This window comes from Phaseolus vulgaris, chromosome 1 (assembly GCF_051622355.1).
Source record: "Phaseolus vulgaris cultivar YP4 chromosome 1, ASM5162235v1, whole genome shotgun sequence".
NCBI lineage: Eukaryota > Viridiplantae > Streptophyta > Magnoliopsida > Fabales > Fabaceae > Phaseolus > Phaseolus vulgaris.
This window is the reverse complement of record NC_143498.1, coordinates 53,965,128-54,087,023: the sequence shown is the minus strand read 5'-3', so window position 1 is coordinate 54,087,023 and position 121,896 is coordinate 53,965,128. Positions and strand designations below refer to the sequence as shown.

At 31.5% G+C, this 121,896-nt stretch overlaps 13 protein-coding genes, 1 long non-coding RNA gene, 2 other non-coding genes and 1 pseudogene across 19 annotated transcripts; 5 read left to right on the top strand and 12 right to left on the bottom strand.

Moving 5' to 3' along the window:
* Window positions 1–895: 895 nt before the first annotated feature.
* Window positions 896–2,346, bottom strand: LOC137815156 (zinc finger protein JACKDAW). The gene has a single exon (XM_068618220.2). The coding sequence runs from the start codon at window positions 2,097–2,099 to the stop codon at window positions 1,032–1,034; it is 1,068 nt and encodes a 355-aa protein (XP_068474321.1). The 5' UTR covers window positions 2,100–2,346; the 3' UTR covers window positions 896–1,031.
* Window positions 2,347–6,776: 4,430 nt separating this feature from the next.
* Window positions 6,777–11,169, top strand: LOC137815168 (ubiquitin carboxyl-terminal hydrolase 4). Of its 2 annotated transcripts, XM_068618231.2 has the most exons (7): window positions 6,777–6,849; window positions 7,025–7,274; window positions 8,040–8,156; window positions 8,349–8,447; window positions 9,211–9,393; window positions 9,833–10,014; window positions 10,447–11,169. In XM_068618231.2, the coding sequence occupies exons 2-7, from the start codon at window positions 7,158–7,160 to the stop codon at window positions 10,850–10,852; spliced, it is 1,104 nt and encodes a 367-aa protein (XP_068474332.1). In that variant the 5' UTR covers window positions 6,777–6,849; window positions 7,025–7,157; the 3' UTR covers window positions 10,853–11,169. The 2 variants fall into 2 exon arrangements, with proteins under 2 accessions (XP_068474332.1, XP_090150862.1); XM_090294736.1 differs by lacking the exon at window positions 6,777–6,849 and having other exon boundaries at window positions 6,884–7,274.
* Window positions 11,170–16,935: 5,766 nt separating this feature from the next.
* On the top strand, window positions 16,936–21,762 carry LOC137815165 (adenine deaminase). Its single transcript, XM_090294731.1, has 7 exons — window positions 16,936–17,209; window positions 17,753–17,861; window positions 17,962–18,020; window positions 18,712–18,996; window positions 19,137–19,212; window positions 19,907–20,015; window positions 21,207–21,762. Exons 1-7 carry the CDS (start codon window positions 17,186–17,188, stop codon window positions 21,283–21,285), a joined length of 741 nt encoding a protein of 246 aa, XP_090150857.1. The 5' UTR covers window positions 16,936–17,185; the 3' UTR covers window positions 21,286–21,762.
* A 7-nt stretch (window positions 21,763–21,769) lies between these two features.
* On the bottom strand, window positions 21,770–23,681 carry LOC137815167 (uncharacterized). Its single transcript, XR_011081716.2, has 2 exons — window positions 22,829–23,681; window positions 21,770–22,188 (listed from the first exon to the last, which is right to left on the bottom strand). It is a non-coding gene; the product is annotated as an uncharacterized LOC137815167 (long non-coding RNA).
* A 970-nt stretch (window positions 23,682–24,651) lies between these two features.
* On the top strand, window positions 24,652–29,618 carry ASN3 (asparagine synthetase 3). The gene is made up of 14 exons (XM_068618226.2): window positions 24,652–25,075; window positions 25,364–25,502; window positions 25,741–25,836; window positions 25,930–26,071; window positions 26,412–26,507; window positions 26,621–26,715; window positions 26,929–27,090; window positions 27,182–27,262; window positions 27,353–27,574; window positions 27,727–27,861; window positions 28,495–28,575; window positions 28,664–28,750; window positions 28,831–28,938; window positions 29,227–29,618. The coding sequence occupies exons 1-14, from the start codon at window positions 24,996–24,998 to the stop codon at window positions 29,413–29,415; spliced, it is 1,713 nt and encodes a 570-aa protein (XP_068474327.1). The 5' UTR covers window positions 24,652–24,995; the 3' UTR covers window positions 29,416–29,618.
* A 406-nt stretch (window positions 29,619–30,024) lies between these two features.
* LOC137815163 (TLD-domain containing nucleolar protein) lies at window positions 30,025–33,754 on the bottom strand. The gene is given in 9 exon segments (XM_068618227.2): window positions 30,025–30,309; window positions 30,928–31,012; window positions 31,125–31,190; window positions 31,192–31,210; window positions 31,868–31,931; window positions 32,030–32,110; window positions 32,481–32,553; window positions 32,708–33,228; window positions 33,412–33,754. Coding segments are annotated over 9 exon segments (1,125 nt in total). The 5' UTR covers window positions 33,544–33,754; the 3' UTR covers window positions 30,025–30,225.
* A 51-nt stretch (window positions 33,755–33,805) lies between these two features.
* On the top strand, window positions 33,806–33,878 carry TRNAR-ACG (transfer RNA arginine (anticodon ACG)). Its single transcript has one exon. It is a non-coding gene; the product is annotated as a tRNA-Arg (tRNA).
* An 842-nt stretch (window positions 33,879–34,720) lies between these two features.
* On the bottom strand, window positions 34,721–38,145 carry LOC137815164 (uncharacterized). Its single transcript, XM_068618228.1, has 5 exons — window positions 37,741–38,145; window positions 37,567–37,640; window positions 36,687–36,816; window positions 36,237–36,551; window positions 34,721–35,654 (listed from the first exon to the last, which is right to left on the bottom strand). Exons 1-5 carry the CDS (start codon window positions 37,858–37,860, stop codon window positions 35,382–35,384), a joined length of 912 nt encoding a protein of 303 aa, XP_068474329.1. The 5' UTR covers window positions 37,861–38,145; the 3' UTR covers window positions 34,721–35,381.
* Window positions 38,146–39,908: 1,763 nt separating this feature from the next.
* On the bottom strand, window positions 39,909–40,765 carry LOC137815160 (nitric oxide synthase-interacting protein). The gene has a single exon (XM_068618225.2). It carries the CDS (start codon window positions 40,645–40,647, stop codon window positions 40,096–40,098), a length of 552 nt encoding a protein of 183 aa, XP_068474326.1. The 5' UTR covers window positions 40,648–40,765; the 3' UTR covers window positions 39,909–40,095.
* Window positions 40,766–43,397: 2,632 nt separating this feature from the next.
* ABCD1 (peroxisomal ABC transporter 1) lies at window positions 43,398–59,226 on the bottom strand. 3 transcript variants are annotated; one of them, XM_068618223.2, is made up of 28 exons: window positions 59,061–59,226; window positions 58,762–58,893; window positions 57,443–57,581; window positions 55,571–55,838; window positions 54,235–54,459; window positions 53,392–53,589; window positions 52,788–53,242; window positions 52,520–52,658; window positions 52,355–52,433; window positions 51,650–51,888; window positions 51,235–51,539; window positions 51,050–51,155; window positions 50,801–50,959; window positions 47,741–47,840; window positions 47,557–47,665; window positions 47,177–47,267; window positions 46,987–47,111; window positions 46,716–46,865; window positions 46,544–46,616; window positions 45,935–46,115; window positions 45,696–45,854; window positions 45,415–45,573; window positions 45,089–45,325; window positions 44,552–44,712; window positions 44,340–44,392; window positions 44,183–44,261; window positions 43,859–43,955; window positions 43,398–43,776 (listed from the first exon to the last, which is right to left on the bottom strand). In XM_068618223.2, the coding sequence occupies exons 3-27, from the start codon at window positions 57,502–57,504 to the stop codon at window positions 43,869–43,871; spliced, it is 3,999 nt and encodes a 1,332-aa protein (XP_068474324.2). In that variant the 5' UTR covers window positions 57,505–57,581; window positions 58,762–58,893; window positions 59,061–59,226; the 3' UTR covers window positions 43,398–43,776; window positions 43,859–43,868. The 3 variants fall into 3 exon arrangements, with proteins under 3 accessions (XP_068474324.2, XP_068474325.2, XP_090150847.1); XM_068618224.2 differs by lacking the exon at window positions 58,762–58,893 and having other exon boundaries at window positions 59,061–59,181; XM_090294721.1 differs by lacking the exon at window positions 58,762–58,893 and having other exon boundaries at window positions 43,398–43,955; window positions 59,061–59,217.
* Window positions 59,227–61,574: 2,348 nt separating this feature from the next.
* Window positions 61,575–63,572, bottom strand: LOC137815155 (cell wall integrity/stress response component-like protein). The gene has a single exon (XM_068618219.2). The coding sequence runs from the start codon at window positions 63,079–63,081 to the stop codon at window positions 61,795–61,797; it is 1,287 nt and encodes a 428-aa protein (XP_068474320.1). The 5' UTR covers window positions 63,082–63,572; the 3' UTR covers window positions 61,575–61,794.
* A 4,882-nt stretch (window positions 63,573–68,454) lies between these two features.
* TRNAM-CAU (transfer RNA methionine (anticodon CAU)) lies at window positions 68,455–68,539 on the bottom strand. Its single transcript is given in 2 exon segments — window positions 68,455–68,490; window positions 68,502–68,539. It is a non-coding gene; the product is annotated as a tRNA-Met (tRNA).
* Window positions 68,540–74,942: 6,403 nt separating this feature from the next.
* Window positions 74,943–78,015, bottom strand: LOC137815154 (VQ motif-containing protein). The gene has a single exon (XM_068618218.2). The coding sequence runs from the start codon at window positions 76,961–76,963 to the stop codon at window positions 75,524–75,526; it is 1,440 nt and encodes a 479-aa protein (XP_068474319.1). The 5' UTR covers window positions 76,964–78,015; the 3' UTR covers window positions 74,943–75,523.
* A 6,540-nt stretch (window positions 78,016–84,555) lies between these two features.
* On the top strand, window positions 84,556–87,088 carry LOC137816120 (inactive TPR repeat-containing thioredoxin TTL3-like; annotated as a pseudogene).
* Window positions 87,089–87,845: 757 nt separating this feature from the next.
* Window positions 87,846–88,796, bottom strand: LOC137815158 (PLAT domain-containing protein 3). The gene is made up of 2 exons (XM_068618222.2): window positions 88,639–88,796; window positions 87,846–88,541 (listed from the first exon to the last, which is right to left on the bottom strand). Exons 1-2 carry the CDS (start codon window positions 88,711–88,713, stop codon window positions 88,023–88,025), a joined length of 594 nt encoding a protein of 197 aa, XP_068474323.1. The 5' UTR covers window positions 88,714–88,796; the 3' UTR covers window positions 87,846–88,022.
* An 11,505-nt stretch (window positions 88,797–100,301) lies between these two features.
* LOC137815153 (putative trehalose-phosphate phosphatase J) lies at window positions 100,302–103,135 on the bottom strand. The gene is made up of 11 exons (XM_068618217.2): window positions 102,651–103,135; window positions 102,416–102,556; window positions 102,245–102,316; window positions 102,034–102,126; window positions 101,855–101,917; window positions 101,671–101,772; window positions 101,450–101,527; window positions 101,282–101,351; window positions 100,914–100,984; window positions 100,736–100,828; window positions 100,302–100,646 (listed from the first exon to the last, which is right to left on the bottom strand). The coding sequence occupies exons 1-11, from the start codon at window positions 102,900–102,902 to the stop codon at window positions 100,578–100,580; spliced, it is 1,104 nt and encodes a 367-aa protein (XP_068474318.1). The 5' UTR covers window positions 102,903–103,135; the 3' UTR covers window positions 100,302–100,577.
* Window positions 103,136–115,650: 12,515 nt separating this feature from the next.
* Window positions 115,651–117,063, bottom strand: LOC137815157 (Integrase-type DNA-binding superfamily protein). The gene has a single exon (XM_068618221.1). It carries the CDS (start codon window positions 116,838–116,840, stop codon window positions 115,953–115,955), a length of 888 nt encoding a protein of 295 aa, XP_068474322.1. The 5' UTR covers window positions 116,841–117,063; the 3' UTR covers window positions 115,651–115,952.
* Between the last annotated feature and the right edge of the window lie 4,833 nt (window positions 117,064–121,896).

The window sequence follows — 121,896 nt, the reverse complement described above, 5'->3', positions numbered from 1 at the left end:
TATGAAATTACTTTTGTAAAAAAAATGTTATTTTTAATAGACTTAAATATAAACAAATTCTAATTACCTTTAATGTTTTTCAGTGTTTATATTTAAATTTACGTGTCATCTAATATGAAATAAAAATATTAAATAATAATTATTCGTAATCAGTGTAAAATTAGTTAATTTATAAGTTTAGAAGTAACGCATTAAGTTTCGCATCTTCGTGTCAGTCCCACACTCGATCTGTGCATACACTTCTTGTGTGTATTTCTAATCTCCATTGTCAAACTATAGTTTCATGTACATTCTTGATCATATCAATGTACAATGGCTACCTTATAAGTCATATTTGTTATGCTAAATTACTTTTGCCAAATGTTTAAATCAATGAGATACCAGTCTACGTTATGTCTTCATTGTATTAATTAGTAAATATGATTAAGTTATTTATTTATATTAACAACACTAATTTTGACTTTATTTTTTATTCATTTCCACTTTATTTCACCTCTAAGTTACTTATTTATATAATCTACGAGTTCTCTCAACCAAATGCACTCTTAACGAAGAATAAAAAAATGGTAATGTATTGGTCTCCTCTTAACCAAAGACACTCTCAAGGAAGAATAGAAAAAAAAAAAATGGTTATCATCAACCATGGTAGGTGAGGAGAGACCTGAAAAGACACACTCTATGTCATGGTGTTTCAAAAAAGAAGGTTGCAAAAAGGAACCCCCAAAAAGTGAAGATTGAAGGCCCGATTCCAATTTTATATATGTACTAAAAGTTCTCACATCCTTTACTTTTTCGACTCTTCCATTGTGACACTCTTCTGATGTGTTCTTTCAATGTTCTGTCTAGACGTAATGAATTGAGTTGTGTCGTCGATGTAGATTGATTCACCTCCGTATACAATGTGAATCAAATTTTATTCCGTTGTGAGTTTAATAAACACTATTTAATCCTTCAATAAAAGAAAGACATAAATACAAATATAGCAATAAAACATGAATATGAATGTCTCATAAATACATACAAATGCAATTTCAATTACTAGGAAACCCTAACACTTCCCTTAAACAGTAGTCATCAATGGACCCAAAATCATCAAAAAACCCTTCCGGCAACTCCTCATCCCCAAAACAATTAACCAATCCAAATCCACTCTCAGACGTCAACCTCGGATTTTCGTCATCACTCACCACTTGCTTCCCTTTATCCTCTTCGTCGCACGCGAGCGCAGGCGCGTGGCCCTCAAACAGCGCAATGTGGCCGAACAGCTTGTCCTTCCTCGAGAACGTGGTCCCGCACGTGCACTTCCACCTGCACTCTCCGCAGTGTTTGGCGTGGCTCTTCAAATCCGAGAGCACCGAAAAGTGCTTCCTGTGGCACCGCGTGCACGAGTACATCTTCGGACAGTGGCTCCGCTTGAAGTGGTTCTTCAAGCACACCACCGACTTCAGCGGCCGGAACCGCCGGTGGAGCTTGTTCCGGTTACAGCCTTCGAACGGACAAGAGAACCGCATCGCGCGCCGTGCCGCGCCGGTTTCCGACGGCTTCGCCAGTGCCTCCGGCGTCTTGAACTGGTCCCCGTGCGCGCGCATGTGCATGCGGAGATTCGCGTCGCGCCGGAAGCCTTTCCCGCAGATCTCGCAGAAGTGGATGTGCTCCTCGAGGATTTCCACGGCGTCGAGCTCCACGATTTCGCAATCCACGACGTCGTCTTCCGCACCATCGTCGTCCTCGGGAGGTTCGAGTTTGGAATCGAGTAGTTGCTTATGTTTATAGGCGGCGGAGGGTTCCGGCTTCGGATACGGCGAGGCATCTGGTGTGACGGCGGCGTAGGAATGTTGGGAGTAAGTTACGAGGGCGGCGCCGTTGACGATGATTTGGTGGATGGAGGAGATGATGTGGGTGGAGACCATGTTGATTTGATCGGTGGTGAGGGGAGTGTTGGTGTTGATGGATTGAGATAGGAAGTGCTGTAGAGAATCAATTCTGGTCCGAACCTGGGAGAGGTTCTGAAGCGGAAGCTGAGGGTTTGCAGTTGTATTCGGATCCTGGGACTTAAATTTTAGGGTCGGATCTGCGTTTGGGTGGTTGGAGTTGGACATGATTTTGGTAAGGAAGTTCAAAGGCAGAGGGAGAGAGGGGAGAAGAAGGGTGCGGTGTTTGGGGTGTTGCTGTGAACTCACATGGACTCAAATTAAACCAACTGTATGCGTTGACCCTTTAAAATTTAAGAAATTGATGCACACAGGGACTGCACTGCTGCTGCTAGACAATTATAGAGAAAAGGAGAGTCTACTGTATGCTTGTTACATTAACTCTTAATATTAAGGTGGTTTTAATTATGCAAAAAAAAAATATATATATATATATATATATTTAGGGTTGGAATCAAAGATTGATTATATTCTCTCTCGGTTGTTCTATTCTTCTCTCATTCATCTTGAATGAACTCCTTCCGCTCCTCGCACTTATCTCCGACGTTCAAGTAAGATTTGGTGTTCGGCATTCAATATTTTTAGTATTGAATGATTACGTACCTGATTCTTGAAATTTGTGTCTATTTATACCATTATCATAAATATTAGACCAAATTAAGGATATGTATCGTAATTAATAATGTATTACCTAGTGTTTGATCGTTTATTACTTTTCTTAATATTCCTTGAGTGTGATGGTTTTCAGCCACCGAATATTGAACCTCTACCAATCGGATCGGACTGATACAATAAATATATATATATATATATATATATATAATTTATTTCACACGAAATTAACTACTTTTATAGACATAATAGGAAAGGTGTTTTAGAATGGTTAAAAAAATAATTATTTAAATAGTTATCAATATATGTGTAATAAGATATGATTAAAATTAATTGCTATTTTATAAATTTATTGAAAGTATATATTTTTTTGACTAGTTTTTTGTTTAAATGTAAAAAAATAATTTCCTTCATAAAATAAGTACAAATTTTAAAAGAAAAAAATATGTTATAAAGTAATATAAGTTGCAAGCTTTATTATTCATAAAAACTATATTTACGTTTACTCTATTCACAGGATTCAAAATTGATATATTTTTTAAATAATCCGAGACTAATTATTTAGATCACCGGGAAAATTTATATACTTAAATAAACTTAATAAAAATTCCAATGTTTTTTGTAGATTCAAAAACTAATGAGACACTATTTATAGGATTAAAATAGTAGTTTACTTTATCTATAGTATAGAATTGATAACAAAAAATATAATGTAATAAAAAAGTTATACATAAATGATAAGTATAAAATTTTAAAAAGTTTAATGTAATGAAGACCATTTGATTTGTGGCCCTTGACTTTGACCATTTACAAATAATGGATGTCCATTACCTCAGCTTCGTTCTATACTGCAAGTCGCTTTCTTGACTTCAAGTTGTTAAAAATATGAAACTTTTTTTTTTTGTTCATTGAATATTCTCACGGGTGTAAGTGTAAGTCAAGAAAAATGTATTAATTTATTATTATACTCTTCGTCTTGTTGTGTAGATTTATTATTCAACTAAATCCATAATTTTGTATGTGTTTATATTGTTGTTATGTGGAACATGACTCTATTATTCTAACATCCTTTTTCTTTTATTTATTTTTTTACTTTGTAAAATAAGATATATTCGCTGAACGGAACTTTAACCATTTTCCAGACATATTCTTATTCATCTAAATATTAAAACATTAAATGTTTTATCTTCCCCACAATTTCTCATATTCTTTGGAATTTATATATATAAGCAAAAAATATTTGAAGTCCTCTCTTTTTTCCTTCAAATAATTTAAATATTTTTTTTATTATGATTCAATTAAAAATGGCTTAAAACTGAGCTACAGTAATAACTTCATAAACGATGAAATATAGTTGATGTGAGTTTTTTCGTATTCTTGTCAAATTCAATTAATATGTCGTAGAAAAGGTTTATTAATGATACAACCGCTGTTTTTTTTCAAGATAAGTATATTTTTTTCTACAAACTACTAAATTGATATATTTGATATTTTGCAAGTATATAGAAGGTAAAATTTTTGTTTACAATAACACGAATAAGTAAAAAATACATAATGAATATTAAAAATGATATTTGAGAGTTTAATCGAGTGAAAAAAAGTTAAAAATATAAATTTTAAATATTAATCTTCTATTATTTTTTTTCTAAAAAAATAGGCTTCCGACCAAATCGTGATTTTCACTTTTTTCTATTTAAATTGTATTACGATATTGTAACAATTAAATATTGTATTTGAGATAATTTTATGATGTTGTGATGATGTGATGAATGAATGAATATAAATTATCTTTGTGATCTACTTTTTAAATCACATATAACTTATTAAATTGATAATTGTAGAGTTATGGGGATATGAGGTATCTATAAAGTGAAGGTTCCCGATAGTTTTTAAATCTTATTGGCATTTGCTACATACTGAGAGACTGTAGGGTTATGAACCTATGAGGTATCTATAAAATGAAGGTTCTCTATAACTTTTTTAAGAAGTCTCATTGGCATTCGTCAGAGACTGAGAGACTATAGGGTTATGGATCGAACCCATTTGTACTTATGGCATATCATTTATGATCATGGTATTTATGGGAGACAAGAAAATCATGGTGATTGAAAGATATGCGAGATTAGAGTTATTACAACTTAATGTGATAAAGAAATGACAAGAAACTCCCTGCATAAAGAACCGTGGAGACCGATCACCAAGAGACAACACTCTAGGACTAAAAAACCCTATTTTTGACTTAAACTATATACTTCGGTAAGAAGACATTTATCTTGGTTAAAACAATAATCAATGAATATAAGAGAATTTTTTTTTTTAAACTTATTTTTACTTTCACAAAATGTTCAAACTCCAATTTCAATAAAATAACATTGTTATGATTAATTATTGTATTCAGAAATTTAAAACTTATGAATTTGACACAATTTTATTCTAAAAATATATCTCGAATGATTAAAAAATAAATATATAAATAAATTATTTATAGTTTCAACTAAACTAAAGTATGTGATGATATAGATCAATAAGAAATGAGAAAATTATAATTAAATAAATATAAAATAATATTGTAATTATAAATGATTATATGTTCTATTATTTTAATAAATACTATTGGTTTTCCATGGTTGAGGTAAGAAGTGGTCTTTTCTATTTATTTATTTACTTACTTCTTTTTAGGTAGATCCGGTGCAGGTTTCTCGTAAAGCTATATTTAATTTAATGTTAATCTCGTGGCTAAGCTCTCATGTTTGACTATTTAATTGGAAGCTTCGCCTGTTACATTGCCCAATTCATCACCTATTTTACTATATATGGCTGTGTTTGTTTCCAACTATATTACAAAATTAGTTTTGAAACAACGTTTTAAAGTATGGTTAACTTTTAAAAATATAAAAATGTGAGAAAAATAATTCTGCCCTATCAATTAGTCACAAAAAAAAATATATATGATGAGTAAAAATATAAGAAATTATTTTAGAAAATAGTATTGACATTCTAAACTTACAACTATATACCAAAGATATTCATCATATTTTCTTTTATTGAATTTTCATACTGACCTAATTCAATAATAAAAATTATTTATTTGAGATTCTTTTACTTCTACTGACACTATTGTCTTTGGTAGACAATATATTCATGCATGTTATCGGATTCGACTACGGAAATAATAAATATTTAGTAATAAAAAACTTTATCTCATAAAATTTGTTTCAAAAATTATTCATGTCACTACAATTATAAATTAATAAAGGTATATTTTTACTAATAAAAATCCCTATTCAATTATAAAAACATCCCATATAACCAACGATATTAAACACAATTGTTACAAACAAGAGTATCGACGATCTTTGACCTAAAACATTCCGTGTAACTAAAAATAAATGTACTCATATATAGTTTCCTTTGATTTATTTCTCTGTGTCTGACCTTATTATCGACATTATTTCTTAATGAATACTGTCATTTATTTATAGGTTGATTATCCGAGATTCTCACGATTTATGCTGATATAGAATCAAAATCTTAAAATAAGATTGACAGGTGACCCATTAACACACAATATCAGAAACATCAGATTCGATTCATAACAATACAATAATCAAATTAAAAATAAAATACAATTCATTAAAAAATTAATTCCTTAATTTCTATACTTAAAACTTATTTAAAATTTTAATATACATTATTCAAAATTCAACTCGCTAAAACTTGTAAGTATCACACTCTTTCATTTAGAAATCTTATATTTTACGTGGTTTACTTGATGTATAAGTCCAATACGTTTTAGTTTCTAAAAATTTAAATAAATTTATTCAATTATCCAAATTTAAAATTAATACTTGAAGTTATTGTAATTTAAAATACGTTTGTTCTATCTTTCATTTTAGAGTATTCCTAAAAGATTTGCTCATATAAAATTAGCAATTGAAAGCTGTTTATACGATAATTTGTTTGAATTTTATACTTTTATTACTACGTATTCCTTTTTTTTTTTAATTTTAAAACTATTAAATATAAGAATAAGAATATTGATTAAAATGATCAACTCGAATAAAAATTATAGTTTAAGAACTGTTAAAATTATATATAATTTTTTGTATGATAAATTTAAATATAAATATATATAATAAAAAGTAAATTTACAATTAAAGTTGTTAATGTATTATTAGAAAAAACTATTTAATTTTTTTTTTTATAAAAGCACGCTTGAATTTGAAAGTTGATGCTTGGAACCGTTTTTACACAATCTGTCACGTCACGGATTTTGTGGAGGGCAATAGTGGCGCGTCCTAAAACTGTAATCACTTTTTCCCTTCTCCTCTTTATTTTCGCAAGATTTTTCTCAAACGCCGTTCTTATTTGCATTTCTCCATTTCTTCTCATTCTCCATTCGCTCTTCCTTCCACCAAACCCTCCTTCTTTCTTTCCATCGCCACTTCCATTGATAACAGAAAACAAACTTCTCTGCGCAGAAAACCCTAGCGATTCGAAGCGACGCGCAAAGACAGGAACAACCATTGAATCATCCACGATGGCGGTGTGCGACGCGACTCACTGAGTTGAACGCATAAAGATCTGAATCGCGGTGATCGGTTCGACGCGCTCATGGGTGCTTCGGGCTCCAAACTCGAGAAAGCTCTCGGCGACCAATTCCCCGAAGGAGAACGTTACTTCGGCCTTGAGAATTTCGGCAATACTTGTTACTGCAACAGCGTTTTGCAGGTCTTTGCCGATTCTCTCGCTTATTAATCCGATTTCGAATTCGATTCTGTTGTTTGGAAATCGCCGATTGATTAATTAATTATTATATGGCTGATTTGGTTTTTATGGTTCTCGCTGGGAATTTTATTGCTGTCTTCCCTGGGTTTTGAACTTGTAAGGAAAAAGATGTCGTCGTGAAAGAAGGTCAATGTGTTTAACTTTCAATGTCTTGGATCATGAATGAATATATGAATAGACGTTAGTGTTGGAGGTTTTTCTTGTTTGCCACGGGATTTTTTATTGTAATTGAGAAAATACGGAGAATGGAATTGAAAGACGTAGAGAAACGTTTGGGAATTGTGGTTCATACACGGCTATAAAACCCCGTTCCTCGAATTTTATTTTCGTTTGAGTAAGCAAATTGTTTTCATTGACCAAAAAAGCGGCTTGTCATTTTCTTTTGAGTATTGCATTAATGTATGTGCTTTCTTTTTCTTGTCTTTAACTTGAATTTGGTTTACTCAATAAATAGCAGAACTAATTGTCATTTCTGATAATTGGAAAGAATAGCGAAATATTGAAGACGGCTTACCAGCCGTTCAAATAGATAGATGGATGTTATGGAATTTGTCTTACCCTTCCAGCACTGTAAAGAGCCTTCCAATTCTGATGAATTATGTTTCGATATCAGTATTTTATCACGTTTACCAAGTTGGAATTTGATTGCATTGAAACCATTTTAACAGTTTTACACTAAAGAATTACTCTTTTTTCTCTGTCTTGCAGGCACTATACTTCTGTGTTCCTTTTCGAGAACAATTGCTAGAGTTTTATGCAAATAACAAGAACTTGGCAGATGGTGAGGAAAATCTTTTGTCTTGCTTAGCTGACTTATTTTCACAGGTAAAAATTGGTTTTTCTTTCATGAGACCTCTTCACAGTTCTTTCTTGATTGAGTGCATGATTTGCTATTCGTTTGTGTTATCTTCACCTGAAAACAGGCGTTCTTTCTTTCTTTCTCCAGCTAGTGCACATACCTGCTTATTTCTTACTTTCATGCTATTAGGTTAACCTATATTGCTTCGTTTGGTATAGATAAGTTCTCAGAAGAAGAAAACTGGTGTTATTGCTCCCAAACGATTTGTTCAGAGGTTGAAAAAACAGAATGAGCTCTTCCGTAGCTATATGCACCAGGTATGTGCTTAAAATTTAAACTGTCAAGAATGAGCACTCAAGTTAGATGGAGATTATTCTAGAATTTGTAACAGTTTTCTTTTACGGTAATAACACAGAATATCAGTGTAGGTGTACAGTATTTGGCTATGTTTATGTGTTTCTGCATGTTTTGATCCTATGTGTGCAGATGTCTTTTGTGCATGTCCCTACTTAGCTGCTCGTGAGTTGCATCCGATCTAAATATTAATCTTAGCATTCTATTGCCACTGGTATTATTGATAGCAAAATGGTTTAGATTTTAGATCTTGTAGCGAAACTTGAAGTTAAAGGCATGGTTAATGATCGGAACTGAGAGCTATGGGCTGTGATACTGTAAATTGGACTCTTGTATTAACCTTGGGCAGAATGGTATAATGTAACAATTGTAACTGCGGTCTTCTAATTAACCTTGACTGTTTAATTGTGTTTTGAACTTGTTAAAGTGTTAGACACATGTACTAGTCTTTTGAAACATGGAGCATTGTACCTTGATTTTGTTGATGTTCCAGTTTTGTTCATTGGGTTAAATAATGATAATTTGTTTTGTTCAAAATAAAGGGTTTATACATCTCGATTTGTTTAAGTTTTATTTATAAATGTATTGTTAATTCTGTTTGCTGGGTCAGTGTACTGTTTATTGATTGATGTCTCTTATTCATCTATTTTTTGTTTTTGAACACACGCACACACCATTTAATATTAGAAAACAATAGTCATTGTGAATCTGCTCTTTTTTTGGTAGGATGCTCACGAATTCTTGAACTTTTTGCTAAATGAACTTGTTGACATTCTGGAGAAAGAGGCCAAAAGAAAGGAAGAAGAAACATCACCACCATCTGAAAAGGCTGCAAATGGACCTAATAATGGTCTACCTAATGGTGCTGAAAAAAAGCCTTTAAAAACTTGGGTGCACAAAAATTTTCAGGTGACTTGATGTCTTTATTTTAGTAAGTATGTTGTGTTAAAAGTAAGGGTTTGGACACAAACTGTAAGGTTTTATAGATAGAATTCTGGAATTAAACCATAATATATGATACAGAACACTAACACAGGCCTTTACCCTACCAAGGAGTCACCTCCATCAAACCATCTCTAGCAATTTAACACGCACACTCCTAAAAACCTGTCAGACATCCTGTTTATGAAATTCGTGTATAACTGTCATACAAGATAGTAAATAACTGTTTTACAGTTACTTAATTTACAATAACTTCCAAACAACACTTGATAACTGTTCTACTGTGTTGTTTTCGGCAAAGCTTGGAATATCTATAAACTGTGAACTTTTTATTGCATTAAATCTATTGCACTCCCTCCCTCTCGTGCCCCTTTATGAATCTCATTTTTGTAAATTGATCTGGCAGGGAATACTCACCAACGAAACTAGGTGCCTGCGTTGTGAAACTGTGACAGCCAGGGATGAAACATTTTTTGACTTGAGCCTTGATATTGAACAAAATAGTTCAATTACAAGTTGTTTGAAAAACTTCAGTTCAATGGAGACATTGAATGCTGAAGACAAATTTTGTTGTGACAAGTGCTGCAGGTATAGAGTTGACTTCTAACTTTGATTTTATAATTATCTGAAATACTCGTGTGGCGTCAGCTGTTACATGGCTTCATAAGATTGATTGTGAAAGTAAAGGGTCAGCTCAACAATTTTGAATTATGTGCATAGCTGAACCTTTCTATTCTTTCTTTAAGTGGTGGATTTTTTTTTTGGGTTATGAAGCAGATATTTCAAATGGCTTATAAGTTATGTATTATTTGTTGGCAAATTGTTCCTTTTTAGTTAAAAATAGACTGCTGTAAATGACTTTTTTGTACTAATACTATGATGTCCTGTTTCTGGGTAGTGGGCAAAATATAGATCAGTTTTGATGGTTGTAAAAAGAGCAATATAGTCTCGTCTTTTATTTTCTGTCTGTTTACTGGTCTGATAACCAAGGTGTGAACTTTCTATTGTTATTATTATTAGTTTGCAGGAAGCTCAGAAGAGAATGAAGATAAAGAAACCACCACACATCTTGGTCATACACCTTAAGCGGTTTAAATACATTGAACAGCTGGGACGCTACAAGAAGCTGTCTTACCGGGTTGTCTTCCCTCTTGAGCTGAAATTAAGCGATACTGTTGAAGATTCAGATATTGAGTATTCTCTATTTGCAGTAGTTGTTCATGTTGGGAGTGGGCCCAACCATGGGCATTATGTAAGCCTTGTGAAAAGCCACAACCATTGGTTATTTTTTGATGACGAAAATGTTGAGATGATTGATGAGTCTGCTGTTCAGACATTTTTTGGGTCATCGCAAGAGTATTCCAGCAATACAGACCATGGTTACATTTTGTTCTATGAGAGCATTGGCTCTGGTAACAAGAACTAGGTGGAGGAGCCTAACGAGTTTTAGGTACTTGAATCATTTGAACTTTTGTGTTTTTCATCTCTTTATTGTTAATTATTTTCTTTTTTTGTTCAACCTGCTTGAGTAGTTGTTATACACACGATTCAACGAGAGGATACGGGTTGTGAAAATGTATACTTAGCGGTCGACATGTACAGTGGATAGTGCAAGCGCTGTCCTTTTTCCCCTTTCTTTTTTTAGCAATAAGAGCAGTGTATATGAATTTCGCCGACAGTGTAATCACGATTTTAATTGTTAAATCATTAGAAACACAATGAAATGGCAATTCACTCATAAAATCTGCTGTTTTCATTCACTTTCTGACCTGTATTTTAATTTTACTGGGATGGAGCTGCCTTAGTTTGTTGAGGGTTATTATAAAGAGTAAATAACTTAATCGATATGTTTGTTTCAAACTTTTTTCTATTATTTTTTTATCCGTGAGTGCGTAAATAAAATTTGACCTTTTTTATTCGTTTATTTTAACAACTTAATAATAGGAAGTGCAAAATAAGAACGTGTAATAACTACTTTTTTTCTAGCCATGCCTACTGCATTCAGACTAGATGAACCATCCTTGTTTACAAGTTAGATTATGGCTAGTCCACCATAGTCAATTTCGCCCAATTTTAAAGATTTATGGTAAAAATGTAAGTTTGCATGGAATAAGTATAACGGATTTAAAATTAATTGTCCTATAATAATCAATCCAAAACCGAAAATCCAACGGTAAACAATTTATTTGTTAAATGAAAAAAAATGTCCTTCCTCCAAACTCTTTATAATATTTAGAATTTCAAAGAGTTTTAGTAAGGGTCTTGTTATATATCGATAATTACTATGTTAAAAACCATGGTGTTAGTGTATTGATAATATTAAATATATAAAAAAAATCCAGTTTTGATGATTTCTTTCTAAATAAAATATTAAGGAAATGAAATTTTTCCTTTTGTGACTGGCAAACATAGAATCCTAATGGAATAAGGTTTCCAGTGACAGCTTCCGCACAGTGATAATTGTTGGAAGGTGGATCCAAGAGTTGTCTGAACTGAGCCTATGGTGGCGTGGTATTGTCATATTTGTGTTGTGTTAGATTTTTATTTTGAGTTTTCAAGTTAAAAATAAGTCCCAAGTACGAAATTGGGAACACCAACTGTTTCATTACTGGGTGGGGTGCCTTCCACAACTGCTTTCATAATTACATTAAAGCATTCTGCTTTGTAAATACATACACTTATCTCCACTCCATGTTTTAATGTCTCTCAACTTTCTCTCTTTATTTTTCATTGTAAGAATGCAAGAACTGCCATTCTATAAACACTTCACCAAACTACTCATCTTTTATTCCAGAATTTATTATACTTTTATTACACTCTCTATAGAATATGTCATTTTAATCTTATGCAAGTTTCTATAAATTTTTTTGTCGGTAGTTAAAGCAAATTATAACATTCCTAACAATATAAAAAGTAATGATCTATAACAAGAATGATTTTTATTGGAAATGAACTTGGGTAGTACAATTCGAAAAAAAATAAAATGTTATTCAGTAGGGAGTGAACTTTTAGTTGATTTTCGATCAGAAGAGAATGTTAACCCTAAACTTTTGTCCACGACAAAATTACATTGCTCCTCTCTCAAATTTCAAACGTAGGATCTCTAGGCTCATACATATTAATACTCAAACTTCAATTTGTTCTTTAACAAAATAATTCTTCAATTTGTTCTTTAACAAAATAATTCTTCTCATATCGTAGTTTATGAAATGTTTATTTTTGTTCATTCAAATGAGGAGTAACAAAATCAACTCCAAAAGTTTTCACCTGATATAAATAATAAACACTAGATAGATTTATACAAGAATCTATGATGTTTTCTCTCGGCACTTGAAGAATCCATAAAAAAAGAAAGAAAAAAAAAAGAATATGAACAATAAACATAGATATCAAAAGCACAGGAGGTTCAACCCCCTGACCTCCTGTGATACTATATAACAAATCACATACTTGGCTTTACAAATATCTAAAAAAGGCAACGACTACAACAAGACTTGCCTTTACTTCCATTGTTAACAAAAAAAAAAGGTTACTGTTAAAATTTCTAACATCTCGAAAAATTATTTTATGATTAGACATCTGAAGTTGATTACATATGGTTTTATTCTAACAGTAAACAATGTAAGACGTGCTCTAAAAAATTGCTGTTTAGCGTAATTTAACCCCAAAAAAACAGATTGATGGAGAGAAAAAATTCCCTCACTTGCATACTTAACCATATCACTACTCAACACCTAACTTCCAACATACTTTGTAGCTTTTGATTATCATTTTTCACTGTAGGTTAAGGGACTGGTTGTTCACGTGGCAATAGGAAATAGCTAAAGACAGAAAGAGACGTCAAAGTTTTTTATCTAAAAGTTAAAAATTATATTCATTTATATATTATAAAATGTAATAATTTCTAATAAATTCTAATAAATTCTAATACACAATATCAATTGCGTTAAACTATATTTAATGAGTGATTCACGATAAAATAAATTAAACAAATAATATTAAAATAAATTCAAAAATAAATTTAATATTATATTAAAAAATAAACTTTTTAAGTTTAACTTAATTTGTAAGAGCATAACTATCTTCTGATATACTATACTGTTTAAAAGAACAAGAGTTTCTTGGGATCTGAGTCACAACAGTAAACAACCTACTGATTTGTTATTGTCTCTGTAGACTAGACCTTGGCTAAAGGGCTAAAGCTTTCTGCAACCTTTCACATGTTTGATTCATGCCCTCTTTTGGAATCATACTCATACTCATAAATTTGTTTTATTTCCACCCAGAACATTTCCCCTTTCATAGCAGAATTGGATAAATTAGCAGAGAGGCAAAGTAGAAGAGGAAACAAACATAAAAAAGCAAAAGATAACAAAAATTTGGACCACCAGGTGTTAAGGGTACCATCCTATTCTGGACCAATTCATCCTATGCCACTAGAACAACATATTTATGTACTTTGGTTGAGTGAGCTACATCACAAAAACTCTTTTCTTCTCACCTTCAAAGCTTCAACACACCATAAAGAATCACACAAATTACAAACAATAATTCTATTCATATTCCAATATTTCTTAAGCTTTGTTAGGTACCCCAGTAGAAATATATGAAAAGTGTATCAGAAATATTTTGCAGAAGAGAAATAATAAAAATAGAGAGAGGAACACAAATAATATTTTAGGTCAATCAAATCTTAAATTATTTCTTAATATTTATGTTCTCAATAACCACTATTATTTTTTCATCTTCCTTATTTCCCTCCACCAAACAACACCTTGAGCCTCTGCTGCCGTTTTGATAAGTATGGTTCAGAAAGGTTTGTGCATTCCAATGAATTATTTATTCCAGTTTAATTACTGAACTCTATCGTCAGGTGCAACAAAAGTCCAAACTCAGCAGAAGAGCATAAAAAAATGTGCATTAATGAAACCATATCAAGCAAACCAACATGTTTATATTTCCTAATATCGTGTTGATTTTGTTTTTGGGTAACAGACATTCATTAGTAAAATGTGAAATGACAATTAGATGCGAGTGTAGAAACAACACTGACATTATAAATAAATTAAATTCTTAAAATAAGGAAGACAATGAAACATGACAGGGCTGCCCGTTATAATTATCGTGGATCACTGCGAATCTGCATAGCGCGTAACGCCTTAGCCAACCGACACATGATTCCAGTTTAAGTTTAGAACTTGAATAGTGAAATAATGGTTTTTTAAAGTTTAATTAAATTTAAATATTTAGATATTTTTATTTAAAATATAAAATATTCTTATTTTTTATGTAGTTTATTATTTAGATGTAACACGGACACTGACACAGACACTGATACAATACATAATACAATACAAACATAGATACAGAGATATACATATAATTTTTAAAACATTAGATATTGAGACACAAATCTATATATTATTATATAATTATGAATTATATAAATTGACCATAAATGCTTTTATGTGCACACAAACATGTTTTTTTTTTTAGTATAAAGATGTTTCTCATAACTGGTTCAAAAGGATCTGTTCATTATTTTTGTAATCATAATAAAAAATTATACAATGAGTTTGAGTTTAAAAAAAATTAATGTATTTTTTTAAAAAAAAATTATATTAGAATTGTCTTATAATTGTCAAAAATTTAACAAATATTTTTTGAATTAAACACTTTACTGATATGTGTCTTACGAGTGTCAGATACATCATTTAAGAGACGTGAGTCTTATAGGATAAAGTTAGAGATGAAAAAGGTAAAAAAATCAACTATATTATCTATTGAAAAAAAATATAAATAATAAAGTATTTAAAAAATCAAAAAATATTCTAAACATTAATAAATATTTTTTAATCAAAATACACAAATTTGTAAGATAAATAATGCTTGATTAGAACTTTATTAACATTAAAATAACAACACTTTGAATAGTGTTTCATTCTCAACAACTTTTGTTAGCATTTTTAATCTTTCAATAACAAATTTCTATTAATTTTTTATTTATTAAATGTAAAAAAACGTTGACTTTTTCTTTTTTTATGGTATTCAATACTTCTAATAAAATAGTAATAAGATTTGTGAGAAAAATGATTAATACATATGACATTACTCTTTTCATGTGGAATGGGCCAAGATTTGAATATTGATAATGTATTTATGGAATGGGCCTAAATGTCTGAACGGTGGTGGATCTGCGAGACTGTAGTATTGGGAGTGGGCCCACACCGCCACGTCATCGACCGTCACATATTAAACGCCGTCTCATGTGGCTGTTGTCTACCTTTCTAACAAACAACATCCAATAATTCAACACACGCACGCATAACAAAATCTCATGTCACTCCTCTTAAATTAATTCAGGTGAGACTAAAGTAATTAGGCACTGATGATTGAGAATTTAAAAAAAAATTGTTTTATTCTAATTTTTAATGTATGTATAGTGTAAATAAATTTAATAAAAATTATTATTAATTTATTTATTCAAAATGAACTAATAAAATAGGTTTCTATTTTTTTTAATGAATAAAATTTAATATCTAATACTAATTGTACAATTATTGATATGTCAGTAATTTTCTTGCTCATTCTTTTAAATCTCATCATTTTGTTATCGAGCTACTCGATTCAGATGGAATTAGAAAAAGTATTCCGAAACTGAAATAAATACTTTTTATAACTGTTATGATAAATTCAATCAATTATTGCTAATTAATATATTAATTCACCTAAATTTAATAAAACATAATCATAGTTGATACAAAACTTTCATAATTGTCATACAAATAACTTTCTCAATTAAGTTAGATAGTTCTAGAGATATATAATAATGAATGAATCAAAATTGGTGCTAGTGGTGTGGAGTGTCATTTTCTTTATATGTGTATAAATGAGAATAGAAATAATAAAAATGAAGCAGAAGATGAATCCAGCACGGGTTGAGATGGAACAGTAAGTAAACCCGTGACTCTGTTTGTCTGGTTGTCCAATGAACCTTTTCTCTTCACAACTTCACTCTCATCACATGCATTCCCAACAACACATACTTCCAATTTTGCCCCTTTATTTTTATTAGCATATACAAAAATCAACACTTTAAAAAAATCATTCCAATAACCAAAATATTTACTATTGTTTTTTATACGTATAAAAATATCTCAAACAATAGTTAGTTATAGATGAACAAAATATCAGTAAAAAGAGGCGAAAGAAAATATAATAGACTGAATTAAATTTTATCTTTTTAATATATTTTGGATAAAGTCTTTATTTTCATTATGTTTTCTTTTCAGTTGATTTTTATATTTTCTGTGATTGTCGAAATTTCTGTAACAGATTCGTATTGATCTATAGGTTTTGGCACCAACAGTGGTCCTCTACATTCAACAGTAGTATTCCAAAAATGGTAATTTTAAAACATGAAAAGGGCCGAAAATGAAGGGGCAATATGGTCAGAAAAAGAAATGAAGGTGTTTGTCGTGATGGTCGACGTCGTTTTCAGAAGTCTTTATGGCAAATCGCGCACACTGTAGGGTACTATGATATGTATGGTATGGTATGTATGTATGTATGTGTTTTGATGTGCAGCGTAGTTTCCTACAAATTCAGACCTTCTTCTTCTGTTTTCAGTTCCTCCGTTAATAATATAACCATGTAACGTTCAAATTCGACGCCAATCTCAATCTCAATCGCATTCTCTTTCCTCTCATTTTCCCTTTTCTCTTCCTCTCAACAACCCAACACACTTTCCACGCCATCAATGGCTGTCGATTCCTCCGCTCAGGTAACATTCTCAATCTTCTTCTTCTAAACATTAATCATCTCTCTAATTGATTGCTAATTCTAAGCTGCATTTCGATTTGGACTTCACCTGCTACTTTTCCGACTTTTCGTTTATCGGAATCGGAATCGGAATCTCAATTCGTGTTGTTTTTTTTTTCAACTTGTTTTGGTTGTTACTACCTGAATGCTTATTGATTGAAGAAATAAACGTTTGTGTGAAATGTGGAACTACGCACTTTCCAGCTTTGATGGGAAAAAGAAAGGTTGAATGAAAAGTGTGGGCGAGAGTCACGTGAGAAAGTGAAACCACACGATTTTCGTTCTAGCTTGCATTCATTACTTTACAGTTTAGAATTCAAGTTGATTTGTTGAGAGTCTCAGTTAAGATGCATGGATTGAGCTGTTTTCTTCAGATCGCGTTAGGTTGAAAGTTCTCTCTATATAAGCTATCACTCGCTATTGATTCACGAGTCACATTGTTTCGTGCGTTGTTAATTGAGATTGGTCGTTTTGTTTTTCATCTTTGCTCGTGGCTTGGTTGCAGAGGGAACATCAAATTCGGGAGTTTGTGGACGGGAATGGAAATGCCGCTGTTGGTTTGAAGTTACATAATAAACCGAGTAGTGGCGATCTTAACCGACAGTTTCCTATAGGTAATTGTACTGAATTAGATCACTTTGTAATGTTGTGTTTTGTAGAAATGTCTTTGGTTTTTATGGCTCTTTACACTGGTTTTTTTTTTCTCCACTTCAGAGATTCCGCCGATACTGTTTCAAGATTCTTCACTTCCCGCTGGATTGCACAGTTCACATGTTGGTTTTGCTTTCTCATGCAGTGATCTACTGTTTGTTTTTACCGAATTTTCAATTAATTTTCTAGTTTAGGGAATCTCTTCTGGCTTAATGGTTGTAATGAGTTTGTAATCGGGTTTATCTTCTATAAGTATGTGTTTGGTTAGAGTGGGAATGGGGAAAAACAGTGCATTAAAGTCAGGTTAATGCGTGTTTGGATACATGTCCAACATGCTTGTATAACCAAACAATCCCGTTAATTTGCATCATATACAGAACACACTATTAGTTTCTTGTCATGGCCTTGCTTAAAAACCAAATCAATTTGTGCCCATTGGCATTTAAGTTTGGACAGGTCCAGGGTGTCAGGAGATACATGTTACCCTACGTTTTTAGTAACGGTTTGTGTTACTGAGAACCATAATATTGATTATTTTGGTATACTTATGTATCCTGATTACAAAAAAAAAAAAACGTTTGGAAGTTTTGAGTTTTGAGTTACCTTGAAATGTTAGCCACTGAAGCCCTTTTTTCTATGACTGTCATAAAGGACGAAAGGGTAAATATAACACAAATCAAATGTTTTTTCAATGTATTAATTTCCTTTCTTATTTGAGTTTTGATCACTTGACCACTTTTATGACATAAATGGTTTTCTGGAAGTAGCTAAAAAATGATATTTTAGAAACTCATGCCCTTCCATTTCTTGCAGGCTCGAGATGTTTATAGTATTTCTGTGTTGCCTGAGGAAGGTGAAAACGAAAAGTGTGCTTCACCACGAGCTTTCTTAGGCATCTTAGAAGTTCCTAATCAAGTTAAAAATCTAATGTGCTTAGATTCTCCCATAAATTGCCAAAACTGCATCGATTTTCAAATGAAGAATGATGATGTGTATCCCCAGTGCTCGATTGATATTCCTTGTGTGAATGGAAATTCAGTTTCACCTGAATCCTATGAAGAGACGATCGAATGTTTTAAAACTGGGAACTCACCGACTGTAAGTCTCATAAACTCATCTTCTTGACAGTTGTTTTTTAAGATATCACATAATAGACATCAGGTACCCTCATAAACCCACGTACACACATGTCACCGTGTGTATTCTGATAAGAGGATTGATATTTTACAATATTGCAGAGTGTATTGTGGAGAGAATCAAGTTTCAAAGGAGGAAAACTTATGCATAATCTGGTGAATGTCAGCAATCCAAGAGGTATTTTGGGTACCGTACCTTAATAATTTTCAATACAGATAAGCTCATATTTTTCTTTTACTGGTAGTATGATTAGATGGAAGGGAGATTAATGATTTTCTGAGAGCAATCAGAATAGTTTAGAGCTGAAGGAAGTATTGTCCATGCAATACAGATGGGTTGCTTGACAAGAGAAATATATGCATAACAAGGAATAGATAACTTTCTACTCACTTTCATTCAAAAGTGTAAACACAATTGAAACATATTTTTAGCCAATTTTATAATTTTGACTGGTCCTGTAAAGCAACTACACGATTTCAGGTTTGCTTGTCATTTTAAAAGCAAAGCAGTAAAATATAACTGGTTTTTGTTCTGACATTACCTTAACAAACATATGAAATACAATAATTAAGAATATATGTTTAACTTGAACTAGAAGACAAGGGTATCTTTCAAAATTTAAATTGTCCCGCATAGTTCTTTTGCTTTTCATGGTTAGTTACTTCGAGAAGCCTTCACACTCTGCTGTACTATATAATTTGAAATTTCCTTATCTTTTTTTTTATCTTGACCCATTTTGCCATGTTCAAACAAGCAATTACTCCCTTTTGTACCTGAACACACACTTTTACATTTTTGTGTTCTTGAATGTCTAGCTTTCTTGTAAGTGATCTAGACGCATGTCTAACTTTCATATTTTTTAACTTAACAGATAAACCAATCTCTGAGAAGCTACATGATTTACCTAGTAACAGATGGAGAAAATATAAGCGTGCTGCCTCATTTGATTCCAGAAAAGTTGCTCTTCTGTTTTCAATATTGTAAGTTCTAGTATATTGAACAATTAAGCTTGACATTTAGAATCACAGCTACCCATATGACCATATGAATTTATTAATATTTAATTTACAGATTGCATTAACTGGACATGTGAGTTTAGTGCTAACTAAAAGTTTTACATTTGTTAGAAAATAATAATGCTTCCTGTTACTCACTTCAGTAAATAAAACAGAACTATGCTAAGATAGATTAGTTCAATGATAATTTTAATATATGATGACCATATTAAGTTCATGTACTAGTTCTTCAATACTAAAATTTTAGTTGTTTTTTCATGTGAATATTCTATTTTTTCCTGGTAAAGTATTTTATATAAAAATTCTATTATAATGGGTAATATTTTTCATGATTATAACAAAACAGTATATCAATTATTACTTGAATCTGCATAATATATTATGTCTGTGGTGCTTCTTGATGAAAGTACAAAAGTATATAAACTTCTTTTTGTATGTTTACATAAATTTCATGTTGACCATAGAAAGATTGATATTAACTTAGCAAAACTATACCTACTCTTTAAAACCTAATGAATGATAACAAGAAAATTGCTGCTCTGCGTTGCATATCTCGTGATTTCCGGAGTTTACTAGAGATGCTACTTGTGGAATACATACTTGCATTTGTGGAATGCGTAATAATTGCATTCATGATGAGAGATGCCATGACACTTCTAGAATCTAAATATGTGTATATGTGTATCGTTTAAGGTAAAAATATCCCTATTAATTGTTTCTCAAATATATATTAAATTATGGAAAGCTCAATCAATGGAAAGAGCATTTAACTAGTGGAATACACTGAGTCACATGTCAAGTTTTAGGTTTATGTCTTCGGAGCAACTGATCTATTCAGCTGAGTGTCTGTTTTTCCATCCTTTCTAGGCTTTGATTTGCCATATAAAGGTGCTATTATTATGGAAAGTAATGCTCTTACACATATATCTAAGTGCAGGGTGCATCTAAGACAACTATAGACGGTGTATAACTGGTTTCCCTGTCTATACAGAAATTTGATCTGTATTCAACTTTTGTTATACATATACCTTATCTGAAATAATTACCAACTGATACTGAGTTTTTCTATTTTCTATCTTTGACTATTTCTTTTCAATTGGGCTTTTCTTATTCGTTCTATATTTAACCATACGTGAAATTGATCAATTCCTGCAGGTCAAGTTTCGGAACATTGGTGTTGATATATCTGACATTGAGAGTTAGGCAGAGGGCTGATGGCTTTGCTCTTATTTGAAGTTCCAATATTTGACACCTCCTGTTTTTAGATTTCCAAGCTTCTATGATTGTTTAGTTTAAACTTGCACCTTGAATTGTAATAGTGCTGCTTGTTATGTTGAAGTTTAGAATCTAGGAAATTTTATTTGGCACAAAATATAGTTCCGCCTGTCTTAAACTCTATTTTATTTATTGACTTATCTGCCAAATCATCAGTAGAATCTAAAGATTAAGCCAAGTGAGCCCAAACAAAGACCATTAATTGGAAAGGTACCAAAAGTGTTCGTGTAAATGGTGTGAAGATGCAGGGAATGAACATTGTGGAGTGTCTGTGACTTGTGATCATATTTTCGTCATTCTTCGGAGTCAACCATGGAAGCTGGAAAGACAGAATATTGGATCTATTGTATGTATGTTTATAGTTCCAAAAGACTATTGAACTTTGTCTGAATTGAACAGATCTACACTGTTATATAAGCAATTTTGACAGGTCCAATTTCTGCAATCAAGCATGATATCAATGTCTGAAAATGTTTCCATTCCAACAAAGCTCTGGAGTGATTTAAAGATCGGTGATGTCTCCCTCACGTCATCCATTATGCAACTTTTAAACTGCATTCTTACATAAAAGGGTCTAACTGTATAATAAATGAAATGAAATTAAATGGCTATCTACTTCTTTACCTTACATAAAATATTACTGCAAACCCCTCTCCCCCAAATAAATCCTGATGAATATTGGTATGAAAGCATGTCTGCCTCATCTGCATCTTTACATTTTAGTAGTCAATTCCATGATTGTGCCTAGTGAACATACTTAAATGGCTCTTTATGAATATCCTTTCATTAGCAAGGGCAACCTCCTCCTTGCTGCTCCGTCTGGAATGAATTAACTTTGGCTATAAACAATACACCGTCTATTCTGAAACACAGAGTAAACGGCTATGAATAATTTATAATGGACAGTTTACCCAGACTAGACAGTCTATCATGTACATCCTTCTATAGAGACTCCTCTATCCAACATTAGACACTAGGGCCCTACCAGAATTTTGTAAAGATTCACAGTCTTCGTTAAAACGAAGAAACTATAGCATGGCTGCTTCTTCCTGCACCTCCATACCTTCTTGTGCCACCCCCATAAATTTTTCTTATTCCAAAAATACCCTTTTCAATATTCCGGATTATATAATCCGGAAGTCATTTTTTAGATTCAAAATTAGCTTCCGGATTATGTAATCCGGAAGTCTTTTGTGATTAGCTTCCGGATTACATAATCCGGAAGTCTTTTCTATACATAAGATTAGCTTCCGGATTATGTAATCCGGAAGTCTTTTTTTCCGATGTGTTATTAGCTTTCGGATTACATAATCCGGAAGTCTTTTCTAAATATGAAATTGACTTTCGAATTATGTAATCCGGAATTTATCCGGATTACATAATCCATAGGCTTATTATTTCAAATCCAAGGGGGTGAAAAAAAAAGGATAAAATGGTATTTTCATATTTAGTATGGGGTGGCACAAGAAGGTATGGAGGTGTAGGAAAAAAGAGTCCTATACCATTCTGTCAACTCAATTAAACATCAAAGTTCACTCTCGGGCCTGCCCAAACGTTCATGCTGTTGGACCTTGAAGGACTGTGGGGCCTTGAAGGGCTGTGGGGCCTCCTTCCTGTCATCAAGCCTGTGACTCCTGGTGTGGGCGACGGCGCTACTTGTTGACCCTCTTGTTAAGGTATTTCTTCCTGCACCTCTACCTTCTTTGAAATACTAGAATTATTCTTGATAATTTTTGATGATTTTGGAATAGAAATTCTGGAAGTAAAAGGTGTTTTTGAAATAGGAATTTTGTAAGCAAAGTATGTTTTCGGAATAGAAAATCTAAAAGTCAAAAAATCATTCTAAAATATTTTTTTTATAACACATTCTTTTAATTTTTAGAATGATAAACTCGAAATTCATAAAATTTGTTTCAAAAGTATGTTTCAGAACTTTTTTGAAAAGATAATTTAAAAATCATTTTTATAAAGGATAAAATATTCTTAAAATGATGGTATGCATAAAGCCATTTGGTGGGGTCTTCTCAATGATTCGGATCGGATAGAGATCTGGGGAAATTGGGAGCGGGTTCTTGAGAGTGAGCTAGGCCTTTTTGTAATGAACAACCCACCCCGTTTCTTCTTCTTGCCCTCCATCTTCACCGTCTGAACCTTCTCGACCTGATCTTGGTGAAGGTGTTGGGCATCAAAAGCTTTATGACTGCGCCACTCTTCTTCCCATTTTGCTTCCCATGCTCACTCTCAACTTCTCACAACACAAGCTTCTTAAAACTGACATCTAAATATGATATATTTTTATTTCTTGTTTCCTTTTTTTACCTTCATATGACATAATAAATGGGAAACACACGATCTGACGAAGATTTGAGTGTTTGGGCACATTTAAGATGCATAAAAATGAGTTCAATTTGGACATGTCCAATGTATTAGGTCATGACATGGGTTTTGTTGGATGGTATGTAGGTCTTTTCAGAAACTATTGGTTATAATTTATACACTTTTTTTTTTTTTTATAAATTGAACTTTATATTGTACATTTAAATGTGTTTTTAAACATAAGCAAAAACTATAACTACTAGCTGGTTATTTTGATAATCAATTGTCATAATCAACTATTTTAAATGTATTTCTACTTTGGAATATTCAAATTAAAAAAAGAGACATGATTAAGGGTGTTTTTTTTAATCTTTGACTTCAGTTCGATTAATCTTTCATCAAAAAGTTAATAAAATTTGATTAATGGTTACTCTTACTAAATATCAAATTCACTCATAAAGGAATAAAAAAAAGAAAAAGAATAAAAAATAGATTGTTTAGATTATGGAAAAAAAACCATGTAATGAAATTAATAAAAAGTTTCTAAAAAAATAAGTTGATTGATAAGATAAAACAAATTTTCAATTAATATATTTAAAATTTGACTAAAATAACTTTATGTTAAAAACTAGACGCAATTAAATATAAGTAAATGTTTCAATTCCTATCACTCGTTTTAGATTAAACAGTTTATCTTATTTCGAGTCTTCGGAACTTACTTATAAAAGAATAGTTGATTAGTTCATACCTATAATTTTATAAAATAATTTTTGTAAAATAGAATATTTTTTATAATTATAAATTAAGGTTGAAATAAACTTAAAATTAAAATGGATTATTAAACATTGGTAAAAGAAAAAGTATATTACAGACCTAAAAATTAAAATAAATTGTTTCATAAAGTAATAAAATATAAATTATTTTATTTTATTATAATAAGAAAAGTAAATAGAGGAACAACCACTCCCTTCATACATCAATAAGAATGGCAGAAAGTGATAAGTACACCAATACAACAATAATAAAAAAGTCGGCACTATGGCACGAGGATTGAGTCTAAAAGAAATCCGAAGTGGAATCTGGTGCGAACAAGAACACTTATAGAACAAGATTCCTTCTAAAAGGAATCTTTCACATTTAAATAAAAATAAAAATGAATACTTAAATAAAAATGAAAAAAAGAAAACAGAAATAGGAGAGATTCTTCGAAGTTCTGACAACCTGGGAGAAAAAACAATATTAGAAAAAGGAACAAAAAAGGAGCATTAACAGTAAATAAAATAAATACTGAAACCTATCTCACTTTAGCCTGTGTGTGTCTTCGCTGTGTTTCAGATTCTACTCGCAGCCGCCATGTGCGGAATCCTCGCAGTGTTCGGTTGCGTCGACCACTCTCAGGCCAAACGTGCTCGCATCATCGAATTGTCTCGCAGGTCGCGCGCATTTCTTTATATTTCTTTTCTTCCATTCGTTTCTCGTAACACGAGTTTTCGTTTTTATATTTATGCCACTAATCGTTTTTGCTATCACTTTATGTAGCAAAACAAAAAGAGAAACCTTTTTTTGTCACCTTGTTCCTGCATCAGTAAACTATATGTTACTGCTTCAGAAGGATTTCTTAATGCTAGGCTATGTTTGTTTTGTTAATTAAAGGAGTTTTTTAGGCGACAGATAATCTCTTTCTGATTTGTGCGTGGTTGTGATGAATTTGAAAAATGTAGGTTGCGGCATAGAGGTCCTGATTGGAGTGGCCTACATTGCCATGATGATTGTTTCCTTGCTCATCAAAGGCTTGCCATTGTTGACCCTACTTCAGGGGATCAACCTTTGTACAACGAAGACAAGACTGTTATTGTCACCGTATGTGTCTTTTGCGGCCATTATAAAATATATCTGCATATTTTGGGAATATTCGTTTCATTAGAAAATGTATTGTTTTTGTTTTCTGGATAGGGTTATAGGGGGTGCACTTATATGATTTCTATGCAATGCTTTTAATTTTTAGATATCTCTCGTTGTTTTTTCACTTTGATTTTGTATACTGAACAAGATATTTGCTTATCCTCGTATCACATATTGATGAAACTACGCCATTTAGGTAAATGGGGAGATATACAACCACAAGCAATTGAGACAGAAACTGAGTTCTCATAAATTTCGAACTGGTAGTGATTGTGAAGTGATTGCCCATCTTGTAAGTGTTTGAGAATCAGCTACATTTGGTAATCAATCTACCATTAGCCCATAGATTATGAATTTTTGTTTTTGTTTGTAATTATCGTGCCAGTATGAAGAATATGGCGAGGAATTTGTTAACATGCTGGATGGGATGTTCGCCTTTGTTCTTCTTGATACTCGTGATAAAAGTTTTATTGCTGCTCGTGATGCTATTGGCATTACCCCTCTTTATTTGGGCTGGGGTCATGATGGTATGTGGCCTTACCTTCTGCTTGTTATCACATTTTTACATTTTCTGATTTTTTCACTCACGTAGTACTAAAAATTGATCCCACTGTGGTAATTTCAATAAATTACAGCTAAATTCTTTGAACATATTCTAGTTTTTCCAAGGGGAGTAAAAGAAGCGTCTTTTTTTCTCCTTCACATACTCATTTTTTATTCTGATCTTGAATAGTTTTTGGATAGAAAATTTATGTTGTCTTATTTACTCATGTCTTATGCTGTAACTTGGCATGGTTCTTCTTTTCTTTTTTTAATCACATGAACGGATCAGATGTTTTATCTGTGGAAGGACTGGTTTATTTGCAGGATCAACATGGTTTGCATCTGAAATGAAAGCTCTGAGTGATGATTGTGAGAGATTCATGTCATTTCCTCCAGGGCATATATATTCCAGCAAACAGGGTATCAATAATGTCTTTATTCTCCCCACTGTTTATGACTCTTGTAATTCCCATATTTTTACATTTAGATATTGTACCACTGGTAAATACTGTTAAAATTTGTTATATTTGCAGGAGGATTAAGAAGGTGGTACAATCCACACTGGTTTTCAGAGGATATTCCATCAACTCCCTATGATCCAATACTTTTGCGTGAGACCTTCGAGAGGGTAAGCTATTATTGGAATCGTGGTATTTGTCTTCCCATTTCTGAAAACTCTGCATTTGCTTGAAAAAATGATGCAACTTTAGGTGATCCAATTCATCCTTTCTCAGTGGAACTTCCTTTGGTGTGACGGAGTCACATGCTAACTAATGACATGGTTGATTATCATAACATCTTTTTTAACGCTTTGCTTGGTTTCACTGTATATATCATGCAGGCTGTGGTTAAGAGAATGATGACTGATGTACCCTTTGGAGTTCTTTTGTCTGGAGGATTGGACTCATCACTTGTTGCTTCTGTGGTCAATCGTTATTTGAAAGAATCTGAGGCGGCTCGTCAATGGGGATCACAGTTGCATACTTTCTGCATTGGTTTAAAGGTCAGAATGAGTTGTGTTATCCTTCTTCAACACAAGGAAGCTAGTGTATTCGCATTTATTTTCTTCATGATCTGACTTTTCCATCATGCAGGGCTCTCCGGACTTGAAAGCTGCGAAAGAGGTAGCAGATTATCTTGGTACTCGTCACCACGAACTTTATTTCACGGTTCAGGTGAGATCCCTCACAATCTCTTCATTTTGATTTTTTTCTAATGAGTTTTCTATTGCCACTCAGAAGCAATCTTTTATATTGCTGTATCAGGAAGGTATAGATGCACTTGAAGAAGTCATTTACCATATTGAAACATATGATGTAACGACTATCAGAGCAAGTACTCCAATGTTTCTGATGTCCAGGAAAATTAAAGCCTTGGGAGTGAAAATGGTTCTTTCTGGAGAAGGCTCAGATGAAATATTCGGAGGTTACCTGTATTTTCATAAGGCACCCAACAAGAAAGAGTTTCACGAAGAAACATGTCGAAAAGTAATTTATAATAATTGTTATGTAATTCTGTTTGATTTAATTTATTCTGCGAAGTTTTGTGTGTTTAAGTATGTATGTTCTCCCTTTATCTCTTTATTCCTTTTGTGCATTACTTGTTTATTCAATTTTGTGTGGGTTTGATGATTTGATAGATTAAAGCTCTTCATCTTTATGACTGCCTGAGAGCCAATAAGTCAACTGCAGCATGGGGGGTAGAAGCCCGTGTACCATTCTTGGATAAAGAATTTATCGACGTAGCAATGAGTATAGATCCGGAGTGGAAAATGGTATTTTACCTTTACTTTTTTCTGTTTTCATCTTCTTATGCTGCATAATTGTTCTAGCTTGCACCTGCATTTAGTGGTGGATCTTCAGAACTTGGTTACTTGACTCCGCCAAACATTTTTTCATTTTGATACAATTTTTTAATTATAAACAATATTTTTCAGGTGGTGTTTAATACATGAAATTTTCCATTCCTAACTTGTCTATTTTCTTGTGAATTCCCAGGAATATAATTCCTTGTAAAATACTTAGAAATAATATATTTACAGTTAATCATTATGAGAAAGTTTGTTTTCACCTATGAAGGTAAGAGTTTTACTTCCACTTATCCACAAATAATTCTAGAGATTTTGTTTATACCACTCTTCTATCAGATATGGAAATTTGCATTCTTATGATTTTGTTTATACCACTCTTCTATCAGTTAGTTTTTTCAAGTTCTGCAACTGTCTGCATTGTAGATTGTGTACCTTACGGCTAAACAAATTCAAAGGCCATTTCAACTTCTTCCCTTTAGTTTAATTGTTCAAGTTTGTTTAAGAAGTTATTCTGGTTTATTTTGCAAGCTTTTAATAAGTTAATCTTGTTGATTTAGATTTTCAATCACTTTACGAAACTTATGACAAATTCCGCAGATAAGGCGTGATCTTGGAAGGATAGAGAAGTGGGTATTACGCAATGCATTTGATGATGAAAAGAATCCATATTTACCAAAGGTTTGTATCAACTACTGCATCGTGCTTATTCTCGTGTCTTGAAGGGTTTCAGTAGTAATTCGGTTTTGCTTTGTCTTTGTTCTTTCAGCACATATTGTACAGGCAAAAGGAACAGTTCAGTGACGGGGTTGGCTACAGCTGGATTGATGCCTTGAAGGATCATGCTGATAAACAAGTAGGTTTTAACTTGTGATGTTGAAATTTTTTTATGTAATGCCAAAAGTTATAATAAACTGTCTCTTGATAAATGGTCAGGTCCCAGATGCAACGATGCTTGCTGCCAATTTTATTTACCCTGAAAACACTCCTACTACTAAAGAAGGATACCTCTACAGGACAATTTTTGAGAAGTTCTTTCCTAAGGTGAATTCTATAGTTCTGTTATGAACAACTATAATTTGAGCTTAATTTTTGCCATGAGAAATATGACTTTTAAATTAACTGCTGTAGAAGTCAATAAACTTATTATACACTCCAGTTTTTAATTAAATGATAGTAGAAAAAATAAATCTTTACACTGTTGTATCATCAGAACCTTGACCATGATGCAAGTAAAGAACCTTGTCTTCTAATATGCACGCTCTGATTTACTCGTTTACAAATTCAAATATTTATAAACCTGCTTCTGATAATGGTTAACCATTTTGACAGAATGCAGCAAGGGCAACAGTTCCAGGGGGTCCTAGTGTGGCATGCAGTACTGCAAAAGCTGTGGAATGGGATGCATCATGGTCCAAAAATCTTGACCCTTCTGGTCGTGCTGCGCTTGGTGTCCATGAAGCTTCATATGAAGATGTAGTGGATACCAAAATTGACCAACCCAAAAATGGATCACTTTAGAAGCTCCAATGGATTGTCAACAAAAAAAGTGTACGCAATAACTGTTAAGTCTAGTGGGAATTTAAATTCTAAGTAAAAGAAACTAGTGAGAAGTGGGGTTGTTTTTATTTGTAGGTTAAGTTAATATCTAGGTCTTAAACTATTTGTTTTTTTTTCCTTAAATAAGTATTTATGTTTAAAAGTTCATAATTAAGTTCTTTAAATTTTTTAATCAGTAATTGGACCTTTTCATTACATTTAGATTAGTTTTTTGTTGTACACCCAATTGATTTTTTTTAACTAGCTCAGACATTAATATTTTTAAGAAAAAACAATTAACCCATTCCTTGTGGTAGGCCTGTTGAAAATTGTTAAATAATAAGGATCATACAAATTAATTCAGCCTTTATTTTTTACTGTATTTCCACAATAAAGTTTTAGAACTCTGAAGCAGAGTAAAATTATATTCATGCCGGTGTACCTGTAAAATACCATCTTTTCTTCGGTATTACCCTTTTTCTGGGGACACAAGGTCCACATCAGAGTTCTTTCTCGCTTTTTTGTCATCTGCTTAAGACAAAAATATGTAAAAAATTACTCAACCTTATATTCTGAACAAAACTGGCAAACTTTTGTTTAAGAGTAGGAACTCCATATATACAGGCTTGGTAATATTTACATACAGGTTAGTGCTTAGTCAGAACATGTTTTGATACATAAAATGTCTCCATTATATCGTAATATGAACTTCGAATTGCTCAGAGGGAAAATGACCATTCAATGAAATGCCAAGTGCCAACCATTTGATTCGATCAGATCCGAGGTAAATATTTACCATTGGCAGATCCCAGGTGCTTCTGTTCTGCTCATTGCAAGCACTTCCTCATACTTTGAAGCATATACAAAGCCCCATAACTGCATGAATGTCAGATCAATTAACTTTCTCATTTACAAATGAAAGTAAACTTTGATAAAAGTACAGTCTTTGCAGTTAAATCAATTATAATTTAACTTTTACCTTGATAAACTGCAAAGTCTTTTAATACAGACTTCCATTAACAGATTACAAAAATAAAATTTCAATCCTGACGAGAACAATACAACTATATCTAAATTTTGTTCGTATAAGGTTATCTTCATTTCAGAAGTCATTTCACCATGTTTTAATTTACTTCTTATGGGTCTCACTTTATCATATCATTATTGAAACCTTCTTATAACTTTTACTTCAATATAAAGGTCTTGTAAGAGTTCCACTTTAATTAAATTTTTATTTAGCCCTGGAAAAAATTAAATGTTCTTTAGACAATAATGCTTTTTTTTTATTCTTATGATCTAGGATCTTAAAGTTTATGTCATGTCAGCATAATCCAATGGAGAGATATTATAAGATTCAAGTATTGAACTTATGACCTTGGGTATGACTTCTGCAATGGAAATGCCTTAAATGTTTCACAAGTAGCTAACATAAAACAAAGGTTGTAGGGGTGGGGTGTGTGCAATGAGAGGCAGAAGGAGAAACTTTGTATGCACCTCTACTTCCTTCACTTCAAAGTCTTGAGAATTTGCGAGGCAAGGATTCCCATAAGTTTCTGAGACTGAACTTGAACCATTCAATCTTCAAGTAGGAAGGGATATAAAAACAAAACTCAGGCTCATGATATTTGACTGAAAACAGGCTGGCACACAGATTCGAAAAAGATTGTACAATGAAAGTACAGAGTTCTTACAGATCACCATCCAAATAAAGTGCAAAATGACCTCCTCCGCCAATTGCTAAATAGTCAGAGTTGCAATGTGAAATAGCGATTCAATCCTGCAAATATTGTGGTCAATTCAGTAAAGCATGTGAAGAGAATTTCACAGAAAGCCAAATGTCATATGTTGTGCAACTTTAGCAGTATAGCCTCACTTTTCTTTTGCATTGCAAAACTTAAATAAAGCCTCTAGCTGCTGCTAAATCTTACAAACAAAATTACACCGTTGTAACGTTTTCTTCATTGAATTTTCCAATATTCTACTAGGGCAACTATTAAAACCACCAGAAAATTCATCATTTTTAATGATTCATATAGATATCAGATGAATAGGAAAGTATTATTTAATTAAAATAAAATCTCATTGCCAAGTTAAGCAGTTAATGTAGCAGACAAAATTATGGCATATCTAAATGAAAAACAAAATCAGGCATCCCTCAAAGGGAATTGACTCTGGTAAATAACCAGATTGTGCCACAAAAGTAATATGATAAGTTAGTTTTAAAATAAAATGTATTTCATTTGATATTTCTACTAAAATATTAACCACATACCAACTTCATATCATTTATCTCCTCATTCACTACAGCTAGAAAAGCAATGAAGATCAAATAATCTCTGTTTTTGATAGCTACCTAAATTCTGTATGATTATTATTACAGCAAAAGAAACATGCAGAGTAACATGTTCAAAATCTAATAATGGATAGAATATACCTGTTGGACGATATATAACAGGATGACCAGAGATATTTGTGAAAACAAATGTGTTGTTCGTTCCCTGTACAAAATCTATTGTCAAAGCAATAAAGCAACAAGTAGCACAATTGCTGCCAATCTATCAGATAACCAATAGGATAAAATGACTTTTGGTATGACCTGGTATTTTTTCTTGCTAGATGATCTGAGAGGTGCTTCAACAATGCTGCCAAAAACTGCTCCTCTTTTATCTCCAACAATCTAGAGTGGAATTTATGATGATGAGAACTAATCCTTGCTAGGAAAAAAGTAGTTCTCCTAAAATATTAAAGAACAGAATAATACATATAACAATTTCAACTCGAAAAACACCAGAAGAAGGCCACATCCACCATATAGCATGGGAATTACCAGGTTGAGGCTGTACAATTTGCCAGCATAAACTTGTTTAACTATTAATCTTGTAAATCTGGGACAACATTTGGACACCTTAAGCTACTGCATGCTATTGTTAACTACAGCATGAAAACTATTTACATAATATTCAAGCACCATTTAGCATTTGACCTTTTCTAGAGACAAATAAATGCATGATTAAAACTAACACAAATGAAGGATAACTAAGCTGTACCAGCAAACTCAATCCAGGCCAAATCATGCTTCTCCGGTAAAGAGTGGAAAGTGATATACCATGCCTCCAAGTGCTGCAAACAATGTATAGAGGTTACAAAAATGATAAAACTCCTAATAATAATAATAACAGTGATGAAGTTATTCATAGCAAGATTAAAAACTTCAGAACAGAATACACGAAATCTTGTGGCTGCCAATGAACCTTGATGCACGGGTATTAGATACCTGTATAACAACAACCATTTCCTTCCGTGAATAAGCGGTGGAAGAGAAACATATAGAACATTCCTCATACTATCTGAAAGAAGAACCGAAGGCTCAGAAATTTCTGGAAGATCAACCAAAGGTACAACAGTCACAGACTCTTGCACAGGTTCAATACGCCTCATCTCAACAACACCAGAAGTCTTAGAACCACTCCCGTCGTCCAATTTCATTTCAAGGTTATCTCTGCGATCATGATAGCGAAAACCACCAATTTTGCGAATGGCTCTGCCAAGTGATTGCTTGCTTTTGGAAAACAAACTTTTCCTCCCACCATTTTCCTTCAGCAACGAGTCTGGTAGAGGGTTGTGATCAGGTGCAGCACCTCTGTTATCATCACTCTGCGCGTGCGAGCTTGCATTATCTCCAGTGTCAGAGGAAGACAAGAAGGAATAGAGAAACGCAGTGAAGGATGAAGTATCTGGCCCATCACCTAAACCACGGTTAACCTCTTCATCATTCTCTGACCCACCTACTTCTTCCTGAGACGAAACAAAATGCACACCAAACTTTACTTTGAAGCAAAAATGGAGAAGCTTACTTTAAAACAGGAATGAGAAAAAAATAAATCAAACATAAGTGGACATCCCAAGGATAAGATTAAAACTTAATAAGGTAAATAAAAAAATATTGGTGAGAGACAAGACATGAAAGACAAAACTTACGGAAGGAGGTGTTGGTGTTGGAGTGGGTGGAGGGTGTTTGGAGGGTCTGGGAGTGTCGGAGTCCGAGATGGGGTTAAGAAGGACAGAAACAAAGTGGGTTGCTTTGTTGCGTAGAGATTGCCTCTTTCCCATTTTTACTTACGGAACTCAAAACCTGGTATCTTCAGAAACATGGGATTTTGTGCTTGTTTCTACGGCACATTTGAGAACAAGATAACTAGGTGGTGAATTTGTTGGTGCGCCACAGCTTTCATATTCTCGTGTCACCGAACTATGCAGATGCTGACCCCAAAAGCCATACAGCTTAACTTGGTGATCAAGCCGCCATGACTAAGTCTAATTCGGTACTCTAACTTATTGGATTTATTTTATTTTGTAGAATCCTTAACATCAGGACTCCATGGCCCAATGGATAAGGCGCTGGTCTACGGAACCAGAGATTCTGGGTTCGATCCCCAGTGGAGTCGTTTATTTTTGAAGAACAGTCCCTTTTTTCAAATTTTTACTTGTTTGTTTTTACCAACAAAATATATTTTTATAATTTATTGTAATTTTTCGTATTTTCACTTGTTTTTACTGATATTTTTTTTTGTATTTTATTCTTTTCTTTTTAGTATTTTTCACTTTTTACAGTTACCTTCCATTGATATTAAAATTAAGAGTTTAATATTTTGGAACCTTAAGAGTTAAATTATATTTGTGTAATAAAAAAGACAGTTAATTAGTTTAAGCACCAAAGATTTTTTTTTGTAATTTTTTTAAACTAAATCTCTCATCATGATTTTTGTTAATATTTTTCCTAAAATTATCTTGATATGGGAAAATAAGATTCTTTAGAGTAAATACCTAATTTAATAAGTGAAATATTAAGAGATTAAATATTATATGGGGTGAAACCCATAAGTTTTATTACAATTTAATTAGTATTTTCTACGGAGTTGAATGTTATAAACCATTTTATGATCTATTGATTGTAAAAAACCTACCATAAATTTACTTTTATAAGAAAAAAGAAATTCATATACCATCAAATAATGATTATTAACTCACTGGATCACAAACATGAGAGTTATATGAATGAGTAAGACTATATATAACATTTAATGGTTAATGTAAAATTCTGATAAAAATTTCACTATATAAGACTATCTATTGTCCCTCTAATTTTCTCCAAAATTTTCTATTCCCTTTCTATCATACTTTTTAAATCATCCATATCAATAATCACATTATGCAAACCATCCATTTCCATTATTTAATTTTAAAAATACAGCTTGGAAGATTGTTCCGCTCACAAGTCTACGTTGGATAACAGCATGAAATATGGTGTTCCTTTCTTTAACAACTCAACAAATCATGACATAAGTTATGTTTTCCTAACAAGTTTAAGACAAATGAACACTAAAAACCTCGTCCAAGTGTGGCCGATTTCCTCTTTCAAATGTAAAGTAAGGTTGAAGAAACCTACAACACTGATAATCGAACACACTGACGCTTCTAGTAAAAAACATGCGAGTTCAGACATATTTTAAGAATGCCTACGTCAAAAGGGATAAGTTAAAGTAGACTGCTAACAACACACATTTAATACTTTTTATCTGCTTTCTTTTATTGGCAAAAAATCATGTGAGTCTTGCAAGTTTGTGGAAGAGATCCACATATCTAGTAAGACTCCCGTAACGAAAATGTTACTTCCAAGACCTAAAAGTTAAGTGTACCAGTTTACAACCCTGATGTTGCAGAAATTACTCACATGAGGAAGGATGTTTTTATCATTGCACGAACTGTGAGTTAAACTTTGAAATGACGAAAACAGCCTTCGTCACATCAGTAATTCCTTGTAAACTGATGCATTTATCTATTGGGTTGTTAATTAAAGTAACATTTTCGCTAAATATCAACCAATAGAAAGTGTCAGACAGAAAAGTATTAAGAGAATATATCGCAGTATTTTTGTAGGTTAAAATAACTTAAACCAAGCTTATGCTGCTCTCTCCACCAGGGGGTTTCCGAGCACCTCGCACAGTATCTTTGATTTCTGCCTTTCCATCTGCAAATATGTCACTGCCAGTCATTTCTCTGAGCTTAGCCCTACTTAGAGGCTTTTCTGCTGAGCCTGGAGGAACATCACCTTGGAAAATATTATTGCCTGTCAGCTCCGCAAACTTCTGGTTATGTATCTTCTTTGATGTCTTCTCAACAGGTGCCTCACCAAACAAGATATTACTTTGGCCACCTGCAGGCTAAAATTTTAGAAAAGCAAAGTTAAAATGAGAAGTTGAGCTAAATAAGCACATCCACTAAGATATTACATCTTATTTCAGGAATTTTATTTTATTTTTGCCATTATTGAATTCTAAAATGAATAATGCACTATCATGGAAACTTTAAAGACAATGAGACAAACTGTCAACCTTTTTCAATGATGCCAGTTTAACTTCAAATCAATTTTACAGGATCATATTTTAGGAAAAGAAAAAAAATTATAAAGATTTTTTTTAATAAATCCATCTAAGTAATTTGCGTTCCTCAAGAGCTGCGAGTGTATTATGGTTGTCTCGGGTACATTCTTGAGTAATATCTTAAATAAATTTCTTGCATTTTGAATTTTGCATTATAGGAAAGTAAGTTATACATTGGAGAGCTGTCGAAGGTAAAAATTCATCGCCACGAAGGGCACAGGCCCACAAATAAGACAGAAGCTTTAGTTCAATCCACGTTGATAACCAGCTTATAAGAAGGGATTATACAGTAACACAATTCATTAGCTGTCATCTAGTATATAACGATAGATAGAGATTATTTCTCGCCTAGAAGACACTTACATTGGAAACTTTTACTGATGTTCGAACATTTCTGGGAAGAGGCTCTCCGATGTCTTTGCTTTCCTTAGATTCCATAGTGCGTGCGGCCGCCACTGATCGTGGCACAGTTTCAGGAGGAGGGCCGAATATGTCATTTCCAGTGAGCTCCTTGGTCTTAGCATTTGATATTTGCTTCTTACTCTTCGAGTCCGAATCACTTTGCATTGTCCCACTCAGTTCACGCTGTTTTGCTACCTCAGGGATTGAGGTAGGCTTCTTAGGAGAAATGCTTTCTTCAGTGCTGAATGATATCTGACTAATTCCATTCATCGCTTGCTGAGATGCAATGCAATCACAGACAAAACAAATCAAAACAAGAACATGGTGGTACGAATGGAATTGGATGTCATGTTTTAGAATACTCATAGATCCGCATAGAACCCCAGACAAGTAAATTATCTGTAAGTATACCTGACATATGCGTATGCTTGTTCTGTTATTGGAATCTTCAGAATTGGCTTCTGATGCAGAACCTTTCCCATTGGCACCAAATATACCACTTCCAGTCATTTCTTTCATTTTATACCCTGAGCATGGTTTGCTGAGAGTGGCAAATGGAAGCACATGTTTAACAAAAAATTACTTTAAAAAAGTTAATTAGCACAAACGAAAAATCTCCTACTCTTGAATGGATTAAACATAAAATAAATAGTAGATCCTGAAGAAATAGATACTGCAGCACACATGTATATGAAAACCACTTTTTACTAAGATTCTGTTTGAATACTTTTTTTTTTCAGAAACACTTGAGAGGACAATAAAATAAAAAAAAGTTGTCGAGCTTCACATATAAGCTTAAATCAACTTATAAACTTAACTTTGCGTTGATTTTTGTTTACGAAGATAAGTATGATACATTTTACCATTGTTCCTCTTACACGTGTTTATAAAAAAACTTACCCAAACAAATCCAAATTAATTGCTAATTGACGCAACAAATCACGAATAACCATAGGCTAGCAACAAAAAGCGGAACCAATAATAGGATCAACACAGTTAACTAATCAGACTTACGACACAAAAGAAGCATTCCATTTCAAGCTGCAGCAGTGGTTAAAGCCAAAACTAAATAAGTCAATTAAAGCATGCAAGATACCGCACATCACATTGTTCTCAAGCAATAATATAACATATCAGAAGACGCAGCAGAAACTAACGAGTTTACCATAGTTACAAATTAACAAACAGATCGACGCAAACAAGTTTTAAAGCAGATCGAAGAAATGGAGAAAAGGAAAAAAAACACTAGCAGATCTGATCTGAGTAAGAAATGAACGTTGTCGTGTTGTACCTCTTGGCTAGCGTCTGAGCTTCTTCGTCGGTGAGCTGGCCGCCATGGAGAACCTTGCTGATTCTATCCGAAGGCTGCGATGTGAATGCAGTGAGAGAGAATGTCAGTGCGAGAGTGAGAGACAGAGAGAGAGAGAGAGAGGAAAGAGAAACGAGAGAGTGAATAGACAGTGACCTGGCCTGGGCGAGCGGCAGAGGAGGCGGTGACCGGAGATTCCGGCGGAGGAGTTTCGGACCAAGTGAGGAGATCAGAGGTGGAGGTGTGTGGGTTTCTCACCGGCGTGCCTCTCTGCATTCTTCCGTTTAGTTGTGAATCTGAGTGTGAAAGAGTGAGAGAGATACATACACTATCCTATATATTTGAATTCGAATTGAATTGAAATTGAAATTGAAATTGAAATGAATAGAAAATGTGTTTAAATTTAAACACAGAAAATAGGACTAATCTTAAGATTTGAGAAACTCGTTGGAGATTGGAACACTAGCGTGAAACTCGCTCCTTCTTCACATGCCTCAGCTTGACACGTGTCCTTTAATGGCCCATGCAAACTATTAGAACGTGATTTCTCTCTCTTCTTTTGCTAATCAAACAAAAGGAACTCGACAATATTATTAAAGATTAATAATAAAAAAATGTAGTAGTGTTTATAAATTTATACTATCTTCAGCTGAGATTTGTGATTTAAAGTTGTATAAAAAAAATATGAATATTACTTTTTTAAATTATAAAAATTTGATTTAACACAAAAGCTACTCATAGATATTTCAATTTAGAATTAATTTATAATAAGAAAGAAAAAATTAATGTGCTATCATATATACAACTACTATCTACATGTTTGGTAGCATTTAAATGTGAATTCATTTTTAAACATGAAATAGTGTTAGAAATGGGTCATACTATAAAATGTGTTTTTGTGGTAGAATATTCTGGCACATCAACAGTGTGACCATAAATATATTTTTTATTGTACAATATTCTAGTACGTAAATAGCATGCTCATAATTGATGAAAAGAAGGTGAGAGAAAAGAGAGACATATAAGTTATATTTTGTAAAATTAGTTGAAAAAGTAATTCATAGTTGTAAAACTAATTTAATGAAAAGTTAAACTAAGAATGTTTAGTGAAACTAGTTTAACTAGTTAAAAATTGAACGTTGATAAATAAATATATAATTAATTATTGAACTAAAATTTAATATTAAGTAATATTTGTGTAAAATCTTTTAAGTGTAATTTAAAATAGTTATTATTTATCAATAAAATAATAAATATTATGTTAAAAATGGAATAATTAAAATAATGATAAACAATATTTATTTTTACTATGTTTGTTTTCTTTGATTCTACTTTATATATATATATATAAGAAATAAGTGGTAGCATGTAACTATAGAGGAAGCAGCTTCGCTCTTTCCTTCTTATGATCTTATTAACACGTGTCACTTTATCTTTCCATGTTGCACAAAGTTGACCTACCAATTGTTTTATTTCCGTATTCTTAATTTTCTCTTCCTAACAATAAAACAATATAATTTTTTCTGTTCATTTTCATTTTCAACATCTTTTCTTTCATCTCACCTGAAAGTTATATAAATAATTTTACAAACATATACAAGTTGGCCTGTAATTTTCCATCAACTAATCAGGTGATTGTCTAAACTTTTATATCGTTGTAAACAAAAGTATTTATTTGTTTTTTTACTCTAAATTTATAAATTGTTTAGTTTCTTAATTTTTATGTCACTTTAACAAAATAATAACAGCAATATTAATTATTATTATTATCATCGATTTATATATTTGCATTCATTCTGTCTTTGATAGTTGTATTATATTAGTTGCATTTTCGTAACTAAATATTCAAAGAAAATTCCTTTATCTCATATTCTAACAAGCATTTCCTTGATGTATTCTCAATTTTTTCTAATAATAGTAAAAATAATTATATTTTTTCACTTCATTTATAATATATTTTACTTCAAACGAAAGTTATTTCAACGTGTTTATGTAATTTTTTTAGTTTATTATTTTCTTATTTTTATGTCGTTTTAAATGGAAAAAGAGTATTTATTTTTGTTTTGGTCATCTTTGATATATTTTGGAATAAATCTTTGGTGATAACATTAACACCAATTATTTATTTGAGTATTAATCATCACTTTATTAAGAAAAAATTAAAAATAATTATAATAATTATTAAAAATTAAAATTTAAGTTTAATTCAATCTAATAATCTAAAACTATATTCTTTCTTGTGAATTAGCAATAGTTTCCTTTATTTATTTTATATTTATAGTTGGCAATATATCATATGGGAAAATAGTCAGCATACACAGACATTAATTAAATTATGAAGTTCTTCGAATATTAAAAGAAATAATTGAGAGGAGATATATATATATATACAATTACAACATTAAGAACATCACATCAATATGATGAATGGAAAATGAAAAAGAGAAAAATCATGTTGCTCCATGAATTGCTTTCTCTGTGTGTTAATAAAAAAAGCCTCAGAAACTGGACCTAAAGCACGTATATAGCATAATCGTCAACACTGCAGCATGCATGTAGATCATGCCCTTCTTTGCATCCACACTCGTCCCATTTTTTGTTCATCCTCTTTCTCCTTTCACTCTCCTTCTCAACAACTATCTTAATCTCCACTTCCACTTGTGGTGCCTTCCAATCAGCATCATCACTTCCCCTCACCAAATCCATCTTCACCCATTCCTTCAACTCCATCTTTGGTGATTCAAGAATTGCCTTCCAAGGAATCTCACCCTTTGCCACCACCTGCGACCCCCACATCTTGCTTTGCCTCAGCTCCAACACAACCCTTTCCTTCCAAAGGCTTTCCAAGAATTCTCGGGGACATGAACAATCTAGGCTGAAGGACTCGTTCCAAAAGGGCTCATAGGAAACTTTTTTGGTGTTGAGTTGAATTCTTTTGTTGGTCCCTGCAGGGAGATATAACCTAGCAAATAGGTTTTTTGTGGACTGCATGGACTCAACGTTTTTTGCTTGTACTATTCTCAGTTCACAACTGAAGGAAGAAACTCTATGGGAATGATCCATGAAGATCAAATTCTCTAGCAGGGAATAAAAGATAAGAGTAGAAAATGCTTCTTTGAGTTGTTTTCAGTGTATATGGTTATGCATGTACACACACATATATATAGTGTAAGTATGTGTCTGCATTTTATATTGTGGAAAATCATGTTAGAAGTGCTTTCGAGGATCCTTCTCTTATCCTTAAATACTTTTAGATATAATATTATATGGTTTATAACTGGCCAATGTATGATTTAGGAGTATTATAAGGCCGACTAAGATCATAGACCATGCATTCAAGATTGTATGAAGATTTTGTTTTATTAAACAAAGACCCTTCAGAATCTCCAAAGGCTATATTTTCCATGAGTTGCTATGGTATTGGGTTACGATGCAAGAGTCAAGTTGCAGGTCTTTGGGAGGGATCCCAAAAGTGAAAAATTATAATAAAGGTTTTTTTTTGTTAGTGTTCTAAAGTGAGATTAAGCAAACATGGTTGCTGAGTTGCTGCCTTTAACAATTATTGTTAATGAACATGATCTTTATCCAACTGATTTGATGTAACAAGCTGAAATTGTAAAACAATTAAATTTCCCCCACTAGTTGAAAATTGTACGGAAGTATACTTTGTTTCTTATTATTTTATTACTATATATGTTGATTTGATTTTTCTTCCATTGTTAATTGTTAATTATTATTTTATTACCATGTTGATTTGATTTTCTTCCAATTTTTTCAAAGCTTAAATGTGGTTTTGATCTCAATAAAAATAACAAGTTTTAATTTTAACAGCTATAAAAAGTTTTTTTATATTTATTTTTTATAAAATTTGAAATCATTTTTCTTAATATTTATAAAATATGTGAATTTCTGTTTTAATCTTTGTAAAATACACATTTTCTATTTCCATTCCTCTAAAGTTTTCAATCATTATTCTTAATTTAGAGTATTAATTTCAAGATAAATAAATCATATTTATTTTACGAATCTTAATTTCTTTTAGATAACAGGTGTGAATATTATATTAGCAGCATGAATTTAAAATGACCATTTAACCTTTTTATTTAATATATAAATAGTTAATCAGTGTGATATTATATAGGGATTAAAGTTGTACTTTTCAATTTAAGAGTGACAAAAAAATAAAGAAATTTTCCTACAGATACCACAATTAAAAACACATTTAAGCATTTATTCAAATAGGAAAGATGTTTCTAGATTGATAAGATTTGGAAATAAGAAAACAAAATCAACAAAATCTGATTGATATCTTTGAAATTTATATTATAATTAGGTCACTATTTCAGATAATTGAAATTGCAATAGGGGTGAATTGTCTGAATCAATAATATGATTATCAAAATGCAATGGTTTTGGGTTACAATTCAATCAGTCAAAGTTGCAGTCTTCTGCTGGGGACTAAAAAAATGGAAGAAAAAAAAGTTAGAATAAAGGGAGGCTTAAAGAATGTTTGCTAAGTTGCTGGCAACCGTGGCCATAAAAGGAACAACGATATGCAAGATCTTTATCCAATGGATTAGAGATGTAAACAAAGCTGAAATTATACTGCACTATATCAAATCATTAATCTACTGATTTTAATAAACAACTCACGTTTAACTGTTAATTAAAAGAAATAAAAAATAAGGACAACCTATAATTATTTTTACAACAACTTCTTTCTTTTTAAGATTTCTTTTTAAGATAGAGTTTGACATTCACAGCCTCCACTAAATTACAATTAGAAAGAGGTATATTTTTTTTATTGAAATAAAACAATTTTAAAATTATATTAATCAAATCACACTTATAAACTAGTCCTAAGTAGAGCATATAGTTTATTAACTCAGAATGAATATGAATTGAAAATTAATCTCTTAATGTGAGATTATATAATTAATATGATACCTATGTCCATTTACCATGTCGAGACAAGTGACAACTGGGAAAACAATTTCTTTTTTCTATTTTTATAGAACAATTTGGGTCTATTGAATTAAAGGGGTTATAGATAAATGAGAAAGGAATGGGTAAGATTGTGTAAACTTATAGCAATGAAGTAGAATCTCCATTAGAGGGAATGAGTATGCAAGCACTATCTTTGCTTCACAATTGGTTTAGTTGTCCATTTATGTCAAATAGAAATAGAATGTATAGTTGGAAAACATGAACAGTTGCCAAAAATCAGTTAAATATTCCAAGTGCGCCATTGTTAATCTCAATCTTATGGTAGTTGACCTTGCAAATGGACTCATTTAATGCAAGCATATTTCTTTAACAATAAGCTTGTATTTTATTGAAATTGGATGAACTCAAACAGCTGAAGAGCACTGTGCCTGTGTTTGTATATATATAAATACACTATTTATGCTGATGCAAATAAATTAAAGTAAATTAATTTAATATTTTATTAGTATATATGCTTTTATATTATAATAAAATAAATAATAAATGAAATTGAATTTATTAATATAAATTTTATAAAGTAATTTATTTTAACATATTCTTTTGTATATACATTTTTTATTTTAGTTTAAAATTTATTTTTAATATATATATATATATATATATCAAAATTTTATTTTATTGCAATCTTTATTTATAATACAATAAGTTTACATAAATATAATTGATTACATTTGCAAATAATAAAACAAACTCATGCCTATACCATTTTAAAAAAAGGGAACTAAATTGTATTTTCCACTGAAAATAAAAAAATTGCCTCACAAAGAGGATGTTATAAATTCCATAAACATCCAAGAAAAAATAAGTGAAAAACATAATAGATTATATTGTTATATATAATCAATTGTTTTTTTGCGTTATAGAATTATTTTTTCAACTTGTTTTCGAATTTCTTCTCTTCCTTTGTTTCCGTAATTGGAAACAAACACACTCTAAGAACGGCTAGTGTTTGATGCCGATATATAGATAAAAGAATATTAATAATTACATTCGATGATTACAAAATATGAATAAGTATCCACTACCTAATAATAAAAAGGGGGAAAACACTGTACATGATTGATTATATACTGCAGAGATCAATAAAAGGTGGTGCGCTCTAACCTTGTCATCACCAACCATTCTGGCTATTTTTTCTGGTTTTGTTCGTTTGCCCCCACAAGTCTACGGAGCAAAAAATTGAAGCTGCAGCTTGCAATGAGTGTTTATATGTTTAAGAATGGGCAGCATCTAAAGTAGTAACGATGGGAGTCAGCAGTAACAGTACCTCGCGAGAATCATTGCTTTATCGAACGAAGTTCCCAGTTACCCTCACCATCAATCAGACGCAATTCCATGGAATGGTATGGTATTAAAGCAGGACGCTGAGAAGACAAGAGGAAAGGCAATTATTTTTTGATAGTGACGTGAATGGTCATCAAATTTTCAATTAGAAGTTAACCAGCTAAGTTAAAACTAAATATAAATCAAATAGATTTATGCTTGCCAAATCCCCCATTTTAGATAAAAAAAAAAAATAGTGATCTGCTCTTGTTTCTCTACATTTACTATGATAAAATTTTAATTTTTGCTGGTAATTATAGATTCTTACTTGTGAGGAAGTAACAACTGTGATCCCCATTTTGTTCGCTAGCCCATAGAGGTGTTCCTCGACATCAACGCTAGTTGCACTGCCATCAATATATTTTGAAGTCAGTATTAAAACAATTCCGCATGAGAGAGAGAAAGGCATAAGTAATCATACATACTTGGTACACTCGTCCAGGATACCAAATTTAGGCTTATGGAAGAACAACCGTGCCTTAAGAACACAAGATAAAAGTTACAATCCAAATAGAAAAAAAAATCATAAACAAATTATAATGTCTTCCTCAACTGAGGTTTAAGGCTATATTATATTAGTTTTTGTAAGAAATTTAACAAACTCATGGTAAAATAAATATAGGTTAGATTTACATACCATGCCTAACCTCTGCTGTTCTCCAAGAGAGAGAATGTCTTCCCAGTTTAGATTAGCATCCCAGCCTCTATTGTCTCTTTCTAGAAGATAATTCAACCGAACATTTTCTAGGATAACTTGCAAGTGTTTGTCCAACAATTTTCTAGAGTCATGGTTCTCACCTGAACAAGATTACAATGATCAGCACTACAATGAGGGTGGAGGAGGAATCCTTTAAATGATTAAAAAAGAAAATGTTATTGTTTCACAAGAGAACATGGAAAGAAATATTTTCCAAATTAAATTTAAAGAAAGAAGAAATCTTTAATGCTGTCAACATGACTAACATATAAATTATTTCATGAATTGTTACAACTATATCACACCTCGGAATGTTAGCTAGTAGAGACCAATCAAAAGCAAAGCAAGAAGCATAATTTTAAACATTAGTTTAGTAAAAATGAACGGCTGTGCTGTGCCTAATGCATAGTCATGTAACATCATTTTTTATCGACAAGGGTATTCTGGGTCCTGTGTTATTTTATGCATCCAATATACCTTTTCCGTACATCTTCAATGCTCTCAACTCTGCTTCCTCACGGGACAGTGGGTATATAATTTGATCCCGCAATGTTCCCAAGCAAGTGTAAGGACGCTGAGGAACATAAAAGATGCCACAACCTGATCCAGCCTCTAGATCCACATCGTCAGATGGTCTAGAGAGTCTTCCACTCGCAATTGGCCAAAGTCCTCTAAGAACTCTGAAAATGGAACTTTTCCCACTTCCATTTGGACCTTCGGAAATAAGACACACTGTTTAAATTCGAATCACGAGAAATTTCACTCTTCTAAAAAGGAAGGTACAATAAAATAACTATACGAACCAGTAACAAGCAGGCTTCTATCAAGCTCAATGTCCCATGTCAACTCTCTGGCCAACATCTTCTGGGAAGGGGTTACAATATCAACCTTAGAAAAGGAAATAGCATCTTTGGCATGATAATCCCTCATTGGAAGTGTAATACTGCTATTGATAGAGTCGTCTGTATCATCGAAGATATGGTTAACACATGGTGACTGACTGATTGACTATTATTTAGATTTATCGCTGTAAAAATAGTAAGATATTATTTGATGTTTTACTAAACTAATAATGATGAAGTACCAGATTGTGCTGCATCCAGAAGTTCTTCAAGCTCAAAAATCCTATTAATACCACCAGAAAGCTCTACAAACTTCCTGTTCAATTCAAGAATGTCGCCAAAAGCTAAAAAGCTTTGAGAAACAACAGATGCTAAGAACCTCAATGCATGTGCCAGCTCACCTGTAAGATAGTACAGCGTATCTCAGAAGGGGTAAAGCTGGTGATAAAGAGAGTAACTGAGATCAGTCCAACAAACCTACCCTGAGTACTTATTGATGCTCGGTCTCCCTTATGTTCCATAGCATATAATAAGCTCAGCAACCAAGTTACATTATGTGGGAGTTGCTTAGTGATAAAATCATCAAGTATACCAAATAGCCACTTCTTTTTTAGGAGGTATTTGGAGTGGGAAAGAAGCTCCCTAAATCTTGATTCAACCATCTGCACAAAGTTAAGATAGAAAAATTTACAGCCTGTAATATTCAATGCAAAAAGAGTAGGGCAAATAAAAATAAATGAGGCATATTTTCCTTTTAAACCCAGAATACAATCACATGCCCCATACTTTGAGCCTTACATCATCAACTAAATTTCAAAACACCAACTCATGCAAAAGTTGTGCAATTAGGATTAGCTTGTTCAAGGAAGCAGAAAATGAGATGATTTTGCCAGGTAAAGCCGTATTATGGTGTATCCAAAATTTGAAGGATGAAGTGCAAATAAGTTGCATTTGCACCTACTCTGAAGCATTCCACATTTTGATTGTGCTGAAGAAGTGCGAAGTAATTTTCATTCTAAAGCTTACACAATCTAAAATATACACACCCTTAAAGTAAAGAAATTAAACAATGTTTAGATGAGACGCTCACAGCTTTTTCTCGAGCTCCACCTCCAAAGAAAGCAACAGATTCAGCATGAGTACAGAGCCTTTCGTGCATGAACCTACCAGAAGCACAAAGTGTAAAGGTCAGAATCACTTCAACTGCTCACACTATTTGTCTAGTACCATGATAGAAGCAGCAGAAGCTCTAATGGATTCACCTAAATATTCCTTCAAGTTGTTGCTCTTGGCTTATCAAATCACCAAAATCGGGAGTAACAGTTCTTAAAAATCCAAGACCAAGTAACATGTAGGCATAGAGTATGGCAACCCCCCTCTGACCTGTTAACAGCTTCATTCTCCACGTGAACCTTAAGAGAAATAATAGTTCGGAAAATCAACAGAAAAAAAAGAACAAGCATCAGACATGTTCAAGTGCTTACATGCTAGTTGTAAAATATAACAATTCAATTTTAGTAATGAAGTTCTCACCACAAAATATCCACAGATGGCTTTACCAATCCAGTGACTAATCCAGACAAGTCTGATGTTAACTTCTCCAAGTCTTGAGTTATCCTCTGATCCGCATCAATATTTTTGCTTGTCATGTGAAAGACCTACAAAAAATATGCATGTAAAAATTTGAAACCAAACCAGTTTCTGATTATTCATATTCAATTACCTTGTAGAATGCGTTGTTTCTCAAGTAGTTTTCTAACAGATGTTGTGTCAAACGGAATCGCCACCCCAGTGCTAGTCTGGCTGTCAAGTGCCTGAAGAACAGGATATTTGAAAGGTTTGTAACATCAGCCGTGCTTCAATGCTTTAGAATCTGTTTAACTCTCTCTCCCTCATATATATATATATATATATATATATATATATATATATATATATATATATATATATATATATATAAGAAAAAATCCCATTAAATAATGATATACTCCTCTTTAAGACATAATAAACAAAATCATCAAACTTCAATGGCAACCACGTTTGAACCAGTCACTGGTGGAAGATACAAGAAACTGAGGTCCTGGATGTACTTGCAGTAACTACCTTATAGAAGGAGCAATGAAAGCAGATGCAGCACTTTGAAGAACACTTAAACCAATTAACCGAATAAAGGAAGCTTTATCCTGCTCCAAAACAAACTTCACAGTGGTACCTGAGAAAATAATTTTTTGTTTTAACAATTTACACATGAATCTTCAGAATATTGAATAGTCAATAGAGAAAATACCATTTAGTGATGCAATACGATCTGAGACCCATGTTCGTGAAACAACGAGAAGAGCAACGGCAAGCAGTTGTGCACCTTGTTTATCAAGTATAGTGGGTACCTGAAATGAAGCAGTCCACACAAGAAAAAATGTGCCTGAAAAATATTGTAGTTATAGATCAATCAAAGTACATTGTATACTCTATACAAATGCTTGGGTCCTGGCAAGTCATGAAGGAAATAATGCACAATCAGCCATGTATATGCATTCACTTCATGCCATCGATGTTGTGTGATTTCAAAAGCATCACTTAAAGTCATGCTTGGTCTTACTATGATTTGTTATAAATTATTCATAGGCCTTCGCCTATTAGCTTAATATTTAATTGCATGACGCACCCTTTTTCAATGACTATTCTACTTCTAACATACAAGTAGGTATATGCGTCGTCCCATTTGAAAAATACAAGGGGCTTGTTAGAGACATACATGTTTGGTGATAGAAAAACCTAGCAATAAATCTGTAAATCTGTTTTATTGAATGGGAGGATGAAATACAAGGAAAATAAGAGCAATAAGCTTCAAAGTCAGAATTCTCAAGAATAAAATCTCAAAATAACGAACTCACCAGCCCTACAATATTCCTTTACTGCAGATGTGAGGACTCCATCACTACCTCTCACGAAACTGACTCTCTCCCCTCTTTCTCTATTTCCTTCCTAGGAAGAGACTGAGGTAGGCCCTGCGTGTTTGGACTTTTAGGTGTAAACTTTCATTGCCTTCCCCGTGTTGGGCTGGTGTATTTCTATCTGGTCTAACGTATTTGGTGGGTGGGGTGGGCTGGGGATGTGCAACTTTGTGATAGCTTTAAAATTATGGATAATTAGTGTTTGTTTGGTTCAATGAATTTGGTAATTGATATGGAATTAGAGCTTGGGATTTTAATTATACATTTTGGAATTGGAATCATAATTCCATTGTCAAATTCCATGAAACGTACAATTAAAATAAAATTTTCTCAGTTCTTAACCCATCCCCTCTAAATAACAAATCCTAATCTGACCTCACATTGGGCAAATGTTTTCTTTGTTTTTGCCGCTCTCACTGTGTTAGGCAGAGGGTCAAGGTCAGCTACAAGCTTGACCTAAAACCTTAGTTAGTATATGAAAGGAGAAACTGGAGACCGTACAGGAGAAAAATAGAACGTGGTTAAGTCTGTTGAGTCAGTTATGGCAGGTAGAGAAAAAGGGTATAGAATATAGATAGTCAGTGAGGAATTATGAGGGTGTGATGTGAGCAGGTTTAATATGTTGTGATAAGGATAGATACTTGTTCTTGAGCAATTGTATTCAGTTCAAGACAATAAAAATCCTTTCTAAATTCTAATACATTTTTTATTCCCCTCTTTTCCCTAATTTCTATCACCCCTGCTTCCAATACCACTCTCATTGCTGCTGCCAAATCACCAAATGTCATCTTCACTACCATGGTACCATCACCACCACTGCCGGTGTAACAACACTTATCACCATCTACACTTCACCACTCAATTGACCACCACCATTGTCCTTACTCAACACCTCTATTGATATTTTTTTTTACTGAAACCTGATGTAATCAATAACATTACCCATCACCTGTAATCTGAGGTGCCAAAGTGGAGTAATCTCACACTATCTTTTTGTACAATCCAAACAAACAAAAGAATTAGAATTCTAAACCAATTTCAATTCTGAAAAAATTAGAATTGAAATTGCAACTCTATAGGCTAAATGCACACCCTTATTTCCTGCCAAAAAAATCCTCCATACATGCACAGAACCCATATGTGGGACATCATCCAATGATTTAAGATTTTAAAAAAGTGGCCTTTGTATGCTTCCTCAATAAGCTGCTAGGTCAGATTTTTGGGTTCCATTATTATGTTATTTATGATGAAATAATTTATTTTCAGAAAATTATGTTGAGTCCCTGTTCGTGTTCTGTCTTTGGTTTGAACTTATGTGGTTTATAACTTGGTTGCACTTTAATGTTCAAGTCTTACAAGTTTTGTAATATTGGGAGGTACAATTGAGGAAGAGAGAAGTAGAACAAGTCAAAAGCAGCTTTCTCCATTTTTCTTAATATTCTGACAAAGGATTTTAACTTTCATTTGGATGCTGTGAGCAGTGTGCATCATTGATACTTGAAGTAAACCAGTAATGAATGGGAAAATAAAAGAGGAGTTTTCAGCCGCATTTTAAAGCTATACGTTTTTTTACTTTTCAGATTAAAAAACAATAAAAAGAAAAGCAGTATAAAAATTTGAAGAGAAAATCATAACCATTAGTTTCCCAACCAAAAAAAGCCTGAAAACAAAATTGCCAACAAGTTAACCAACCTAACACCTACTTTGCTATCAATGACCAGTATAAAATAACTGTCGGTTGCAGGGGTAACTCAAGTACATTAAATTGATTTAAGAAATGTCAATACAAATGCTAGGGGTTATAATTACCACAGCCAAATAACAATACCTGAAAGTTTCACAAACAAACTCTAATGTTGTGATTGGATGAAGAATTTTCAGAACATGTTGTTTGAATTGATAATTTAAAAATATTGAAATTCTTGATATTTATGAGTATTTTTTAACTTAAAAATTATAAAATTTCAAATTTTGACAAAAAGATAGGATTTTGAAATTGATACTCTTCTCATTTATTAAATCTGTCTTTTCTCTCATTAAAAATTTAAAACTAATTAATGTTTTATTTTAAAGTTTCAATTTTTACATATATATTTATTTTTTTGGATATAGTAGAAACTAAATTACCCTATCTAAACTAAGAATTTGAAATGTAAGAAGTTTGAATTAATTTTTATCCAAACAAAACAGTTTAAAATGATGGAGGTTTAAATCAAAGCAATTCAAATTTCTAGGATTTCAAATTCCTTGAAATTTTAAAATTCTTCATTCCAAACAGTACGAGAGGCATTGAGAATAAATAACAGTGATGGAAGTATTGAAATATACAGCACACTACTACACACACAAAGGAGCAAACGCCTTATGAGAGCATATTTACAGAAGGTACTCACCAATACTTTGCACATGGCAGCTACTCTCAATGGCAATACCCTTGTATTACAACGGAGTTGGGGAACAACAGAAGGTGAAACTGTATGATTCATAGAAGGAGATGAAGATATCACCTCTGAAAAATACGACTGTGACTTTGGACTTGAGAATGCAGAATCCTAGAGAAAAAGTTGTCGAAATCTTTACAATAATGTATGTAAAACAAGAACAATGAAGGCAACTAGAACAAAATCAGAAAATATCTAAACCTTTTTGCTCATGGAAAATGCAAGTTGTACTGCTTTGGCATCACTCTGTCGTTTTGTTTCTGATCCCTTCATCGTATCAATCTCCATTTCCTTAGGAGAGCCCTCCCTGGAGTTTAAATCTTAATCTCAGACAATAACATAACTCCAAAGTAGAACAATAATAAACTGCACAGTAAAGTTCCAACCTTTTATGATGTACACTCCATCCTCCTTCACCATCTAAGGATAAAACCACATCATGAAATGCAACCAATGCTGGACGGTGTGATATGGTAATGCATGATGTTCCCATTGCCCTAACTTTAGCACAAAACCGTTCTTCCATATCAGTAGTCACAGCACTTGTGCACTCATCTAGAATTGCAAATGTAGGCTTATGGTAGAAAAGTCTTGCCATGCCCAATCTCTGTTGCTCACCCAATGAAAGTTCCTCACCCCAGTTTACCTCCTTTTCAGGAGGGTAACGATCCAACAGGTATTCAAGGTCAACCTTGGGTACATAAACACGTAAGTTCCATAAACAATAACATCTACAAAATCATCAATTAACTGCTACATATTTGTGTGAAATTGAGAAAAACATGGGATTGTGAACTTTACATTTTTCAACAGCTCCACCATCCCACGATCTGTGAGTGGTTTAACCTCTTGATCTGCCGTAAGAGGATAAATCAGCTGATCACGAAGTGTTCCTACAGCAGTGTATGGCCTTTGGGGAACATAGAAAATCTCCTTATTAAGATCAGAGCCAATTCCAGGTTTGACAATATGTCCAGATATCAATGGCCAAAGGCCACCTAGAACCCGGAAAAGAGAGCTTTTACCACTGCCATTTGGACCTTCAGCCAAAGAAGCATTAATAACATGTCAAACAATCAACCATCACAAATCACAGTTTAACAACGACTCTTCCAACAAAGAAATAGATAAATAATAAAAATAGAAAGGGGAGTGGCAACACACTTTAAAACACTCCATTGTTAGTCAAAATTTATTGAAAATTTCCAATATAGAGATAGAGTAGAGACTAATTAAAGTAAAGTAGGACCCCCTAAAAATTGTGATTTTTAATAAACTTCAACCAGTTGTTCAAAAAAATGTACATGGTGGTAGCATCATTTAAAGAGAGGGTTCAGATACCTGTAATCAAAAGATTTGGTCCTGATTCAACAATAAAATTTGTGATTTTTAATAAACTTCAACCAGTAATAGAGACTAGAGGATGTGTTCAAATGAATGTACATGTTGGTAGCCTCTCCCTAGAAAGAAAGGCCAATATTTACAGAGATGGTTCAGTGCAGATACCTGTAATCAAAAGATTTGATCCTGATTCAACCCTAAGAGTCAGATCATCCACCAAGACATTACCAGTGGGGGTCACAACCTGAATTTGGGTGCACCATCACTAATAAAACACGAGAAGAAAATATGAATTCAAAGACAATAGATTGTTGAGCAGATTTGACTTACCTTGACACCATCAAATTCAATGTAGTTAGCTTCACTTATGCAATTTCTACTTGCCTTCCTTTGAAGGGAAGATTTCTCATCCACCAAACTTAAGTCCCTTGATACAGCCATTAGTTCACAAATGCGATCAGCATATCCACTGTAATACATACAGATAGGTCAGAACATCTAGACAAAATGGATCTGGTAAAGTATTGTATATAACGCACGCAATAAAAGCCTCTCATATCAACTTCTAAAAACAACTGAAATGAAAGATCTAACAGACCTGAGACGATTGAGCCGTCTTGCACTGATAGAAAGTGTTCCTAGAGACTGAAATAAAGAAATTATGACACTAGTATGATATCTAAGATTGCTTAACATCTCTGCACGCCCTAAAGTTGAGCTGTCGGGCCTTAAATGACCAGAAAAGAAAGGTTCAATAATCAAAATAACAGCAAAAGTAGCACCAAGGTACTTCAATAATAAGTCCTGAATCATCCCAAACCACCAATGGTCATGTAGGACATTATGCACATGCCTAACCAAGGCTTTAAACTTCTGTTGAATATGAGCTTCTTCTTTCCTCTCTCCACCATAGAATGCTATGCTTTCTGAGTGAGTCCTTAATCGTGAGTGAAGCTGCCGATACTCTCCTTCCAATTGCTGCTCTTTAGACATAAGTTTTCCGAATGAAGGAGAGAAATTTCTGATTGCAGCACCAGCTCCGAGTACATATGCCTGAAAAAGCCACAACAGTATATTGAGAAGGCAAGCATATCAGATCTAATATCATACAGCTTCCAGACACACAAAAAAATACTCAAAAAGTATGAATAGAAGTGGCTAATCAGAAATTGTAAAACAGAATAATTCAATTAAAGAGATACCAATATCCAGAAGACATATTTTGGGCTAGCATATGAACACAAACGCCAAGTGTATAGAAGTCCATCAGTAACTGCTGTGAGATCATCCTGTACAATTTCACTCAACTCTGAACAGAACTTTGGCACATCACTGGCAATTCTTTGTTCTGGGTTAGTTATCCGACCATCAACATGTGATATTTTGTAATACACCATGTTCTGAAAGCAAAACGAATGATAAACATGAAGCCATCACAAGAACTAACATGTGTTATAATGCATTTTTTAGGATTTACTCAGCTAATTGTGAGAATAATCTTCTCATAAAATATAAAAGAATGAGAGTGTCAGCACAGCCTACTAGGAATTTAAAAAAAATCTTTTGTATAGTTATTCTACTTTGAGAAGCAAACAGTTGGTCAAAGAACATTCTCAAGTAACTTCCACTTAATACAAGATATGGAAAAACATTCAGAATGGTTCAGGGCAGGAGCAGCCAAGATCCAAAAAATAGCCAGCAGGACCATCTGAGTTTTTTCCTTTTGTTTTACTTATATCTTAAACAAATTTAAATTCATGTACCCCCAAAAAGAACAGTCCATAACCAACTATGATCCATTATCCATATTCTTTAAACAATAGAAGGTATCGTCAGGCAAATTTCGAAAATATAGTAGTGAATGTGAAAACAGACTTGTCATTCATGTAAAACAGAAGAGCAAATAAAAGAAACAACATAGAGAGGATAATAGTCAACAACTAAATATTTAAGACAGTAGGGACAAGGAATATATAAGATGATTAATAGTTCAACTCAGAGAATCTAAAATAGACACAGCTGACATGGAATTTAACAATTTATACCTCAAAATAGTGGGAATGGATAAGCTTTGTCAATATTCTTCTGAAATGTAAACTCAAAGTCCCTGTTATATACTTTGATGTAGAATGAATGGTTGACAAAAGGAAACACAAAAGAATATTTTCTGAAATTAGCCGAAGAAACAACGGTACACGTCGAAGAAAAGCAGCACGAAATAGGAAGCCTTGCACTTTAGCTAGCCTGTTGCTTAAAGCAGTTCGCAACACCTGCAAATACATGCAGTTCTAAAAGTCATTAATTTTAAACTCTATGTCATTTATTTCTTTGGAGAGAGGGTGTTACCCCAATATATCTCATTTTCGTATAGTTTCGGATATCCATATACTTTTCTGTATACGAGGACCAGTCTCTCATGGTTTAGACAAACAAATAAAAATATTTCATCTTTAATTTTCTCCAAAATTTCATTTACTAGCACAGGCTTCAATACTGAGATTCTAAGCGCCTGTGTTCCAACAGGTAAGCAAGTGCAAAATGAAATCTTACACAGTCTGAGAGAGCATGTATATTATATACCCATACCCAGTAATAAAGCCAAACCATACTCATATTTAAGATAAGAACTTAAGACCTATGGTTTTATCAAAACTTCATGCTAATAAGATACCTCCTTCCTATTATAGAAGTATTGTGTTTTTCCTTCTAGACCATGCAGCTATCACTGGGTGTATCAGAGGTAGAGAAACTACGGACTTTGACATGCCATACATATAAAATAATGCAGTGAAAAAAATAAAGTTGATACTTTTTTTATTTATCTTCTCTTAAGGAGGGCTGTTTTTATATTTGAAAACTTGTAACTCTTTCCATTCTGTACTATCTTCTTTCAATATACAAATCATATTTTTTTTTATTTTCCACTCTACAGTCTACACTTTTATGGAACACTCCACCCCAAATCCAATAAAAGAAAAAGAAGAACGACATAAAGATCTTCAGCCAAAGTTCCCAGAGCATCTAATATGACAACCCAGTGTATATAATTTACATACAGCACTCTTGATGTTGAGTTGCAGCAGGAGAATCTGAACCATATCTGCCCATTCAAGGTGTGCATTACAGCCTTCACATTTGGCCCCCAAATAAATGACATCAACAAACTATTTGGTTTTTATTGATCTCTTTTACCAGTATAATGAGTATATATTACATGTGGTGAGCACTAAATCAGGACTAGATTTCATAATTTTAAACATAAGTAGATGTCATAAAAAAACTTGATGAATACACACACACATACATACACATTAAATTATGCCTCATTTAAAAATTGAAGGCATGCATGAAGCATAATGATCCAGAATAAAACAGACTTACCGCTATAGCAACTAAACCTAAGAGATCCCTTGCACCTAATTTCCCCATGTCAGATAGTAGAATTGAAGCAAGGAGTTGGAGTGACTTCAACCCTTTCTTTTGTTTATTGTTTGACGCATTAAGGCCAGCCTCCTCTGTGAATTCTCTATCATTGTTGTGCCCATTGCAATGTCCAAATAAATCAGGTCTATTAACTCTAGACCTTGATTGCATATATGCAGCTGTTCCGCCAGCAATTAAGATACCAGATGCAAGTAATAAAGTTTTCCTGTCATCAACCCCGCGGAGAAAGCATCAGCAATGTTACAGTGTAGATGGAAATTAGTTAAACAATAGGTTTCAGTGGTACAAGTCAGCAACAAAATTTTGGTGTATTATGAGTACAAGATACTATTGCTAATACATGGAAACAGGGTATGAGCAAAGCAAAACAAACATTTCTCAAATAAATGTATAAAGGTAATGTCAAAATCATGAAGAATAGTGCAACATTTTATGCAAATCAATCAACCCAACATAACATCCATTGCCTTTAAAAATAATTGAAGTAATAGAGAAGAAAATTTCAGATCAAATATGAAAAATTGTACAAATGCTTCTTCCAAGACAGACCTGTCTCCTTCCTGGACAATACTCATTGCAATAAAGTCTGCTAAGTTTACATTTCACAATGCAAATAGACCTGATGATTTGGAAGTTTTATGGGTCCTAATGGCACTCCGCAGCAAAAAAAGGGAGGAAGGGAGGCACTCCATGTCTATTTTACTTGTTGGGAAAATATAGAGAATCTATTTTACAAACGACATTTATTAACTACAACAATCAGTTTTGACAAATGGGAAGTTAAAAGAAAAGAATAAAGATTAAGAGAAAAAATCAGTTACAGTACGCAATTATTATAGGAGTAGAATATGGGGGAATTGGAAACCAAAATGGGATGTTACCTTCGTTATTGTTACAGATCAATGTTATAAATTACCAATTTCTAAGAGCTTAAACTAAATTAGCACGAGAAGTCTCAAGATTGCATCATGGGCATTTTGAAATGGTATATATAAGCATTATATCATTCTATCATTCGATCTTCGTAATTTTAGATGAAACATGCATCACTGCTCAGTACTGCCGAAATTCCCAGGTATCATGATTGTTGGGCTTATGTACTCCATTTTGGCCAGACATTCTTACTAAACCTCCACCACTACACTTCTTTGGATTCAAAAGTTACTTAGTGAACTTGTTATCCCTCATTGTGTTCCAGTTGTTTATTGTGACAATCTTAGTGTTGTTGTTGTTAATATTTCTCGTAATCCCCATTCTACATGCCAAGTCAAAGCACTTGGCACTTCATTTTCTTTGTTTGAGAAGAATGCTTGCCAAGCAACTGATTGTTCAATATATTCCTGACATGATTAGTAGTAGACATTCTTACTAAACCTCCATCTCCTACAAGACTTCTTTTTCTTAGATCCAAGCTCGAAGTGGTTGATCTACAAACTGTATTTCACCCACCTTGAACTTGTGGGAGGTTGTTAGAAATATTTCTCTTTTCTGTTTTTTCCTTTATAACAGTTGTAATTCTCTTATCTATATATAGGTTTTTGTAACAGAGAATTACTACTCTTTTTAGTGTGTACACGTTCTTTTAGCATCAGTTTCTTTCTTCATTCAATAGTAGACAAGGCAGAGTATACAACCAGGTGTGAAACATGAACTTCAAAACATACCTAGGAATAATGAGCAGAATAGCTGATGAAAATATAAAATTGATATTTAAGTCAAAAAACAAACAATTTGAGTCTAATAGTAAGCCAGATTCAATGCTTGGTATGAAATTAAGAATCACCACAAAATAAAAGTACAGTTCAATACCTTCTTGAAGCCAGAATACTCTGGCCACGCCGAGTTAGTTGCAACAGTTGAAGAGAAGACATTATGGAAGATCAACCTTTCCCGTATAAAAAAATCAATGGGTTGTAGCTTCTTCTCTTTTGATCACGAACAAGAAAATCTAGCATACATTGAATTTCATACAGAAATGATGAATCAGCAGCCAGAATGCTTTAGGCACACCATGCTTTTCAAATTAATGAGGATCCCAAAGACAAGTCAAACAATGTGAAAATAATGTTTAGGTAACATCGGTAGAGAATTATGTTCTAAGGTTACACAGAATTATGACCTGAACTAATCAAAAGATTTAATCAAATAATTACAGCTTTGAAGCTAGAAACAAAAAAGCCAGTGTTGCATTGCAAGAGCTATTTCTTGAGACTAAATAGCATTTATGTACACTTTAAGGCAGAAATAATTAGGGTATTTGCATGAATCCAAAAACCTCAAATGTGAAAACATAGCCAAGCGGAGATGATGTACAGACAAATATCAGGAAAATTAAAATTATCTCTATTCCATTCCCCCCTGTATTGTTGTTTAATTCTTGGCAGGAACCATTTTTTCCATCATTACAGAGTGTTAATGAGCACACATAAATCTGAAAATACTAAGAAAGTCATATAATCTGCAAAAGGGATGTTATAGTCTGCCTTTCAAAAGTTTATGGGAACTTTTTATCTTCTCACTAACCATTTGCACTAGTAGATTTTACCCACTGAGTGGATCACATGTTCGAAACAGTCAATGCCTCAAAGCTGTTTGTTTCAGACCTCAATTAAGGTTAAAGCAAGCATGCCACTAAAGGAACAAACAGTACAAATAACCCATTTGCCTATCAAACTAGTTAACCTATGACACATGGGTCCCCTTAAACAATCTCCTAATCCGGACTAAGCCCAAATACTAGTACTTAATGGTAAACATAACTATATATCAAATGCTCACTTATTTCTCAAGTACACAATTCAGTCTATGTAAAATACTAAGTTTTGTCACTTTTGATTTGCTACTACTTCGCTCCTTCGAAACCTGTCTTCTTTAAATATTTCCAACGATTAAATAACTTATTGTTTCCGTTTTGATACTTCTATAAGAAATCCTGCTTTATCCATACCCTAGTTTTTTTTTTTTATTACTGACACTGTACCCCTACGCATAAACCATTTACACCACCAAATGCAGATTGCAGACCTTAACGCTGAGGCATAAATCATATAGAAACAAAAAAAACAACCAACAACGCAATAGTATCAATCAAGTAATAGAAAAAATAAAAAGCGACAGAGATTACTAACATTGAAAGGTGGATAACATTAACCATGCTCTATCACGTCGAAAGCATGGTCAGAGAGCATATTCCTCTCTAAAGAATAGATATCATCGATTGTAGTGAAAAATGAAAAATAATACTCAGCAACTACCAGAATCTGCAACGAAGTTACAGTCATTCCATTAAACACGAGAAGAAAACCTCAATTAGAATTACCACGTGGATCATCAACAGATAACAAAGCAGATTCATGGAATTCAGACGTGGTACAGAGTGTGAAGCAGTGAGTGAATTCAGCAAAATAGGAAACATTGGAAACCATACCTGTTGATTAATTTAGTTGAGAAGTGAGTCACGCGTTTGGAGATTGAAAAGAAGAGCAGAGAAAGAAGAAAATGAAATGAGTTTGGGCTTACAGCGGTATGGTCTGTGATCGGGTCGGGTCTAACGGGTTTTTATAGCACCGTTCCGTCACGCCAACTTTGTTTTCAGTATATTAATATTCTAAATTACTATGTAATGTGTTTGGGCACGAAAGTGTAAAATTTTGTGTAGTTTTTACTTAAGGTTATTGCGTACGTCTTTGCAACTCGAATTAGAAACTTTTTTTTATAAAAATTCTGAAATCTGTTTCAGTTCTATTTGAAAACCGACAAGATGTTGCTGTATAAAACTTTGAATAAATGGATCTTTCATTCCATAAAAGCTTAAAAGTGAGTTATTGCGTAGCTCGTGTGTTGCTTTTAGATGAGGTGAATTTTCAATGAGTTGTTGTTGATGGTAACGGTGAGAGTTTGGTGTATGAAGATTTCGTTGATCAAATTGGTTATAGTAGGGATGCAGAATTGAGAGCTACAAGATTATTAGTAGAGATAAATTATGACAGTATTACTGAATAGAAATCTTTAAAAAATGTGATGCACGATGAAAGTATAAAACTCTTTGATAGAGATTACAATTTAAAAAACAACTATCCTTTGTTTATTATATCTTTTAGATATAAATATATTTTCTAGTCTTATAAAATGAATTTTAATTATGGTTTATATAGAAAAAAATATTTTCAGTCATCTATTGGATTAAAATTTCCTAAAGTCGATTTAATGTTATTATTTCAAAATTTCCATTGTCTTTAAATATAATTGAAGATATTTTTTAGCATATAAAACAATCTTAAATACATGTAACTGCTAACTTTAATTATTATAAAAATAATATTGGAGATTCTATATTAATAAAGATATTTCATAATATATAATTAATCTGAAATTAATAAATTTAAGTTAAATTTAAAGTGCATTATTTAATATGAGATGAGAGTTATTGAAAGTGTATAATATCAAAAGTTTGTTTAGTTTATCAAATTTATAGTTTAGGGTTTAGTTCGGTAGACCAGGTTGATTCTGGTTCGCATTTTTTACAATTTAAGTCACTCAATGCGTCTACATCAGTTAATTTAATTTTGAGAAGCATTTGGATTGTGAGGGTGAGTGAGATTTGGAGGCGTATAAACTCTTGTATCTTTTGAAGGTGGAATGTCTGATTACTCTGAATTTTTTTCTCATTTCAATTAAAGGTTTTGGACTTTGATTTTTTTTAAGGTTCCTTCGATCTATTTCTTTACTCTGATTGGTGCTTCAACTCATGGTATGTATGTTTCTGATTAAAAGTTTGTGATTGATTTAGGCTATTTTGAGGGAAAATTAAGTGGTAGACGTTTATGTTTTACTTTTTTGTTGACTTGGTTGGAATTGTTTTTTTTTTGGGACATTTATTAAGTGTTTTTTTACGCTATATATAGTTTTTTTTATAATTTAACTGAGATTAAATATAAAAGATAATTAGAATTGCGCGGAATTAAATAGTGCACCAACATTAGTGACTGATATAAACATGAGATGAATGCAGTATTAAGCAAATAGGGTGTGTTTGGATTGCAATCGTAGAATGAGAGAGATTTTGAGTAATGTTGAGGGGTAAGTACCCTTTTCATGAGATGACAGTGACTTCCACTCACTTCTTCAGAAAGCGACTTGCATCTAACAAGGACGGCCAAATTAATGAGCGCAGGACCAAAAATTTATGCAGAAATTCTTATGATAGCATGTGGATATTTTATTTTGTCATGTGTTTGAATGCATGAAGTGTGAGATTTCTCAATCTGCAAGCACTGTTGTGGCTAAGAGAAGAGAATGTAAGGAAGGTTGAACCTGTGCTGCTCAAGTTTCTGCCATACCCCACCGACACATGCTGCTCTACACATTCAAAAACCGTCGGTGCTTCATTAAATTACTATCATGGCCTCTACACCCAAGCACCATTCTTATTAATTTGTTTGCAACCTTGTCTCCATGTCATTTGTTATACCATGAAATCGAAACCCGAATGGCCCGGTCACTAGACACACTAACAATGTTTTGGTAAAAATCAACATCCAAGTCATATCAAGATTAAGGATGTTAATCCCAATTAGAGATTAAAAAGTAGAATTAACATCAATTAGATCTAACTTAGTAATTCTAAGAGGATAAAACCTACTAAAACAGTATAAATAAGAGAAAACTCTCATAGTAAAAATGTAATGTTACTTTGAACCCTAAACTAGATCATATTCACGTTAATCTCATCTAACTTGAGTATCAGAATAGTTTTGCAGATATCTTCTCAGACATAAAAAAACAACCAAAATTAAAGAGATAACGAGAGGATTTCAATGAGAGATATTCAACGTGAACATCATTTGTTGCACACAATAAACCACAAATGTACTTGCGTTACAAAGATTTTGGAAAATTAAACTCTTGGAAAAAGCAAATAATTGATAAAATACGAGTGAAGTGACCCGAAAACAATGTTCATGTTCTTTGCATTATTATGATTTAGAATGATGCATTATACAAATTATACGGTGATCTTCGTTTATTTATGAAATGAATATGAATGCGGGGTGATACAAATCAAAAGCCAGAGTCTTACGACACTTGGCTAGAATAATAGAACTTTGGTAGGTTTATTATTTTAATTTAGAAAAGAAAAGGCGAAAATTAAGTATAATGTATCAATTTTTCTTGCCCTCTTCTCCACCTTCTTCCAAGTAGGTCTTCTTCCTTCTATCAGCTCCGGCAATAAGAGAAATGAGGAAAAAACACGCGGCGTAAATGGCGTGAATCTTCCAATTGGTCTTGGGCGGTTGCTTCAAGACCACCCTGTGAAACACCGTCATGTAGTAATGCAACCCGACGGAAAAGCCCACTAAGGTTTGGGCCAGGCCCATGAACTTGGTGGCGAGCCCGGAACCAGTGGAGAAGACCAAAACGAGGTACATTAGGAGGAGCAAAAGGTAGAGGACGTAAGCGAGAGTTTGGAGAACCTGCAAGCAGAGATAGGTGGAGCGCGAAGTAGAGTAGAAAAACCTCAGAGGTTCAAGGCCAGTGATGAACGAGGAGAGACAGAGAATGAAGAAGTAGATGGCGAGATAGGCTTGGATGAAGATGAGGAGCTTTTGCAGTGAGAAATAGGCTTTGATTTTGTTCAAGAGCACTGAGGCCAAAAGCAGAGGAATCAGAGCGAAGGCGCAAGAGAGTAAAGTGGCAATGGTGGGCGCGTACTTGTTTCCGACGTAGGGTTTGAACCCTTTCGTAATCTCTTTGTTGGCTTTTCTGATGTACGCTTTGGAAGTTGTGGAGATTCGTTCCAGGTCAGGGATCAGTGTTTGCTGGAACTTCATGGGTAGATCCTTGAACTCCGAAACCAAATCCTCGTCCAACTCGTCTTCCATCACCCAACTGGGTTGCTGTTCTTTCTTCTTACCGCCGCCACTCTTCTTCTCGGATTCGGTCTTTTTAGTCGGTTCCTTGTCCTTTGTGGCGGCGGCTTTTGTCGTTTTGTTCTTGCCGCCGCCGCCACCGAGATCCAATGAAGACGATGTCTTGGTGGAAGTGGAATTCAGCTTCTTGGATTTGAAGGTGGTGGAGTTGAGTTTCTTCCCGACAACCTCTGTGTCGGTGATGACCGCGGTTTTGGTTTTGGTTTTGGGTTTGGCTAGCTTGGTTTGGTTTTTGTTGGAATTGGGGTTGATGGTTTTGGTTTGGTTTTTGGAGGAGTTAAGGTTGCTGGATTTGACGGTTTTAGTTTGGTTTTTGGAGGAAGGAATGGACTTTATGAATGGGGTTTGGTTTTTGGTGGATTTGTTTTTGAGGGGTTGTTGAAAGTCGTCTTTTTCCTCATCCAACTCCGACATTCTCCTTGTGGTGGCAGTGGAGGAAGAGGAAACAGAGAGAAAAAGGAAGAAAAGAAGAGAGAGGAGGAGCAGGGTTCTGCAAGCAGGGTACAAGCGTGGAGCCATTTGGATGCTCCAAGATCTGAAGGGCCAAATAGGTTGTGAACAAAACGAAGACAAAGGTATAGAACAGCAATAAATAGACAGAGATATAATTGCAAAGTTATGAATCAATCTGGGAAAAAGAGCAGTGAAATGGTTATGGTTTTATAGTTCGTAGCATAACAATTACGATTCTACTAATAGTTTTATGGGGCCACATGCCATGAGAGAGAAGTGAGTAACTGAAGTTGAGATTGAAAATATTTATTGCGCATGGAGACAGAGAGTGTGGACTTCCTTCACTTCACCACGCGGTTTCAACTTTCAACTATTAATAATAATGAAATCGATACTAATGTAATAAATTATTATTATGACAGAATTCTCTTGTGTCTTAAGAAACTGCTATAACACAATTGGCCTCAGATTTGGAAAATTATGCATGCATATGGGAATTGTTTTCTCTGCGCGGTGCTCGGTGAAAAACAATTTTATATTTCAACAAGAAATAGCAATAAAGCAATTAGGGTGGGGTGAGTGAGTGAGTTCATATACTATGACTTTCGTAGGTAGGTCAATAATTTGAAGGAGTTTGGTGAGGAATTGGTAGAGACAAAGTTTTTAAAGTGTAACGGAATGTGTTCTTCTGGCCCACAATGTCCACAGAGACTACTCCGGTTGCTTTAGAGTAATAATTAGTTCACCCCTTATATATTCACAACCATAAACCATAAACTATATTATAATGGTAAAGAGAAATATTTTTTTCTAAAATTTGATTAATATTGAAAAGAAAATTCTATTTAGAGATCTCTTATTGTATACAACTCTTCATTTGACAATTTGAAAAAAATTAAATGATATAAAAAATTATTAAAATAATGTTATTATTAATTGTTAAATGATTGTAAAAGATGTTAAAATCTCATGACTTATATCGAAATTACATTAGTCAAATCACAGTTATAATTAATGACTTTTAATTGTTATGAAAAATAACATTTTTCTAATTAATTATGTCAACTTTTTACATTTTCAAGTTGAAAAAACTACTTTATAAACTTTATACTTAAAAGCATGAGATTAACACTTTTCAAAATTTCTCTATCTCCTAATATACATTTCAGTAAAAGATTATTTATCATTTTACTTCTAATAATTATAATCTAGATCAATTAACTATTGAGTTATTAACATATCATAATTCTTTCATGACATCAACCCACTCATCTCAATATGAATTACTAATGCAATTATTATTTGTTTTTATACACAAATACATAAATGCATTAACTAGGGAGCATTTATTTTGCTATGCATTTTTAATGAATAAAATTATAATGTAATAAATATAATTTAATGAAATAACAACCATCACAACTAGAAATTGATGTACCAAAAATAATTATATTTCAACATATTGCGAGGGTTTCGATTTTTTAACGGTTCTGTTAATCACGGTCTTTAATTATCGATAAAACGATTTTCATTAGTAAGAACGTAAGAAAATGAAAAGCAGTAACAACCTACGAGTTTATAAGTTCAAATGTTGTACGAAATATACCTTTTTTCCCCTAACAATTCTGCTGGAGTCAAATTTGCCATTTGAGGAAAAGGTGGAGTAGCTTATTTTCTTTACCAAAATATGTTATTTATGTTTTGATAATAAAATATTTTAAGATTTTAAGTTTAATTCATCAAATTTATAGTAATATAAGATTTATATTTATGGGTCGTGAGATAATGGTACAAATGTTATACACAAACTTTGATGATGTAATATTAAAAAATAAACTTTAAGTTAAATTTAATATTATAAAATTAATTATAAGCTGATGTTACATTCACTAACATATTATTAAATATTTTGATATAAACTTCAATCCTATTTTTTAACTAAGATTTATTATATTGAAAATTGATAGTTGTTATAGTAGTACAGTGAATTAGAAGTATTTTGTAAAAGTAATTGTTCAGTCGCAAAATAACACAAAAACATGTTAATCTGAAACGCATATAGTTTTTATTTTACACATAAATAACTTTTAAGACAGTTAGAGTTTTCAGGATCTTTTGATAATTTATAGTAAAAAAAAATCTATTAAAAGAATAAAACAAGTGGAGTAAATAATTACTGTAGCAGTAGCATATGCCTTTTCATCTTGATCTATTCTTATATATTTATATATTTCTATATTTTTTTAATAATATTTTTTATTGATGATAAATAATAGTTGTTATTTGAGATATCAGTCTAACTCAAATGTCAATGTAAAGTTCCATAAAAAAAAATTATATAAAAAAATAATATTATTGCAGTAATTAATGGAATTATACGAAACATTAAGTAGGTGGATAATTAACTAACAGACTATTGACATGTGAAATTTAATAGTAAGAGAGAAGGTGGATCAGATCTGGATGATCCTAATTACATTGCATTTTGCCTAATTACTTCAATTACCTCAAAAACCACCTAACACTGCCTATTGACGTTGACATTAACGAAAAGCTACGCCTTTGACCAGACTACACATAAATAATTTAGGCAACAATTCACTCCCACTATTATACATCAATTTAATATAATGCCACTATCATTTTAACTATATTTAAAATTAATAATTAATTATATTATTTAGTTTTTAGTATTGTAATTTACTTAACCAGCCACTTGCTCTCCTTATTTCCTTCAAATTTAGTTCCATTTATTTATTTTACAAATTATTAATAGGTAAATTTAATTATAATTTAGTTTTACTTTCAAATTATTAGTTATCAATCACAGTGATTCCACAAGAAGAGCCACAAGCTGACCAAAGGTGGAAATTGTTGACTTTTGTTCAAGAAATTCTGCTTTCATGAATCTCATACACACTGATAAGTGTGATAAATACTTAAATAGAGTTTTGTCAAGTTTGAAAAATCAATTTGAACACTACCTGCATATACAACATTCAGTTAATCCTCTAATTTTAAAATAGATATTAATTTTTTTTATATTTTAATAAAATCTTATTTATATTTGTACTGTTAGATGTCCAAATGATTTTGGGACATATTGATCGAACAACATGGAGTAAATGTATTAATTAAATCATATATTAACAATGATTAAACCTGAATGGAAAATTAGATAATACTAACGTTAACAAAATGACACATACTTTAATTTAAGTTTAACAGTTAAATGTTTTATCAAATAATATAAATAAACACAACCACCATCACAAAATACGTAATTATTATAATATTTATTGCGAATATATTAAATATTTATTTAAACTATAGAAAATCTTACTTAGGTGAGAGCTAACAAAAAAATAAACAACTGAATGAATAAATCAATTATTTAGTCGATAACAATTATTTTTGAGCCCCTCACATTATAACAATATATTTTATAATTTTTTAAATATACACACCTTTCTTATATATTTTGAATATTTTTTTTATAATTTTAATAATTTGAACTCACTTTTTTTATTTTATTCTTAAAAAAATATTTTTTTTAATTTTGAAGTGAATGAAAATAAGTGAAGGTTGTTCTTGTCGTGGTGAGTAGCTTCTGGATAGGTAATGTCGGTGCCAAATAAAATCCTGTAACCCTGTGTTCTGGTTGTTTAGCCCCCATTATTGACCTTTTTTCTTCTAATTATTGAAGCTAAAAACTAGTGTCCTCCATTGTTATGAAAAAATTAGTCTGAAAGAGGACATCAACAAAAGCCAAGACAAAACAAGAAACATAAATTTTATGATCCAGAAGCATAAGTGTTTGGTTGTTATTTGTAGTTTCTGAGATGAGAAGAAACTCATGAAAGGTGTTGGGACCCACATGAAATGAAGGAGCATGGGGTCAAATGTTGTGCAGTGTGGTGTTGGTGAATCAACTTGTGTTTTCGAGCCACTCACAGTCAACGTTCCTTTCTTCTGTTCAAATTCAATTATTCCAGAGAAGTGATTTAAGACCTGTCAATTTTTTTGGCACAACGAAGTTGGTGATTTAGATCTTCCAACCAAAAACCAATTCATCAACTCATCAATAAATATTTTATCTTTAGAAATTGTACTGGCATGAGCAAGATCGAGACACGTGGAATTGATTGAGACTTCAGAAATTTGATCGAACCTCTAGAAATTCTCACGGTCGGCTTGACCAGCCGACCTATACATCCATTAACACTCAAACCAATGTCAGTGAAGTTAATCCGTCATTAAAGATTAGGTAATGCAACCCTAAGTGAGATTCACTTCACTAATCAGACCCAATAAGGTAAGTTCATTAAAATAATATAAATAGCACACATACCAAGGAGAAAGGTACGTCATTTATTACTGTGCACCTACCCGAATACTGATTATCCGCTTTACTGACTTGAGTGTCGGAGTGTCTTCGCAGGTACCTCATTCGGTGTTTGCCCGAGACAAAATGCCGAAGGAGAAGCACGGGGACGAGAAGAACCACAATTCATCACCCAACAACTTGTCCAATCGAAGAAGAAAAACGAAGACTTCAATAATTTTATAGGTCTCATCTTCCTAACAAAAAACGTAATACATTAAAAGTATACAATATAAAAATATGCTTTTCTATTGTTTGTTATTCAATAGAAGAAGATGTGAAATTTATCATTAAGACACTCTTAGTTCGTAGTGCTCTCTGTGTGGATTTAGCTAACTTTTTAAAAAAGCAAATAACCTAAAACACGGAACGCGTAGTTAATAAGTCAAACATTTGAGATTCCATTTTAGGTACATTTGATTGTTCTAAAATTGATTTGTGAGTATGAGGGAAAACAGGGACAAACAAAGATTTTGACTTCAATAATTTTGTCTCTGTCAATTCTTGCATCAGACGATGAAGATTTTAACAAAATCAGAGGCTAGAATAAGATATAACAAATAAACTGAGTGTATTTTGTGTGTCAGAATCCTATTTCCATTTCAAGTGAAAAACAATACATATATTTTGTAGAAACACAATGTGGAGTTGGAAGCTAGAGACCGAAACCCCTTCACATAATGAAATTAGATTAGATTCTTGTTGCTTTAAAAATGAACCTTTTATAACCCAAAAAATCTTTTAGAACAAAACCTAAAAGAGAGTAAGAGAAGTGAAAAGATAAATAGAAAAACGTTTCACAAGTAGTGAAATAAAAAATTGTACTTATTCCTTGGATGGAATGGCATCAAAGCAACATCAATAATGTTTGTCCCGTAATCATACTTAAGATTTTTGATCAAATAAATTGAAACTTCACTCAAGATTAAAGGTGACATTATGAATTTTATCTTGAACATGAAATCTTCAGTTTTTTCTCATGATTTGAACTCTGAAAACTAGTAACTTACTGTGAAGCGAGAGACATTGGCCTTAAAAGTGAAAAAAATTGAAATTGGGGTGAGAGAGGCTCGAACTCTCGACCTCAGGATCACTCAGAAGCTATGAGACCTACGCGCTAGCCAACTGCGCCACCACCCCATTTGATATTGCATTGAAACAATATATAAATAAAATAAATAAATTAGTACGGCTACAATAGTTTTGGGCCGAACTAGGTCCATGGTTCACTGGTGGAGACGGACCTGTTTTGGGCCTTTTGGTTGATAAAGATGTCTTCTGTCATTTTATTAGATTGCTGATTCTCCGTATGTTTGTTTTGTTTTTAATAATTTATTTATTTTTATCTTCTGGATATTTATATTTGTAATTATCATAAAGTTCTGGATATATAAATTTAGAAATAATATGTCATTTCTGGATTTCGTCATAAGCAAACATAAATGAGTTTCGGATTTTGATCCTCAACACCACTTACAACACATCATCCCGGACATGAAAATTCATAACTCGTAACTCACTTATGGATATGACTATCTAGAAGTTTAAATGAAGCACGAAAATAACGTTTTGAATATCTAAATTCAGAGTATATAACAACTACTTACTGCATTCGTAAGGAAACATGAAGTGAAGAACAATGTGAATTTTAAATTTTATGTTAGGTGCATGTTTTTTATTAGATATTGAGTGTGATGAAATGAATTTTTCATTTTATTTTTATTTTTAAAAGAAGTATCTTTGAAAAATAAAATGTATGTGAACTACTATTAAATTTAATTTGGTACTTTTTATGCAAAGGCAGTGTTTTTGGTTTTTAAATCAGATAAATGAGTCCATGTAAATAAGTCCGGTTTTAAAAAATCGAAAAAATTGCCTCTTGAAGCATGATTTCCAATAAAAAAATATTTTAAAACATAAATTTGTTTTATTTGCAGTTTTATAATAGTAGAATCCGTGCTTTAAAGCATGATTTCAGTTTTTTCTTATTTTAAATATAACGTGTTATTTAAGAAAACAATCTAGCCATATCTTAAATTTCAAAATTAATCTCTATGGTGCAATTTAAATGTGATGAAACAGCATTATTGGAGGGGCTGGAGTTGCTGAAAGTAACAATAGTGGCAGACAGAATACAGTTCATGAAAACCACATCTGACTCACAAAAGATAACGTTAAAACTCTCTTTCCCTTCAAAATTAACCTTTTCAAACTACAATTAAAAAACCATTCACCAAAATTACTACTTTTATATCATCTTTTATAAATCATATGTACACACACTTTAATTACCAATATTTTTCCATTATGCATAAATAAACTTCCAAAAATTTAAATCATTCACCATTACTACCGCTTTGTTTTTCTAATCATAATAGTAATCATTGATGTGATAAGTAAATCAATGATTCTAAAAGGTATTAGAGATTCCAACAACCGTCCATGTTTAATTCATTCATGCACTTGAACCAAAAAACAACACAACAAATATCTTTAGTTTGATTCGATAGATGTTTTTGAAAGACAAAGCTACGTGTAACTGAAAATACTTGAATTAGCTTTAGAGCAAGGGCTCCCATGGCAAAAGTTCCCTTACCTTAGACTTCAGAAAAGGTTTCAAAGGAAGAATGACAAAGACAGTAGATGGAGTGTTTGTGAACTTCAATGCTTCAAAGATTCAATCTCAATTCAAATCTTTACTTCCCACCACTATAAAAAAATAATAATATTAAATACAAATTATTTTTAAACACAAAAAATAATTAATTGTTATATTGAATAAATTAGATACTATTTTAGATACTAAAAAAAATTAATTTTTAAATTAATTTCAATTATTGATAAATAGTTTCTAAAATAATATCTAATTAATCACCAAGATTTTTCTACCGAAGTTAAAATCTAAATAATTGGTAGTTAAAACATTGATAGCCAATTAGAAATCAATTTATAAACCATCTATCAATAATAAAAACATCAATAATAAAAACTAATTTAAAAACCATTTTTTTTAATCTTTAAAATAATATCTAATTTAATCCATATAATAATTAATAATTTTTTATCACTAAAATTTGTGTCTATTTAATAATTTTGTGTTACTCCATTACGTACTATGACTACCTCAAATAATTACTAATATTATTTTTGTATTGAACTTACGCATAAAATATAATCACATGAATATTTAAATAAATACTAATCAAACAATTTAAAATATTCTGATAATATATAAATAATAATCAATCAATCACAAAACTAATACAACGCGGACATTCTAAACATATAGTTTTAACACTTAACAAATATTGTTTATTAGGTGGTTATAATTTAATTATTTTTACAAAATAAAATAAAATTATAATTACATAATAATATATTCTTTCTGAGAAAACAAATTTTTTATTTGTGTAATAAAATGTTATTTAAATTTACTAATTATCTTATGAGTTAGTTTTACCAAACATTTTGAAGTTATTATTAAATTAGTTTGGAACTTATAACTCCAACCTTGAGTGTTGTGACGTAAAGAAAGCAAAAATGAATGACATGATTGGTATAATGCAAGAAAAGACTAAGAGGGTAGAAAACCATAAAGGTTTTACATAGGGAAGTTTAATGTATTTTGAAAGTTAACGAGAGGGATGAATTGATCGAGATGAAATGATGCATTTTGGATGAAGAAAAGAATTAGTGTTATTGTATAAGTTGATGAGTAATTTGATGGTGGTCCTGATCTTGTGTGAGTGCCAAACACAGATATATTTAAACGTTGACTAATGACTAAAAGTGTGCAATTTGAGGAGTGAAAACTCTCGGCTACAGCTGCTTCTGGGGCCATCTTTCTTTAACTTCCATCCATCAACAGAGGACTAGTTAAGGAATGTTCTAAAAATGAAAATCCACCAACCATCAATTCCATCCATCAAATAAACTTTTGAGCCTGGATTCGACCTATATGCTGCAAGGGAAGATAATAAAACCAGGACAAAATAATGCAAGGGTTTCAGATGATTTTGTTTTAGCATGTATGTGCTTCTACATGTACATTATAATTATAGGCTGCATTACCATAAAAAACAATCATATTTATTAATAATATAGAGATAAATATGTTTTTCAATCCCATATTATGTGTAGGGTGATGGATCTAATCTGACACTATAGGAAATATGTCGTTTTTGATCTATATGTCCGGTTATGGTGTTACTTTAATACAAGTCAAAGGATCTCGATTAATTAGTCTTAATGACTCAAGTAGGGCAGAACCATTACCATATTCAGAGAAGTCACTGACACAAAGATATCTCCTACATACTAGTTGAAGGTCCACTTACTTTTGACCACTTTGAATGTTAAAGACTTAAGATTGTATACTCATTTGTTTGAAACACTATGTTTTCGTACTATAAAGTAAATTTGATTGTTGTTGCGGTCACATAAAGGTTAAGATCGAGGAGATCATTCACTTTGAAAAGCGGAAGGATGAAGATTGATCCTCCTTCTTTTTTTCTATATATATCTATAGGATAAAATCATAAGCTACATGTTTATCTAACTCCTCTATAAAGAAGGCTTTTATGGTTGGTGTGAGACAAGAAGTTTCTAGTTTAAATTTAAATCTCTTAAGACTATTTAAATTAGTCTTTAACAAAACAAAATTATGTAAGAAACAAATTTAATAGTTTTTTTATTTATTTTTTATTACACGTGTTACTATACCATCAATATAGTCTCACATTGTTTAGAAGTCGAAATTAATAATAGTTTATATATTTTCTCCTCCTCCAACCTTAAATACAATGATTGATCATAAGAATGTTATCTTTTCTACCTAAGTTGGAACAACTTATATACAGAAAATATTAAGGATAAAACATGAAATTATACTGACAAAGATATAATTAACTTTTAATATTATTATAATAAATAGAGGAAGATCACAGGTATATATATATAGTGCATAACAGCAGGATTGAGGATTGATTGCGCGCATATTCCATAATCGTAGGGGGGTGGAAAAGTGTTAATTAATTAATTGTTGTTTAATGTTTGGAATCACGAGTGAGGAAATCTAAAAACTAGATTTGTGGGACAAGACATTATGTTTAATGTAATTTAAAGGATATGGTGTGGTTTGTCTTTTTCCGGCATAAGGTACTTGAATTGATGCTTTTTCCTGTGAAGGAATGGTTTCAAGGAAAGAGGGCCAAATAGTGCAGCCTTATTCGCGAGGATGCCTAAAGCTGTTCATCTTTTTGAGTTTACCCTTTAAATTGTAGGGCACTGCATGTTTTCCCAATTTAGACACCCAAACCCACTACCATTAATACAGGTTCTAATAATTATTAATGTAAAAACTTTGTTGTTAGTGTTATTTTAAACTCTTGAGAATTTTGGTAATTTTTTGAACTGAATCAATCTAAATTTTGAGGAGGGAAAAGAGAAAAAGAAAAGAGAGTGATGAGAAAAGGCATGATTGCTAAAGAGGAAGTGAAAGGTTTGTTCATTGGCATGGGCCCTAAAATGAAAGGTCAAAGGTCACGGCATCAAATCTAACACAAGGCCTGCCCCTAACAAATCTCCCAAAATCCGATGCCTAATCATTTGAGTTTTATTTAAATTTTCATAAAGTCTTCCAAAGTTTATTATTAGTGTAAAAAAGTGCACCCCTTTTGCCCCCATGGTTTTCCATGATTCATGTGCCTCACCTTTACAACAAGGGATTCAATTTTTCCATTTTATTTTTTTGAATCCCTCTCATGTCTCATCATTCATTTTTAAACCCAAAGGTGAAACGAAAAAGATCATGCATGATATATCAATCAATGAAATGAAAAAGATTACAAACTTTTCATGCAAAGGGACACCTCACTTTAGCCTCACAAATTATAACCATTTCGGTGAGTTTGAAGCACTAGACTCTCCATAATTTTTTCAACCCTTCAGAAAATTTTCATAACTGAACATTAATAAGAGTGGCTACAATGTGCTTCTTTTGTCACAATGATGTCAGACATAAAGATGAAATTCTCACACATTGCTTATCACCTCCCTTTCAAACCTAACTCCCTCTAGACGATTTAAATGCACTATCAAGAGTGGGGTAGACCATCGCATAGTATTATGAACTCTTAAACTTTTGACATGTCAATATCAGAATGTGCTTTGGATTAAATTAAAAGATATGTGGAAAGGCAAAGTCGTGTATTAGGTAAAATTAAGTGAGATTTAAGAGTTTGAAGGGTTAGGACATAGAATGGACGTAGGTGCATCAATGTTAATTAGTGCAAAGAGAGTACTTGTGAAGTTCAACCAACTAATAAACCATGGCATCAAAGTCTGATTCCATTGAGTGGTTTCTTACTTTCTTTCTACCTACACCAAGTACTTTTAAATTTATAGAGGTTCCTTGCAGATCCCACATGCATTAAATCCATCAAGATAAAAAGTCTTATTCATGAGTGTAATAGAACATGCACGCGTACCACTTTTCTTTTCTCTTTCCTTCTTCAGACTAATAAGCGTATGGTGCGAAATCGAAAACAGACAAAAAGTGATGGAGAGCTAAATCAATGCCCCCTTTTTCATTATCATTTTTTCACCCTTTTAATATATTCATAATTCATTATTTGTTCACCTGCCCACATCTTTCGCACATCATGCCTACATATTATCTAACTAATTATACGCATCAAATATTCCTCCTCAAATTCAATCAAAATTATCAAAAATAACAAACATTCAAATAAGCTTACTTTTGTGTCTGTAAATTGCAGTAGTTTATCAAGTCACTCACTGATATATACTTACCAAATATTGCTCATTTCATTAACGCAATAGTTCAAGAATCAAGAAATGATTATAAAAAATGGCAGATGATATTCATAACATAAATGTTTTGATAAGGAACCATAGTTTTAATGCAAATATAAATCACTTCCTTCAATAATGATCACATGGCAGGTTTTGATGCAATGTTTTCAAACTTTACTTGATCTTTTAGTATATAGTAACAAGAAGTGACTCAGATTTAGTTTGCTGATTTATCGGCTTAAACTTTTAAGAGAAAAAACAAAGCATGTGATTAATTATCAAACAGATTCATTCATCATGTGCTGAGAATTCAATGCAACAAATTGTTTAGTATATATAGTGTTTAAAATATATCATAAACAGGGAATGTTTTGAAAAAAAAATTGATTATTGAAGGTGTGAATGCATAGAGCTATCGATAATATATAATACACAATTGGCTTTCGTTTTGTTTATTTTAAAAGTTGTTTTTAAACTTGTGCTTTTGTTTTGTTAAGGAGCAGTGAGAATGAGAAACTGTTTTTTTTTTAAAAAATTTTTGAAATGTCTAAAAAAACACATGAACAAGTCTTTGATTTTGATATAAAACGAGATTGCGGCAACCTAGAATCCCCCAAATCTTGCCACAAATTACTCCTAGAATCTAGAATTTTATAATGACCGTGAAATTAAAAATTGGAAAAGAGAAATAAAGTGTGGATGAACAGAAGAAGAGTGCAAGGAGGAAGCGGACAAAATGGCAAACAAACATTAGAGGTAAAATCAGAATAGAAGGTGCGACAAAAACAGGAAAAGGAGAGGATATATACATACAGTCTTGTCTGTGTTGTTCTATCTATGCTGCACATTGTACATTCTCTGAACGATAATTTCACACAAGTCAAAACCAAAATCCATATACAGTGACATGAACACAAACTGATGCTGCCGTTTCTAGAGACACAGATTATGAAACAAACGTCCAAACGATCGAAACTTCACCAGGATTCTTTCGTGTGTGTATATATATTATGTGGCTGAGTGTGTATATCAATCAAAACCACAATTGAGATTTTTTGACGATAACATACAAAAAAAAGTAGAGAAAGACAAGGTAGTGCTACTTATTTACGCATAATTCTTCTAAAGGACACAAAAAAAGTGTTTGATTAATTTGATGGTCATGGTTAAGCTGAGGATAGCAATTACCCATATTCTGTCTCTCATCTCTCATGAATTAAAGCGTATGAAATTATATTTATGAATCTATCTGATCAACCCTTTTTACTTTGTTCATATTCTTTTCCCATTTGATGGTTGGTTCCTGCTCTAATCAGAAGAACAATTAATCCACGATTCGACCATACCTTCGCTTCTTGCAGCCACAGCACAATCCGGTGCTCCCTTCTCTCCATGAAAATCCGAAACACTGCTTCTGTAGTTTAAGGTGCCAGTGGCAGTGCCTCCACTCAGAGACCTCAAAACCCCTCCATCATTGCTGCCGCCAATTCTTTGGGCCTGGGCCCAGTCTGCTGAAGAAGGACCACGCATGTTGTTGTTTATGCTGATGTTGTTGTTGACCCTCGACAATGCTCCATCCGATGAAGAAGAAACCATGTTCATGTTTTGATGATGATGATGATGACCGCCAACGTGCGCATGCCTCAATCCCAGTTCTTCCAAGCCACTCATCTTAAGGTGCGAGTCCACAGTACCGGGCGTGATTTCCAAGGAGGGTTGTTGTTGTTGTGTTTTGGAACCAACAAGAACAGAAGAGTCGTTGTTCCCGAGAATGGATTGGAGGCTGAGAATTGGGTTGTGCATGTTTAGAGAGTGCTGCTGGTAGTGAATGGAGGCTGAACCGGAACCCGAATTGTTGTTCGAAGCCAAGGTGTTCAACATGGAAGAAAAGGAGTTGTTGTGTGGGATTGAAGAGGGTTGAGCTTGGACTTTGTGAGCAAAGGGGCGAAGAAGATAGGATGGTGTTTGTGTATGCGTTTGCGAAGAAGGTTGTTCTAAATGAGAGGAAGCGGATCTCAATAACACGGAGGAAGAAGCATTAGAAGAAGCAAAGAGATCCAACCTGGTTCTCGGGAAGGGTGAGGAAGTGAAAGGAGGAGCTGGGATGCCTGTAAATTCCTGAACCATGGCTCGGAAATTCGTGGTGTCCGTAGTGAGCACAGTAGTTGGTGCACGCCTAGAAGCTCTCGACCTCTTCTTCGGGTTTCGAACCACGTTGGTGTTGGCGTTGCCACTGTTTTGTTCAAATCCTCCTCGTGGAGAACCACTTTCCGGAGCAAGACTGGTGGGAAAAGCAGAAACAGCAGCGTTCACAGCTCCTCCTCCGCGTGTTTGACTTTGACCCGCCCCCAGCTGACTTAACAGAAAGCCTTGGTTGTTGCTGTTGTTGTGCGGGGAAGGTGAAGAAGAGCTAGGCATCAAGCCAGCGAGATCGGGTTCGGATCTGGCAACCGTGTTCCACACCATGTCAAGATTAAGGATTTGGGTTGCGTTGGGGTGCGACTGCGACCTTTGTGTTGGATCCAAGTAATTGGATAAAGGGTCGAAGACGTGGGTTTGGAAGGGAGCAGCAACGTGGGTTGTTAACGTTGCTAACGTTGTTAACGTTGTCGGTTGCGGCGGAGGAACCGGGTTGTTGTTGAGGAAGGCAGAGAGTGAGGAAGAGGATGAAGGGTCGGCGCGTGAATTGTAGTCGTCGTCCCCGGCGGTGCTGGAGGATTGCATACTGCCACTGTTGGGCGAATCCATGAGAGCCGAAAACGGAAAGACGTGAGAGATTTGGTTGAATGGTTATTGGTTATTATGAGTGAGTGGGAGAATGAGGTATATGGGTATGGGAGAAGAAGAGAGAAGAAGCATTAGAGAGAAAGAGAGATAGAGAGAGAGAGAGAAAGGGTGTTTATTTATTGTTATGTGGGATGAAAAGATATATAGATATAGAGTGTACCAACAACACCCACGTCTCGGAGGCTCTGATCTGCAAAAAGCCGTACAAGGTGTGTGGGTGTGCTCTCTTCTTGCCTCACTTTTACCTAATTTGTCTTTCACCAAAAGGGTGGAATGGAGGATACACGTAAACAAGGGTGTATTTAATACTACTCCCACTCTCCAGAGAGAAGCTGTGGGTTGGTTTCTCTGTTTGGATTGAGAAAGAGAGAGAAGTTGTGTTAGGGTTTCAGAAGTGAAACAGAAAGAGAAACAGAAAGAGAGAGTGTGAGTGTTTGTGTTTTGGGAAAAGGAGGGGCCGGGGGAAGAAGAAAAGGATGGTTCTCTAGCCTTTTCTTTCTCTTAAAAAACACCCTGCTTTGGCTTCTGCTTTCATCTGGAAATAAAATATCAGAGTGGGGTACCATGCTTCCAATGGTCAAAGTATGCGAGACTTGTGGTTCTCATTCATACCAACAAGAAAACAGATACTTAGAATTCAGGGAGAAGATATTATTATGAGTTGCTTGTCAAAATATGAATAGTTATTAGTGGTGTTAGAAGTAGAGTGATGCTGCTATGTATCCCAATCTGGACTCGTATTCATGGCAAAAAAAAGAAGAAATGAATGTGATTTAGATTTGACCCCTCGGTTTGTGATTTATTTATGTGATACCAGCTATGATCAGAGATAAAAAATGCATAAAAAAAGATAAAAGCTGAAGGAATCTTTCACAGTCTTCCTCTGCTAAAAGATGCAGAAGGAAAATCATGATATTTATCATGTAAGCCTATATATTCTGCTTTCAGATGATTGCTTTTCTGTAACATCTTTCTTGTGCTTCTCATTCTTCTATGTTGTTGTTGTTGTTCAATAGCTGAATCACTTCAACAACCATCCAAACTAAATACCAACGGAGCTGTTGCCTTTTATCATTATTATTATTATTATTATTTGCAGCTCCCATCCTCACCATTCAATAATAAATTAGATTTAATAATTTTCTAAATAATCAACTTGGTTTCAAGAATATGTAGCGGTCGTTGTCATTTGTACGTGTAATATTTATATGCTTTTTCCTTTTTCATACACCTATGGTCTGTATTTGCCCCCTATATTAATATATATATATATATATATAAAATATCATATAATATAGTGAAATCCATACCAAAACCAAACCATGTACACCCTTTCTCTCACGTCTTCTAGGTCTACACGTAATACATGAATGTAAGATAATTTAGTAACCAGAATTGTTTGAACCACTTTTCGCGCTAATGACTTATTCTGCTACCTCATTTTCAATTTGAGTTGGAACTTGCAATCTCATTTTAGCTTTTGTCGTATAAACGGTGTATGTAAGAAGTTAAGAAGTTAGAATTATGAGAACGATTATTTATTTTTTTAGTTGATCGATTTTTTTTTTCTTGAAATAATTTTCGTGTTATTCTTCTATTGATATATTTCTTGTTTTCGTCAACTTTATACCTAAATGATAAAAGACACTTTGATATTCAAGTGAGACTTTGATGTTCGGTACTCGATGTTATTAGCACTGAATGATGACATATCTAATTCTTAGAATCTGTGTCTATTTATATGATTATCATGGACTTTTTATTATTATACCAGATTAAAATTTTGGATCATAATTAAATAGTGTATTATCTAATATTTGATCACTGATTAATCTTGTTAATTTTCTGATTAAACGTAATGATGATTTTAAGTATGTCAATCAACGTTAACCGAGTATTAAACTTCCAAATGTCATAAGCACCCAACGGATAAAATATTGTTATGATGGAAATTTTATTGCAAATTACAGAAGAAGCTGGGAGAGAGGGTGTTGTGATTTCCCAATATATGTTACACCAATACATGAAAGTTTAGCCTTTTACTATAGTTTTAATTAAAAATGAAGTAGTTTTTGGTCTTACAAGGAGAAGCTTTTCAGAGTCCTTTAACGTGAACAGCATGGGCCCTGATATGATTTTCTGAATTCAAAATTTGTTTCTGATTAAAGATTTATCGTGGTTACATTTATTTGAAGTTCTTCTGTATTCAATGCCACAAACACGCATTTAAAGTAGATGAATATAGAACATAGCCTCACTGCGATCACTGAAAGCCTGGTAAAAAATGAAGCACCCAGAGAAGCAACGTGCTCAGACTCCGCCACTATTTTTTTTCTTTTCATTTTTCATTTTTCCTACTTGCTAGATAATAAACTTACTATATATAATAATATATGATTTAATAACATATAAAAATGTATTTATTTCTCTCATTTTTTATACAATTTTCTTTTTAGATCACTTTATTTTTCGTAAACATTTTTCCCTGGTTCTAAATACACATTATTTGAAAATGTTAACCATAACGATTTAACAATCACGTATATAATAAATGGCTATTATAATCCAGGCATATAATTGATTAGGTACGGTAAAACTAGTAATATTTTTTTTTAAAAGTTATATATCTAGAAACAAATTATGACCAAAACTGGTTATTAGATGACTGAGTTTGAAATTTTTAAAAAAATATAATTATACATATTTTACTGGTACGACCGGTCGAGTTGGTGACTCGGCCAGCTCGAGGACCAAACCGTGATCCAAACGATAGGGTCGATCACATCGCACACATGGCCGACTGACACATAATGCTCAAGTCAAAGGTTAACCGGATTAGCGAGACTAATTCATGGTTAAGGGTGACCTGACACAATCCTAATCGCAAACCAACTCCCTAACCTGACCCAACAGCGAAGGCCCATTGAATTAATATAAATAGCACGCATTTAAAGAAGAAAGGTACGTCATTATCTACAGTACTCTGATAGTCGAGTGCCAATACCCCATTAACTTGAGCGTTGAAGTGTTTTCTACAGATACCCACTCGCCAGAGAAGTCGGACGACCAAGAAGGCGAACGCATCAAAGAACATCAAGAATGTGAAACCGACCGAACACATCAACAAAAGCAATCGTTCTCCAGAACCCCAAACTCCAGACCCGTTCAAGAACACATATCATGTCATACATATATGATCATCTCTTCCTTTTATTATAATATGATCATTCATATATAAAATTATATAAGTTATATAAATAGTTCCATTTATCACGTGATAAGTTTTCTAAGATTTAAAGTATGATGATTTTATTTAAATGTTTTTTAATTAAGTTTATTTTTTTAATAAATAAGTTAGGCAAAATTGAAGGCTTCCCTAGCCGCCTTTGACCTATTTTATGGTGCATGGCCCAAGATCTTAGTTACCACTAATCACATTAACTAAATAATTAATAGCAGAACTTTGATTAGAGGAATAGTGCATTCAAAAACGGGGTATATTATTATGCAGCATTTTCAGAATCTAATTAAATATTGAAAGTAACCTTTATTTCGATATAATTTTAATCAATGATAAAGAAAATTGGTTTCATTAATTCCACAATTAGAATTATTTTTTGATAAAATATAATTTTTAAGTAACTATATTATTTATGTTAGTTGAAGATATAAAAGTGGTTTAAGTTGTATTATTATTAATTAATTGTATGTGGTGACGTACCCTCCACCTAGAAAGATAAGTGGTAAATGAAAAGAAAGATTGGGAAATGATGATGGGACCTCTAACCTCTAATCTCCATGGCCATTATTCAAGAATTCATGCTTCCAATCTTCCACACACTCAACATCTTCCTTCTCTCTTTCATTTTTCTTTATCCACCCTATCACAATAATCACCATTTTTGTTGCTCAGCACAAAACACAATAAATTAATTTAACTTTTAATTATTTGTTTTTGGATTTGGGGGCCTCATGCCCCTCCTCTATCTTCTCCCTGGATGCTTCCACCAAATTTACATCAAAATGCTTTTTCTTCCTTTCTCTTTACGATTCCTCTTGGCAGTGCCCTTTCAGCATATGCACCAACCAATTAAACAAACTAAGTATGATTGTAATATTAATTTGTATAAAGGGAAATTGGTTTTTCACTTTAATCCAAACTTTAGATATTTTAGATACTTGTAATAAGAAAATTATCGAAATAACTATCAGTTCACTACAAGAAAATCATCAAATAGAAACCAATTTTTAGAAATCAAAATAATTAGTTGCAATAGTAACTAAATTAGAGACCATTATAGAAACTAAAACAAAAATGAGTTTCTAAATTAGTTTCTATTATTGTTAAATAGTTTCTAAATTGGTATCTAATTAACAACCAAGGTTTTAACTACCAATTATTTAGTTTCTAAATTTGGTATCTAAAACCTTTGTTGCTAATTAGATACCAATTTAGAAACTATTTAACAATAATAGAAATTAATCTAGAAACCAATTTTTGTTTTAGTTTTTAAAATGGTATCTAATTTAGTTACTATTGCAACTAATTATTTTGGTCTCTAAAAATTGGTTTCTATTTCATGATTTTCTTGTAGTGGTTTTTTTATGCAACAAATTAATTTTTAGCGTTAATTATACTATAGTATTATAACATCTACGCTAACAACTTCCTAGTTTATACTGAAAAATTTTTTGACACGTAAATTTTTTTTACAATGATCAATTCTGATAGTTTTCTTACTACAAATACCTAAGTTTAAAGTTTGGACTAAATACGAAATCAATATCGCGTAAAAATAATGGACCAACAAAAAAAAATTAACTCTTTATTATATATTTTTCATATACTGCTAGAAAATTATTAAATAGAAACCATTTTTAGAGACAAAAAATAATTAGTTGCTATAATAACTAAATTATAAACTATTTTAGAGACTAAAAAATTATTATTTCTAAATTAGTTTTGATTGTTGATAAATAGTTTTTAAATTGGTATATAATTAGTTACCAAATATAATTATATTTAAGTTTTATAATTTTTCTTTCTTATTTGTTTCAAATAACCATTTCAAAATTCTTTTTTGGAGCCTTTCATTAAAGTCCAATTCTATTTTCCTTTTTTTTTTCTCCCTCTCTTTGCATTTTAAGTTTCCATGCATGTTTTTTCTTTTTCGTTTTCTAGCTCTTCTTTTTTAGATCCTGACTTGAATCTTTTTCTTCTTAATGAGATTCTACCTTGTAAATAATAGTTGATTAAATTCTACCTTGTAAATAATAGTTGATTAAATTCTACCTTGTAAATAATGTCAAGTTAAGGACCACACGCGAGAACACATTTAATTGGACTTTTATAAAAGACTAAACTTATTTTTGTTATGTAATCTCTTTAATCTTCATAATATTTCTTAGTTTGTATAGTTGATAGCTTTAATTTTTCTCAACTAGCTTAGAACTTTAATTGGTATTTTGGTTGTTTTGGAGTTAAAAGCTTAGATGTTTATAGTTTTGGAATTTTAACTCCATCACATTTCCCTCGATTTTAAGTTAATGTAAGTTAAGAAGAATTAGTTTAATTTATTTAATTGAGTTGATTTTTTTTATAAGAATTAAAAATATGATAATTTATTATATTGTTTTAAAAAATATATGTATTGATGATCCGAGTTATATAGACTAAAGGTGAGGAAAAATATCAATTTCTGTTTGCACCATATAATACCAACATACACCCAATCTACTATTGAAAATGACAAAAATACTATTCCTAAATGATGAAAATAACCTTACACAAAAAGAAGATCTAAATAAAAATTACTTCCAAAACCTTTTATTTGGAAATATTCCAAATTTTGATTTCCGGAACATATTTTTGAATTCCATAAATTTTTATTCATAATGCATTTTTAATTTTGTGTTTCGAATTTTTTTTTCATAATGTATTTTTTATTTTTGAAATTTACTTACTATTTCAGATTTTCAAATCCAGAATAAGGGTAATTGTGGAATTTAAAAAAATATATAGGATGTTAGTCAAAATTACATGTATTGATGATCCGAGTTATACATGAACCCAATCTACTATTGAAAATGACAAAAATGTCCTTCCTAAATTTTAAAAATAATGGGTATAAATAAAAATTACTTCCAAAACCTTTTATCCAGAAATATTTCAAATTTCGATTTCCGAAATATATTTTTGAATTTTGAGAAATTTTTATCCATAATGCATTTTTAATTTTGTGTTCTTAATTTTTTTTTTCCAGAATTTTTGAATTTTATTTACTATTATGAATTTTCAAATTTGGAATAAGGATAATTTTGGAATTTAAAAAAAATATAAGATGCAATATGGTGTAGGAAGAAATTGCCATGAAAAAGTTGACGTGATCACGACCCAATTTGATGTATAAATATGAGGTGCACTAAACTCTCCTTTATCCATAAAGTTGACAAATGACCCAACAATTGAGGTTGTTATAACTTACAGTGTTGGATTGGTAAAGCGAGAAAAGTGTGAAATTCAATTGTCTTCTTATTTCCTTGTAATTTTCTAAATAAAGTATTGCAATTTCTAAAATTTTAGAGATACATGCAAGGTTTATCATCGAGTTTCTATTATTTTGATCCATATAACTTACTCCTTTTATTATTTTTTGGAGTTTGTTTCTTTTGTCGGAAGAGAGAGAACACAAAGCAATTTTCTTTTATCTCCTGCCTTCCGCTTTGGTCACTGTTTGGAGGGTGATGGAGAATAAAATTGCTACTAAGGTAAATTTGGAAAGGCGAGGGGTGGTGGTTGAGAATCTGGTGTGTGGTTTGTGTGAGAAGGTGGAAGAGTCGTCCTGTCATCTGTTTTCCGTCTGCGAGTTTACCTGGCGGGTGTGGTGTCTTTGTTTTGAGTGGCTTGGAGTGTTGTTTGTTATTCACAAGGACCCTTTGGTAAACTTCCAACAATTCAGGTTGTGTTCTACTTCTGATGTGGTTAATGACGTTTGGGGAGCGATTTGGGTTGGTGTTGTGAGTGGAATTTGGAGACATCTCGGTGACCTTCGACAGGGGCGTGGTAGATGCGCTCGAGGTATTTGCACTAGTTCAGGTAAATGTTTGGTCTTGGATTTTTGCAAAGTCCTGTTGTAATTCCTTTACGTATCCCAACTGAGTTTTGAACCCAGTGGATTGTATGAGACTGGTTGTTTAATGCTTTCTTGAGTTGCTTTGGTTGTTCCTTATTTAGTTGAAAGGTGTTCATTGGTTGGAGGTTGGTAAGGCGATAGCTATTTATGTATAAGGGTTGGACCACCCTGAAGTGGTTCCCATTTATTTATTTTTTATTGCTGATAAAAAAAAATTGTAAATTATCTCCTGGGTTAAGCAATTCAATTTTTATATATATTTTTGTATTTAAATTGATTTCTTTCAAGTTACTATTTTTTATATTTCTTAGTTGCAAGAAATCAATTTTCTTGGGAATGGCCTAAAGAAAAAGACCAGCCAAAACAAAAAAGTAAAATATTGTGTTACACATGACGATAATAGAACGTGAAAGGAAAAAAATGAGGAGCGATTGACCTGAGAGGAAACCTGGTTGTGGCTTAATAACAATAATATTTGGACGAAACAAATCAGTCTCTGCAGGTTCTTCTCCCATTGCCAACAATTTTGAAAATTTACCAAAAGATGAAAAATGGGAATGTGTTGGTTCTAAAGATTTTGTTTCAAATAATGATGTTACAAACTCCTCATCTCATTCAATCTCCAATCCTCATAAGCCAACTCGTGTTGTTAGCCATGGGAAACCACAAAATTTGAATGAAATAAAAAGGAGAAAACCCTCACCCACTCAAGGTTATGTGAATCAAGGAAGAAGGGTTCCAAAAGAAGTTGATGGTATCTTTGATGAACTTGAAAGCATGATCAATGATCAACTAGTGTCCAAGAGAGGTAATAGCCCTGCTCAAGCTTCTTCCAACAATGTGATGTTGTATGGTAATTTAGGTAACCTCGGAGGAGGGGGAGGTGGATTGGATCATAAATATTACAGTGAAATGAATTATAGTGTTGGTAATGTTTCAAAGAGAGGACATGAATATGGTAATAGTAATTATAATAAAAAAACCAAACGAAGCAAGGAACCATCAGATTTTCTATGCAGGACTTTGTCTACAAAAATGGATCCTGAGCGATTGAAAATAATGGGCAATGAAGATTACAAGAATGGAAGGTTTTGCGAGGCATTAGCCTTGTAATGCTGCCATTGAAATTGACCCTAATAAGGCTACTTATAGGTATAACAAAACTGCTGCACTAACTGCTCTTGGTAGGCTTTTGGAGGCTGTTTTTGAATGCAGGGAAGCCATTCAAATTGAGCCTTGTTACCATAGAGCACACAATCGATTGGGAAAATTGTATTTCAGGTAGGTTTGCATGTTTCATTTTGATATGTGGAATGTGTATTTTGTTTCATGTCATTGTTAATTGCTATCACTTCTAATTTGTGTTACTTTTCATGTATTTTTTCTTATAGATTAGGAGAAACAGATAAGGCTTTGTATCATTATAAACAAGCTGGAGCAGAAGCTAATTCAGATGAGATTGCTAAAGTAAAGATTCTCCAAGTATATCTAAACAAATGTTCAAAGACTCTTAAGTTGGGTGATTGGAACACACTTATAACTGAAACCAACATCATTCTATCATCTGGTGCAGATTCTGCTCCACAAGTGAGTTGCTACTTCTTTTACATTATTATGTAAATCAAAGTATTAGAGTTTTGTTTCTATCTTATTCACCCTTGTGTACTTGTGTCCATTTTGTTAATATGATTTTTCTTTGGTCATTAAGATATATACCTTACAAGCCGAAGCCCTACTAAAGCTTCATAAACATGAAGATGCAGACAAAGTAATGTCAAAATGCCCAAAATTTGAAGTTGATGAGTACACTAAGTTCTTTGGACCAATTGGTAATGCAAACTTATTGGTGAAATGGGCTCAAGTTGATTTAGTTAATGGCAGGTTAGCTAAAACTTCAGCATTGTTAATGAAGTAATTTTGCATCACTTCTCTTGATTTGTATACATTCATTATTTGGTAGGTTTGAAAATGCCTTGGAAGGAGTAGAAAAAGCAATTAAGTCAGATCCTAATAGTAAGGAAGCACATAAGGTGGTAAGAAAAACTCAAGCTGTGACAAGTGCTCGTGCAAAAGGAAATGAGCTTTTCAAGGTAGCAAATTTTAAGGAGGCTTGCATTGCCTATGAAGAAGGCCTTGAACATGATTTATATAACTCTATTCTACTGTGCAATAGAGCTGCTTGTAGATCAAAGTTGGGCCAATTTGATAAAGCAATGGATGATTGCACCATTGCCCTTAACTTGCGTCCCTCTTATAGGAAGGCTAGGTTGAGAAGGGCAGATTGTAGTGATAAGGTGATTCATCTATCCTATTTATATTCACTTCTTTGTGGCACGTTTTTTACTAAATCCTAAACTCTAAACCTTAAATCCTAAATCATACCAATTTTAAAAATAAAAAATAATTAATTTTTATAGTGACCAAATTAAATACTATTGTAAAGACTAAACAAATTATTGTTTTTTAAATAAGTGTTTATTATTGAGAAATAGTTTTTAAATTAATATTTAATTAGCTACCAAGAATTTTGCTATCAAATTTACAATCTAAATAATTGGTAGTTAAAACTTGGTAGCTAATTAGATACAAATTTAAAAACTATTTATCAATATTATAAACTAATTTAAAAATCAATAATATTTTTAATTTTTAAAATAATTTTAATATAATTACTATAACAACTAATTATTTTTTGTCTTTAAAATTGATTTTTATTCAATGATTTTCTAAATACATGTTTTTAATTTTTAACTTTCTATAAATATGACTGCGTGATGCTTGTTTTGAAATTATATAGTTGAAAAGATGGGAAACTTCAATACAAGATTACAGAATCTTGTTAAAAGAGACACCAGAAGATGAAGAAATAAAACAAGCATTGTTGAAAGTTCAGACACAGATTGAGAAACAAGATCAAGATCCTGAAAGAACTGAGACATATGAAACATTGTAAATGTGATAAACATGTAAGAAAAATAAAAGATTATAGTGAAGTAGATATATAAAGTGTTGTAAGTATTAAATCCAAGAAAATTGTTTTTATCTTCTTTAGCAAAGAGAAATATCCGAAATATATGAGAAGATAATGAATCGTTAAAAAGATATTTTTTGAAAGATGAATTCTTTTCATCAGATATGGAAGATGAATAAAAAAAACATTTTGGATTTTTTCTTAAAAAAACTCAAATGTGTGCAAGGTTAAAGGAAAATGTTGAAGTTAATGCTTGGAGTAACTAAATATGTGTCCCATTTAACTCTTTTTTAAGTTTCTTTATTCTTTTGGGATCAATTGTACCACACTTATATTTGAAATATATTTTACTATTCAAAGTCTCGTCTTAATGTTTTTAAATTTCATTTAATAATTTCTTTAAATTTCATCATTCCTATTTTTTTTTTAAATCAACTAAATCAAATTAAATATTTCATTGTTCAAAGTCTCGTCTCAATGTTTTTCTTTTATAAAGCTATGCCAAATAACGCCACGCACATATTTATTCATTTTAAATGAAACATGAAATAAAAGCACAATCTAAAAATTGAAAAGTACAAAGATCAAACGTGAGTAATTCAATTTATAAAAAAAATCTAATGTTACAGATAAGCCAAGAAAGCTACTAAAAGTATACTCAATAATTTGTTTCCCTTTTTTAGAGTTTTGTGGACACATGTAATGCAGTTGTCATTTTTTCGAACATAACCTCACAACATAAAACTCCAAACGCAACATCCTTTATTCAATACTAATAAACAATAAAAATACAACGTGGTACTTCTCAGCAATGCCAGAACAAGGTTAAGGAGAACGCAAAACACAAATTGTAACAAGAGCATCCCCAAAAAAACACGTGTTTCACAACACATCCACAACGACCACTTAATAAATACTACATCCCTACTCCCGAACGTTTGCGGGCCAAAACAGAGAAACCCGACCCAGGCCTATTTTGAGAGCCCACAACATCGCGTATCTGGGCTTTATAACGGGCCTCACCCAAGACTTTTGGGCAGTTGTTGTATGCGGCCCAGAGCTGATACGGCGACCTGTCGGTTGCGAGCCACTCCTCCACCGTGAACTGCAACTGAGAGCAGGGCGCGTGGACTCCAGTCGAAGTGACCTCGATGTAGTTAACGTACCAGCCGTGGTGGGGCCCCGACCCGTCCGAAGTTAGATTGACGGCGCAAACGGGCCTGTCCAAGCATGGGCCTCTACCGCTGAAAATGTCGAGGTTGCCCCGCTCGAAGTAGTTGTGACCCGGATCCATTAACCCGCCCCAGGCCTCGAGGTTGGTGATGTATAACCCGTAGCCGAGCGCGTCGATGAGCTTGAGCCCAATTATTGAATCAGTTCCTCCATTGATGACGGAGCCCGTCCGAATATAAACGGTGTAGACACAATCATCGTCCTGCATCAAATTAACATAAATATTTGTTTTATTATTTTTGACAAAATTAAGATAAATAAATATAAAAAATGAAGAGTAAGGTAACAAGAAGGCTTACCGATCTAACGGTTGAGACAAAGCATAGCGAGAGTAGAGAAAGGATCAGAAGGAGGAGGCGCGTTGGGGTAGCCATGCGAGTGAGAGGAAGATGAAGAAGGAGTGGGAGATGAGTTAAGTTTGATGAACAATGAACAGAGTGTAATAATATAGCTGTTGAATATTTTCTTTCCTATTTCTTCTTATTATTCATTTTTTTTAATTTATTATAACTCGTGAATTTCGTTGAGTTTTATATTTAAAATATATATTTTTCTTTTCAAAATAATTATATTAAAAATGAATGGAGAAATATACATTTATAATTTTTCTTTTTAATTTGTCTATGATGAATTATATTAAAGTTTGTAATAAAAAAAAACTATTTTATGATTATGAAATGATGGTATGATTGTGAAAATTGACTAAATCATAAATTTACATAATAAGATAAATTATAGTTTTAAAAATGAATGGAGAATATCCTGTGATTCCACTGGTTGAGATTTCCGTCATCGATTTGGTATCATAATAATAATTGGTAGCTGTCTCAATTTAATGTCATCAAAATGGTTGTCATAGCCATAAGGTACCATTTTACATAAATAAATTAATTTTGAAAAAATATCAGATTTCAAATAAATTCTTATTTTTTTTTCTGGCTTAGATATATTTTGAGTTTGTATGTTGACTTTGGCCTTTTTATATCTTTCTGGTTCTTCATCTTCTAAAAGTAAAATTATTATTATTATTTACCTGTATAAAATAAATTAATTTTGGTCTTTATTTCTTGAATGATGATTCGATTTTTTATTAAATATATAAAATATTAATATGTATTGTATAATAACATGAACTACAAATAATATTTAATCCTTTTTAAGTGATGAAAACTGAAGAAATAATTTCAATAACGAAAATAAAAAATATTTTAATTTTTGGATTAATTATATATTTAAGAATTTGTTTTATAGAAATTTGCATAATTTATATTATATATTAAATAAAATGAAAAAGAGGGGGTCCATGGTTGCCGACGTGAATGGGACCAGAACAAGCAACTGAAAATATGAACCCCCAGCCATTCCAAATTACAGAAATAATTTCTGTAATAAAGATTAAATTAATCTATTATTGGAAATTGTACTTAGAGATAAATTTAGGAATATGTTTAGTTTAAATAAAAGGTAAGTAATTTAAAATTCAGAGAACAGGAAATATAAAGCTAAATTCATAATACTAATAATTATAATAAAAAATAATACCTTTTCCATAAGAGTTGAGATTTAATAATTTTAAATCATGTAAACTAAATTTTAATATTAACAAACTGCATCGTACGAAAATAAGAAGACAAAAATATTAACAAAAGTTTCTTCAAAGTATTAAATAAGGACAAGATTATATATATAACAAAACAAAATAAACTCAAATATTTAACATGTACTGTTTTGTGGCCTATACGTTATACAAGATAAATATTTTTGATGTAATTATAATAAAATAAATTAATATTTTTTAAAGGTGAAAAGTGTATCGGAATTATATAATTTTTTAAAAATTTAAAATTATAAACAAAATTATATTTAGAACCATTTTTTGTCAAAAAAATTAAAAGAATTATGGAGTTGGGGGAAGAAAGTATGGAGGTGCAGAAAGAAAACGCTAAGTTATCAGTCTAGACCGAGAAACCCTGATGAAGTTCTGCTTCGGCCTTCTTTTGGGTTTTCTTATATGAAACTGGGCCTAGCTTGTTTAGTCTATGCACCAGGTACTGGACTGTTTCTTGCTGCACCTCCGTACTTTCTTCTCTCACCTCCATACTTTTGCACACATATTGACAATAAAGGTTTCTTTTTCTTCATATACCCCACTGATGGTTGATGTACTGGGGGCAACAATTTAGTTTCTGCTAACGAATAATATTCAAAAGAATTTACGTTTAAAGACTTTATTTTACAATTGAAAGCAGGTGTTGAAATCATTAATTGCTACTTAAACAATAACTATATATTTTTTTTTTGTATGTTATTGTACACAATTTCCAATGGGTTTATGGATGAAACTGAATAAGTTTAGATTATTATTTATATAAGCAAATGGGTGGGTGTTTGGCGCCATGCATCTGTTGTTAGTATGATTTTGGTGTTATAAAATATTCACATTAATATTTTAACTTTTTATGATAAATAAAACAAATTTTGTACTATTTATTTTCTACATTTTTTTTTCTCAAAAGTAAAATAATTATAAGTTAATATTCTAATTTAAAATAAATGTGAGATCAATAATTATAAGTTAATATAGTAATTTAATTAATTACTATATTAATTAAATTATATACTATCTTATAGATTAAAAAATTATTAATATTTGAATTATTTTTTATTATTGATAAATAATTTTAAATTAATATCTAATTAACTATTAAATTTTAAATGTTAATTTTAAATCTATATTAAGAGATGTCTTTATCGTGTTAAGAGATTTTTTTATCGCGTTAAGGATAACCGGCTTCATAAACCAATTATTTTGTGACTAAACTATTAATTAGTTGAATAGTTATACGAAAGATAATTTTTTATGTATGATTGGATTCAATATTTGTTATGTTGGTTGTTTATAGCGTTAAAGAATGATTTGAAGGCGTAATGAAGTGAACAATCGTAAACGAGTTTATTGTAAGCATGAGTGTTGTGGTAAAATGCGTGGTAATGAACAGTAATAAATAGTTGTAGTATCAGAGAACCCAGCCCAAATCCCGTTCCAGAATATCACAGATATTAAATAGAACAGTGATACCATGACACGACATCTACGTTAAATAATTCATGAAGACATAACGTGCCATGCAACAGTTCCCTATCGTATCCTAATTTGTAAAATTTGAGGAATTGGAATAAGGTTATAGCATATTCTTTGTTTGTTACCTCATTGGAAACGTTATAGCAGGTAACAGTAAACCTTTGCACAATTTTTCTCAAACTAGGACTTATGCCACTTTCGCCACTCCATTCAAACAAATTACAAGGATTCTCTAAATATATTTCTATTGTTTCCGAGATATGGTCACTGTTACTTCAACTTGTTCGAATATTGTTTAGCAGCCATTTTGGAAATATCTTTACAACACTGTTCAAATTTAAATTAATGTTGGTATAAGAATCGGTTTTAATATTTAGAGCCATGAATCGAACTTCAAACAAAGCCGCATACAAGTATTAAGAAAAGAGTGTCTTGTTTGACGAACATTCTATAAACTTGGATAACGTAATTGACCTACTGTTCAAATTGACCATTTTTAACATCACGCGAATGTCGAAAACTGTTTTGGTTTCTCCAAATCAAACTCATGATACCAAAGTTAGCATAAATTAATGTTTTCTAGTAATTTAGTGATACAATATTGAGTCATTCAGTAGCAGGACCATAACATTGGAAACCTTCTGACCTGGCAAATTTTGGAACTATCTGAGACGAGTAATCCAAAGCTATAATTATATAACCATAAAAGGTTATATCTACTTTCCTAAATTTAGACTTTTGTGAGTTCACTTTCTTCAAATCGCTGGCTCGTGTTTTGTTTTCTTTATTTCATTTCGCATATTGTGGGAAATACTTTGAACATTTCAGATGCTTTCACACTGTTGTTTGTTCTAAATAAAAATGGAGTTGTCAAAGAGGACAATTTTAATGTAACTGGAATTGTTCATGGGACTTGATCCCATAACAGTCCAGAGGATCCCAGTGCTTTTTATTTACTTGAAAAATATTCATCATACCGAATTCAAAATCAACCGGCTTTGTTTTATTTTTATGGATTCACATGAGTACATTCATTTACTCATTTTAAGGTAGTGTAAACCTCATCCCATGAGTCGATTTTATGAGATTAAGTTAGACTTAAAGTCCACTTTATAATATAGTATCAGAGTCATTTCGAACCTATCCTAACGAGGGTTTGTGTTGGGTCTATCGTGCCACCCAAAATCGGCCGCTATCGGACCAAGAGTTGGCAGTCTCGACGTGAGGGAATGTGTTGGAGATCCCAAATCGATTAGAGATTAGAGTCTTTTATAATATATAAGTGGGTGCAAACTTCACCTCATTTCATGAGCCGGTTTTATGGGGTTGAGTTAGACATATCTTTTTCACCGATTGGTAAACGGAGTGATTTTGTAAATCACCATATCAATAATCATATTAATAATTAATAATAGTAAATATATGTAGGAAATTAGAAGATTTAAGTCACTTATAATAGGTGTGTTTGAGTAATTTCTTTATAAAAACTTTTGGGATGAAAAAGTTAGAAGGAAAGATTGTGTAAAAAATTAGCTAGGAAGAAAAATTAAATATTTTTTAGGCATATATTATTTTGATTCATAAACATATATTAATTTAATTAATTAAATTATTTTTCTCTTTTGAAAATGTTTGTGGAAATTTATGTAATAGACCAATGTTTCTTGATTTGAAAGAAAAGATAAACACTACACTTTGAAGATAGCACCTTGTTGTAAAACAGAAGCAACATAAGCCAATGGGTGTGGATATTGTGCAGTTTTTGGGAGTGGTGAGTGAGATTTGGGTTTCTTTATTCCAATTGAAAGGCAAGTGGGTGTTTATATCCAAGAAAAAAAGGTGGGAAATAAAGGTCTTAGTTCTAGTCGTCTTAAAATATATTATATGTGCATGTTGACAACAACAAAAAAAATCCCAAAAAATTAGCCAAAGGGTAATAGCCAGAGATTATATTTATTAGAATTGATAAGAATACTTAAATCAGTTGATGAGATTCCCATGCTGATGGAAGGAACTTAATTATCAAAAGCTCCAATTCCAACCCAAGATCCATGTCTCTTCCTGGATAAGGACCAGTCTCAACTTCCATTTCAATTATTTTTAAATGTTTCAAACGAGGTACAAAAATAAATGTGAAAATATAAAGTTAAAAATGAGTTATTTCATATCCACCTCTTAAATAGTGTGTCTGTATCGAACATATGTATCAAATACGGACACTTGTAAAACATCTAACAGTGAAATGTTCAATTTTTGTTAGATTTTTAACAATTTTAACACGGAAAAATAGATTAATTTTTTAAAAAAAAACTTAAATTTATTATATAAATTTTTAATATGATTATAAAAATAAGTAACAAATCATTTTGCATCACCATTAAAAACATCTTTCTGCTAAAAATCTGAAACATACTTCTGCACATAAATCTTTATTATCAATTTATATAATTATGTAATATATAAATATGTGTTACTATGTTGTACATTTTAAAAATTATTACACGTATATATGTCCATGCGTGTTAATGTTTATATTCTACGGTTTAAGTTTACAATAATTTAAAGAAGCGATGCGAAGATTTATTAAAAAAAAAATATATATATATATAAGGTTGAGAAAAAGAAAAATGAAAGTTTCTGGAAGGCAAAAGAGGGAAAAGGAGTGTTGGATTAAAGGAGTAAGATGTTTAAATTAGTTGTTGATTATGAAGAAAGTAGGAGTATTGAAAGTTTAAAATAAGCGTGGTTTGTAGTGATGAAAGGGGCCTTCCACCTTTTGGTGACTGTGCTAGAGCATGAATAATACAATGGCACATGCCTAGTGGAACCAGTCATTGTAACAGCAAAACATGTTTTATTCCTTTTTCAATACCAGGGAAAACTGGGGGAGGGAGGTTACATCAATAATCATTATAAATCTGTATTTTCCTTGCATATACAATCAAAATAAGTCATGGGATTTTAATGAGCCAAGAGGTGCACATGAAAGGAAATGAGTGAACTCAGATGGGGTATAGCATATTTCAAAGAGTTCACAGAGAGCATACAATTCAAATATGTAGCTAAGATTCATGTATTAAATACTAAGTTTATGGGTTTTCTTTTTAGCAAAATTTATGGATCCGATGATCGGTCAGCATTACAGATCATTTGATCACTCACTTACGATAACGAAAGTTGCGAAGTAGAGCGTGACCGACTGACCCATGACGACGAGTCATAAGTTGAAGTCAGCAGAGTTAATCTATAATTAAAGGTTACTTAACGTAAATCTAAACATGAACATATTTCCTAATCCGATAATACCCATTAAGAAGAGGAAGATTGAACACTATAATAGTTTGAGTACAACAATCATTTTCTATACCCAAATACACGAAGGAGAACAATATTTTTTGTGTACAACTATATATAGTTTGAGTAAGGGTTTTCTGCTTACCTTTGGATTTGAATGATTTGAATTGTATGAGCTCATTCTCACAGTTATCCCGTAGAAGTTGCATGCACGTATAGTATTTGCATAAATGCCTTTCAATTTGTATATTTTCCATATGTAATTCGTGGAGCCACGTAGTTGTTTACCCCCACCATCCCATTGTCATGAGCCAGTGGTGTATGAACACGTAAGAGTGGGAAAATAATTGTTTGAATGCACGTGATTGTGTACACTGGAACATCACCACTGAGGAAGAGACATTGAAACAGTGGTGGTATAGTTGAAGGAGGTTTGAAGTATGGTATAATTAAAAGGTAATAATAGAAGTGATTATAAGAAAGTAGGTAGTAGCAGCATTTTAAGGGATCACATGGAGGCCCATGTGGGGAAGGAATTTAGACTTTAGCAGACAGAAGCACTAAAAACTCAAGTAAGGTAATATTTTATAGCTTAATGAAGTAGATAATGAGTGAGAAATAATTAGTTATGTGGGAAGAAGTGAGAAAACGATGGTATTCGCAGTCATTTGTGGGCTCGACCCTCAAAGCGGGGAGCGATTCCCCAAAGAAACGAACACAGCATTTTTGGTTTTGCAGCAGTCACAACCAAACACGTGTAATCAAACACCATTGCTAACCAGCTAAGCTTCTGACACCTTCAATGTCAATGCCACTCTTCCTCTGCTAAGCTTCCTAATACTTTCTCAACAACATTATTGCTTCAAATACTTCATCCACTTCTATAAATACACACTTCAAAAACTCATCATCTTTCAGGACTTTTTTCTTATATTTAAAACTAGATTTTGTTGTATTGCTTTTAGTTTTTTAAGATACCATTGTCTAATTTTAATCTTCTCAGTTTAATTGAATTGGATTTCAAGTATTTTATTGTCTGATTCTTGTTCTTTCACTGTTTTTTTTTTTTTAAATTTAAGATATTGTAATGACATATGTGATAATTAAATTATTACATAAAACATAGTTAACATAGAAATTTTCACCAAGATAGCACCACACTTAGAAAATTTATTATATCAAATATTTATCAAAATAGTATACTGTGTTAAATAATTAATCTAATTTTTATTTTTTTTAAATATTATCTTAAAAAGATATAAATAATTTTGAATAAAATTATAAAAATATATATTTAAAAAAATAAAAATTTAGCAAGGTAATTATATTGAAAAATAATATTTTAGAGAAATAAATATATTTAAAAAATAATAATTTAGAAAAGTAGTTATTTTGAGAACTAATTAATTGATAAATTAAAAATGTGTAAATTTAATTTGTTAGGAAATTAGATATTTAGGTAAGTGATTATTTAGCTTTGTATTGAATTAAAAAAATATTAATAATTATTTATTTATAAATAAAATACAGATTAAGTAGATGTAAATGTAAAAAATGCAAAAGAAAATTATATATTGAAAAACTATTCTAAGTCAACTTTCAAAAAATTTATTTATACAATTTTAAATTTTTTTATGATCATACACTATTAATAAAATAATTACGATAATAACAATATGGATACAAATTAAGGAATAGTGTTCTTTATAAAAAAATATTTTTATAATTTATTAATTTTCTTTGAATAATTATTTACAAAAATAATTACTCATTTATAAATATTATAATTATTATACTTACTAGTCACAAATCAATAATTGAAATTATATAATTTTTTTCAACTATTTTCTTAAAAAAAACCCTTTTTTCTATAAAATTTTCAAAAATAAATTACCTCAAAAATTATAAATGTTAATTTGTTAACAAATTTTTCTTATTTGCATATTTTTTTAAAAATAATTACTGCTTAAAATATGTGTTTTGTAAATAATTATTTTTCTAAATTATTATATTCTATATAATTAATTTTCTAAATAATTTTTTAAAGAAATTATTGTTAAAGTTAATTTGTTTAAATAATTTTTTTAGAAACTCAAAATTATCAATTATTTTTTCTTTATTTTTAAATAAAAAAAAACAAGTTCAAAATGGAACCATATTCTAAGCTACTACGGCAAATCTTACTATTTAGATAATTATTTGAGACAATATAATATTTAAGTAAATATTTAACGCAATATACTTTTACAAAATATAATCAAACTCTGTTAGGTCAAAAAATCGCTAACATGATACTTTCTTAGGATTGTAAATGTGAAAGATTAAGAGTGTAATTAGGGCAAGTAAGCAAAATATTACCATAAAGATATCTGCATGAGTTAATTTGGGCAATTGAAAGTTGAAAAACTTGTATAATTGCAAGAGACTAAAACTATATATAATTTAGTGTTCAAGTAAGTAATAATACTTATATATTCAATTTAAAATTATTTTTATTTTCAGAAATTAAATTTAAACTTATAATCAAAGGTTATACAAATCCTAATAAAATAAATAAATGTTTTGATAAAAGTGTTACTAACACACTTTTAATTTTTAATGGGTCGCCATCATATTTATTTTAACAAAAATTCTCTATTTGTTAATTTATGAAATGTTCTTAAGATATTAGTTAGCACATCTCAGTTTAATTATATATTGAATGTCATGCATTATGTTTTGCATTGAAGAAGTTATTTTGTAGGATTTTAATTTAATTTTTATATATTTCAATATATAGGAAAATTTGACAAGATCCATATTTTAATATTTAATCTTGAATATATTCCAGAGGTACAATTAGTGATTATTCTAACTTTTGTTGTAAGTTAAGTAAGTGTCACCATCTCCCATACTAAATGTCTGAAAAACATGTATTTTGAAAAGTTTATTTAAGTTCGTAGAAATAGTTTAGAGGGTCGTTTCTCGTTTTTAAAATGCTAGAGAATGTGAATCTTGTACCTCAACTTGCAAAATTGAATTATATCATTTATATAAATTTAATATTAGTGTTGAAAATCTCACGTCAACTATAAATAAGATAAAAATATTTTATAAAATATAAGTAAGTGCAAACTTTATATTTTAAACCAATTTTATAAAATGGAATTTGACTAAAAGTTTACTTCTTAAAATTATTTTAAAGTTATTTAAGATTTATCTTAATAAAAATTAATTAAACTTATCATATCACTTATTCCTGACCATTATTAAACTATTATCAAATTATTTATAAATATATAGTTTCTTTTACGAGTTTAGTTTGTAATAACTTCAAAGACTTATCAAATCACCTATTTTATATCACTATCTATTTATAAATATGTAGTATCGTGTACGATTTTATTATTTGTAAGGATTAAGTAAAATTTTCCTATTGTTATCATTGTAAATATGCATTGACTTGATTTTCGAGTATAGAGTAACATTTTGGGTGTGTCAGAATTGGATGGAAGAAAAGTAGAGAAGGGGAGCAGTAGAATTGGTGGAGAAAGGTATATGTTCCACTTTTCCTACTGGCCAATAATTGAAAGTTACAAAAACCTTAGTTTAATTCAGCGAAGGCATCAATCATAGAGAGAAATCTAGTGGAGTTCCTCTTTCCACGTCTGAGAAGGAGAGGCTTTGTGAATTGTCTCTTCTTCAAATATCTATCTATCTATCTTAATCTTATTCTTCCCATCAAACATCTCACTTTTAGTGGATTCCAACTCTTCTTTCAACCAGATTCCCTAACCCAACACTACACTTTAACTATCACTAACCTAACCAAATCATTAACCTTCCTCCTTTTAGTTTCCTTCAAAATTCAATATTACAATCTTCTTTTCCGAATTACCCAATTTTCCTCTCTGCATAACATACACAAACCAACCTATAATCTCAGGGTCATTACATTATGCAAGTGGATTTTTTTTTTACCATATTTCTTGTTTAATATGGGCACAGCTTTTGTGCATGTGTATAATATGTGTGGTCAATTCACATGGCCTGTGATTATTTGTATTATAAGGTGTTATTATAATATATGATGCCAACTCACATTTCTACTTAAACAAAGCCGGCATTTTGTTATTCTTCCAAACAAGAATATAGATTATTTCCGATTTAGAATATTCAAGGTGGTTAAGGTGTGTGTATTAGATGATCTTTTATGTAGAGTGTCACAGAGTGTATATAGACCAAATCTTAACCTTCTATTTATTGTGATGATTTTCTCTTAAATGAATAAAACTAATTGATTGAAATTCTATAACTTGTACGATAATATTACATTAGATACATAGGTCGATTAACGATAATGAATGGAATTATACCAAAACAAACCTTTCTCACCTTTCCTTCATCAGAGACTCAGCATCGGTATCTGTTACCAATAAGTAAAAACGAAGCACCTTTTTCATACATGGGACACCAAGTTTTGTTTCCGAATTTAACGCCATGTGATTTAAAAACTTAATTGTCCATTCAACTTGCATCTCTAAATAATTCACAAACACTGCAGTATCCAAAGATTGCTGAATTAGAATCAAACCAAGACTTAATTTATTGGTGTAACTACCTGTGAGTATTGGTGTTACTCCCTTTTCTGTTGCTTCTCTGTCTTCGTTTGGTTGGTCTACTGCAGTACATGATTCCATGATGCTACCTCTAGAACTAAAAGGAGCATTCAGAAATGTCAGTACTGCATCACAGAATGAAAGACATGAGATTTTTAATCTCTGTACGGACAAAGAAACATTGATTGAAACCTTCACTAATGATGGCATGCCCTTCTTTGAGCACCAACCCGGCCTAACCCACAACTGCAAACTTTTGAGTCAGCTTCAGAAATCTTGTAACAAGGTATAGTTCATCAGGGCCCCTCTTCATGCTTCAGTCTCCGAGTATTCAATCCATAATTATTAATGGTCATGGATCTTATCTCAAACTGAAGGGTATCTGTTTAGCCTACTATTATATTGCATATTAGTTCTTGTTGATTATGCACGAGTGTGTTAAGACAACATTGCATATTAGGGATTAACTGGCTCTAGAATATTACTTGAGTTTATTTTTCCATATCAGTACTCAACTTGCTTTTACAGAAGATTAATGTCCATTATTACGACCGGTCTAAGTCTAACCAAGACAAAAAAATATCCTTGCAGAGAAGGAAACCAATAATTGAGAATGATCGAGAAAGAGCTGCATCAATTCAGCCATGCGACCACTTTCTCTTGTGTTTTTTGTTTTATTAAAGCAACAGATATGATTGATGTGAAACGACATCACTCCTTTCACTTCATGTTCCAATGGTGAACACAGACTATCACTTCATAAGCTTATTCAAGGTGTCATAATCTAATAGCTTGTCACATTCCTTTTCCATGGACTGTTTCGTAGAGGAGAGGAGAATACACCTAAATAAGTTTTTCCTAGTTTCCGAACAAACAAACAAACGTTGTCAACCTTAGGATTCTCGTTTGTCACTCTTTACTTTTGTGAGATCGAAAGCAAGAAGGTAACATGGAAATTAAGAGTAAGACAAGGAAGTTAAAGCATGAGTGAGAAACCATAGTTGATCGTACTTTCATAAATATGTAACAAGGAAGAGAGAAAATTTAATCCATTCAGACTTGCATCTGAAGGCTACATTACTACATGACTGGCTAATTACGTGAATGTAGACAACTTCAAACTAAGAACGACACTTTTGTCTTTCCTTTTCCATACATTTTTGTTCTGATCTGAACAAAATATACAAAACATCCATTCTAATAACCAAGCTGAACTTCCTTTTTATGGCAGGATAGGGATGTACATGTCATTTCACATTCTCATTTACACCCGGGAACGTGCTCGTTGGGACATATGTTTCCACTCCACCAAGCGTTGAAGAAAGTTCATCACCTGAAACAAATCAATACATAAATAATACTAATCACTTTTATTGAATAAAATGGTGTAAAAAAAATATGAACTGAGAAAATTCTGCTTACCTCGTTTGGTTCTTGTAAAGAGTAAGATGCACTTGTGTCTTTTGGAAATTTGGAGACAAGAATGCCAAAACCTTGTCCTCTGTCTCTCAATTTCTGCTCGTTGAAAAAATGGGAAACCATTTAGTTTTGTTTCAGCTATAACTATTAAGAAAAAACAATAATTGAGATCTTTGGATACCTTGAAAGCATCTTCATCGGATCGATCATCGCCAATATAAACAGGAAAGACGTCACTGCAATTGGCCAAACCTGTGGAAAATTATTTGTAATTGAGACGATGGTGGACAATTTAAAACAAATTTCAATATAAATTAAGATTCTCGCGTGTTGAAACAATGTTTAATGAGTAAAGTAATCACGTAGGGCATGGGAGTTTCCGTTTATTTATTTGTAGAAGTCAAAACTATGAAGAGTTATCCAACAACTGAAGAGCATCATAGACTTGTACGTGACTTTGAGCCATCAGTAATACGTGTTACATAAAATATGTTTAGCACATGTTGAATTGTGAAACTAAAATGAAGAGCGTGTTAAACAAAAACTCACCAAGGGACTCTAATAAAAATTCCAGGGCCTTTCCTTTGTCCCATTTAATAGTGGGACGAATCTCTAGCACCTGTGTAAAATAAATGGCTATGAAAAAGATTCATCTCTGTGTAATTAACATGGCAAGAAAATAGATAAAGAAAAGAAGAAAACAGAAACATGGCCCACCTTTCTTCCTTGGGTAAGTCGAAGCTTGGGGTACTCCTTTAAAACTGATTTCACTTGGCGTGCCAGGTCACTCCATTTCTATGTATAGTGCATTTGGTTTAGACTTTTTCGTGAACAGAGAAATGTAAAAAAGAAAAGAAATTCGGGCAGGAACAAAAACACTGCAAATAGTTATAGCAACTGTCTGAAACATGGTTGGCTTCATAGTTTATAGTTTGCACCTTTTCATCAACACAACGAAAATGAACAGAGAGGCAGAACTTGTTGTTCTCAACCATGGCTCCAGGAGTTGATTTGGTCTTCTCAACCAACTGTTGGTACACCTGAAATTTTTCACCCAAAGGAAATTACAAAATGTAATCTTAACATTGTAGAAACAAACCCATTTAACTTGTCTAGACGAACCTCATCTATCATGGGAAGAAAATCGCTGGCAGGTTGAAAAAGAATTGCCTCAGCTTTGGCATCCTAAGGACCACAACCAATGTAAAATTATGAGATTCCATGAATTTGAACATGTTAGGTGTTAAGAATGTATGCAGTGTAATAAATAAGGTGTACGTAGGCTACAGTTAGCTACTCACTTTGTTGTATTTGGAGCTTCTTGTTGGCCCTTTAATATCCATTCCATGGCTTCCTGCATAGTATAGCTCTGCCAACTGAACAAAATTGTATACCTGTTGTTTCCAAAGCTACCCTCGTGTTAGTTCAGAGAATTAAAGGAAAAAGAAAAGGGAGAAGAGGAAGTACATAACAAAAGCACGAGAATTTACTCTAACCCAAATAATATTGTACCTTGTCTTTGCATCTGCCAGTCACTATGGCAGTAGGAAAACACCTAGCAAGTTTCCTCACTGTTTTTCTCATCTGGTAAAAACATACACACAAGAAACAGTCTTGTAGATTTATAAGACAATATGGATAATAAGTCCAAGGTTGTGAAACATGATAAAGAATGAAACTAACCGAATGAGACATGAAGGCACGGTCAGGATCTTCAACAATTGGGGAGAGTGTTCCATCATAGTCCAGAAACATGACAATTTGTTTTCCCTTTGACGCGTCAATGATTTGGTCAAACATGTCTAATGCCGACGGATGGTGAAGCTGTTTGGCAATCATGAAAACATATGTTAGATCCAGCGCTGGAATTTGAACTTGGTGAAATAAAAAAGTGTGTTGATTTTAGAGTGGTTCTCACAATCCAAGAGTTTTGCTCCTGAGAGAAAGAAGGTGTGGATTTAAGATGGGTTGGAGATGAGGCTCTCATGGACTCAACCCATGCATTGATTCTTTGGTCTCCATTGATTTCAAGGTTCTTCAAAACCCTCCTCCTTGAAATAGAAATGTACCCTCCTGGTGCTGCAGGTGGCTTTTTTTGTGCAGGTGTTGGAAAAACTGTTAGGGGAACTCCAGATTTGGTGTCAGACACTACCACATTCTGCTGCGTCATTTTGACACAATAATCTCTCCGAAAAAACAAACCCAACACTCGCTTATGTTTTTTTGAAAGGGTGTATATGTTTTTGGCAATTGGTTAAGTATTAAACCAAGTTTGAGACACTAGCTTACGTTTGAGAGGAAGCAACTAACTAACCAACCAACTAACTTCAAGTGTGGTTTAATTATTGTGAGAAAGAAGAGAAGTTTGAGGAGTGAATGAAGAAAAAAGGAGTGAGATGAGGGAGGAGGCAGAGTCCCCTGCACTGAATTTATAGTTAAGAAAACAGAAGCTCCAAAACACCTTGGTGGGACCCACGATGGCCTTCCATAGGACTCGGGGGGCCCACGACGTTGCCAACCCCATATCACTGTGGTCCCCACCGTACTCCTTCTTTCCTCTTTACTTCGTGTGTGTTTGACTACGGACAAATGCTTATTTAAGTCACTGTACATCTTTAAACTATGGCAACAAAGAACAACGATACTTGTGTTCTCTGCATGTCATTATACATACGTATACATACATACGTGTCATGCCATGTGATCTTTCAATAAACGCAAATACACCTTCTTAAGCGATTAAACATACAGATTATCAACTTATCTTATTAATCATTGGATAAATATTTCATAATTAAAATAAACTTTAGTTTTTTTAATAAAAAAAACAATAAATATATAAGAGGTATTTCAAAAATATCTCAACTATTGTACAAAAGTTTAACTTATTTCACATTTCTCTTTAACCTTCTTACACTAATAAAACTAATATAAAGACGTCGGTAACACATTCACCTATAAATATAAACAATTAAGTCATTCAAATTTTTTTACTCATTAAAAGAACTACCATGTAATTTTTTATAGATCTCACATAAATCATTGGCTCAAAACACTAATCAAAATATGAAAAACTTATCTCTCAAACTTTGTTCATTACTCATAATCACGTCTTCAACTGTACCATTGTGAAAAATTTGATATAATCTATATTGTCGTTTTTAAAGATTCTCAATTCATATGTTTCTACAATTCACCTACATTTACTAAACTCTATTAAGTGATGAATGTACCTAAGTGCAATATGTATCTTTCAAAATATTTGAATTTGTTAATAAAAATGCATTTTTTTTAAACCGTATTATTTTTTTAATAGATATAAGACAAGTTTCATGAGCCAGCTCAATTAACCTACTAACTAATGATGTGTTGCGTTACGTCACTTGTATTGAGTACATTTTGGATTCACTAAGAAAATCAAAATCGGGATTTTATTCACTTTATAAATAATGTATTGTTAACAATCTCGTATGAGTTAACGTCTTGATACTTATATAAAAGATGTGAATATATCACAAGCAAAAAAAAGAAAATATTGGTCAAATATATTTTTACCACGCACCCAATGAATGATATATTGAAAGTGTGAAAAGAAATTGTGGCATATGTAGCCGACATAAAAAAGTACCCAATGATTATCTTAGTTTAATTATAATTAACGTAATAATTGTATAAATTAGAATGTGACGAAGCATATATAATTGAGTGGGCAATCATTAATTGTTAATGACATTAGTTAATATTTTATTAATTGGATTTTGGTTGGGCCTTATAGGGCTTTGAGAACTAAAATAGGCCTACGCAGTTAAGAAATGGAATGCAACAAAAGAAGGAATGGCAGAAAAAACGAACGAAAGTGGAATGAAGAAAAGTAGTAGTTGCATGTGCGTTTTAGAAATGGTTTGGTGCTACATTACGTCTATAGATACATAGGCATCAACACAACAATAATTTCATACTCTTTTAAACCAATGAATGCTTCATTAGTCATTCATAGTCATGCATGTATAAAAGGAAACAACCATCACTTCTAAAACTTGTACCTCTGATTGTACAAAGAAAACTAAAGACAATTATTTTTCAAGATAATTAATTAAAGGAAAACATGTTTTTAATTAAATGAATGAAGACATTTTTTCTAAAGATAAAACATTTTAATAAAATTTATTAACCTAATCATGGAATAATGATTTTTTTTATTCATATTTTTTTTGACAAATTTTTTAATAATTTTGCCTCTACTGTTTATTTTAGTAATGTCTATCTATTTAAATTACATTTCAAAAGTAATAACTTTTATCTATGTTTATACTATAATTCACTTTCACTCATTTCGCTCTTCTACTTAGACATTCCTTAGTATATGTTTTAGAAATGTATTTCACACCTACTTATTGACAAACAAAAATATATTGAATTATTTGAAGGCATTTTTTTTTCAATCTGTCTTCTCAAAACTACATTTAAATTGTTTCTTTTTAAAATAATCTGTTAATAGTTAAAAAAATTGTATATTATAATTTAAGTATCTATTAATGTGTAAAATAAAAATTATTTATCAATTTTTATTACATAATATAAATTTCATATATAAATATTTATTTAACTTTTTACTTTTATATATATATATATATATATATATTCTACATTATGTAGAAATGATATAAATGAATAAATTTGATTTCATATAATAATTCATGAAATAATTTATATTATATTAGCTTATGTGCCTACAACTCTCACTACAAGAAAATCATGAAATAAAAACCAATTTTTAGATATCAAAATTAGTTGCAATAGTAACTAAATTAGAGAACATTTTAGAAACTAAACAAAAATTGGTTTCTAAATTAGTTTCTATTATTGTTAAATAATTTCTAAATTGGTATTTAATTAGCAACCAAAGTTTTTGAGACCAAATTTAGAAACTAAATAATTGGTAGTTAAAACTTTGGTTGTTAATTAGATACCAATTTAGAGACTATTTAACAGTAGTATAAACTAAATAATTGGTAATTAAAACTTTGGTTGTTAATTAGATACCAATTTATAGACTAATAACAATAGTATAAACTAATTTAGAAACCAAATTTCTTTTTAGTTTATAAAATAGTCTTTAATTTAGTTACTATTGCAACTAATTATTTTGGTTTCTAAAAATTGGTTTCTATTTCATGATTTTCTTGTAGTGTTTTAATCAAATTATTATTTATTATATTTCAAACTTTTATATTTTACAACTTATTTTTAAATAACATTTCTCACAAAAGAATACGCGAGGAATCACTCCAATAAATAGAAGCATTAATCACTAAATAAATTCAGAAAAAATAATTATTTTTCTATCATTAATGCTGAAATCGCACTAATTTTTTATAATGAATTATTCCTTTCATATATATATATATATAGTCAAATATTTTTCTTACAGTACTCTTTATCTGCTGATAAAAATTGGCAAAGGTTGGTTTATGGTGAAAAAAGGAACAAGGTAAAGTGTGAGCCATCCTTTCTGAATAAAACAATTTATTACTAATGTTTGTTTGATCTAGTTTATCAGTTCTAGATGCATGCATGTCACAACCACCAAGTTTTGTGTCTGTTTTCTTCGTACTTGAGAAGAAACAAATTTGGACACGATATCCTAAGAATTTATTTCTTTCCACAAATAAATAAAATGACATTTTTATTATTTATTACTATCAAAACTGATTTAATATATAAACTTTCTTCCCTCATTTATCTCTTTCTCATTATCATTTTTCTTCATATCTCTCTGCTTTCCCCAATCCATGAAAAACATTCCTCCAATCTCCTTTTTCTTTTTAATGTAACATCTAGTCATCATTTGATGCCTAATCTCCTTTTTGTCTCCATATCTTTCGCTAATTTTTCTGGTTTATCCTTCTTAACTTTTTTTCAAGATCTTTAATAATTTGAAATATGGAGAAAGAACCCTGCAATATCAATAAAAACAAGTACAGAACTCTCATACGATATCTCTTTTAGCCAGCATAGTGAAAAGTGAGAAAGTTTATCAGAATTTTCTTATAAGGACACTTTTCAATCTTACTATGCATCTGTATACGTATCTGATTATGATATGATCATGATTATGACTAGCAGCAAACTTGTGGATTGAGCTGTTATAGCGGTTGGTGTTCGACGGCTGAAACAGTTGGTTTAATTTGCATGCGCAGAATTTAAAAAATATTTTTTTTATCAACAAAATATAAATAAAATAAAATAAATATTTTATGAGTGTTTTAATCTTTATAAACAAAATAATCATCTGTCGAGCTATAAACATATTTTAGAATTGCAAACCATCAAACCCTAAATAAAAAACAATGTTTGACCCAAGGAACAGTTGCACAAATGAGAAATAAAAACTCATGTAATAAATTAGTTAACAATCGTATTCATGTGAGTTATAGTTGGTGTGCATGCTACATAATTTTTAGAGCGGGAAAAAAACTTCTGGTTATGTATAAATACCATCAATATCTGTATACTTTTTAGGGTAACTTAAATCGAATTCATGCATGCACTATCATCTTACGTAAGGATAAGAGAACGTAGCTATAGTTGGACATAATGAAGGGAGACAAATGACTTGTAAGGTACAAAAAAGGGAAAGAAAAAGATGACAAAAACGGGCACAAATTACAAATGAAGAGGATTATCTTCACAATGACTCGAAATCGCATGAATGAGTTTTTGAAATTGAATCGGAAGATATTACTTGCTAGAAAAAAGTGGTTTTGCAACATGGTGTATCTTTAATAACTCGAAACTCATCATCCTAAAATAATGACAACATGAAAAGTTGAAAACACCAATTTAATTATATACTATAGTTTGCACTTTTTCAAGAGATATCCAAGGACGTCATGAATTTATAATAATGTGGGTTTATCCTCACTGCCTTTTATCTCCCTCCATGCATTCCATTTCCATGGATATATATCATATGAAACTCTTGTTGAGTTGAACATTATTTTTTTTCAGTGATGGCGGAATTAATTATAACTAGATCTTGATCATAATTAACCAGTGAAGGGACATCATCATGAAGGAGGTGCTTTATCTCAAAAGATGATTACAGGAAAAAGAGGTCCCATTTTTCTAATTTACTCGTTATTAGGGTTGATGGAACGTAACTTCATTTTTTGTACGTACATTTGGCACATCCAGAAGAACCATTGGTTATGTTTTACTTCTTTTGACATAAGCTTTTCCCATTTTTTATTGCAAAAAGCTTGCATATGGATGATGTTGGATAAGAGATGAAAAAACATATCCCTTACTTTATCTTTGCTTTTGTTTATCACTGTATATATCCAAAATTATTTTTAAACCATTTTTGAAATATTTTGGAACTTAAACAGTTGGAGATGTGATGGAAAAGAGACACTTCTTACTAAGCTCCAGGTCGGCATGATGCACTCATACGAGGCAAACATTGCTATCGCCATTAAAATAGAAAAAAATGGTTGATATATACCTCCAATCAAAGATATAAAAAGAGGGAATTTAAAGATATGTTTGATCACGTAATATAACAAAAAGGAGACATAAAAAAATATACGTGAAAGAAAATAAAATATTATATATGATTATACCAAGATCAGAACCTTTTTAAACGTGGATTTAATTAAAATGCAATATTGAGATTTTTTTTTTATTGGGTTATCTATTATATTATATTTATGATGAGATTCTTAACTTTTGTAGTTTATATATGAGATCATTTTTAATGAATTAAGTAGCATTTAAAATAAAATTCTTAAAATATATCAATCGAGAGGTCGTTGATGATCTTCTTTTTCTCTAATATTATTCTTCTTTATAGTAAAGTAATTCAAACTACTTTTTCTTAAAATGACTCTGCAGGATGTAAATCCAACTAGGATGATTACCTATATAAAGAGGAAAGATTTATAAAAATACTCACAACTTTTTTGGAATTTGAAAGAGAATATTTTATTATGGCCTTTCTGGGGACTAAAATCGTTGGATTTTTATAAATTAAGAGGTTCAAAAGTTTTAAAAAAATTTATTCAGCATTTATGATTTTAAAGATTAATTTGGGACTCTGGTTTATTGTACACAGAAAAACGCACGTGTTTATCTTTGTGTTAATTGATTTTGTCAATAGAATAATGATAGTGCTCATCTCATGTGACACCAAGATCTACTTCTACATCATTACTTCGATGAAATTCATGTAATACTTCTATGATGTTTTATGCATGTTTTCTTATATAAACACGACTAAAAAATGTCACCATTTAGGATTAACCTTTATAAATCAACATTCTTGTTCAAATATAAACATATATCAAAATTGAATAATGAGTTTTCAAAATATTTATGCGTTATTAGTAAAATGACTTCCTGACTATACATCTCCCCTCATATAAAGAGAAATCAAATTCTGGTAATAATTTTAGCTAAAATTATTTCTTTAACAGTTGAATCATTGACTGTTTCCATATGTATCCAAAATCATGAACACTATTTTTATAGATAAATCATATAATTATAGTTATCTGTTGTCATAATATATACTTCTATTTTTTTAAATGAAAATATTCAGTAAATTGAATTAAGCTAATAACGTATATATTGCAAATAGTTGTGAATTATGTTTTGTTACCTAGTAATAGTATTTATTTAGGAAAATCAGTGGGAAACAAGAGACTACCATTTACTTGCTTCAAGCTTTCTAGATAGGTTGTAATAGTGGTCCATTATTCAAAAATTCTTAGTTTTTTTTTTATACAAGTGAAACATTACAATAAAATTATTAAATAATAATTCAATTTAAAGACAAAAATAATTAATTATTATATTAACTAAATTACATACTAATTTAAAAATTAAAAAAATATTAATATTTAAAGTGATTTCTATTATTAATAAAAATTATAAAATAATTTTTAAATTGATATCTAAATTAACTCTCTAGGTTTTAGTATCTAATATTTTAGATTTTAAATTGGTATCTAAAAGATTAGGAGAGACTAATTTAGAATATAAAATAGTAAGTAGTTAAAATCTTTGAGATTAAATACCAATTTAAAAAATATTTTATAAATTTTTATTAATAATAAATTTTATTTTAAATACCAATAATTTTTTTAATCTATAAAATAATCTCTAATTTAATCAAATAATAACTAATTATTTTGATATCTAAAATTAGTTTCTATTTAATTTTTATTTTTTTTGAAATTTTACAAACAAGTAAAAATGAATTCCTAAATCCGAAGAAGGCAGTGATCATTCACAAATATCCTTGTAGCCATGTTGGTTCCAAATTACATAGTGCAATGAAATCCAACCATTTGGAAAAAGTCTATGAGTCTAGAATTAGCATGCTTTTGACTTGCTAAATTCCACCTTGAGGTAAAATCAATGGTGAAAAAATTGCTGTGAAGGATGGGTGGAATAAGAATAAGAGAGGTTGGATTAAATAAAAATGGGGAGTTGTCCTAATCAAGAACTTGCATCAATGCCAATTTCAGGTGTAGATGATAACATCACTGTCTCCCTTTTCCCTCGATCCCCTTTCTTGTTCGATCATTTTACAATGGGAATAAAATAGTACAACACACAGTGCTCTGAAAACCATCTATGAATCGTTTGGTTGGTGTTCTTTTCCTTCACCAACGTCATAAACCTAAAGAATTTGTGAAAGATAATTATGCGTAAGCAACAGCATTCATGCATGGAATCTGGTTGAGACTGAAGGGTACGTAAAGAGAGAAGCATAAGTGCAGTCAGACCCAAATTCGTGTGGCGAATCATGCCAAAGACATCAAGAATAATAGTATCACCATGCCACGCCAAAATAATTCAGGGAAAAGAGGAATCAAGAAGGAGTATATAATATGAAAGACAACTAAAAACAATGCCATAATAGAGGTAAATGAAATATATATACGACAAAAAATAGCTCTAAAAATACCCTTTCTTACACACTGGTTAACATTTATTGAAAACTATAAGAGACTCTTAAGTTAAGAGTATAAGATTCGAAAAAACAAATAGAAGTTTTAAAGAATTTTCAACCATAACTTAAAAGTATTGTTGGGAATCTCTCCTTAATTAATGGGATACTTTAACCAATAAATTTTGATAATTTATCCATTGAGCATATTCAATGATAATCATTTTAAAGTCTTGGAATTATATATCTCTCGAAGACCATAAAGTTTAACCTAGAAAGTTGAAGATAATATTTTCAAGGTATCTTGAAAATGTAACAATCATTATCTCTCTATGAAAAAATCTTTCTCTTCTTTTCTATATAAAAGAAACTTGTGAGGAAGAAATATACAAACAATAGAGAAAAGCAACTTAAAAAGTAAATGAGAGAATAGATATCCAATTTATCCTCATGAAAGAAACAAATATTGTAATCCTACTTTAATAGTGAAGATATTCTCTGTATTAGGTCCCGTGTAATTTGCTCTAATTTCTTTTGTTTACTTATTGTTTCCGCAAGTGTCCATTTTTTGTATCTACATCAAATAGTGAAAATTATTTCTTATCTTCCCAACAAGTATATTTAAATAAAAGTTTAGATTACAATTTTTAGTTATTTATCTTTTTATATGTTTATTAAGAAGTGAACTTTAAGTCTAACTCAATCTTATAAGATGAAATTTGCACCCACTTATATATGCGTGGAACTATATATTATGAGTGGTCTAATAGGAGTCCAATAACGGTAGCCTGATAAATCCAAGAAACACTTGCTTAAATATGTTATATATGATTCTGACAACATATTAAGAAGTAAACTTTAAGTCTAACTCAATCTTATAGGTTGACATTCAGTTATATACTATAAAATGTTATAATCTTTACTTGATGTGGATATTCAATAACGTCTTAGTTTGATACTTTATATCTAAACAATTTAATTTGTTTTTTTTTAATTTGGATCAATTTAACCCTTTTTAATATAGTTGTTATTTTTTATTTTAGGATAAAATTTAAATCATTTTTCTAACGATTCAATACGTGAAACTTATCCTAGTGGGTTATAACATAAAAGCTATAAAACAGCAGTGATGTTAAAAAGAATCATAAACATGATGAACTTGAAAAGTTGAGTCGTGGGAAAAAAACTGAAAAAATCAATATCAAATTCTTTCTGGTGGGGTTAGTGGAACTCAACTTTCACGTGTATTTTTCTACATTTATGATCCTTGTTTGTTTGATCCTGGGGAGTTAGGTTTCATAGCTTTAATGTATGTAAATCTCATAAAACAAGTTTCATGCTTTGAATCAATATAAAAATGGTTGAAAATAAACATCTTAAAATAAAAGACAATAAATATTTTAATTTAAAAGTACAAAATCGACACAATATCAAAAGAAAATATGAAAATAAAATTTCAATTTTTTTTTATCTGCACAAGTATCTATGAGACCACAGATGCACAAAAACTACATGAATTTTAAAACTGTACCAAAAGTTCCTTCAATTTTTTTATATTTTTGTAATTTTTTTTTAGATTGAACTTTGGGATGTGGGTCCTGGTAGGAGGTGAAGGTTCAATACTTAACATTTAAAATTTTAAAAGAAACAATGGTAATAATTTTGATGCAAAATGTGAAAAATTTAAAACCTATACATAAATGCGTCTTGCAAATAAAGATATATTTTTACAACTATAAAACATATTATGTTGACTTTCTTGATTAAATTTTAAACTATACTTTTTAGAGACTATCCTTTTCAGTGGATTCAATCTCCTGAGTCTGAAATTCTTTTCTACAACCAATTGTGTGGTAAAAACCATCTATGTAAGAACGTTCACTAAAGACTAATTATATCTATCTAACAAAATTAATATTTTAATTTTTAATTTAAAATACTAATATATTATATATTATTATAATAGATTGATAAATAAATATTTTTTATTTTTTCTGTGAAAAAGTATACTTTTTGTTTCTATAAACCTACTTTCATGTGTATAAACCAAACATGGGGTAAAAGAAGTTGTATTTTGCAAATTTTTCTTCCATCCATCATATACTTAAAAAAAACCATTAAATAATAATTAAATTTAGAAATATAAATAATTGGTTATTATATTAATTAAATTAATATGATTTTTATTATTAATAAAATATTATAAAATATTTCTAAATTAAATTCCAAAGTTTTAACTATTAATATTTTAGATTCAAAATTAGTCTCAAAAAACTAATAGAGACTAATTTAAAACATAAATAGTTAGTAGCTAAATATTTGATAACTAACAAATAGTTAGATACCAATTTATAAACTAAATTATAAATTTTTATTAATAATAGAGACTATTTTAGATACCAATATTTTTTAATTTATAAAATGATCTTTAATTTAGTCAAATATAATAATTGATTATTTTGGTCTAAAAAATTAGTTTTATAGTAATATCAATTTGAATGTCCACCCAAATTATCTATAAAATAACGAAAATAACCTTAAATGAAACGAGTATGCGAATAAAAAAAATATTTTTTGAATTATTTTTTGAAATACATTTTTGGATTTTTATTTCCAAAATATATTTCTGAATTTTATAAAAAAATTTAAAATGTATTTTTGCATTTCAGATTTACTTTTTTTAATGAGATTTTGATTTTGAAAATGTATTGTTTTAGTTCTAAATTTTTATATCCGTAACGGATAGTCATTATGAAAAAATTGAAAGGTGATAAGGTTCGGTGCAGAATTTGTCCTTCTTACGGGGGGGCATTCAGATTGAGGACAATATATACAAGTTTTTTTCTGGAAGCCCATGAATGTTTATGGGCCCTGGCATAAGTTTTTTTTAACTTTTCAATCTCTCTTCTAGAAAACCCAACTTTTCAGTCTCTGGAATGTACCGTTGTTGGCATCAATATCAGGAATGTGTTCAAACAATTTAAGGTAATATGTATTGGGTCAGAGAGTGTGAAATCAAACTGGATTAGTCAATATTCTGAATTTGATTACTCACTCTAACTAGTGCTCTAGTCAGCAATTTGAATAAACTCTAATTACAAATAAACCAAAAAATGGAAAAAAAATATAAAGGTATTTTTTATTGTTGATGTTTTCCTTTTAAAAACTTAATGTTCTAAACTTAAGTTCGAAATATAGCATTGCTAGGGTCAATCACCGCATTCAAGGTATTGTCCGTTTTGGAGGTCGGTGCTCTGTCATAATTTTGTCCTTAAAATGCACCTCAGTGGATAGAGGGATGAGAGAATATATAAACTGTCATTAATTTCGACTCCTAAGCAATATGGAACTATATTAGCATACCGGAACAATTACGAAACAGAAACCTTGCTGATTAATTAGATTGATTTAAATTAAAGATTGAAAAGTTTATTGGGTCTAAGTCAGCGTGATTAAGAAAAAAGATCCAATAAAAAATTATAAATAAAAGAAGACCCTAATGATAAAAAGGTAATGATTGTTAATCATATAATCAAAATATCTTATTTAACTTGAACGTCAGGGTATATTTGCAGGTAGTCACCCCGGTTGGAGTTGAAGAGAAAAGAAAGCAAGTTTAGTAGAGAATATTCAATCTCATTAACTATAAAAACAAAATTTAATTTAAACATGTGAATAAATTAAAAGAGTTCAACAATTGTAAAGAAAATTCTAACAATAAAGATAAAAAAGAAGATAAAAAAGAGGGTTGAAATGTTTGAGGGGTAAATTATTTATAAAGGAGGGGATGGCATGTGAAATATAAATTGAAAGTAGAAAAAAATATTTAAAATGTTAAATTAAAAAGAGGGAGAATGGGAGTTGTGTATTGTAGTTTATTTAAATTGAGGATTATTTATTTTTTGTTTTATGTTGCCGCAAAGGCACAGAATAGAAGGTTGTAAAGTAGTAAATGATGAACGCGGAGGATTAGCTTTATCTCTTCCTCACGAAATCGATCCTTACTATCTTTGAGTTGCAACTTCCAGATCTCGTTCACATTCTTTTTCGAACATAATCAAAATGTTTATGGAAACAGTTGCATCTAAAGTAATCTCAAAACCCAAAAATGGAGAGAAAAGTTATGCGCATCTTCTTAATTTCTCCAAAGATTCTTAACTATCATTACTGTTAGCTACACAAATCCAAGGTGGTCTATTTGTTAGCTCCACAAACACAAGGTTGTGTGTACTTTTGTCAGATCTTCTTCACACTATATTTGCTTTGTCACTATTAGAAATTGGAGATTAGACATTAATAATTGGAGATTACAAACATTAAACATTGCTTAGAGCATGAGTGATTACAAATATTATTTTAGAAACGAATTTTATAACGTTGTATTAAACTAAAAGTTACTTTTTATCAGGAAATCATAATAACGCTATCAAATCAGTTATAATCGATTTAACAAAGTTAAATTAGGGTATTTAAATAAAAAATTTCTCACATGGAATAATATATTGAAAAGAAAAATATTTAATTCCAGAAAAAAAGTAGTTAATTTATAATAGAGGTTAAAAGGCACATTCTCTACCACGATTTAAGATTCGAAAGTATATCAATACACTTTTAAATTTAAACTAGTTTAATTACAAATTGTGAATTTTTTTCAGCAGCACCTTTGCTTTTGTACCATGTTTGACACGAGTAAGTTAGTATATGAATATGAAGAGAATTGTTAATTTGTCCGAAATGGACTATTATTGACTAAGTTTTGTGCAAGTGCAATACCTTTGGGAACGTGGATTCTCTGTAATAACTTCTGTAACGGTTTTAAAACCTACCCACAAATACCCTCATAACTGCTATAATCTTTGACAATATATTAAAAATGCACATTAAGTTCAGCTTATAAACCAGAGACATAAACTCTAATCCAGTGACAAAAAACAAAAAACTAATCCATTTAACTCGTTAGTTTACAACAACTTCCAAAGCTTGTATTACCAAGATACTTAAATTACATTGGAACTAGAAACAAGTACATGAGAAAAGTAAAAGCCTCCATGGTCACGCAGGGAATAAAAAAACACCAGCAGACCAAGAAAACCATAACCTATGCAACCTCACTCCGTAAAGCAACTGCAACACTTAAAAATTTGATTGCAGTGCCTCTGACCAAGACGCACAGAAAAACAAAAAAAAAAAACTAAATACAAAAGCACACCAAACCTAAACCAATACTCAACAGAGAGAACGGTGCTAATTAATTAATATTGTTCATGACTCAGATAAAGCTTCCCAATCAATCTCCACAGAAGGGTACTTCTCCAAGTCCAACCCAAGATTGTCCATTGCTTCGTAAGAATCCGAGAAATCCAAGAAAGTGATATCGGATTCAGGGGAAGAGGAACCGGCACAAGAAGAAGATGAAGAAGAAGAATATTCATCCGACAAGGGCGAGGATGCTGTTTGGTTCCCGACCTTAACATCCTCGAACTCCGATGTTGTTGCTGTTTCTTCTTCCTTGTGTGTGTTGATGGCCAAGCTTTGACAAATGGCTTGGAGCTTGGCGTCCACTGCAGAGGGGAGAGGCTTGTAGGTCCCAAACGCACCGTACACACTTCCTCCATGGTGACGTAGATGATGGAAGTTGAGCCTCGCGTTTTCTCCTCTGAGCTTAAACGCTGCGTTGTCGTATGCCAAAGCTGCTTCTTCAGCGGTTTCGAATGTACCAAGCCAGAGACGAGTGCGGTTCTTGGGAAGTCTGATCTCCGCCACCCACTTGCCCCAGTGTCTCTGCCTCACTCCACGGTAAAGCTTTGTGGGCTTGGAAACAACACGACCACCCACCTGCTTCATGGGAACGGGCTTTGGGCTGAGAAACTGGGCTCGTGTAACCTGGATTTGAGCTTGAATCTGGAATGTTTGAGATGGGGTGAGCTGGTTGAGTTTGATGGAACTGGGTTGGTTTAGACCCTTTTGGGACTCATAGCTGAAGGAGAAGCTTGGAAAAGATAGTGAAGGGTAAGTTATTGAGGAAGTGGTAGATGAATCACTTTTCATAAAAGGTTCAAGTGCTTTCATCAGCTCTTGATCATTACATGGGTCTAAGAAATCTGAGAGCATCATGCTACTGTTCTTGTACATATCCATAACTGTTGCCATGCTCTAGATAATAAGAAACAGGTGAAAAATGCAAACGAAGATAAAGAATTTTTGAAGGGAGAAAGAGATTAGGAGAAGTTAATAAGCAAAGAAATGTTTGTTTTGTTGTATCTCAGTCGGAGTTTGAGACCCTTTTCTGGGTTTATATATAGTATCGTTGGCGCCCACAGGTTTTGTGTGCGTGCCTCCAAGTTCTTCTTCCTTCCTCTAATCTAATTTAATATAATCTAATCACGTTCTTTTGTTGTTTAATTAGCGGCTAATTACTTGCGTCGTCAACTTCAATGATTCCTTTCTCCGATGATGGTTATCCTATGGAAGAGTGACACGTGTCCATGGCATAACATGAGAGTGGACACATATGACCTCCACCGAATAGCGCTGTTTACACGTGGCGATGTATAATTGGGCTAAGGTTAGCTGAAACATGTGGTATTGAGCACACCCTCGAAATGTCAACTTTTAGTATTTAATAGGGTTTTTGTCCTTTCTACTCTCTAATGGGATTGGCCCTATCCTCCCCCACAACCACACCACGTTATCCAAAATGTTTACACATTTTCTATTTTCATTCTACTTTTTTCAACAACAATTAAAAATACTTCCTTCTATTCAAATTATTATCATATTTTTATACTTATTCTCTCTCTTACCACTTCAATCATTTTTGTTTTAATTTAACACCATCAAAATCATTCTCTTAATCTCAATAACTATCGTACTAGAAATTTAACATACATAAATAATTTATAATTTTAGATGATTTAAAGTTAAAAAGTAAAACAAAAATTAATATGTAAAAGAAAAATGATGAATTGATTAATCAACTCATTTTTTTTTCATTTGGTCTGAGTTTCTCTTCTTCTGTAAGTTTTTTCTCTTCTTTCACTGGTAGTTTTGAAATTAGAGAATGTAATGATGTTCACATAAAGTTAGGATTCACTTGATGATAAATACAAAAGAATTATGGTTTTACCAAAAAATATACTTGCTTGAAGAGTGATTGAAAAAAAGAGGTTATTTTATTTTATGTGACATTTGGTGTGGGAATCAAATGAGAATGAGGGTATGCGAAAATCATAAAATATTTGCTCTACACCAAACAAAAAAAAACAGTCATGAAGAGGAACCCTATTTATTTATAGGTATTGATTATAAACTAAAACTAATTATAACATCATCGTACTACAAGAAAATCATTATATATAAACCAATTTTAGAGTTAAAAAATAATTAATTGTTATATTGATTAAATTATAAATTATTTTAAAGACTAACAAAATTATTAGATTTTAAATTAGTTTCTATTATTGATAAATAGATTTTTGCTATCAAATTTAAAATTTAAATAATTGATAGTTAAAACCTTGATAGTTAATTAAATATTAATTTAGAAACTATTTATCAATAATAAAAACTAATTTAAAAAATAATAATATTTTTAGTTTTTAAAATGGTCTCTAATTTAATCTATATAATAATTAATTATTTTTTATTTTTAAAATTAGTTTCTATTTAATTATTTAGTGATATCAATCATTACTTCTCCTATTATACTTATTTAAATTTTTGTCATTATTTTGTTAATATATATTTTTGTCATTATTATTATTTATGTTTTTAATATAATAACACTGTTATTATTTTGATCAATCACCTTTTTGTTATGTATTTTTTTTAAATAACAATATTGTTATTATTATTACTATTTCTGATAATCACGGTTTTGTTATATTATCATCATCATTCTATCATCCCATGATTATTATACATATATATTCTTTATCATTATAGTTATACTAACTTATTATTATAATCATAATGGCCACGACCTCCTTAATTTATTAGTATTGCTATTATTATTATTATTATTCATTATTTATTATAACACAGAACTAACATTAGATATATTAATATTTATCTAAGTCTTATTGTATTATATTCTTGTATTTTATTTTATCATATTCGGACCATCTTATAAATTAGTCAATGCTTTATTAAAAGCATAAAATGTTACAGCTTTATTTATGTATAAGAAGAAAAAATAATTCAGCAATTATAAAACCTTTAATTATCTCACCTAAAAGACTATATATATATATATTACTTATAGTATTATAAAATATATCTTTTTCCATATGATTTTTAAAATATGCCTTATCAGTTGCAGGATAAGTTATAATGAGTAACCACAATTTTAATAATCTCAAACATTAACTATTATGAAACCCATAAAACCGACTTATATGATTGAGGTTTGCACCCCTTATATACAATGAAAGGCTTTAATCTCTAGTCGATATGAGATCTCCAACATTAACAAAAATAAAACAAAAATTGATAAAATTTAAATTATTAAATTAAAATTGTAATTTTTTATTTTATTATATTCAAACTATACCAATTTTTATTATACTGAATCAATTATTTATTATTATTTTATTTTATTGAAATACTGGTGGAAAAAATAGAATGTGGTAATGGTATTTATTTATTTATTATTGAAGTGTTGAGACTCGATTATGATGTGGCCAATACCACGGTGGTGCGGCTGAATAGACAGTGGAGATAAAGGGTGAAAGAACCGTCATATGCGGCGCCACAATGAACACCACCAACCCAATTTCTTATATTATTAAATCAATCACTTAACAAAAACACCCACTCCACTACTTTATTTTTTTAAATTAAATTCTTCACACTCTAACCTTAATAAGTATATCATCTTATCCTTTATTTTAATTTTATTTTATTATCTGTGAGAAAACATGCAAAAGTTTCATTTGAACTGGAAATACGTAGTTCGTGGTGATATATTATGGTGTACCACTAGAGTCGCCACAATGAAAGTATTCCTACAATTATAAAAAAAATAGCATTTTATTTCGTTGACGGTTTCATTGCATCTCCAACTTACATTAAATATTAAATAAATCACATAAATTTAACTACTGTTTTTATAACATATCTTATATGATAAAAACATTTTATATAATATAAATAAATATAAATTTTATAAATTAGTTTGAAAAGATTAAATTATACTTAAAATTTACTTCTTAAAAAATTAAAAGTATGTGATGAATATATTTTTGGTTTTTGTGATGGCTGAGAGACGAAGAAGAAACTAATGGACATAATTTAAATAAACGAAGTCTAATCTTAAGTGAAAGGTTGAACGTTGAAAGCAGTGTGCGTGTGCCATGAGTTGCTTTAGATGTAAGCCAGAGAATCACGCTAAGTGCTTATCATTTTCTAACTATATGTGCCACAAAAATGTCTTAGATTAGTTACATCATTAAAAATCTAATTAAGAACATAAGAAACAGGAGACAATACATTATTATTGTAAAGAAAATAAATCAATTTATTCTAAAAATAACTTTAAACTATTTTCATTTCATTCTTTATTGTCAAAGTTCTAATCTATTACTTGGTTTCTTAATAATGTACAAATTTATAACTTACTTATTGTGAGGCAAATTCTAATAAGATGGTTAATGCCATTTGATAAGAAAGAAATCTTTAAAATATATAAATCAAATTTTGAGGAGGAGGTTAAAGATTTTTATTCTGGATATGGGTCGTAAATATGTTTTTTCGTCCATGTACTTTCATGCGAGATTGGTTTTCATCCCTAGTTCAAACTTTAGACTTCGTGAATAATTGTAATAAGAAAAATATTGGAATGAGTCATTTCATTTTTTTTTACATGACAAACGAATTTCCAATGTAGACTAGGATGTTAAAACATTTTATGTTGACTCATTGTCGACGTAGATGTTATAATATTATAATATAGTTTATATAACAAATTTATTTGTTACCTGTAAAAAAATTAAAAATGACTCATTTTAATAGTTTTCTTATTACAGATATTTAAATGTGGCAGGACTTGATGATTTTTGTCTTGGGTTACGGTAAAGGAAATATTGACGGACTTATATTACTCGATTTGGTGTTTGGAACCTTTATGTTATATGAGTTATTTGAGAGACTGATGCTTGATTGGTTATCCATGTTTAACACTTTGTCCAGATTTGAAAGTCGTGGTGTGTTTTCTTTAGGCTTTTTGGATTATGTATCCTGCTCGCTTGGTCGGTTTGATGGTTTTGACGCTTGAGTGTTTGACTTACTTTTATTTGATGTTTGTTAGATTTTTGTGTCTTGTTTTGAGAATATGTTTTTTTTGGAGAGTTGATATTGTACTTTGTTGTGCTCTTATCTTGTTCTGGTATGTTAAAGTGACTGATGTGCTATAAAGTCTGTTGGATCCTGAGCTGGTTGAATGAATAAAAAACTTGTTTTTTTATAATTGTGTAAGAGTTAAAACACTCTTAAAGTGTATTATTTTATTTTATTTATTTTTTACTGGTAAAAAAATGAATATTTAAATGTTTGAAATTTGTAAAAGAAAAAAACAATTTCACAGTTATTTAACCCATTTTATTATAGTTATAGATTATTATTGTTATCTTTTATAAGTTTTAAAAAATATTATTGTTTGATAAAAAAAATATTTTAAAAATATTGTATTAACGTGCATAATAGTTGGGCCACTAATTGTAGAATTTATTATTATCTTTAGCAAGTCTACCAAATTTTATTATTATTGTTATTATCATTATTATATTCATATATCTTTGGTATATTTTAGTAAATGTCAACGATGGAGCAGAACACTAAGATGTATGGTGAGTGGCTGAATCCTCATTAAACCCTAATTATAGGACTTATCTAAACAAAATAATTGTTGACGCCAATTATAAGCCTTGCATTTGCTGAAAGCTGATGTTGGACGCAATCACATTGGCCACCATTCAGAGGAGTGTTCAAAGTCAAACCATTTCTTTTATTTTATATCTATGAACATTACATATTTATAAAAATTATACTATTAAATACATTATATTTCATTACCAAAAAATACAACATTTTATTGAATTCCACACACTTAACTATATATTTTTAAAAGTATGTTTAGTTATTTTCATTCATAAAAATATATTTTAAAATAAATAAATTTGAATACTCCATGCTTTGAATTGTATGATTA

Bases quoted from the DNA above. Each gene is read 5' to 3' on its own strand.
- LOC137815156 (XM_068618220.2), bottom strand. From the start codon at position 2,099: ATGTCCAACTCCAACCACCCAAACGCAGATCCGACCCTAAAATTTAAG.
- LOC137815168 (XM_068618231.2), top strand. From the start codon at position 7,158: ATGGGTGCTTCGGGCTCCAAACTCGAGAAAGCTCTCGGCGACCAATTC. The intron at 8,448-9,210 runs GTATGTGCTTAA...TTTTTTTGGTAG, and splicing joins TCCGTAGCTATATGCACCAG to GATGCTCACGAATTCTTGAA. The intron at 9,394-9,832 runs GTGACTTGATGT...TTGATCTGGCAG, and splicing joins GGGTGCACAAAAATTTTCAG to GGAATACTCACCAACGAAAC.
- LOC137815165 (XM_090294731.1), top strand. From the start codon at position 17,186: ATGGCTGTCGATTCCTCCGCTCAG. The intron at 19,213-19,906 runs GTATTTTGGGTA...TTAACTTAACAG, and splicing joins GAATGTCAGCAATCCAAGAG to ATAAACCAATCTCTGAGAAG. The intron at 20,016-21,206 runs GTAAGTTCTAGT...CAATTCCTGCAG, and splicing joins GCTCTTCTGTTTTCAATATT to GTCAAGTTTCGGAACATTGG.
- ASN3 (XM_068618226.2), top strand. From the start codon at position 24,996: ATGTGCGGAATCCTCGCAGTGTTCGGTTGCGTCGACCACTCTCAGGCC. The intron at 25,503-25,740 runs GTATGTGTCTTT...TACGCCATTTAG, and splicing joins ACAAGACTGTTATTGTCACC to GTAAATGGGGAGATATACAA. The intron at 28,576-28,663 runs GTTTGTATCAAC...TTGTTCTTTCAG, and splicing joins AGAATCCATATTTACCAAAG to CACATATTGTACAGGCAAAA.
- LOC137815164 (XM_068618228.1), bottom strand. From the start codon at position 37,860: ATGCAGAGAGGCACGCCGGTGAGAAACCCACACACCTCCACCTCTGAT. The intron at 37,641-37,740 runs GTCACTGTCTAT...TTCACATCGCAG, and splicing joins CTGCCGCTCGCCCAGGCCAG to CCTTCGGATAGAATCAGCAA. The intron at 35,655-36,236 runs GTAAGTGTCTTC...CTAAAATTTTAG, and splicing joins CATCAGTAAAAGTTTCCAAT to CCTGCAGGTGGCCAAAGTAA.
- LOC137815160 (XM_068618225.2), bottom strand. From the start codon at position 40,647: ATGGATCATTCCCATAGAGTTTCTTCCTTCAGTTGTGAACTGAGAATA.
- ABCD1 (XM_068618223.2), bottom strand. From the start codon at position 57,504: ATGTCTTCTCTTCAACTGTTGCAACTAACTCGGCGTGGCCAGAGTATT. The intron at 51,156-51,234 runs GTTGGAACTTTA...TTTAAACTCCAG, and splicing joins TGGAGTGTACATCATAAAAG to GGAGGGCTCTCCTAAGGAAA. The intron at 47,112-47,176 runs GTAATTGAATAT...TATTTTTTGTAG, and splicing joins GAAACAACGCATTCTACAAG to GTCTTTCACATGACAAGCAA.
- LOC137815155 (XM_068618219.2), bottom strand. From the start codon at position 63,081: ATGGCTCCACGCTTGTACCCTGCTTGCAGAACCCTGCTCCTCCTCTCT.
- LOC137815154 (XM_068618218.2), bottom strand. From the start codon at position 76,963: ATGGATTCGCCCAACAGTGGCAGTATGCAATCCTCCAGCACCGCCGGG.
- LOC137815158 (XM_068618222.2), bottom strand. From the start codon at position 88,713: ATGGCTACCCCAACGCGCCTCCTCCTTCTGATCCTTTCTCTACTCTCG. The intron at 88,542-88,638 runs GTAAGCCTTCTT...AATTTGATGCAG, and splicing joins TTGTCTCAACCGTTAGATCG to GACGATGATTGTGTCTACAC.
- LOC137815153 (XM_068618217.2), bottom strand. From the start codon at position 102,902: ATGACGCAGCAGAATGTGGTAGTGTCTGACACCAAATCTGGAGTTCCC. The intron at 102,557-102,650 runs GTGAGAACCACT...ATTGCCAAACAG, and splicing joins AGGAGCAAAACTCTTGGATT to CTTCACCATCCGTCGGCATT. The intron at 101,918-102,033 runs GTGAGTAGCTAA...TGTGGTCCTTAG, and splicing joins GAAGCTCCAAATACAACAAA to GATGCCAAAGCTGAGGCAAT.
- LOC137815157 (XM_068618221.1), bottom strand. From the start codon at position 116,840: ATGGCAACAGTTATGGATATGTACAAGAACAGTAGCATGATGCTCTCA.